This window comes from Oncorhynchus tshawytscha, unplaced genomic scaffold (assembly GCF_018296145.1).
Source record: "Oncorhynchus tshawytscha isolate Ot180627B unplaced genomic scaffold, Otsh_v2.0 Un_scaffold_3804_pilon_pilon, whole genome shotgun sequence".
Taxonomy (NCBI): Eukaryota; Metazoa; Chordata; class Actinopteri; order Salmoniformes; family Salmonidae; genus Oncorhynchus; species Oncorhynchus tshawytscha.
In genome coordinates this window covers 75001-178565 of record NW_024609450.1, presented here as the reverse complement: position 1 = coordinate 178565, position 103565 = coordinate 75001, and the positions used below count along the sequence as shown (strand labels likewise).

The following is a 103565-nucleotide window of genomic DNA, read 5'->3' as shown; positions in this document are numbered from 1 at the left end:
TCATCTACGGACCACCTAGATATAACGAGAAACCGGTAAATTATAATAAATGATTTACATCAACAGCATGACGTTAAATGGAACTGTTGAATTATATATGTAATGTCTGAATCTGTATTCTCTGCTCTGGAATGGTTTTTGTGACATATACACACAGAACAGAGATGTTCTGCTACTTCTGGTATACACACAGAACAGAGATGTTCTGCTACTTCTGGTATACACACAGAACAGAGATGTTCTGCTACTTCTGGTATACACACAGAACAGAGATGTTCTGCTACTTCTGGTATACACACAGAACAGAGATGTTCTGCTACTTCTGGTATACACACAGAACAGAGATGTTCTGCTACTTCTGGTATACACACAGAACAGAGATGTTCTGCTACAGAACAGAGATGTTCTGCTACTTCTGGTATACACACAGAACAGAGATGTTCTGCTACTTCTGTTCTGCTATTATACACACAGAACAGAGATGTTCTGAACTGTTCTGCTGCTTCTGAACAGAGATATTACACAGAACAGAACAGAGATGAACAGAGATTCTGCTACTTCTGGTATTAACACAGAACAGAGATGTTCTGCTGCTACTTCACAGAACAGAGATGCTACTGTATTAACACAGAACAGAGATGTTCTGCTACTTCTGGTATTAACACAGAACAGAGATGTTCTGCTACTTCTGGTATTAACACAGAACAGAGATGTTCTGCTACTTCTGGTATTAACACAGAACAGAGATGTTCTGCTACTTCTGGTATACACACAGAACAGAGATGTTCTGCTACTTCTGGTATTAACACAGAACAGAGATGTTCTGCTACTTCTGGTATTAACACAGATCAGAGATGTTCTGCTACTTCTGGTATTAACACAGAACAGAGATGTTCTGCTACTTCTGGTATTAACACAGAACAGAGATGTTCCAATCCCTTTTTAAAGGAAAAAGGAAAAAGTTTCTTCCAGTTCAAGGTGAGTGATCGCTGTTCTGACGTCCAGAAGCTCTTTTCGGTCATAAGAGACGGTAGCAGCAACATTATATACAAAATAAGTTACAAACAATGCAAAAAAAACTAACAAAATAGCCACAGCTGGTTAGGAACCTGTAAAAACGTCAGCCGTCCTCTTGGGCACCACAAGAGCCCATGGTAGTGGACTGCAGGATGCAGGATGCAGGGGTTGCTTTTCACCAACAGGACCTTTGACATTTTAAATGTTAAGAAGGTGGACGTTGTGGCATTGATAGCTATGGTAATTAATGGCACTGCCAAGGTGGAGGGAAGGTCCAGGAAGGTAGAGATCAGAGTGATGGCAGCGGAGTGGTTGCTGAAAGATTTCTCAGCGAGGGAGTACCGTGGAATATTGGCACACGGTCCTAGAGCCTGAGAAGGGAGATATGGAGAACTACAAGAAGGAAGAGGTGGGAGTTTGTACTATTTTAATTAGGGATTAAGTTAGTTTCACTATTACGTAGGGATGATTTATTTATTTTATTATTATTTATTATTTTATTTTATTACTTATTTATTTTTTATTTTAATGGGTTATTATTTATTTTTTAAACCTTCCAGTTGGTGGCGGCAATAAACCTTTTGGGGCGTTGTCCGCCATAAAACCCACAGAAGAAGAAGAAGACCATGTGACTTTAACCAACAATTCTGTTTGGGTGATTTCCCAGCTGTCTATCACAGCCTTCTGGTTTCAACCAGTGTGCCTGAATGCATATTTTGACTCGGACCCTTCCCAATCCAGGTCAGTGTTTTTTAGTTGCACGGAAGAAGAAGATGTAAGTTCTGGCTAGCTTTTTGGCAAGTTGAGTGTGTTTATTTTAGGAAGATTGTGTGTTGTGGGGTTTATTATCGGGTGGGTAAATGCTACGTAATGATGATCGACTGCAAACTGTTACTTTTAGGCTGAATGTACTGTGGCAAACCTCTTCAAGGTTAGGAGCGTTTGTCACAAATTAAGTGGTAAACTGTCACCAAATCACCCAAGAATGAGAGTTCTTTCGAACAGAACAGTACCTGTGTGTTTGTTTCTCCGTCCTGGTCCACCCAGGCCGTAGGCGAGGTCAAGGATAGCAGGGTTTGGTACACGAATCGGGTTCTCGGTAGGTCCAGGTCCAAACGCCAACAGGTAAGTCCAAAACAATCCAGCTCATACACGGTAAATCCAGCCAATCTCTATTTTCTCTTTCTCTATTGTTCATAGATCCTTCCAGCACTCTCTCTCTCTCTTCCTGGTTTTTCTTGACCCTTCATCTGTGGGTTGTTTCCACCTTCTGAGGGTTCCCCTTGCTTCTGGGACATGTAGTTTTGGCGGTCGGCCATTTTGTGATCTGTAGTTCTGACAGGGGTGGCCATTTTAGTGATCGGGCAGAGCCCGTTTATTAGTTCTGCTCTCACATATCTGCCATTTATCACTCGACCTCCTTCTTTGCCACACATCTCTCCCCCTAGATCCGACCCCCTATGTTGGGCTACCGCAGCAAAATATGCGTGCAAGCGGGATAACCCATCCACCTTTCCCATTTCCTTCCCTGCTCTGTGTTTCAAGTCAAAATGAAACGGTTGGAGACTCAAAAACCACCGCATCACCCGAGCGTTCTTCTCTTTAGCCCTATGCATCCAGGTGAGTGGGGCATGGTCACTGATGAGGGTGAAGTGGCGCCCCAGCAGGTAGTATTTCAGGCTTTCTAGAGCCCACTTTACTGCCGGCGCCTCTTTCTCAACGACTGAGTAGTTGGTTTCCCGTGGTTCCAGCTTCCTGCTTAAAAACAGGTGTTCCACCCCTTCTACCTCTTGGGATAGCACTGCTCCCAAGCCGACCTCTGAGGCATCCGTCTGAACCACAAACTCTCTCTCAAAGTCTGGTACCACCAGCACTGTATTACAGCAGAGAGCCTCCTGTAATGTCCTAAATGCTTTGGTGGCCCTTTCATCCCATTTGACCATGTTTGGCCCTCTGGCTCTAGTCATGTCGGTAAGTGGGGCGGCCACTGTGGCATAACTTGGGATGAACTTCCGGTAGTAACCGGTCAGCCCTAGGAAGGCTCGAACCTGCTTCTTATTTACTGGTTTCGGCCATTCTCTAATTGCCTTCACCTTCTTACGTTGGGGTTTGATTAACCCTCTTCCCACAGTGTATCCCAGATACTCTGTTTCCTCTAACCCCACATAACACTTGGCAGGGTTTGCCGTGAGCCCTGCCTTTCTAAGGGCGTCTAACACTGCCTGTACCCGGGGTAAGTGGGAATCCCAATCTGGGCTGTAGATCCCCACGTCATCTAAGCTGCGGCGTATGCTTTGTGCTGTTTTAGGACTTTGTCCATGAGCCGTTGAAAGGTGGCTGGGGCCCCGTGTAAGCCGATTGGCATGACGGTGTATTGAAACAAACCGTCAGGTGTTGCAAAGGCTGTCTTTTCTTTGGCCCTGGGGGTCAGAGGAATTTGCCAGTACCCTTTTGTCAGATCAAGGGTCGTAATGTACCGAGCATTACCAATTTTCTCCAGTAGCTCATCTACTCGGGGCATGGGGTAGGCATCAAACTTGGAGATTTCATTTACCTTCCGAAAGTCGTTACAGAACCGCAAAGACCCATCGGGCTTGGAGACCATCACAATTGGGCTAGACCACTCACTATGTGACTCTTCGATCACTCCAGCTGTCAACATTTTCTCCGTCTCTGGTAACTCTGAAAACACATCTCTGTTTTTCTGGATCAGGGTCTTTACTTCCTGTACTTGCGCTGGGGACAGAGTGGGTGAAATACTTACTTTGGCTGTCTCCTGAGTGTGTGTGGGGTATGTGACCAGTGTTTCTCTCTCTCTCCATGCTTTTAACTTCTTGGATATAGGGGGCGCTATTTTAATTTTTGGATGAAAAAGGTTCCCGTTTTAAACAAGATATTTTGTCACGAAAAGATGCTCGACTATGCATATAATTGACAGCTTTGGAAAGAAAACACTGACATTTCCAAAACTGCAAAGATATGGTCTGTGAGTGCCACAGAACTGATGTTACAGAAAAAACCCAGATAAAAATCCAATCAGGAAGTGCCGCATTTTTTGAAACCGCCTCATGCCAATGACTCCTTATATGGCTGTGAATGGGCCACGAATGAGTTTAGGCTTTCTGTCACTTCCCCAAGGTGTCGACAGCATTGTGACGTATTTGTAGGCATATCATTGGAAGATTGACCATAGGAGCCTACATCTACCAGGTGGTCGCTTGGTGTCCTCCGTCGCAATTATTGCGTAATCTCCAGCTGCAGTATTTTTCTGTTTGCTTCTGATGAGAAGCCAACTGCCACCACTGATATATTATCGAATAGATATGTGAAAAACACCTTGAGGATTAAACAACGTTTGCCATGTTTCTGTCGATATTATGGAGCTAATTTGGAAAAAAGTTTGGCGTTGTAAGTGACTGCATTTTCCAGTCTTTTTCTTAGCCAAACGTGATGAACAAAACGGAGCTATTTCGTCTACACAAAATCTTTTTGGAAAAAATGAACATTTGTTGTCTAACTAAGAGTCTCGTCATTGAAAACATCCGAAGTTCTTCAAAGGTAAATGATTTTCTTTGAATGCTTTTCTTGTTTTTGTGAAAATGTTGCCTGCTGAATGCTAGGCTTAATGCTATGCTAGGCTATCAATACTCTTACACAAATGCTTGTGTAGCTTTGGTTGAAAAGCATATTTTGAAAATCTGAGATGACAGTATTGATAACAAAAGGCTAAGCTTGTGTTTCAATATATTTATTTCATTTCATTTGCGATTTTCATGAATAGGAAACGTTGCGTTATGGTAATGAGCTTGAGGCTATGATTACGCTCCCGGATACGGGATTGCTCGTCGCTAGAGGTTAACAGGTTTATGTGATAAATCTGTTCCTGGGGCCGTCGACCTGGCTGTCGGATCCGATAATTGACTTCTCCTATTCTCTCCAGTACTTCATATGGTCCTTTCCATGTGGCTAGTAGTTTACACTCTACCGTGGGGATCAGCACTAACACCTTATCTCCCGGTTGAAATTCCCTCAGGGTAACCTGCCGGTTATAAGTGTGCCTCTGGTGCTCCTGTGCTTGTCTCATGTGCTCTCTGACGATGGGCATGACTGTGGCTATCCTGTCTTGCATTGCCGTGACGTGCTCTATGACACTAGTATACGGGGTAGATTGGTGCTCCCAGGTTTCCCGGGCAATGTCTAAGATTCCCCGGGAATGCCTCCCATATACCAGCTCAAAGGGAGAAAACCTCAGCGAGGCTTGAGGAACCTCTCTAATGGCAAACATCAGATACGGCAACATGCAATCCCAGTTTTTCCCATCTTTATCGATTACCTTCCTGAGCATTGACTTCAGGGTCCGGTTGAATCTCTCAACCAGCCCGTCCGTCTGAGGATGATAAACCGATGTCCTCAACTGTTTCACCTGCCACAGTTTACAAAGGTCTGCCATAAGGCGGGACATAAAGGGGGTCCCCTGGTCGGTAAGGATCTCCTTTGGAACCCCTACCCTGGGGAACAAGAGCACTAATTCCTTTGCGATATTTTTGGAAGCCATCGTTCGAAGGGGAATGGCTTCTGGGTAGCGAGTGGCATAATCTAGAATGACCAGAATGTATTGGTGCCCTCTGGCGAATTTAGGTAGTGGGCCCACTAAATCCATCGCTATCCTCTCAAATGGCATTTTGATTATGGGGAGTGGCACTAACGGGCTTCTAACAGCTGGTCGGGGAGCTGTTAACTGGCACTCCGGGCACTCTCCACAATGCCGAGCCACTTCAGCTTGAATTCCTGGCCAGTAAAACCTCCTTACAATCCGGTCTCGGGTTTTATCGATACCAAGGTGTCCACCCTGAATTTGCCCATGAGCTAGATCCAGTACTGTCCTCCGGTACCGGGTGTGAACCAACAACTGTTCCACCACATCAACCCCTATTTTTCGAGACTCACCAAACCCTTTTTCATGATGAAGTGGGAAAAACTATTAGGCATCATCCCAACCTTTATGGGAGTACCAAATACGACCTGCACATCTGCTCTGGCTTGCTGCAGGGTTGGATCCTGGTTTTGGGCCGTCCTGAAATGAGTCAAGGACCCTGCCAGGTCTGCTGGTTCCAGATCGTCTGAATTCAGATCGACCCCATCCCCACTAGTACCGGGCTGTTCGTTATCAGCGAGGTTTGCCACTTCATCCTCCGCACCTGTGATGTTGTCCCCTGGGAGACCTCTTTTCTTGGCTTTGGTTGAAGGTCCCATGCTTCTTCCTGCTTGGTCAGGGTTGTTGGCTTCTCAAATATGCCATTCTTGTGGCCTAACTTTGCAAAGTTAGGAAAGTCTCTACCCAATATTACATCATATGACATCTTTGGGACCACGCCGACCTCATAATCCAGCAGACCGTCCTCTGTTTGTATGCTCACTAAGGCCGTGGGGTACAGACGGGTATCCCCATGAATGCATGTAACACTGATATCCTGTCTTGTATCCAGTTTATGATTCGGCACTAGGCTTGCAACGACCAGGGTTAGCATACTGCCGGAATCCAGCAGTGCTTCAACCTCTTTCCCTTCAACCTTCACCCTGCACATATGTTTTGTTTCTTGATCTTTCAAGTACAGTGGTTACAACAGGACAACATACCGTATATCATCTTTTTCACATTGCATTGGCTCTTCTTTAATAGGGAAGTAGGCTGCAATATGTCCCGGTTGATTACAATTTTAACAGATAATAGGGGTTCGGGGGGAGACCCCCTCGACACCCAGTCCCGGTTTCCGTTTTTTCCCTTAGTGTCTCGGCCTGATTCTGATTCTTTCCTCATGGCCCCACGCTGCTCTCTTCCCCCTCCATATGTTGGGACAGCCTTACCCTGTCCGCTAGTTCGCCCAGGCCTGGGGAACGGGAATCTTTCCTCCTGTGCCTGCTCAGCTGTTCCTGCCATACAATACCGTTCAACCAGGCCCACGAGATGGTCAGCGGAAAGTACCTCATTCTGGCCAACCCATCGTCTCACTTCTTGGGGTAGACCTCGCTGAAACTGGATGAGTACGATGGTCTTGACGATCTCGGCGGATGACCGGGTCTCTGGTCGCAACCATTTCCGTGCCAGGTGAATCAAGTCGAACATCTGTGTTTGTGGTGGTTGTCCCGGTCGGTAGGACCACTGGTGGAAGCGGTGTGCCCTCACGGTATTGGTCACTCCCAGTCTAGTCAGGATCTCTCCCTTTAGTTTATCGTATCCTGTGCATCTTTCAACTCCAGGTCGAAATACGCTTTTTGAGCGTCCCCTGCCAGCTATGGTGCCAGAAGCCCTGCCCATTCTTCTTCACTTCTCCCTCTCTGCCGTCCTTTCGAAGGTGGTAAGATATGCTTCCTCATCATCCTGTGCTGTCATTTTTTGAAGAAAATGATTGGCCCGCCTCTGGGTATTTGCAGCTGGTAATTGAGCCCCAATTTGGTCCGCTAGCCGCTTTAGGCCTTCTCTTAACTCCCGGGTGTTTCTCTCTTGCTCTTCTCTGAGCAGCTGGTTGGTGCGGTGCTGGACCTGTAACGTGTCCTGATACATTCGCATTGCATCCTGATGAGCTATTTGTTGAGCTCTAGTTGCCTCTTGTTGGGCGGCCACCGCTTGTAACAGGGCCTGTATGGCTCCCTCCATACTCATTTTCCTGAGAAACTGTGTTAACCAAACAAAGCCACAAAAAAAAACCTGACTCCCCTTTGGAGTGCTAACTGCACATTTGTCTTTTTCTTCTACCTAACCAGTGGTATGGTTAGTCCATGCCCGCATTCTCCGCCACGTGTGGCAAACCACTTCAAGGTTAGGAGCGTTTGTCACAAATTAAGTGGTAAACTGTCACCAAATCACCAAATCTGCACACAATACCCCATAATGACATCACAATACCCCATAATGACATCACAATACCCCATAATGACAAAGCAAAAACTGTTTTTTATAGACATTTTAGCAAATGTATAAAAATGTAAAAGACTGAAATATGACATTTACATCAGTATTCAGACCCTTTACTCAGTATTTGTTGAAGCACTTTAGGCAGCGATTACACCCTGATCATCGTTCCAGATCTTTCCACAACCACTCGGTGTGAAAGGGAAACTGGTCTGATCCAGTGGAAACGTCATAAAACAGGCCTATCTGATTACTTCTAATCACAAATAGCATCTGTCTGTCCCTGAGCTCACTGAGAGGGGAAACTGAGGGCCCAGAATATTTTATACAATGTTGCATTTGTATGTTTTATTTATTACATTTTCCGAGGTCTCTCTTTGTGGCACCTGACCACACTACTGAACAGTAGTCCAGGTGCGACAAAACTAGAGCCTGTAGGACCTGCCTTGTTGATAGTGCTGTTAAGACTGCAGAGCAACACTTTTTTTTAAATGTATAGACTTCTGCTGTTGTATCAACATGTTTTGACCATGACAGTTTACAGGGTTACTCCAAGCAGTTTAGTCACCTAAACTTGTTACATTTTCACATGATTTATTCCAAGATTTAGTTGAGATTTATGGTTTAGTGAATGTTTTGTCCCAAATACAATGCTTTTAGTTTTAGAAAATATTTAGGGCTAACTTAATCCTTGCCACCCATTCTGAAACTAACTGCAGCTCTTTGTTAGGTTTTGCAGTCATTTCAGTCGCTGTAGTAGCTGAAATGTATAGTGTTGAGTCATCCGCATACATAGACACACTGGCTTTACTCAATGCCAGTGGCATGTCGTTAGTAAAAAAATTTAAAAAGGGACCTAAACAACTGCCCTGGGGAATTCCTGATTCTACCTGGATTTTGTGTGAGAGGCTTCCATTAAAGGTTCCATTATCCTCTGTTGTGTTAGACAGGTAACTCTTTATCCACAATATAGGGTGTAAAGCCATAAAATATGTGTTTTTCATAGTCAACAGACTATGGTCGATAATGTCAAAAGCCCACTGAAGTATGACAAAACAGCCTCCATAATCTTTTTATAATAAATTTCTCTCAGCCGATCATCAGTCATTTGTGTAAGTGCCATACATGTTGATCATTGTAAGACAGCCATTTAAGTCTTTCGGATCCATTCAGATCAAGCATTCAGATCCCTTCACATTTTCCACATTTTGTTATGTTACAGCCTTATTCTAAAATTGATTAAATTTTTATTTTCCTCGTAAATCTACACACAATACCCCATAATGACAAAGCAAAAACAGGTTTAGATATTTTTGCAAATTTATTCAAAATAAAAAACTGAAATATCACATTTACATCAGACCCTTTACTCAGTATTTTTTTAAGCACCTTTGGCAGCGATTACAGCCTTGAGTCTTCTTTGGTATGACACTATAAGCTTGGCACACCTGTATTTGGGGAGTTTCTCCCATTCTTCTCTGCAGATCATCTCCAGCTCTATCAGGTTGGATGGGGAGCTTTGCTGCACAGCTATTTTCAGGTCTCTCTAGAGATGTTCGATCGGGTTCAAGTCCAGGCTCTGGCTGGGCCACTCAAGGACATTCAGAGACTTGTTCCGATACCACTCCTGCGTTGTTTTGTCTCTACCACTCTACCATATTGGCCTGATTGGTGGAGTGCTGCAGAGATGGTTGTCCTTCTGGAATGTTCTCCCATCTCCACAGAGGAACTCTGGAGCTCTGTCAGAGTAACCATGGGGCTCTTGGTCACCTCCCTGACCAAAGCCCTTCTCCCCCGATTGCTAAGTTTTGCCGGGTGGCCAGCTCTAGGAAGAGTATTGGTGGTTCCAAACATCTTCCATTTAAGAATGATGGAGGCCACTGTGTTCTTGGGGACCTTCAATGCTGCAGAATTGTTTTGGTAACCTTCCCCAGATCTGTGCCTCGGCACAATCCTGTCTTGGCGCTCTACAGACAATTCCTTAGACCTCATGGCTTGGTTTTTGCTCTGACATGCACTGTCAACTGTGGGACCTTATATAGACAGGTGTGTGCCTTTCCAAATCATGTCCAATCAACTGAATTTACCACAGGTGGACTCCAATCAAGTTGTCAAAACATCTCAAGGATGATCAATGGAAACAAGACGCACCTGAGCAAAAATGTTGAGTCTTATAGCAAAAGGGTCTGAATACTTATGTAAATAAGTTATTTCTGTTTTTTCTAAAAACCTGTTTTCGTTTTGTCATTATGGGGTATTGTGATATCATTATGGGGTATTGTGTGTAGATTGATGAGGAAAACATATTTAATGCATTTTAGAATAAGGCTGTAACATAAGAAAATGTGGATAAAGGGAAGTGGTCTGAATACCTTCTGAATTAATAAAGATTCCATTAAAATACCCTCCCTTTGGAACCCTAGACAGGAGCCATGTGGGATTGTCAGTCGAAATATGTCTGCATCTTCCTCCTGCTGGCTCTGTCAGGCCTCTTCTTCCTGTTCCATAACATCAACATTCTGGAGGTGAGGACCTTGCTTCTATCACTATCTACCTGCATCAGCCTACACACCTCTCCCCTTTAGTGACCTCTAATCTCCTCCATAGTGGAAGCTCAACAGTACATTGGACTTAAGCCACATCCACTCAGAGGGCTCTCCTCCTTGCCTCGATCGCAAGCTGAGCTTCTTCTGTAGCCACCTGGTCCAGGAGCCCTCTACCGAGGAGGCTCTGGAAGATTGTTCCCTCCTGCAGTCCATCGCCGGACCAGAGCCTCTGCCCGTGACGACACCCCTCGACCAGACCAGTGACCCTGCACACAGTCTGTTTGCAATCCTTCCAGCAGGGGGAGGGAGAGAGAGGCACGTCGGGGACCAGCTAGAGGCTCTGGTCCTTATGAACGATTTCCAGGGGTGTCCCAAGAGCCGTGGCGGGGACTTCCTGCTGGCCCGGCTGCACTCCCCAGAGTTGGGTGCGGGCGTTGCAGGACAGGTACTAGACCACTTGAATGGGACCTACTCTGCTATTTTTCCGTTACTCTGGGAAGGGTCCGTATGGGTGGAGGTGACACTGGTCCATCCTAGCGAGGCAGTTTCTCTTCTACGACGCTTCCAAGAGGAACGGCTAAACTGGGTGCCTTCCAAGAGCCTATTCCGTTCTGGATTATTGTCTGAGACCACCGAGTGTAACCTGTGTCTGCCGAACAACCAGCAGCCACTGTGCGATTACACAGACCCCCGTACGGGGGAACCTTGGTTCTGCTACAAGCCCAAGCAGCTGGCTTGTGACACACGGATCAACCACTTCAAGGCAGGCTCCCAGACATATCTGCAACATCTGACCAGCAAAGAAGCGCTGCTCTTCCAGAGGTTAGTAGGAGGTAAAACATAATGTGTGTGTGAATAAGGACTCGATTCAATCCGTAAGGCTGAAGTTCAGCGTTGTAGCACGATTTGACATTGAAAGGCAATGTTAGCGCTGTAGCGAAGACTGCATTCACGGCTCAATGGGAAATTACCTTTTAATTTCACAGCTATAGTGATGAACTTGGGTGATTGAATCAAGTGCAAAGTGCACTGTCTGTTTCATCTTGCTGCTACGCAGTATTTATGCTTGCCCCCCCCCCAGATTATATGTTTGGTTGAATGGTATTTCTTGCTACAGTTTTTTTTCTAATAACGTAAAATTATTCAAACATTTTTTTTTTAGTGGCATCAACATAAACGTGCATATTCATGCAACGGGCTCTGATAGCGTCACTGTGCTGCCAAAGGAGAAAGGTGGGAATTTTGCTAAAATTATTGCAGAGTGTGAAGAAAAAATGTGATTGTATCTGTAAAGTGATGGGAGCTTTGTGCATCACGGCAACTTCCACATTTCAGACAAACCAGATGAGGAAAGCAGCAGTGTAGCGGCAGCACCTATCAGGACCCCTCCCCTCCCCTCCAGGACCCCTCCCTCTGGGTATTACTACCAAGGGTCATGGCGGGCGCTGGATGGTGTCGTAATACGCCAGTTTAACGACCCCGCTGCTGTTATTCAGTGTCTGAAGGGCAAGCAGGTGTACATGTACGGAGACTCCACCGTTAGACAGTACTATGACTACCTCACCAGCTTTGTGCCAGGTGAGTGTTGTTTGCCAAACCTATTACATCTTACACCCGACTGTGTCTCAGGTGTGTAAAAATGATCTCTCTTTCTCTCAACATTCATCTCTCTCTCTCTCACAGAGCTGAAGAAGTTCAACCTTAGAAGTCATGTGAGAGCGGGGCCATTCATGGCAGTGAACATACCCAATAACATCCTGTTGAAGTACCGCTGCCACGGCCCCCCCATATTCTGGCCCCCTCTCAGTGTCAGTCAGCTGCACTATGTAGCTAATGAGCTGGACGGCCTGGCCGGTGGTTCAGACACTGTTGTCGTCATCAGCGTTTCGACCCATTTCAGCTTTTTCCCTCTGCAGGCCTACATTCGCCGACTACGACGTATTCGAAGGGCGGTGGTTCGCCTTCTGAACCGAGCTCCGGGGACCGTAGTAGTTGTGCGCTCTGCCAACCTGGACCAAAGGAAGGACAACTTCATCAACAGTGACTGGATCTTGACCCAGCTGGACAGGGTGCTCAAGGCCATGTTCAGGGGTCTGGATGTGATGCTGCTGGATACCTGGGAGATGACCCTTGCCCACCACCTCCCCCATGATCTTCACCCAGCCCCCCCCATCATCAAGAACATGATAAACACAATCCTCTCTGGTGTCTGCCCCCTATCATCAAGAACATGATAAATATTGAATAATGTAGTAACCAACAAAGTGTCCTTCTTAGTTGTCCGTGTCTCTTCGATGACTTGTCATGTAGTCTGGAGCAGAAGGTTCCCTTCGTTCTGGAAGGTCCTTAAACGTTTTTGTATTTCTTCTTCCTGAAAAGTCTGACGAGACAAAATAAAGTTTGGGCTTTTTTTACTTGATTCTTTGAATGTCTTGAGTGTTTTTAAACTGTGCGGGTCTGACCACAAGGGTTAATGGCATCACAAAACAATCAACCATATGACATTAGTTTTCCATATCTCCCCACTGACCATTCATGTTCTTTATGTTAGAATTATTGTTCCATTATCCACTTTTTTGGACGTTAGAGTTTTTGGGGGGCAGAAGTCTCTGGAGACAAAGGGAAAGTCCTTTAGCCAACACTGGAGGGTAGAGAGAGAGTACTCTTAATTTACTGCTTAATTTACGACCGGGTGTGGAGGTGTCAAAACCGGCCCAGTGCCCTCCTCCCCCCTTTGCAGGGGGGAGAGGGTCTGGTTATTATCAGCTATTGTCAAGCTGATCTGACCCATTGTGATCCTCACAGGACAACCATGACACTTGTTAAAGGTACATTTGTGGAATTTCTTTCCTTCTAAATGCTTTTGAGCCAATCAGTTGTGTTGTGACAAGGTAGGGGTGGTATACAGAAGATAGCCATATTATGGCAAGAACAGCTCAAATAAGCAAAGAGAAACGATAGTCCAGAATGACTTTAAGTCATGAAGGTCAATCAATCCGGAAAATGTCAAGAACTTTAAAAGTTTCTTAAAAGTGCAGTCGCAAAAACCATCAAGCGCTATGATGAAACTGGCTCTCATGAGGACCGCCACAGGAAAGAAAAACCCAGAGTTACCTCTGCTGCAGAGGATAAGTTCATTAGAGTTAACTGCACCTCAGATTGCAGCCCAAATAAATGCATCACAGAGTTCAAGTAACAGACACATCTCAACATCAACTGTTCAGATGAGACCGTGTGAATCAGGCCTTCACGGTCGAATTGCTGCAAAGAACCACTACTAAAGATCACCAATAAGAAGAAGAGACTTGTTTGGGCCAAGAAACGCAACCAATGAACATTAGACTGGTGGAAATCTGTCCTTTGGTCTGATGAGTCCAAATTTGCGATTTTTGGTTCCAACCGCCGTGTCTTTGTGAGATGCAGAGTAGGTGAACGGATGTTCTCCGCATGTGTGGTTCCCACCGTGAAGCATGGAGGAGGAGGTGTGATGGTGTGGGGGTGCTTTGCTGTTGACATTGTCTGTGATGTATTTAGAATTCAAGGCACACCTAACCAGCATGGTTACCACAGCATTCTGCAGCGATACGCCATCCCATCTGGTTTGTGCTTAGTTGGACTATCATTTGTTTTTCAACAGGACAATGACCCAAAACAAACCTCCAGGCTGTGTAAGGACTATTTGACCAAGAAGGAGAGTGAAGGAGTGCTGCATCAGATGACCTGGCCTCCACAATCACCAGACCTCAACCCAATTGAAATGGTTTAGGAAGAGTTGGACCGCAGAGTGAAGGAAAAGCAGCCAACAAGTGCTCAGCATATGTGGTAACTCCTTCAAGACCGTTGGAAAAGCATTCCTCATGAAGATGGTTGAGAGAATGCCAAGAGTGTGCAAAGCTGTCATCAAGGCAAAGGGTGAAGAAGAAGGTTCTTCTTTGAAGAATATAAAAGATCAAATCTATTTTGATTTTTGTAACACCTTTTTGGTTACTACGTGATTCCATATGTGTTATTTCATAGTTTTGAATTTTTCACTATTATTCAACAATGTAGAAAATAGTACAAATAAAATCAAGAAAACACCTTGAATGAGTAGGTGTTTCCAAAATGTTGACTGGTACTGTACCCATAAAGACTCGCTGCTGTAGTCGCTGCCACATGTGATTCTAACACTCAGGGGTGTGAATACTTATGTAAATTAGATATTTCTAAGACATTTTCAATCATTTTACAACAAAAAAATAAAAAATGTCACTTTGTCATGATGTGGTATTTTGTGTAGATGGGTGAGATTTGTTAAATTCAGGCTGTAATCCAATCCTTTCTAAAGTCACTGAATTCAATTATCTGTGAAATTCCAGAGTCTGGTGTTGTCTTTGGTATCATTAAAGGTGAATACTGTTATTGTATCAAATCAATTATCTGTAATTATTATTATTATGTGATTAAACTAATCATGTCAATTTAATTACCTAGGAAGTTGGGGCACCACTGAAAATATTCAGATTACAAAGTTATAATTTTCCAAATATAACTCTTCAAATGTTTGAATATCTGATCAATTAGTCTTCTGTCAATGAATTATTCTTTACCTCACGTCAGTCTCATCTTGTCACGTTCTGACCTTTATTTCCTTTGTTTTGTATTTCTTTAGTATGGTCAGGGGACGTGAGTTGCGGTGGGCAGTCTATGTTTGTTTTTCTATGATTTTGGGATTTCTATGTTTCGGCCTAGTATAGTTCTCAATCAGAGGCAGGTGTCATTAGTTGTCTCTGATTGAGAATCATACTTAGGTAGCCTGGGTTTCACTGTTTGTTGGTGGGTGTTTGTTTCCGTGTTTTTCACCACACGGTACTGTTTTGGTTTTCGTTCGTTTTCACGTTTATTGTTTTTGTATTCAGTTGTGTTCATGTTAAGTATTTCTTATTAAAAGAACCATGGACACTTACCACGCCGCATATTGGTCCTCCGATCCTTCTCGCCTCTCCTCTTCAGATGAAGAGGAGGAAAACCCTTACACATCTGAACGTGGGTAAATTGTTGGTTATCTGGTCTGAGAGGTTCATCTCACTCTGGAGATTCGTCCACGTCGATCAGTGTTCTCGTACTAGATTTGCTACCTTTCCAGCTGCAGTCTGTTAGGCTGTCAACTAGGACTCACTTCTTTTTAAGTGATCAGTTAGTTCAGAGTTCATACCATTTCACGTGTAGTGCAAGCTCTCATGTTTCCTGGCCTGTAGGGTTGAAATTAGAATTAGCCCTTTTTAAACATGAGGACAAGTACTCCCGTTATTAGCCCCCATGACATTGGGTCATGGGGGCTTTTTTAGAAATGTAGAAAAGGGGTTGGTTCATGATTTCCAACCAATGCCTATTCACTTGGGCGTGGCTACTGACAGTCAACCTTTACAATGAAGGCTAATTCCCTCATTTTAAAAGGTTAACATCACATTACATAATTTCGCAAATAGTTTCACCTTTACTCATTCATTTGATACAATAATTAGATGCAAGCCTCATAATTGAGGAACCTGTATAAACAGAGTTAGAGTAATGGGGTTGGATTGTCTTTCATGAGGTCACAAACACAAAACAAAACGGACAATGTTGTAGCTGGCTTCTCCACTGACCGGTTACACATTCTCCAAAATATGAGCATTGTTCTATTCTCAAATTCTGGGACGTAGTAGAATTTGGAGGGAGTTTCTTTGTTCTTCTGTGGAACTCTCTCTCTCTCCATACTGCATGGCCAGGGAGAGTCTCTTTACGGGATTTATGAAGTGGGGGTTAAGTTGTAAAACTGCCCAGCCCCTACCCTCCTAACAGGAGAGGGGGGGGGGGTGTTCACATCTCTGCCAGCCCCTCCCCTCCTAACAGGAGAGGGGGAGGGGGTTGTTCACATCTCTGCTAGCCCCTCCCCTCCTAACAGGAGAGGGGGGGGTTGTTCACATCTCTGCTAGCCCCCCCTCCTAACAGGAGAGGGGGAGGGGGGTTGTTCACATCTCTGCTAGCCCCTCCCCTCCTAACAGGAGAGGGGGAGGGGGGTTGTTCACATCTCTGCTAGCCCCTCCCCTCCTAACAGGAGAGGGGGGGGGGGGGTTGTTCACATCTCTGCTAGCCCCTCCCCTCCCCTCAACAGGGGGGAGGGGGGTGTTCACATCTCTGCTAGCCCCTCCCCTCCTAACAGGAGAGGGGGAGGGGGGTTGTTCACATCTCTGCTAGCCCCTCCCCTCCTAACAGGAGAGGGGGGAGGGGGTTGTTCACATCTCTGCTAGCCCCTCCCCTCCTAACAGGAGAGGGGGGGGGGGGTTGTTCACATCTCTGCTAGCCCCTCCCCTCCTAACAGGAGAGGGGGAGGGGGTTGTTCACATCTCTGCTAGCCCCTCCCCTCCTAACAGGAGAGGGGGAGGGGGGGTTGTTCACATCTCTGCTAGCCCCTCCCCTCCTAACAGGAGAGGGAGGGGGGGGTTGTTCACATCTCTGCTAGCCCCTCCCCTCCTAACAGGAGAGGGGGAGGGGGGGTTGTTCACATCTCTGCTAGCCCCTCCCCTCCTAACAGGAGAGGGGGGAGGGGGGGGTTGTTCACATCTCTGCTAGCCCCTCCCCTCCTAACAGGAGAGGGGGGAGGGGGGGGTTGTTCACATCTCTGCTAGCCCCTCCCCTCCTAACAGGAGAGGGGGGGGTTGTTCACATCTCTGCCAGCCTATTCACTAAAAAGGGTTAACTAAATGACACTGGCAAGATGTATTTATTGTCCATTTCAATATCAAAATAGGATGAGAGCAGTGTAAATATCAACAGAAAGGATGAGAGCAGTGTAAATATCAACAGAAAGGATGATAGCAGTGTAAATATCAACAGAAAGGATGATAGCAGTGTAAATATCAACAGAAATGGATGATAGCAGTGTAAATATCAACAGAAATGGATGATAATCGTGTAAATATCAACAGAAATGGATGATAGTAGAGTAAATATCAACAGAAAGGATGATAGTAGTGTAAATATCCACAGAATGAATGATAGCAGTGTAAATATCAACAGAAATGGATGATAGCAGTGTAAATATCAAAGAAATAGATGTAAATAGCAGTGTAAATATCAACAGAAAGGATGAGAGCAGTGTAAATATCAACAGAAAGGATGATAGTAGTGTAAATATCAACAGAAAGGATGATAGTAGTGTAAATATCAACAGAAAGGATGATAGCAGTGTAAATATCAACAGAAAGGATGATAGTAGAGTAAATATCAACAGAAAGGATGATAGCAGTGTAAATATCAACAGAAAGGATGATAGCAGTGTAAATATCAACAGAAATGGATGATAGCAGTGTAAATATCAACAGAAATGGATGATAGCAGTGTAAATATCAACAGAAATGGATGATAGCAGTGTAAATATCAACAGAAAGGATGATAGCAGTGTAAATATCAACAGAAAGGATGATAGCAGTGTACATATCAACAGAAAGGATGATAGTAGTGTAAATATCAACAGAAAGGATGATAGTAGTGTAAATATCAACAGAAAGGATGATAGCAGTGTAAATATCAACAGAATGAATGATAGCAGTGTAAATATCAACAGAAATGGATAATAGCAGTGTAAATATCAACAGAAAGGATGAGAGCAGTGTAAATATCAACATAAAGGATGATAGTAGTGTAAATATCAACAGAAAGGATGAGAGCAGTGTAAATATCAACATAAAGGATGATAGTAGTGTAAATATCAACAGAAAGGATGAGAGCAGTGTAAAATATCAACAGAAAGGATGATAGTAGAGTAAATATCAACAGAAAGGATGATAGTAGAGTAAATATCAACAGAAAGGATGATAGTGTAAACATCTACAACGTCTTTTCCATTTCCACTCGTTGAACTGGGTCATCTCAGACGAGGTCAGACTTCAGGCATTCAGACGTTACCATTCATCCAAGCCATCCTCTGAACATTACCACTGATTTTCTACATGAAAAAAAATAAACAAAATATTCTGGCAACTAAAGGCTGCCCTTATCAGGCTGAAGAGTCTAAATGCTGTCCTTATCAGACTGAAGAGTCTAAATGCTGTCCTTATCAGACTGAAGAGTCTAAATGCTGTCCTTGTCAGACTGAAGAGTCTAAATGCTGTCCTTGTCAGGCTGAAGAGTCTAAATGCTGTCCTTATCAGACTGAAGAGTCTAAATGCTGTCCTTGTCAGACTGAAGAGTCTAAATGCTGTCCTTGTCAGGCTGAAGAGTCTAAATGCTGTCCTTATCAGACTGAAGAGTCTAAATGCTGTCCTTGTCAGACTGAAGAGTCTAAATGCTGTCCTTGTCAGACTGAAGAGTCTAAATGCTGTCCTTGTCAGGCTGAAGAGTCTAAAGGCTGTCCTTGTCAGGCTGAAGAGTCTAAAGGCTGTCCTTGTCAGGCTGAAGAGTCTAAAGGCTGTCCTTGTCAGGCTGAAGAGTCTAAATGCTGTCCTTGTCAGGCTGAAGCGTCTAAATGCTGTCCTTGTCAGGCTGCAGAGTCTAAATGCTGTCCTTGTCAGGCTGAAGAGTCTAAATGCTGTCCTTGTCAGGCTGAAGAGCTTTGAGTGAAGATAAGCTTCTCATCCAGACGCAGAAGAGCATGGCACACACACACACACACACCACCCACGCCTACATACACACACACACACACACACACACATACACACACCTCCGACACACACACACAGATCCCCTGTCTGTTTGCTGGTGTATTTGTGCTGTTGCCAGTCTTCTCCTCTTGCCAGGACATCCGTGTAATAATTTGTTCTTATTTTCCTGGTTAAATAAAATGTGATACACACACTTTACTTTCTTCAAAAAATGCTAATTTAATTTGTGTGCTTCCATCTCTTCCCCATCCTCCTCTCTTGTCTCCCTTGATTCCCCCTGCTCCATCTCCCTCCCCCTCTCCTCCCCTCATCCCCACTCTCCCCAGACCCACTCCATCTCCCTCCCCCTCTCCTCCCCTCATCCCCACTCTCCCCAGACCCACTCCATCTCCCCCCCCCTCTCCCCCTCTCCCCAGCCCTCCCCCCTCCCCCTCCATCTCCCCCTCCCCCATCTCCCCCCAGCCCCCTCCCTCCCCACCCCCTCCTCCCCCTCATCCCCACTCTCCCCAGACCCCGCTCCATCTCCCCTCCCCCTCTCCTCCCCCCTCATCCCCACTCTCCCCAGACCCATCTCCCCCCCCTCCCCCGTCTCCCCCCCCCTCATCTCTCCCCAGACCCCTCCCCTCCCTCCTCCACTCATCCCCACTCTCCCCAGACCCACTCCATCTCCCTCCCCCTCTCCTCCCCTCATCCCCACTCTCCCCAGACCCACTCCATCTCCCTCCCCCTCTCCTCCCCTCATCCCCACTCTCCCCAGACCCACTCCATCTCCCTCCCCCTCTCCTCCCCTCATCCCCACTCTCCCCAGACCCACTCCATCTCCCTCCCCCTCTCCTCCCCCCCGTCTCCCCCAGCCCCTCTCCATCTCCCCTCCCCCTCTCCTCCCCTCTTCCCCACTCTCCCCAGACCCCGCTCCATCTCCCCTCCCCCTCTCCTCCCCCCACTCTCCCCGCTGCTGAGGGGAGAACGGCTCATAATAACGGCCAGAAGGGAGCAAATGGAATGTCATCAAACACCTAGAAACCATGGAAACCACGTGTTTGGATGTGTTTGATACCATTCCACTGATTCCACTCCATTACCACGAGCCCGTCCTCCCCAATTAAGGTGTCACCAGCCTCCTGTGCTCTCTTCCCCCTCTCTCAGACCCCATATCTCCTCCCCCACTCTCAGACCCCATATCTCCTCCCCCTCTCTCAGACCCCATATCTCCTACCCCCTCTCTCATACAAAATCTCCCAGTCCAGCACCATCGCCCTCCCCCTCTCACCCAGCCCAGCTCCATCTCCCACCCCCTCTCTCCTCCTCCCCCCCTCTCCCCCAGCCCAGCTCAAACTCCCTCCCCCCTCTCCTCTTCCCCCTCTCCCCCTCTCCTCCTCCCCCCTCTCCCCTCCCTCTCTCCTCCTCCCCCTCTATCCTCCTCCCCCTCTCCCCAGCCCAGCTCCATCTCCCCCTCTATCCTCCTCCCCCTCTCCCCCAGCCCAGCTCCAACTCCCTCCCACAATCCCCTCCTCCCCCAGCTCCAACTCCCTTCCCCCTCTCCCCTCCTCCCCCCCTCCCCTTCTCCCCCAGCCCAGCTCCAACTCCCTCCCACTCTCAAATCAAAAATCAAATCAAATCAAATTTATTTATATAGCCCTTCGTACATCAGCTGATTTCTCAAAGTGCTGTACAGAAACCCAGCCTAAAACCCCAAACAGCAAGCAATGCAGGTGTAGAAGCACGGTGGCTAGGAAAAACTCCCTAGAAAGGCCAAAACCTAGGAAGAAACCTAGAGAGGAACCAGGCTATGTGGGGTGGCCAGTCCTCTTCTAGCTGTGCCGGGTGGAGATTATAACAGAACATGGCCAAGATGTTCAAATGTTCATAAATGACCAGCATGGTCGAATAATAATAAGGCAGAACAGTTGAAACTGGAGCAGCAGCACGGTCAGATGGACTGGGGACAGCAAGGAGTCATCATGTCAGGTAGTCCTGGGGCATGGTCCTAGGGCTCAGGTCCTCCGAGAGAGAGAAAGAGAGAAGGAGAGAATTAGAGAACGCACACTTAGATCCACACAGGACACCGATTAGGACAGGAGGAGTACTCCAGATATAACAAACCGACCCTAGCCCCCCGACACATAAACTACTGCAGCATAAATACTGGAGGCTGAGACAGGAGGGGTCAGGAGACACTGTGGCCCCATCCGAGGACACCCCCACTCTCCCCTCCTCCCCAGCTCCAACTCCCTCCCCCTCTCCACCCCCTCTCCCTCCTCCCCCCTCTCCCCTCCCTCCCTCCCCCTCCCCCCCTCTCCCTCCTCCCTCCCCCTCTCCCCCAGCCCAGCTCCAACTCCCTCCCCCTCTCTCCTCCTCCTCCCCCCCCTCTCCCCCAACCCAGCTCCAACTCCCTCCCCCTCTCTCCTCCTCCCCCCCTCCCCCAGCCCAGCTCCAACTCCCTCCCCCTCTCTCCTCCTCCTCTCCCCTCTCCCCCAGCCCAGCTCCAACTCCCTCCCCCTCTCCTCCTCCTCTCTGCCCCAGCCCAGCTCCAACTCCCTCCCCCTCTCTCCTCCTCCTCTGCCCCAGCCCAGCTCCAACTCCCTTCCCCCTCTCCCCCTCCTCCCCCTCCCCCAGCTCCAACTCCCTCTCCCCCTCTCTCCTCCTCCCCCCAGCTCCCCTCCCTCTCTCCTCCTCCCCCCCTCTCTCCTCCTCTCCCTCCCCCCCCTCTCCCCCCCAGCCCAGCTCCATCTCCCCCCTCTCCCTCCTCCCCCAGCCCAGCTCCAACTCCCTCCCCCTCTCTCCTCCTCTTTCCCCCTCTCCCCCCAGCCCAGCTCAACTCCCTCCCACTCTCCCCCGCCTCCCCCAGCTCCAACTCCCTTCCCCCTCTCCCCTCCCCCCCCAGCTCCCCTCCCCCCCCTCCCCAGCCCAGCTCCAACTCCTTCCCCAGCCCAGCCCAGCTCCAACTCCCCCCCCTCTTCTCCCTCTTCCCCCTCTCCCCCCCCTCTCCCCCAGCCCAGCGCCATCTCCCCCTCTCCTCCTCCCCCTCTCCCCCAGCCCAGCTCCAACTCCCTTCCCCGTCTCCCTCCCCCTCCCTCCTCCCTCCTCCTCCCCCCCTCCCCCCAGCCCAGCTCCAACTCCCTCCCCCTCCTTCCCTCCCTCCCTCCCCCAGCTCAGCTCCAACTCCCTCCCACTCTCCCCTGCTCCCCCAGCTCCAACTCCCTTCCCCCTCTCCCCTCCTCCCCCTCTCCCCCAGCCCAGCTCCAACTCCCTTCCCCCTCCCCTCCAACTCCCTTCCCGCTCTCCCCTCCTCCCCCTCTCTCCCCCAGCCCAGCTCCAACTCCCTTCCCCCTCTCCCCTCCTACCTCAGCTCCAACTCCCTTCCCCCTCTCCCCCAGCTCCAACTCTCCCCCATTAAAATCATCTGCATCTGACTGAGAAGCCATTCTAATTTTAATTAGCCTGACCCAAGAGGCTGTGAGGCAGAGAGAGGCTTTCATTTCCACAGCTCCAATAACTAGCATGCCAACCAGCCAGCAAGTCAGTCAGCCAGACAGTTAGCCAGCCAGGCAGCCAGCAAGTCAGTCAGCCACCCAGTCAGTCAGCCTGCAAGCAGCAGCACTTACAACCAGAGGCCAACACACACATGTAATTCCATTAGCTAGATCCATCTCCACAATCTCTCTGTAGCACAAACAATATTTCCTATTTGTCCAAGGCGGACATTGCTAGTTGGGTACAGGGGCTTTCTGGGAGCCTTTTGTCAAGTATTTAATCACTGAAATTACTACACACTTAGGACTCAGGAAACTGCTGATCTCAAAGTGGTACCCAGGCAAAATGCTTTTTTTGTGCAAATGAGCTGAAAAATGGGTATCGTTTGCTTTTAGCAGAGATGTGATCATGTTGAGAGTTTCCTGCTTCATTATTGGATGAATGTAGGAATCTCCTGCCTGTGATTATTCATATGGAAGCAAAATAATGACATCTAATGAGTTGGTTTGAGCAGCTGCACAGTTCAGTATTCATATTACCTGAACCACAGACAGAATGTCAGTGTTTAACGATGTTACGGCTGTCGTCGGAACGAGACCAAGGTGCAGCGTGGTAGGAGACCAAGGTGCAGCGTGGTAGGAGACCAAGGTGCAGCGTGGAACGAGACCAAGGTGAAGCGTGGTAGGAGACCAAGGTGCAGCGTGGTAGGAGACCAAGGTGCAGCGTGGTAGGAGACCAAGGTGCAGCGTGGTAGGAGACCAAGGTGCAGCGTGGTAGGAGACCCAGGTGCAGCGTGGTAGGAGACCAAGGTGCAGCGTGGTAGGAGACCAAGGTGCAGCGTGGTAGGAGACCAAGGTGCAGCGTGGTAGGAGTACATTATGAAAATTATTCAAATGAACTCCAAAAAAACCCAAGAAAGATAAACGACACGTAAAGTATTGTAGCGCTAAACCAGCAACTAACAAAAACAAGATCCCACAACAGAAAGTGGGAAAAAGGGCTGCCTAAGTATGATTCCCAATCAGAGACAACGATAGACAGCTGCCTCTGATCGGGAACTATACTCGGCCAAAAACAAAGAAACAGACAACATAGAATGCCCACCCAAAATCACACCCTGACCTAACCAAATAGAGAAATAAAACGTCTCTCTAAGTTCAGTGCGTGACAAACGATCTCTGATGTCTCACAGCAGACTGGTCCAGGTCCAACAGCAGGATGGGACCGAACACCTGACTCATACTGACTTTTAACATTCACCTGAAGACTGTTATTTATCCAATCAACTAACTATGTTTAATTTGGTTACAAGGGGGTAGGTAGCCTAGTGGTTAGAGGGGGTAAGGTAGCCTAGTGGTTAGAGGGGGGTGCCTAGTGGTTAGAGGGGGCTAAGGTAGCCTAGTGATTAGAGGGGGCTAAGGTAGCCTAGTGGTTAGAGGGGGGCAAGGTAGCCTAGTGGTTAGAGGGGGAGGCAGGTAGCCTAGTGGTTAGAGGGGGGGCAGGTAGCCTAGTGGTTAGAGGGGGTAGCCTAGTGGTTAGAGGGGGGGGCAAGGTAGCCTAGTGGTTAGAGGGGGGTAGGTAGCCCAGTGGTTAGAGGGGGGCAGGTAGCCTAGTGGTTAGGGGGGGTAAGGTAGCCCAGTGGTTAGAGGGGGAGGCAGGTAGCCTAGTGGTTAGGGGGGTAAGGTAGCCTAGTGGTTAGAGGGGGGGCAGGTAGCCTAGTGTGATTAGAGGGGGTAAGGTAGCCTAGTGGTTAGAGGGGGAGGCAGGTAGCCTAGTGGTTAGAGGGGGTAAGGTAGCCCAGTGGTTAGAGGGGGAGGCAGGTAGCCTAGTGGTTAGGGGGTAAGGTAGCCTAGTGGTTAGAGGGGGAGGCAGGTAGCCTAGTGGTTAGAGGGGGTAAGGTAGCCTAGTGGTTAGAGGGGGGTAGCCTAGTGGTTAGAGGGGGGGCAGGTAGCCTACTGGTTAGAGGGGGTAAGGTAGCCCAGTGGTTAGAGGGGGAGGCAGGTAGCCTAGTGGTTAGGGGGTAAGGTAGCCTAGTGGTTAGAGGGGGAGGCAGGTAGCCTAGTGGTTAGAGGGGGTAAGGTAGCCTAGTGGTTAGAGGGGGTAAGGTAGCCCAGTGGTTAGAGGGGAGGCAGGTAGCCTAGTGGTTAGGGGGTAAGGTAGCCTAGTGGTTAGAGGGGGAGGCAGTTAGCCTAGTGGTTAGAGGGGGTAAGGTAGCCTAGTGGTTAGGGGGTAAGGTAGCCTAGTGGTTAGAGGGGGAGGCAGGTAGCCTAGTGGTTAGAGGGGGCAGGTAGTCTAGTGGTTCAAGGGGGAGACAGTTAGCCTAGTGGTTAGAGGGGGTGAGGTAGTCTAGTGGTTCGAGGGGAGGCAGGTAGCCTACTGGTTAGAGGGGGGGTAAGGTAGCCTACTGGTTAGAGGGGGTAAGGTAGCCTAGTGGTTAGAGGGGGAGGCAGGTAGCCTAGTGGTTAGAGGGGGTAAGGTAGCCTAGTGGTTAGAGGGGGTAAGGTAGCCTAGTGGTTAGAGGGGGTAGCCTAGTGGTTAGAGGGGGGCGGGTAGCCTAGTGGTTAGAGGGGGTAAGGTAGCCTAGTGGTTAGAGGGGAGGGGGGGAGGCAGGTAGCCTACTGGTTAGAGGGGAGTAAGGTAGCCTAGTGGTTAGAGGGGGGGCAGGTAGCCTAGTGGTTAGAGGGGGTAAGGTAGCCTAGTGGTTAGAGGGGAGGGGGAGGCAGGTAGCCTACTGGTTAGAGGGGGTAAGGTAGCCTAGTGGTTAGAGGGGGGGCAGGTAGCCTACTGGTTAGAGGGGGTAAGGTAGCCTAGTGGTTAGAGGGGGAGGCAGGTAGCCTAGTGGTTAGGGGGTAAGGTAGCCTAGTGGTTAGAGGGGGAGGCAGGTAGCCTAGTGGTTAGAGGGGGCAGGTAGTTTAGTGGTTTGAGGGGGAGGCAGGTAGCCTAGTGGTTAGAGGGGGTAAGGTAGCCTAGTGGTTAGAGGGGGAGGCAGGTAGCCTAGTGTGTTAGAGGGGGGGCAGGTAGCCTACTGGTTAGAGGGGGTAAGGTAGCCTAGTGGTTGGAGGGGGGCAGGTAGCCTAGTGGTTAGAGGGGGTAAGGTAGCCTAGTGGTTAGAGGGGGCAGGCAGGTAGCCTAATGGTTAGAGGGGGTAAGGTAGCCTAGTGGTTAGAGGGGGTAAGGTAGCCTAGTGGTTAGAGGGGAGGCAGGTAGCCTAGTGGTTAGAGGGGGATAAGGTAGCCTAGTGGTTAAAGGGGGAGGCAGTTAGCCTACTGGTTAGAGGGGGAGGCAGGTAGCCTAGTGGTTAGAGGGGGAGGCAGGTAGCCTAGTGGTTAGAGGGGAGGCAGGTAGCCTAGTGGTTAGAGGGGGGGGGGCAGGTAGCCTAGTGGTTAGAGGGAAGAGGCATAGAAAGTGTTATCCAATTTAAGTTAATCATGTAGCAATTAACTTATTAGGATTTGGGGCACCACGAGAGCAGTTCTTTAACCTCTGTTGGGTAGGGGGCAGTATTTTCACCTCCGGATGAAAAGCCCAAAGTAAACTGCCTGTTACTCAGGCCCAGAAGCTAGGATATGCATATGCATAGGCGATACCAGCAACCGGCAACCGGCTGGTTGCCCTTGAGCAGGGCACTTTACTAGTACTGACCATGTCTCTTCAGACTGATTGAGTCTGTAGTCTGCCTCTGATATCTGACCATCACTGTAGTCTGCCTCTGATATCTGACCATCACCGTAGTCTGCCTCTGATATCTGACCATCACTATTGTCTGCCTCTGATATCAGCCCATGTACTGTAGTCTGCCTCTGCTATCAGCCCATGTACTGTAGTCTGCCTCTGCTATCAGCCCATGTACTGTAGTCTGCCTCTGCTATCAGCCCATGTACTGTAGTCTGCCTCTGCTATCAGCCCATGTACTGTAGTCTGCCTCTGCTATCAGCCCATGTACCGTAGTCTGCCTCTGCTATCAGCCCATGTACTGTCTGCCTCTGCTATCAGCCCATGTACTGTAGTCTGCCTCTGCTATCAGCCCTTCACTGTAGTCTGCCTCTGCTATCAGCCCATGTACTGTAGTCTGCCTCTGCTATCAGCCCATGTACTGTAGTCTGCCTCTGATATCAGCCCATGTACTGTAGTCTGCCTCTGCTATCAGCCCATGTACTGTAGTCTGTCTCTGCTATCAGCCCATGTACTGTAGTCTGCCTCTGCTATCTCACTATCACCCATATAGTCTGCCTCTGCTATCAGCCCATGTACTGTAGTCTGCCTCTGCTATCAGCCCATGTACTGTAGTCTGCCTCTCTGCTATCAGCCCATGTACCGTAGTCTGCCTCTGCTATCAGCCCTTCACTGTAGTCTGCCTCTGCTATCAGCCTATGTACTGTAGTCTGCCTCTACTATCAGCCCATGTACCGTAGTATGCTTCTGCTATCAGCCCATGTACCGTAGTCTGCCTCTGCTATCAGCCCTTCACTGTAGTCTGCCTCTGCTATCAGCCCATGTACTGTAGTCTGCCTCTGCTATCAGCCCATGTACTGTAGTCTGCCTCTGCTATCAGCCCATGTACTGTAGTCTGCCTCTGCTATCAGCCCATGTACCGTAGTCTGCCTCTGCTATCAGCCCATGTACTGTAGTCTGCCTCTGCTATCAGCCCAAGTACTGTAGTCTGCCTCTGCTATCAGCCCATGTACTGTAGTCTGCCTCTGCTATCAGCCCTTCACTGTAGTCTGCCTCTGCTATCAGCCCATGTACTGTAGTCTGCCTCTGCTATCAGCCCATGTACTGTAGTCTGCCTCTGCTATCAGCCCATGTACTGTAGTCTGCCTCTGCTATCAGCCCATTACTGTAGTCTGCCTCTTCTATCAGCCCATGTACTGTAGTCTGCCTCTGCTATCAGCCTATGTACTGTAGTCTGCCTCTGCTATCAGCCCATCTACTTTAGTCTGCCTCTTCTATCAGCCCATGTACTGTAGTCTGCCTCTGCTATCAGCCCATGTACTGTAGTCTGCCTCTGCTATCAGCCCATGTACTGTAGTCTGCCTCTGCTATCAGCCCATGTACTGTAGTCTGCCTCTGCTATCAGCCCATGTACTGTAGTCTGCCTCTGCTATCAGCCCATGTACTGTAGTCTGCCTCTGCTATCAGCCCATGTACTGTAGTCTGCCTCTGCTATCAGCCCATGTACTGTAGTCTGCCTCTGCTATCAGCCCATCTACTTTAGTCTGCCTCTTCTATCAGCCCATGTACTGTAGTCTGCCTCTGCTATCAGCCCATGTACTGTAGTCTGCCTCTGCTATCAGCCCAAGTACTGTAGTCTGCCTCTGCTATCAGCCCATGTACTGTAGTCTGCCTCTGTATCAGTCCATGTACTGTAGTCTGCCTCTGCTATCAGCCCATGTACTGTAGTCTGCCTCTGCTATCAGCCCATGTACTGTAGTCTGCCTCTACTATCAGCCCATGTACCGTAGTCTGCTTCTGCTATCAGCCCATGTACCGTAGTCTGCCTCTGCTATCAGCCCATGTACTGTAGTCTGCCTCTGCTATCAGCCCAAGTACTGTAATCTGCCTCTGCTATCAGCCCATGTACTGTAGTCTGCCTCTGCTATCAGCCCTTCACTGTAGTCTGCCTCTGCTATCAGCCTATGTACTGTAGTCTGCCTGCTATCAGCCCATGTACCGTAGTATGCCTCTGCTATCAGCCCATGTACCGTAGTCTGCCTCTGCTATCAGCCCATGTACTGTAGTCTGCCTCTGCTATCAGCCCAAGTACTGTAGTCTGCCTCTGCTATCAGCCCATGTACTGTAGTCTGCCTCTGCTATCAGCCCTTCACTGTAGTCTGCCTCTGCTATCAGCCTATGTACTGTAGTCTGCCTCTGCTATCAGCCCATGTACTGTAGTCTGCCTCTGCTATCAGCCCATGTACTGTAGTCTGCCTCTGCTAACAGCCCAAGTACTGTAGTCTGCCTCTGCTATCCGCCCATGTACTGTAGTCTGCCTCTGCTATCAGTCCATGTACTGTAGTCTGCCTCTGCTATCAGCCCATGTACTGTAGTCTGTCTCTGCTATCAGCCCATGTACTGTAGTCTGCCTCTACTATCAGCCCATGTACTGTAGTCTGCCTCTGCTATCAGCCCGTGTACTGTAGTCTGCCTCTGCTATCAGCCCATGTACTGTAGTCTGCCTCTGCTATCAGCCCTTCACTGTAGTCTGCCTCTGCTATCAGCCTATGTACTGTAGTCTGCCTCTACTATCAGCCCATGTACCGTAGTATGCTTCTGCTATCAGCCCATGTACCGTAGTCTGCCTCTGCTATCAGCCCATGTACCGTAGTCTGCCTCTGCTATCAGCCCAAGTACTGTAGTCTGCCTCTGCTATCAGCCCATGTACTGTAGTCTGCCTCTGCTATCAGCCCTTCACTGTAGTCTGCCTCTGCTATCAGCCAATGTACTGTAGTCTGCCTCTGCTATCAGCCCATGTACTGTAGTCTGCCTCTGCTATCAGCCCATGTACTGTAGTCTGCCTCTGCTATCAGCCCATGTACCGTAGTCTGCCTCTGCTATCAGCCCATGTACCGTAGTCTGCCTCTGCTATCAGCCCAAGTACTGTAGTCTGCCTCTGCTATCAGCCCATGTACTGTAGTCTGCCTCTGCTATCAGCCCTTCACTGTAGTCTGCCTCTGCTATCAGCCCATGTACTGTAGTCTGCCTCTGCTATCAGCCCATGTACTGTAGTCTGCCTCTGCTATCAGCCCATGTACTGTAGTCTGCCTCTGCTATCAGCCCATGTACCGTAGTCTGCCTCTGCTATCAGCCCATGTACTGTAGTCTGCCTCTGCTATCAGCCCTTCACTGTAGTCTGCCTCTGCTATCAGCCCATGTACTGTAGTCTGCCTCTGCTATCAGCCCATGTACCGTAGTCTGCCTCTGCTATCAGCCCATGTACTGTAGTCTGCCTCTGCTATCAGCCTATGTACTGTAGTCTGCCTCTGCTATCAGCCCATGTACTGTAGTCTGCCTCTGCTATCAGCCCATGTACTGTAGTCTGCCTCTGCTAACAGCCCAAGTACTGTAGTCTGCCTCTGCTATCCGCCCATGTACTGTAGTCTGCCTCTGCTATCAGTCCATGTACTGTAGTCTGCCTCTGCTATCAGCCCATGTACTGTAGTCTGTCTCTGCTATCAGCCCATGTACTGTAGTCTGCCTCTACTATCAGCCCATGTACTGTAGTCTGCCTCTGCTATCAGCCCGTGTACTGTAGTCTGCCTCTGCTATCAGCCCTTTCACTGTAGTCTGCCTCTGCTATCAGCCTATGTACTGTAGTCTGCCTCTACTATCAGCCCATGTACCGTAGTATGCTTCTGCTATCAGCCCATGTACCGTAGTCTGCCTCTGCTATCAGCCCATGTACTGTAGTCTGTCTCTGCTATCAGCCCATGTACTGTAGTCTGCCTCTGCTATCAGCCCATGTACTGTAGTCTGCCTCTGATATCTGACCATGTACTGTAGTCTGCCTCTGCTATCAGCCCATGTACTGTACATGTCATCAGACAATATGGAGGAACCCAGGAGTGACCAGAGATGGAGATGCATCATGGCAGAGAGGAGCAGGAAGGAAACAGAGTGTTCCTAACATTAGTGTGTGTCTGTCATACCGTTTCACTCCCTCCACCTTGGCTACAGTAGATTGTCTCTCCTCTGAGGGCCGGCCTCTCCCTGCACCATGTGGAGACAATGGCGCGTTGCCAGGATACAAGCCCCCCCCCCCAAGTCTGTACTGACAAGAAGACATGAAGACCAAAGATTTTTTATATTTACAAGAAGACCCCCTGCACCCCGCTGGCTTGGCACCGCTCCACCATCTAATGTCACTATCTATGAAGACAGCACTTTATAACTCATTTGATAAAGATATCCAATCCATCTTGTTCCCTTCTTGTATAAAATCCCCAATTTAGTGCTGTGGATGCAGGATTTCTTTACTTGATTCATTGTTAAACAAATTATGATTAAAATATATTATATTTAGTATAGACATACAATAATAAAAATAATATAATATGAAAGAATTACGAATTACAATTATATTTTGAAAAAAACAGCTTAGCTAATATAGTTTAATAATATAATAACAACAGATTGTATTCTTTATGCAATGGGAGCTGTTACTATTTTCCTGTCAGTCTCCTGTCTGATGACGGGGTCTCTGGCCAGTTTCACCAGTCTCCTGTCTGACGACGGGGTCTCTGGCCAGTTTCACCAGTCTCCTGTCTGACGACGGGGTCTCTGGCCAGTTTCACCAGTCTCCTGTCTGACGACGGGGTCTCTGGCCAGTTTCACCAGTCTCCTGTCTGACGACGGGGTCTCTGGCCAGTTTCACCAGTCTCATGTCTGTAGGGTGTCTGACGACGGGGTCTCTGGCCAGTTTCACCAGTCTCCTGTCTGACGACGGGGTCTCTGGCCAGTTTCACCAGTCTCCTGTCTGAAATGGGGTCTCTGGCCAGTTTCACCAGTCTCCTGTCTGTAGGGTGTTCCTCTGACGACGGGGTCTCTGGCCAGTTTCACCAGTCTCCTGTCTGTAGGGTGTTCCCTTGCTTCATCTAATATTGATGGGGTCTCTGCCCCTGAGGAGGAGAAGCTGTTTCCAGAGCACCACTATTTACTGAAATGAATGCTTCATACCGGCACACATCCTCTTCTCTACTCTCCTTTCTGGGGTTTTTAAAATGGGAGACTCGGTGTACTTTACAGGCTCTGAGGGTTTTTATTCACAGAGATTATGGCCCCCCTGATGTGTTGTGGTGCACAGCAGGAAATGCAAACTTGTAGTGTATTTGAGTTTTTTTTTAAATACTTTTAAAGTAATTTCCACTTTGAAACGTGCCTTAAAGAAAAATATATATCAACCCCTTCAAGAATGTCCATTAATTATAATCCACATAATGATTCACATTTTCTGTTGCTGCAGGATTATTTTTAATGCTCTAGAAAGGAAGGGCCCACAGTGCTCTATGAAGGAAGGGCCCACAGTGCTCTAGAAAGGAAGGGTGCACAGTGCTCTAGAAAGGAAGGGCCCCATAATGCTCTAGAAAGGAAGGGCCCACAGTGCTCTAGAAAGGAAGGGCCCACAGTGCTCTAGAAAGGAGATAGGGTATCATTTCAGGCTCAACCTCTGTCCTCTCAGTGTGATGGTGTTAGATCTGATTCCATCTGTGTTGGTTCTCCTTCAGAAGTGAGGAAAGGAGAGGAGAGTAGAGGAGGGGAGAGGAGGGGGGAGGAGTGGGGAGGAGGCAGAGGGAAGAAAGGAGGGAAGGGGCTGAGGAGAGGAGAGGAAAGGAGAGGAAAGGAGAGGAGAGGGAGGAGGAGGCAGAGGGAAGACAGGAGGGAAGGGGCTGAGGAGAGGAAAGGAGAGGAAAGGAGAGGAGAGGAGGAGAGAGGCTACGTTCCTCCTTCCTTTGTTCTCCCCCAACCTCTTTGTTGTGCACGGCTGTGTGTGTGTGTGTGTGTGTGTGTGTGTGTGTGTGTGTGTGTGTGTGTGTGTGTGTGTGTGTGTCTGTGTGTGTGTGTGTGTGCGCGCGTGTGTGTGTGTGTGTGTGTGCGTGCGTGTGTGTGGTGCACGACTGTGTGTCCGCGGTGGTTTCATTTGCATTCTGCCTCCTGAATATTCATGGGCGGAGGGGTCAGACCTGGTGGAGAGCAGATTTAATTGGTCTGATGGTCAGGGGGGATCCTCCACCCAGACTCCCATTGGAGCACAGAGATCATACTGTTTTGATCATACTGTTATTATCATAATGTTAATAATAACGTGACATCAGGACAGACAGTCAGTCTATTGTTTCAGTCAGTCAGGAACCCAGTTGGTTCTATCAGTACTCAGTCCCAGAACTATAAATACTGTAGGGTAGGTGATGGTTCTATCAGTACTCAGTCCCAGAACTATAAATACTGTAGGGTAGGTGATGGTTCTATCAGTACTCAGTCCCAGAACTATAAATACTGTAGGGTAGGTGATGGTTCTATCAGTACTCAGTCCCAGAACTATAAATACTGTAGGGTAGGTGATGGTTCTATCAGTACTCAGTCCCAGAACTATAAATACTGTAGGGTAGGTGATGGTTCTATCAGTACTCAGTCCCAGAACTATAAATACTGGAGGGTAGGGGATGGTTCTATCAATACTCAGTCCCAGAACTATAAATACTGTAGGGTAGGTGATGGTTCTATCAGTACTCAGTCCCAGAACTATACATACTGGAGGGTAGGTGATGGTTCTATCAGTACTCAGTCCCAGAACTATAAATACTGTAGGGTAGGTGATGGTTCTATCAGTACTCAGTCCCAGAACTATAAATACAGTCCCAGAACTATAAATACTGTAGGGTAGGTGATGGTTCTATCAGTACTCAGTCCCAGAACTATAAATACTGGAGGGTAGGTGATGGTTCTATCAGTACTCAGTCCCAGAACTATAAATACTGGAGGGTAGGTGATGGTTCTATCAGTACTCAGTCCCAGAACTATAAATACTGTAGGGTAGGTGATGGTTCTATCAGTACTCAGTCCCAGAACTATAAATACTGGCGGGTAGGTGATGGTAATATCAACCATCCGGGTCAACAGCATCAATGTAACAGTATAACTTTAATCCGTCCCCTCACCCCTACCCGGGCATGAATCAGGGACCCTCTGCACACATCAACAGTCACCCTCAAAGCATCGTTACCCATTGCTTCCTAAAAGCCTCAGCCCTTGCAGAGCAAGGGGAACCACTACTTCAAGGTCTCAGAGCAAGTGACATCACCAATTGTTATGCTATTAGCGCGCACCACGCCAACTAGCCATTTCACATTGGTTACAATTGCACCACAGGATCCATTAACAAACAATCTCCCTGATCATCATATTTTGCAGAAACGGAGCTGTACGATATTCAGACCAAATCAGGTACCTGTCTGGCTTAGTCGGTAGAGCATGAGACTCCAAATCTCAGGGTTGAGGGTTCAAGCCCCATGAAACTTCCTCCTAAATGGGTGGAATAAATGATCTTTCATCTCAATGACAAGATGAATTGAACTCCTAAATGGGTTGAATAAATTATCAGACAAGAAATAGACAGGCAGAGGCTTCAAGAAGAATACTTGCTCCTGGTGGGGCTTGAACTCATAACCTTGTCATCTAATTGCTGTATACTGCTGTATAAGTACAACACGCTAACAGATTGCACCACAGGATCCATAAACAACACTCACTGATCACCATATTTTTCAGAAACTGGGATGTACGATATTCAAACCAAGTCAAAATCACTTTTGAGGTACCTGGCTAGCTCAGTCGGTAGAGCATGAGACTCTTAATCTCAGGGTCGTGGGTTTGAGCCCCACGTTAGGTGATTATTTTCTCTGCCGAAGCACCAACTCACTAAGCAAACAACCATTCGCTTGGAATTTTGAGCAGGCTTGCCACCCTGCATAGCTGGTGATACAGAAGGCTATGAATTTGTATTCTATCTCTGCCTGCACTCTGACCTGTCATCTCAATGACATACCTATTACCGATGAATTGAACTCCTAAATGGGTTGAGTAAATGCTCCTTTTCTTGACAAGAAATAGACAGGCAGAGGCTTCAAGAAGAATACTTGCTCCTGGTGGGGCTTGAACTCATAACCTTCGTCATCTAATTGCTGTATACTGCTGTATAAGTACAACACGCTAACAGATTGCATCACAGGATCCATCAACAACACTCACTGATCCCCATATTTTGCAGAAACTGGGATGTACGATATTCAAACCAAGTCAAAATCACTTTTGAGGTACCTGGCTAGCTCAGTCGGTAGAGCATGAGACTCTTAATCTCAGGGTCGTGGGTTCGAGCCCCACGTTAGGTGATTATTTTCTCTGCCGAAGCACCAACTCACTAAGCAAACAACCATTCGCTTGGAATTTCGAGCAGGCTTGCCACCCTGCATAGCTGGTGATACAGAAGGCTATGAATTTGTATTCTATCTCTGCCTGCACTCTGACCTGTCATCTCAATGACATACCTATTACCGATGAATTGAACTCCTAAATGGGTTGAGTAAATGCTCCTTTTCTTGACAAGAAATAGACAGGCAGAGGCTTCAAGAAGAATACTTGCTCCTGGTGGGGCTTGAACTCATAACCTTCGCATCTAATTGCTGTATACTGCTGTATAAGTACAACACGCTAACAGATTGCATCACAGGATCCATCAACAACACTCACTGATCCCCATATTTTGCAGAAACTGGGATGTACGATATTCAAACCAAGTCAAAATCACTTTTGAGGTACCTGGCTAGCTCAGTCGGTAGAGCATGAGACTCTTAATCTCAGGGTCGTGGGTTCGAGCCCCACGTTAGGTGATTATTTTCTCTGCCGAAGCACCAACTCACTAAGCAAACAACCATTCGCTTGGAATTTCGAGCAGGCTTGCCACCCTGCATAGCTGGTGATACAGAAGGCTATGAATTTGTATTCTATCTCTGCCTGCACTCTGACCTGTCATCTCAATGACATACCTATTACCGATGAATTGAACTCCTAAATGGATTGAATAAATTATCATTTTCCGGACAAGAAATAGACAGGCAGAGGCTTCAAGAAGAATACTTGCTCCTGGTGGGGCTTGAACTCATAACCTTCGCATCTAATTGCTGTATACTGCTGTATAAGTACAACACGCTAACAGATTGCACCACAGGATCCATAAACAACACTCACTGATCCCCATATTTTGCAGAAACTGGGATGTACGATATTCAAACCAAGTCAAAATCACTTTTGAGGTACCTGGCTAGCTCAGTCGGTAGAGCATGAGACTCTTAATCTCAGGGTCGTGGGTTCGAGCCCCACGTTAGGTGATTATTTTCTCTGCCGAAGCACCAACTCACTTAGCAAACAACCATTCGCTTGGAATTTCGAGCAGGCTTGCCACCCTGCATAGCTGGTGATACAGAAGGCTATGAATTTGTATTCTATCTCTGCCTGCACTCTGACCTGTCATCTCAATGACATACCTATTACCGATGAATTGAACTCCTAAATGGGTTGAGTAAATGCTCCTTTTCTTGACAAGAAATAGACAGGCAGAGGCTTCAAGAAGAATACTTGCTCCTGGTGGGGCTTGAACTCATAACCTTCATCTAATTGCTGTACCTGTATAAGTACAACACGCTAACAGATTGCATCACAGGATCCATCAACAACACTCACTGATCCCCATATTTTGCAGAAACTGGGATGTACGATATTCAAACCAAGTCAAAATCACTTTTGAGGTACCTGGCTAGCTCAGTCGGTAGAGCATGAGACTCTTAATCTCAGGGTCGTGGGTTCGAGCCCCACGTTAGGTGATTATTTTCTCTGCCGAAGCACCAACTCACTAAGCAAACAACCATTCGCTTGGAATTTTGAGCAGGCTTGCCACCCTGCATAGCTGGTGATACAGAAGGCTATGAATTTGTATTCTATCTCTGCCTGCACTCTGACCTGTCATCTCAATGACATACCTATTACCGATGAATTGAACTCCTAAATGGGTTGAGTAAATGCTCCTTTTCTTGACAAGAAATAGACAGGCAGAGGCTTCAAGAAGAATACTTGCTCCTGGTGGGGCTTGAACTCATAACCTTCGCATCTAATTGCTGTATACTGCTGTATAAGTACAACACGCTAACAGATTGCATCACAGGATCCATCAACAACACTCACTGATCCCCATATTTTGCAGAAACTGGGATGTACGATATTCAAACCAAGTCAAAATCACTTTTGAGGTACCTGGCTAGCTCAGTCGGTAGAGCATGAGACTCTTAATCTCAGGGTCGTGGGTTCGAGCCCCACGTTAGGTGAATATTTTCTCTGCCGAAGCACCAACTCACTTAGCTAATAACCATTTGCTTGGAATTTCGAGCAGGCTTGCCACCCTGCATAGCTGGTGAAACAGAAGGCTATGAATTTGTATTCAATCTCTGCCTGCACTCTGAACTGTCATCTCAATGACAAACCTATTACCGATGAATTGAACTCCTAAATAGATGGAATAAATTATCATTTTCCGGATAAGAAATAGACAGGCAGAGGCTTCAAGAAGAATACTGGCTCCTGGTGGGGCTTGAACTCATAACCTTGTCATCTAATTGCTGTATACTGCTGTATAAGTACAACACGCTAACAGATTGCACCACAGGATCCATAAACAACACTCACTGATCCCCATATTTTGCAGAAACTGGGATGTACGATATTCAAACCAAGTCAAAATCACTTTGAGGTACCTTGCTAGCTCAGTCGGTAGAGCATGAGACTCTTAATCTCAGGGTCGTGGGTTCGAGCCCCACGTTAGGTGATTATTTTCTCTGCCGAAGCACCAACTCACTTAGCAAACAACCATTCGCTTGGAATTTCGAGCAGGCTTGCCACCCTGCATAGCTGGTGATACAGAAGGCTATGAATTTGTATTCTATCTCTGCCTGCACTCTGACCTGTCATCTCAATGACTTACCTATTACCGATTAATTGAACTCCTAAATGGGTTGAGTAAATGCTCCTTTTCTTGACAAGAAATAGACAGGCAGAGGCTTCAAGAAGAATACTTGCTCCTGGTGGGGCTTGAACTCATAACCTTCGCATCTAATTGCTGTATACTGCTGTAAAAGTACAACACGCTAACAGATTGCATCACAGGATCCATCAACAACACTCACTGATCCCCATATTTTGCAGAAACTGGGATGTACGATATTCAAACCAAGTCAAAATCACTTTTGAGGTACCTGGCTAGCTCAGTCGGTAGAGCATGAGACTCTTAATCTCAGGGTCGTGGGTTCGCCCCACGTTAGGTGATTATTTTCTCTGCCGAAGCACCAACTCACTAAGCAAACAACCATTCGCTTGGAATTTTGAGCAGGCTTGCCACCCTGCATAGCTGGTGAAACAGAAGGCTATTAATTTGTATTCAATCTCTGCCTGCACTCTGAACTGTCATCTCAATGACAAACCTATTACCGATTAATTGAACTCCTAAATGGGTTGAGTAAATGCTCCTTTTCTTGACAAGAAATAGACAGGCAGAGGCTTCAAGAAGAATACTTGCTCCTGGTGGGGCTTGAACTCATAACCTTCGCATCTAATTGCTGTATACTGCTGTATAAGTACAACACGCTAACAGATTGCATCACAGGATCCATCAACAACACTCACTGATCCCCATATTTTGCAGAAACTGGGATGTACGATATTCAAACCAAGTCAAAATCACTTTTGAGGTACCTGGCTAGCTCAGTCGGTAGAGCATGAGACTCTTAATCTCAGGGTCGTGGGTTCGAGCCCCACGTTAGGTGATTATTTTCTCTGCCGAAGCACCAACTCACTAAGCAAACAACCATTCGCTTGGAATTTCGAGCAGGCTTGCCACCCTGCATAGCTGGTGATACAGAAGGCTATGAATTTGTATTCTATCTCTGCCTGCACTCTGACCTGTCATCTCAATGACATACCTATTACCGATGAATTGAACTCCTAAATGGATTGAATAAATTATCATTTTCCGGACAAGAAATAGACAGGCAGAGGCTTCAAGAAGAATACTTGCTCCTGGTGGGGCTTGAACTCATAACCTTGTCATCTAATTGCTGTATACTGCTGTATAAGTACAACACGCTAACAGATTGCACCACAGGATCCATCAACAACACTCACTGATCCCCATATTTTGCAGAAACTGGGATGTACGATATTCAAACCAAGTCAAAATCACTTTTGAGGTACCTGGCTAGCTCAGTCGGTAGAGCATGAGACTCTTAATCTCAGGGTCGTGGGTTCGAGCCCCACGTTAGGTGATTATTTTCTCTGCCGAAGCACCAACTCACTTAGCAAACAACCATTCGCTTGGAATTTCGAGCAGGCTTGCCACCCTGCATAGCTGGTGATACAGAAGGCTATGAATTTGTATTCTATCTCTGCCTGCACTCTGACCTGTCATCTCAATGACTTACCTATTACCGATTAATTGAACTCCTAAATGGGTTGAGTAAATGCTCCTTTTCTTGACAAGAAATAGACAGGCAGAGGCTTCAAGAAGAATACTTGCTCCTGGTGGGGCTTGAACTCATAACCTTCGCATCTAATTGCTGTATACTGCTGTATAAGTAAACACGCTAACAGATTGCATCACAGGATCCATCAACAACACTCACTGATCCCCATATTTTGCAGAAACTGTGATGTACGATATTCAAACCAAGTCAAAATCGCTTTTGAGGTACCTGGCTAGCTCAGTCGGTAGAGCATGAGACTCTTAATCTCAGGGTCGTGGGATAGAGCCCCACGTTAGGTGATTATTTTCTCTGCCGAAGCACCAACTCACTAAGCAAACAACCATTCGCTTGGAATTTTGAGCAGGCTTGCCACCCTGCATAGCTGGTGATACAGAAGGCTATGAATTTGTATTCTATCTCTGCCTGCACTCTGACCTGTCATCTCAATGACTTACCTATTACCGATTAATTGAACTCCTAAATGGGTTGAGTAAATGCTCCTTTTCTTGACAAGAAATAGACAGGCAGAGGCTTCAAGAAGAATACTTGCTCCTGGTGGGGCTTGAACTCATAACCTTCGCATCTAATTGCTGTATACTGCTGTATAAGTACAACACGCTAACAGATTGCATCACAGGATCCATCAACAACACTCACTGATCCCCATATTTTGCAGAAACTGGGATGTACGATATTCAAACCAAGTCAAAATCACTTTTGAGGTACCTGGCTAGCTCAGTCGGTAGAGCATGAGACTCTTAATCTCAGGGTCGTGGGTTCGAGCCCCACGTTAGGTGATTATTTTCTCTGCCGAAGCACCAACTCACTAAGCAAACAACCATTCGCTTGGAATTTCGAGCAGGCTTGCCACCCTGCATAGCTGGTGATACAGAAGGCTATGAATTTGTATTCTATCTCTGCCTGCACTCTGACCTGTCATCTCAATGACATACCTATTACCGATGAATTGAACTCCTAAATGGATTGAATAAATTATCATTTTCTTGACAAGAAATAGACAGGCAGAGGCTTCAAGAAGAATACTTGCTCCTGGTGGGGCTTGAACTCATAACCTTGTCATCTAATTGCTGTATACTGCTGTATAAGTAAACACGCTAACAGATTGCACACAGGATCCATCAACAACACTCACTGATCCCCATATTTTGCAAGAAACTGTGATGTACGATATTCAAACCAAGTCAAAATCGCTTTTGAGGTACCTTGCTAGCTCAGTCGGTAGAGCATGAGACTCTTAATCTCAGGGTCGTGTGATAGAGCCCCACGTTAGGTGATTATTTTCTCTGCCGAAGCACCAACTCACTAAGCAAATAACCATTTGCTTGGAATTTCGAGCAGGCTTGCCACCCTGCATAGCTGGTGATGCAGAAGGCTATGAATTTGTATTCTATCTCTGCCTGCACTCTGACCTGTCATCTCAATGACATACCTATTACCGATGAATTGAACTCCTAAATGGATTGAATAAATTATCATTTTCCGGACAAGAAATAGACAGGCAGAGGCTTCAAGAAGAATACTTGCTCCTGGTGGGGCTTGAACTCATAACCTTCGCATCTAATTGCTGTATACTGCTGTATAAGTACAACACGCTAACAGATTGCATCACAGGATCCATCAACAACACTCACTGATCCCCATATTTTGCAGAAACTGGGATGTACGATATTCAAACCAAGTCAAAATCACTTTTGAGGTACCTGGCTAGCTCAGTCGGTAGAGCATGAGACTCTTAATCTCAGGGTCGTGGGTTCGAGCCCCACGTTAGGTGATTATTTTCTCTGCCGAAGCACCAACTCACTAGCAAAAACAACCATTCGCTTGGAATTTCGAGCAGGCTTTCCACCCTGCATAGCTGGTGATACAGAAGGCTATGAATTTGTATTCTATCTCTGCCTGCACTCTGACCTGTCATCTCAATGACTTACCTATTACCGATTAATTGAACTCCTAAATGGGTTGAGTAAATGCTCCTTTTCTTGACAAGAAATAGACAGGCAGAGGCTTCAAGAAGAATACTTGCTCCTGGTGGGGCTTGAACTCATAACCTTCGCATCTAATTGCTGTATACTGCTGTATAAGTACAACACGCTAACAGATTGCATCACAGGATCCATCAACAACACTCACTGATCCCCATATTTTGCAGAAACTGGATGTACGATATTCAAACCAAGTCAAAATCACTTTTGAGGTACCTGGCTAGCTCAGTCGGTAGAGCATGAGACTCTTAATCTCAGGGTCGTGGGTTCGAGCCCCACGTTAGGTGATTATTTTCTCTGCCGAAGCACCAACTCACTAAGCAAACAACCATTCGCTTGGAATTTTGAGCAGGCTTGCCACCCTGCATAGCTGGTGATACAGAAGGCTATGAATTTGTATTCTATCTCTGCCTGCACTCTGACCTGTCATCTCAATGACATACCTATTACCGATTAATTGAACTCCTAAATGGGTTGAGTAAATGCTCCTTTTCTTGACAAGAAATAGACAGGCAGAGGCTTCAAGAAGAATACTTGCTCCTGGTGGGGCTTGAACTCATAACCTTCGCATCTAATTGCTGTATACTGCTGTATAAGTACAACACTAACAGATTGCATCACAGGATCCATCAACAACACTCACTGATCCCCATATTTTGCAGAAACTGGGATGTACGATATTCAAACCAAGTCAAAATCACTTATGTGCTACCTGGCTAGCTCAGTCGGTAGAGCATGAGACTCTTAATCTCAGGGTCGTGGGTTCGAGCCCCACGTTAGGTGATTATTTTCTCTGCCGAAGCACCAACTCACTAAGCAAACAACCATTCGCTTGGAATTTCGAGCAGGCTTGCCACCCTGCATAGCTGGTGATACAGAAGGCTATGAATTTGTATTCTATCTCTGCCTGCACTCTGACCTGTCATCTCAATGACAAACCTATTACCGATTAATTGAACTCCTAAATGGGTTGAGTAAATGCCCCTTTTCTTGACAAGAAATAGACAGGCAGAGCCTTCAAAAAGAATACTTGCTCCTGGTGGGGCTTGAACTCATAACCTTGTCATCTAATTGCTGTATACTGCTGTATAAGTACAACACGCTAACAGATTGCATCACAGGATCCATCAACAACACTCACTGATCACCATATTTTGCAGAAACTGGGATGTACGATATTCAAACCAAGTCAAAATCACTTTTGAGGTACCTGGCTAGCTCAGTCGGTAGAGCATGAGACTCTTAATCTCAGGGTCGTGGGTTCGAGCCCCACGTTGGGTGATTATTTTCTCTGCCGAAGCACCAACTCACTTAGCAAATAACCATTTGCTTGGAATTTCGAGCAGGCTTGCCACCCTGCATAGCTGGTGATACAGAAGGCTATGAATTTGTATTCTATCTCTGCCTGCACTCTGAACTGTCATCTCAATGACAAACCTATTACCGATGAATTGAACTCCTAAATGGGTTGAGTAAATGCTCCTTTTCTTGACAAGAAATAGACAGGCAGAGGCTTCAAAAAGAATACTTGCTCCTGGTGGGGCTTGAACTCATAACCTTGTCATCTAATTGCTGTATACTGCTGTATAAGTACAACACGCTAAGACATTGCATCACAGGATCCATCAACAACACTCACTGATCCCCATATTTTGCAGAAACTGGGATGCAAGATATTCAAACCAAGTCAAAATCACTTTTGAGGTACCTGGCTAGCTCAGTCGGTAGAGCATGAGACTCTTAATCTCAGGGTCGTGGGTTTGAGCCCCACGTTAGGTGATTATTTTCTCTGCCGAAGCACCAACTCACTTAGCAAACAACCATTTGCTTGGAATTTCGAGCAGGCTTGCCACCCTGCATAGCTGGTGATACAGAAGGCTATGAATTTGTATTCTATCTCTGCCTGCACTCTGACCTGTCATCTCAATGACATACCTATTACCGATGAATTGAACTCCTAAATGGATTGAATAAATTATCATTTTCCGGACAAGAAATAGACAGGCAGAGGCTTCAAGAAGAATACTTGCTCCTGGTGGGGCTTGAACTCATAACCTTCGCATCTAATTGCTGTATACTGCTGTATAAGTACAACACGCTAACAGATTGCACCACAGGATCCATAAACAACACTCACTGATCCCCATATTTTGCAGAAACTGGGATGTACGATATTCAAACCAAGTCAAAATCGCTTTTGAGGTACCTGGCTAGCTCAGTCGGTAGAGCATGAGACTCTTAATCTCAGGGTCGTGGGATAGAGCCCCACGTTAGGTGATTATTTTCTCTGCCGAAGCACCAACTCACTAAGCAAACAACCATTCGCTTGGAATTTTGAGCAGGCTTGCCACCCTGCATAGCTGGTGATACAGAAGGCTATGAATTTGTATTCTATCTCTGCCTGCACTCTGACCTGTCATCTCAATGACTTACCTATTACCGATTAATTGAACTCCTAAATGGGTTGAGTAAATGCTCCTTTTCTTGACAAGAAATAGACAGGCAGAGGCTTCAAGAAGAATACTTGCTCCTGGTGGGGCTTGAACTCATAACCTTCGCATCTAATTGCTGTATACTGCTGTATAAGTACAACACGCTAACAGATTGCATCACAGGATCCATCAACAACACTCACTGATCCCCATATTTTGCAGAAACTGGGATGTACGATATTCAAACCAAGTCAAAATCACTTTTGAGGTACCTGGCTAGCTCAGTCGGTAGAGCATGAGACTCTTAATCTCAGGGTCGTGGGTTTGAGCCCCACGTTAGGTGATTATTTTCTCTGCCGAAGCACCAACTCACTTAGCAAACAACCATTCGCTTGGAATTTCGAGCAGGCTTGCCACCCTGCATAGCTGGTGATGCAGAAGGTTAAGAATTTGAATTCTATCTCTGCCTGCACTCTGACCTGTCATCTCAATGACTTACCTATTACCGATTAATTGAACTCCTAAATGGGTTGAGTAAATGCTCCTTTTCTTGACAAGAAATAGACAGGCAGAGGCTTCAAGAAGAATACTTGCTCCTGGTGGGGCTTGAACTCATAACCTGCGCATCTAATTGCTGTATACTGCTGTATAAGTACAACACGCTAACAGATTGCATCACAGGATCCATAAACAACACTCACTGATCCCCATATTTTGCAGAAACTGGGATGTACGATATCCAAACCAAGTCAAAATCACTTTGAGGTACCTTGCTAGCTCAGTCGGTAGAGCATGAGACTCTTAATCTCAGGGTCGTGGGTTCGAGCCCCACGTTAGGTGATTATTTTCTCTGCCGAAGCACCAACTCACTTAGCAAACAACCATTCGCTTGGAATTTCGAGCAGGCTTGCCACCCTGCATAGCTGGTGATACAGAAGGCTATGAATTTGTATTCTATCTCTGCCTGCACTCTGACCTGTCATCTCAATGACATACCTATTACCGATTAATTGAACTCCTAAATGGGTTGAGTAAATGCTCCTTTTCTTGACAAGAAATAGACAGGCAGAGGCTTCAAGAAGAATACTTGCTCCTGGTGGGGCTTGAACTCATAACCTTCGCATCTAATTGCTGTATACTGCTGTATAAGTACAACACGCTAACAGATTGCACCACAGGATCCATCAACAACACTCACTGATCCCCATATTTTGCAGAAACTGGGATGTAAAATGTTCAAACCAAGTCAAAATCTCTATTGAGGTACCTGGCTAGCTCAGTCGGTAGAGCATGAGACTCTTAATCTCAGGGTCGTGGGTTCGAGCCCCACGTTAGGTGATTATTTTCTCTGCCGAAGCACCAACTCACTTAGCAAACAACCATTCGCTTGGAATTTCGAGCAGGCTTGCCACCCTGCATAGCTGGTGATACAGAAGGCTATGAATTTGTATTCTATCTCTGCCTGCACTCTGACCTGTCATCTCAATGACATACCTATTACCGATTAATTGAACTCCTAAATGGGTTGAGTAAATGCTCCTTTTCTTGACAAGAAATAGACAGGCAGAGGCTTCAAGAAGAATACTTGCTCCTGGTGGGGCTTGAACTCATAACCTTCGCATCTAATTGCTGTATACTGCTGTATAAGTACAACACGCTAAGACATTGCATCACAGGATCCATCAACAACACTCACTGATCCCCATATTTTGCAGAAACTGGGATGTACGATATTCAAACCAAGTCAAAATCACTTTTGAGGTACCTGGCTAGCTCAGTCGGTAGAGCATGAGACTCTTAATCTCAGGGTCGTGGGTTCGAGCCCCACGTTAGGTGATTATTTTCTCTGCCGAAGCACCAACTCACTTAGCAAACAACCATTTGCTTGGAATTTCGAGCAGGCTTGCCACCCTGCATAGCTGGTGATACAGAAGGCTATGAATTTGTATTCTATCTCTGCCTGCACTCTGACCTGTCATCTCAATGACATACCTATTACCGATTAATTGAACTCCTAAATGGGTTGAGTAAATGCTCCTTTTCTTGACAAGAAATAGACAGGCAGAGGCTTCAAGAAGAATACTTGCTCCTGGTGGGGCTTGAACTCATAACCTTCGCATCTAATTGCTGTATACTGCTGTATAAGTACAACACGCTAACAGATTGCATCACAGGATCCATCAACAACACTCACTGATCACCATATTTTGCAGAAACTGGGATGTACGATATTCAAACCAAGTCAAAATCACTATTGAGGTACCTGGCTAGCTCAGTCGCTAGAGCATGAGACTCTTAATCTCAGGGTCGTGGGTTCGAGCCCCACGTTAGGTGAATATTTTCTCTGCCGAAGCACCAACTCACTTAGCAAATAACCATTTGCTTGGAATTTCGAGCAGGCTTGCCACCCTGCATAGCTGGTGAAGCAGAAGGCTATGAATTTGTATTCTATGTCTGCCTGCACTCTGACCTTTCATCTCAATGACTTACCTATTACCGATTAATTGAACTCCTAAATGGGTTGAGTAAATGCTCCTTTTCTTGACAAGAAATAGACAGGCAGAGGCTTCAAGAAGAGTTCTTGCTCCTGGTGGGGCTTGAACTCATAACCTTGTCATCTAATTGCTGTATACTGCTGTATAAGTACAACACGCTAACAGATTGCACCACAGGATCCATCAACAACACTCACTGATCCCCATATTTTGCAGAAACTGGGATGTACGATATTCAAACCAAGTCAAAATCACTATTGAGGTACCTGGCTAGCTCAGTCGGTAGAGCATGAGACTCTTAATCTCAGGGTCGTGGGTTTGAGCCCCACGTTGGGTGATTATTTTCACTGCCGAAGCACAAACTCACTTAGCAAACAACCATTCGCTTGGAATTTCGAGCAGGCTTGCCACCCTGCATAGCTGGTGATACAGAAGGCTATGAATTTGTATTCTATCTCTGCCTGCACTCTGACCTGTCATCTCAATGACAAACCTATTACCGATTAATTGAACTCCTAAATGGGTTGAGTAAATGCCCCTTTTCTTGACAAGAAATAGACAGGCAGAGCCTTCAAAAAGAATACTTGCTCCTGGAGGGGCTTGAACTCATAACCTTCGCATCTAATTGCTGTATACTGCTGTATAAGTACAACACGCTAACAGATTGCACCACAGGATCCATAAACAACACTCACTGATCCCCATATTTTGCAGAAACTGGGATGTACGATATTCAAACCAAGTCAAAATCACTATTGAGATACCTGACTAGCTCAGTCGTGGGTTCGAGCCCCACGTTAGGTGATTATTTTCTCTGCCGAAGCACCAACTCACTTAGCAAACAACCATTCGCTTGGAATTTCGAGCAGGCTTGCCACCCTGCATAGCTGGTGATACAGAAGGCTATGAATTTGTATTCTATCTCTGCCTGCACTCTGACCTGTCATCTCAATGACATACCTATTACCGATGAATTGAACTCCTAAATGGGTTGAGTAAATGCTCCTTTTCTTGACAAGAAATAGACAGGCAGAGGCTTCAAGAAGAATACTTGCTCCTGGTGGGGCTTGAACTCATAACCTTCGCATCTAATTGCTGTATACTGCTGTATAAGTACAACACGCTAACAGATTGCACCACAGGATCCATAAACAACACTCACTGATCACCATATTTTTCAGAAACTGGGATGTACGATATTCAAACCAAGTCAAAATCACTATTGAGATACCTGACTAGCTCAGTCGGTAGAGCATGAGACTCTTAATCTCAGGGTCGTGGGTTCGAGCCCCACGTTAGGTGATTATTTTCTCTGCCGAAGCACCAACTCACTTAGCAAACAACCATTCGCTTGGAATTTCGAGCAGGCTTGCCACCCTGCATAGCTGGTGATACAGAAGGCTATGAATTTGTATTCTATCTCTGCCTGCACTCTGACCTGTCATCTCAATGACATACCTATTACCGATGAATTGAACTCCTAAATGGGTTGAGTAAATGCTCCTTTTCTTGACAAGAAATAGACAGGCAGAGGCTTCAAGAAGAATACTTGCTCCTGGTGGGGCTTGAACTCATAACCTTCGCATCTAATTGCTGTATACTGCTGTATAAGTACAACACGCTAACAGATTGCACCACAGGATCCATAAACAACACTCACTGATCCCCATATTTTGCAGAAACTGGGATGTACGATATTCAAACCAAGTCAAAATCACTATTGAGGTACCTGGCTAGCTCAGTCGGTAGAGCATGAGACTCTTAATCTCAGGGTCGTGGGTTCGAGCCCCACGTTAGGTGATTATTTTCTCTGCCGAAGCACCAACTCACTTAGCAAACAACCATTCGCTTGGAATTTCGAGCAGGCTTGCCACCCTGCATAGCTGGTGATACAGAAGGCTATGAATTTGTATTCTATCTCTGCCTGCACTCTGACCTGTCATCTCAATGACTTACCTATTACCGATTAATTGAACTCCTAAATGGGTTGAGTAAATGCTCCTTTTCTTGACAAGAAATAGACAGGCAGAGGCTTCAAGAAGAATTCTTGCTCCTGGTGGGGCTTGTAAGTACAACACGCTAACAGATTGTACCACAGGATCAGTCAACAACACTCACTAATCACTATATTTTTCAGAAACTGGGATGTACGATATTCAAACCAAGTCAAAATCACTATTGAGGTACCTGGCTAGCTCAGTCGGTAGAGCATGAGACTCTTAATCTCAGGGTCGTGGGTTCGAGCCCCACGTTAGGTGATTATTTTCTCTGCCGAAGCACCAACTCACTTAGCAAACAACCATTCGCTTGGAATTTCGAGCAGGCTTGCCACCCTGCATAGCTGGTGATGCAGAAGGTTAAGAATTTGAATTCTATCTCTGCCTGCACTCTGACCTGTCATCTCAATGACTTACCTATTACCGATTAATTGAACTCCTAAATGGGTTGAGTAAATGCTCCTTTTCTTGACAAGAAATAGACAGGCAGAGGCTTCAAGAAGAATACTTGCTCCTGGTGGGGCTTGAACTCATAACCTTCGCATCTAATTGCTGTATACTGCTGTATAAGTACAACACGCTAACAGATTGTACCACAGGATCAATCAACAACACTCACTAATCACTATATTTTTCAGAAACTGGGATGTACGATATTCAAACCAAGTCAAAATCACTATTGAGATACCTGACTAGCTCAGTCGGTAGAGCATGAGACTCTTAATCTCAGGGTCGTGGGTTCGAGCCCCACGTTAGGTGATTATTTTCTCTGCCGAAGCACCAACTCACTTAGCAAACAACCATTCGCTTGGAATTTCGAGCAGGCTTGCCACCCTGCATAGCTGGTGATACAGAAGGCTATGAATTTGTATTCTATCTCTGCCTGCACTCTGACCTGTCATCTCAATGACTTACCTATTACCGATTAATTGAACTCCTAAATGGGTTGAGTAAATGCTCCTTTTCTTGACAAGAAATAGACAGGCAGAGGCTTCAAGAAGAATACTTGCTCCTGGTGGGGCTTGAACTCATAACCTTCGCATCTAATTGCTGTATACTGCTGTATAAGTACAACACGCTAACAGATTGCACCACAGGATCCATAAACAACACTCACTGATCCCCATATTTTGCAGAAACTGGGATGTACGATATTCAAACCAAGTCAAAATCACTTTTGAGGTACCTGGCTAGCTCAGTCGGTAGAGCATGAGACTCTTAATCTCAGGGTTGTGGGTTCGAGCCCCACGTTAGGTGATTATTTTCACTGCCGAAGCACAAACTCACTTAGCAAACAACCATTCGCTTGGAATTTCGAGCAGGCTTGCCACCCTGCATAGCTGGTGATGCAGAAGGTTAAGAATTTGAATTCTATCTCTGCCTGCACTCTGACCTGTCATCTCAATGACAAACCTATTACCGATGAATTGAACTCCTAAATGGGTTGAGTAAATGCTCCTTTTCCGGATAAGAAATAGACAGGCAGAGGCTTCAAGAAGAATACTTGCTCCTGGTGGGGCTTGTAAGTACAACACGCTAACAGATTGCATCACAGGATCCATCAACAACACTCACTGATCACCATATTTTGCAGAAACTGGGATGTACGATATTCAAACCAAGTCAAAATCACTATTGAGGTACCTGGCTAGCTCAGTCGGTAGAGCATGAGACTCTTAATCTCAGGGTCGTGGGTTCGAGCCCCACGTTAGGTGATTATTTTCTCTGCCGAAGCACCAACTCACTTAGCAAACAACCATTCGCTTGGAATTTCGAGCAGGCTTGCCACCCTGCATAGCTGGTGATACAGAAGGCTATGAATTTGTATTCTATCTCTGCCTGCACTCTGACCTGTCATCTCAATGACATACCTATTACCGATTAATTGAACTCCTAAATGGGTTGAGTAAATGCTCCTTTTCTTGACAAGAAATAGACAGGCAGAGGCTTCAAGAAGAATACTTGCTCCTGGTGGGGCTTGAACTCATAACCTTGTCATCTAATTGCTGTATACTGCTGTATAAGTACAACACGCTAACAGATTGCATCACAGGATCCATCAACAACACTCACTGATCCCCATATTTTGCAGAAACTGGGATGTACGATATTCAAACCAAGTCAAAATCACTTTTGAGGTACCTGGCTAGCTCAGTCGGTAGAGCATGAGACTCTTAATCTCAGGGTCGTGGGTTCGAGCCCCACGTTAGGTGATTATTTTCACTGCCGAAGCACAAACTCACTTAGCAAACAACCATTCGCTTGGAAGTTCGAGCAGGCTTGCCACCCTGCATAGCTGGTGATGCAGAAGGCTAAGAATTTGTATTCTATCTCTGCCTGCACTCTGACCTGTCATCTCAATGACTTACCTATTACCGATGAATTGAACTCCTAAATGGGTTGAGTAAATGCTCCTTTTCTTGACAAGAAATAGACAGGCAGAGGCTTCAAGAAGAATACTTGCTCCTGGTGGGGCTTGAACTCATAACCTTCGCATCTAATTGCTGTATACTGCTGTATAAGTACAACACGCTAACAGATTGCATCACAGGATCCATCAACAACACTCACTGATCCCCATATTTTGCAGAAACTGGGATGTACGATATTCAAACCAAGTCAAAATCACTTTTGAGGTACCTGGCTAGCTCAGTCGGTAGAGCATGAGACTCTTAATCTCAGGGTCGTGGGTTCGAGCCCCACGTTAGGTGATTATTTTCTCTGCCGAAGCACCAACTCACTAAGCAAACAACCATTCGCTTGGAATTTCGAGCAGGCTTGCCACCCTGCATAGCTGGTGATACAGAAGGCTATGAATTTGTATTCTATCTCTGCCTGCACTCTGACCTGTCATCTCAATGACATACCTATTACCGATGAATTGAACTCCTAAATGGGTTGAGTAAATGCTCCTTTTCTTGACAAGAAATAGACAGGCAGAGGCTTCAAGAAGAATACTTGCTCCTGGTGGGGCTTGAACTCATAACCTTCGCATCTAATTGCTGTATACTGCTGTATAAGTACAACACGCTAACAGATTGTACCACAGGATCAATCAACAACACTCACTAATCACTATATTTTTCAGAAACTGGGATGTACGATATTCAAACCAAGTCAAAATCACTATTGAGGTACCTGGCTAGCTCAGTCGGTAGAGCATGAGACTCTTAATCTCAGGGTCGTGGGTTCGAGCCCCACGTTAGGTGATTATTTTCTCTGCCGAAGCACCAACTCACTTAGCAAACAACCATTCGCTTGGAATTTCGAGCAGGCTTGCCACCCTGCATAGCTGGTGATACAGAAGGCTATGAATTTGTATTCTATCTCTGCCTGCACTCTGACCTGTCATCTCAATGACTTACCTATTACCGATTAATTGAACTCCTAAATGGGTTGAGTAAATGCTCCTTTTCTTGACAAGAAATAGACAGGCAGAGGCTTCAAGAAGAATACTTGCTCCTGGTGGGGCTTGAACTCATAACCTTCGCATCTAATTGCTGTATACTGCTGTATAAGTACAACACGCTAACAGATTGCATCACAGGATCCATCAACAACACTCACTGATCCCCATATTTTGCAGAAACTGGGATGTACGATATTCAAACCAAGTCAAAATCACTTTTGAGGTACCTGACTAGCTCAGTTGGTAGAGCATGAGACTCTTAATCTCAGGGTCGTGGGTTCGAGCCCCATGTTAGGTGAATATTTTCTCTGCCGAATCACCAACTCACTTAGCAAACAACCATTCGCTTGGAATTTCGAGCAGGCTTGCCACCCTGCATAGCTGGTGATGCAGAAGGTTAAGAATTTGAATTCTATCTCTGCCTGCACTCTGACCTGTCATCTCAATGACTTACCTATTACCGATTAATTGAACTCCTAAATGGGTTGAGTAAATGCTCCTTTTCTTGACAAGAAATAGACAGGCAGAGGCTTCAAGAAGAATACTTGCTCCTGGTGGGGCTTGAACTCATAACCTTCGCATCTAATTGCTGTATACTGCTGTATAAGTACAACACGCTAACAGATTGCACCACAGGATCCATAAACAACACTCACTGATCACCATATTTTGCAGAAACTGGGATGTAAAATGTTCAAACCAAGTCAAAATCACTATTGAGGTACCTGGCTAGCTCAGTCGGTAGAGCATGAGACTCTTAATCTCAGGGTCGTGGGTTCGAGCCCCACGTTAGGTGATTATTTTCTCTGCCGAAGCACCAACTCACTTAGCAAACAACCATTCGCTTGGAATTTCGAGCAGGCTTGCCACCCTGCATAGCTGGTGATACAGAAGGCTATGAATTTGTATTCTATCTCTGCCTGCACTCTGACCTGTCATCTCAATGACTTACCTATTACCGATTAATTGAACTCCTAAATGGGTTGAGTAAATGCTCCTTTTCTTGACAAGAAATAGACAGGCAGAGGCTTCAAGAAGAATACTTGCTCCTGGTGGGGCTTGAACTCATAACCTTGTCATCTAATTGCTGTATACTGCTGTATAAGTACAACACGCTAACAGATTGCATCACAGGATCCATCAACAACACTCACTGATCCCCATATTTTGCAGAAACTGGGATGTACGATATTCAAACCAAGTCAAAATCACTTTTGAGGTACCTGGCTAGCTCAGTCGGTAGAGCATGAGACTCTTAATCTCAGGGTCGTGGGTTCGAGCCCCACGTTAGGTGATTATTTTCTCTGCCGAAGCACCAACTCACTTAGCAAACAACCATTCGCTTGGAATTTCGAGCAGGCTTGCCACCCTGCATAGCTGGTGATACAGAAGGCTATGAATTTGTATTCTATCTCTGCCTGCACTCTGACCTGTCATCTCAATGACATACCTATTACCGATGAATTGAACTCCTAAATGGGTTGAGTAAATGCTCCTTTTCTTGACAAGAAATAGACAGGCAGAGGCTTCAAGAAGAATACTTGCTCCTGGTGGGGCTTGAACTCATAACCTTCGCATCTAATTGCTGTATACTGCTGTATAAGTACAACACGCTAACAGATTGCATCACAGGATCCATCAACAACACTCACTGATCCCCATATTTTGCAGAAACTGGGATGTACGATATTCAAACCAAGTCAAAATCACTTTTGAGGTACCTGGCTAGCTCAGTCGGTAGAGCATGAGACTCTTAATCTCAGGGTCGTGGGTTCGAGCCCCACGTTAGGTGATTATTTTCTCTGCCGAAGCACCAACTCACTAAGCAAACAACCATTCGCTTGGAATTTCGAGCAGGCTTGCCACCCTGCATAGCTGGTGATACAGAAGGCTATGAATTTGTATTCTATCTCTGCCTGCACTCTGACCTGTCATCTCAATGACATACCTATTACCGATGAATTGAACTCCTAAATGGGTTGAGTAAATGCTCCTTTTCTTGACAAGAAATAGACAGGCAGAGGCTTCAAGAAGAATACTTGCTCCTGGTGGGGCTTGAACTCATAACCTTGTCATCTAATTGCTGTATACTGCTGTATAAGTACAACACGCTAACAGATTGCATCACAGGATCCATCAACAACACTCACTGATCACCATATTTTGCAGAAACTGGGATGTACGATATTCAAACCAAGTCAAAATCACTATTGAGGTACCTGGCTAGCTCAGTCGCTAGAGCATGAGACTCTTAATCTCAGGGTCGTGGGTTCGAGCCCCACGTTAGGTGATTATTTTCTCTGCCGAAGCACCAACTCACTTAGCAAACAACCATTTGCTTGGAATTTCGAGCAGGCTTGCCACCCTGCATAGCTGGTGATACAGAAGGCTATGAATTTGTATTCTATCTCTGCCTGCACTCTGACCTGTCATCTCAATGACTTACCTATTACCGATTAATTGAACTCCTAAATGGGTTGAGTAAATGCTCCTTTTCTTGACAAGAAATAGACAGGCAGAGGCTTCAAGAAGAATACTTGCTCCTGGTGGGGCTTGAACTCATAACCTTCGCATCTAATTGCTGTATACTGCTGTATAAGTACAACACGCTAACAGATTGCATCACAGGATCCATCCAACACTCACTGATCCCCATATTTTGCAGAAACTGGGATGTACGATATTCAAACCAAGTCAAAATCACTTTTGAGGTACCTGGCTAGCTCAGTCGGTAGAGCATGAGACTCTTAATCTCAGGGTCGTGGGTTCGAGCCCCACGTTAGGTGATTATTTTCTCTGCCGAAGCACAAACTCACTTAGCAAACAACCATTCGCTTGGAATTTCGAGCAGGCTTGCCACCCTGCATAGCTGGTGATACAGAAGGCTAAGAATTTGTATTCTATCTCTGCCTGCACTCTGACCTGTCATCTCAATGACTTACCTATTACCGATGAATTGAACTCCTAAATGGGTTGAGTAAATGCTCCTTTTCTTGACAAGAAATAGACAGGCAGAGGCTTCAAGAAGAATACTTGCTCCTGGTGGGGCTTGAACTCATAACCTTGTCATCTAATTGCTGTATACTGCTGTATAAGTACAACACGCTAAGACATTGCATCACAGGATCCATCAACAACACTCACTGATCCCCATATTTTGCAGAAACTGGGATGCAAGATATTCAAACCAAGTCAAAATCACTTTTGAGGTACCTGGCTAGCTCAGTCGGTAGAGCATGAGACTCTTAATCTCAGGGTCGTGGGTTCGAGCCCCACGTTAGGTGATTATTTTCTCTGCCGAAGCACCAACTCACTAAGCAAACAACCATTCGCTTGGAATTTTGAGCAGGCTTGCCACCCTGCATAGCTGGTGATACAGAAGGCTATGAATTTGTATTCTATCTCTGCCTGCACTCTGACCTGTCATCTCAATGACATACCTATTACCGATGAATTGAACTCCTAAATGGGTTGAGTAAATGCTCCTTTTCTTGACAAGAAATAGACAGGCAGAGGCTTCAAGAAGAATACTTGCTCCTGGTGGGGCTTGAACTCATAACCTTCGCATCTAATTGCTGTATACTGCTGTATAAGTACAACACGCTAACAGATTGCATCACAGGATCCATCAACAACACTCTCACTGATCCCCATATTTTGCAGAAACTGGGATGTACGATATTCAAACCAAGTCAAAATCACTTTTGAGGTACCTGGCTAGCTCAGTCGGTAGAGCATGAGACTCTTAATCTCAGGGTCGTGGGTTCGAGCCCCACGTTAGGTGATTATTTTCTCTGCCGAAGCACCAACTCACTAAGCAAACAACCATTCGCTTGGAATTTTGAGCAGGCTTGCCACCCTGCATAGCTGGTGATACAGAAGGCTATGAATTTGTATTCTATCTCTGCCTGCACTCTGACCTGTCATCTCAATGACATACCTATTACCGATGAATTGAACTCCTAAATGGGTTGAGTAAATGCTCCTTTTCTTGACAAGAAATAGACAGGCAGAGGCTTCAAGAAGAATACTTGCTCCTGGTGGGGCTTGAACTCATAACCTTCGCATCTAATTGCTGTATACTGCTGTGTAAGTACAACACGCTAACAGATTGCACCACAGGATCCATAAACAACACTCACTGATCCCCATATTTTGAAGAAACTGGGATGTACGATATTCAAACCAAGTCAAAATCACTTTGAGGTACCTTTCCAGCTCAGTCGGTAGAGCATGAGACTCTTAATCTCAGGGTCGTGGGTTCGAGCCCCACGTTAGGTGATTATTTTCTCTGCCGAAGCACCAACTCACTTAGCAAACAACCATTTGCTTGGAATTTCGAGCAGGCTTGCCACCCTGCATAGCTGGTGATGCAGAAGGTTAAGAATTTGAATTCTATCTCTGCCTGCACTCTGACCTGTCATCTCAATGACTTACCTATTACCGATTAATTGAACTCCTAAATGGGTTGAGTAAATGCTCCTTTTCTTGACAAGAAATAGACAGGCAGAGGCTTCAAGAAGAATACTTGCTCCTGGTGGGGCTTGAACTCATAACCTTCGCATCTAATTGCTGTATACTGCTGTATAAGTACAACACGCTAACAGATTGCACCACAGGATCCATCAACAACACTCCTGATCCCCATATTTTGCAGAAACTGGGATGTACGATATTCAAACCAAGTCAAAATCACTATTGAGGTACCTGGCTAGCTCAGTCGGTAGAGCATGAGACTCTTAATCTCAGGGTCGTGGGTTCGAGCCCCACGTTAGGTGATTATTTTCTCTGCCGAAGCACCAACTCACTTAGCAAACAACCATTCGCTTGGAATTTCGAGCAGGCTTGCCACCCTGCATAGCTGGTGATACAGAAGGCTATGAATTTGTATTCTATCTCTGCCTGCACTCTGACCTGTCATCTCAATGACATACCTATTACCGATGAATTGAACTCCTAAATGGGTTGAGTAAATGCTCCTTTTCTTGACAAGAAATAGACAGGCAGAGGCTTCAAGAAGAATACTTGCTCCTGGTGGGGCTTGAACTCATAACCTTGTCATCTAATTGCTGTATACTGCTGTATAAGTACAACACGCTAACAGATTGCATCACAGGATCCATCAACAACACTCACTGATCCCCATATTTTGCAGAAACTGGGATGTACGATATTCAAACCAAGTCAAAATCACTTTTGAGGTACCTGGCTAGCTCAGTCGGTAGAGCATGAGACTCTTAATCTCAGGGTCGTGGGTTCGAGCCCCACGTTAGGTGATTATTTTCTCTGCCGAAGCACCAACTCACTTAGCAAACAACCATTCGCTTGGAATTTCGAGCAGGCTTGCCACCCTGCATAGCTGGTGATACAGAAGGCTATGAATTTGTATTCTATCTCTGCCTGCACTCTGACCTGTCATCTCAATGACTTACCTATTACCGATTAATTGAACTCCTAAATGGGTTGAGTAAATGCTCCTTTTCTTGACAAGAAATAGACAGGCAGAGGCTTCAAGAAGAATACTTGCTCCTGGTGGGGCTTGAACTCATAACCTTCGCATCTAATTGCTGTATACTGCTGTATAAGTACAACACGCTAACAGATTGCATCACAGGATCCATCAACAACACTCACTGATCCCCATATTTTGCAGAAACTGGGATGTACGATATTCAAACCAAGTCAAAATCACTTTTGAGGTACCTGGCTAGCTCAGTCGGTAGAGCATGAGACTCTTAATCTCAGGGTCGTGGGTTCGAGCCCCACGTTAGGTGATTATTTTCTCTGCCGAAGCACCAACTCACTAAGCAAACAACCATTCGCTTGGAATTTCGAGCAGGCTTGCCACCCTGCATAGCTGGTGATACAGAAGGCTATGAATTTGTATTCTATCTCTGCCTGCACTCTGACCTGTCATCTCAATGACATACCTATTACCGATGAATTGAACTCCTAAATGGGTTGAGTAAATGCTCCTTTTCTTGACAAGAAATAGACAGGCAGAGGCTTCAAGAAGAATACTTGCTCCTGGTGGGGCTTGAACTCATAACCTTCGCATCTAATTGCTGTATACTGCTGTATAAGTACAACACGCTAACAGATTGCACCACAGGATCCATAAACAACACTCACTGATCCCCATATTTTGCAGAAACTGGGATGTACGATATTCAAACCAAGTCAAAATCACTATTGAGGTACCTGGCTAGCTCAGTCGGTAGAGCATGAGACTCTTAATCTCAGGGTCGTGGGTTCGAGCCCCACGTTAGGTGATTATTTTCTCTGCCGAAGCACCAACTCACTTAGCAAACAACCATTCGCTTGGAATTTCGAGCAGGCTTGCCACCCTGCATAGCTGGTGATACAGAAGGCTATGAATTTGTATTCTATCTCTGCCTGCACTCTGACCTGTCATCTCAATGACTTACCTATTACCGATTAATTGAACTCCTAAATGGGTTGAGTAAATGCTCCTTTTCTTGACAAGAAATAGACAGGCAGAGGCTTCAAGAAGAATACTTGCTCCTGGTGGGGCTTGAACTCATAACCTTCGCATCTAATTGCTGTATACTGCTGTATAAGTACAACACGCTAACAGATTGCATCACAGGATCCATCAACAACACTCACTGATCCCCATATTTTGCAGAAACTGGGATGTACGATATTCAAACCAAGTCAAAATCACTTTTGAGGTACCTGGCTAGCTCAGTCGGTAGAGCATGAGACTCTTAATCTCAGGGTCGTGGGTTCGAGCCCCACGTTAGGTGATTATTTTCTCTGCCGAAGCACCAACTCACTTAGCAAACAACCATTCGCTTGGAATTTCGAGCAGGCTTTCCACCCTGCATAGCTGGTTATACAGAAGGCTATGAATTTGTATTCAATCTCTGCCTGCACTCTGACCTGTCATCTCAATGACATACCTATTACCGATGAATTGAACTCCTAAATGGGTTGAGTAAATGCTCCTTTTCTTGACAAGAAATAGACAGGCAGAGGCTTCAAGAAGAATACTTGCTCCTGGTGGGGCTTGAACTCATAACCTTCGCATCTAATTGCTGTATACTGCTGTATAAGTACAACACGCTAACAGATTGCATCACAGGATCCATCAACAACACTCACTGATCACCATATTTTGCAGAAACTGGGATGTATGATATTCAAACCAAGTCAAAATCACTTTCGAGGTACCTGACTAGCTCAGTCGGTAGAGCATGAGACTCTTAATCTCAGGGTCGTGGGTTTGAGCCCCACGTTAGGTGATTATTTTCTCTGCCGAAGCACCAACTCACTTAGCAAACAACCATTCGCTTGGAATTTCGAGCAGGCTTTCCACCCTGCATAGCTGGTGATACAGAAGGCTATGAATTTGTATTCTATCTCTGCCTGCACTCTGACCTGTCATCTCAATGACATACCTATTACCGATGAATTGAACTCCTAAATGGGTTGAGTAAATGCTCCTTTTCTTGACAAGAAATAGACAGGCAGAGGCTTCAAGAAGAATACTTGCTCCTGGTGGGGCTTGAACTCATAACCTTCGCATCTAATTGCTGTATACTGCTGTATAAGTACAACACGCTAACAGATTGCATCACAGGATCCATCAACAACACTCACTGATCACCATATTTTGCAGAAACTGGGATGTACGATATTCAAACCAAGTCAAAATCACTATTGAGGTACCTGGCTAGCTCAGTCGGTAGAGCATGAGACTTTTAATCTCAGGGTCGTGGGTTCGAGCCCCACGTTATTTGATTATTTTCTCTGTTAAAGCACCAACTCACTTAGCAAACAACCATTCGCTTGGAATTTCGAGCAGGCTTGCCACCCTGCATAGCTGGTGATACAGAAGGCTATGAATTTGTATTCTATCTCTGCCTGCACTCTGACCTGTCATCTCAATGACATACCTATTACCGATTAATTGAACTCCTAAATGGGTTGAGTAAATGCTCCTTTTCTTGACAAGAAATAGACAGGCAGAGGCTTCAAGAAGAATACTTGCTCCTGGTGGGGCTTGAACTCATAACCTGCGCATCTAATTGCTGTATACTGCTGTATAAGTACAACACGCTAACAGATTGCATCACAGGATCCATCAACAACACTCACTGATCACCATATTTTGCAGAAACTGGGATGTACGATATTCAAACCAAGTCAAAATCACTATTGAGGTACCTGGCTAGCTCAGTCGGTAGGGCATGAGACTTTTAATCTCAGGGTCGTGGGTTCGAGCCCCACGTTAGGTGATTATTTTCTCTGTTAAAGCACTAACTCACTTAGCAAATAACCATTTGCTTGTAATTTCGAACAAGCTTGCCACCCTGCATAGCTGGTGATACAGAAGGCTATGAATTTGTATTCTATCTCTGCCTGCACTCTGACCTGTCATCTCAATGACAAACCTATTACCGATGAATTGAACTCCTAAATGGGTTGAGTAAATGCTCCTTTTCTTGACAAGAAATAGACAGGCAGAGGCTTCAAAAAGAATACTTGCTCCTGGTGGGGCTTGAACTCATAACCTTGTCATCTAATTGCTGTATACTGCTGTATAAGTACAACACGCTAACAGATTGCACCACAGGATCCATAAACAACACTCAGTGATCACCATATTTTTCAGAAACTGGGATGTACGATATTCAAACCAAGTCAAAATAACTATTGAGGTACCTGGCTAGCTCAGTTGGTAGAGCATGAGACTTTTAATCTTAGGGTCGTGGGTTCGAGCCCCACGTTAGGTGATTATTTTCACTGCCGAAGCACAAACTCACTTAGCAAACAACCATTCGCTTGGAATTTCGAGCAGGCTTGCCACCCTGCATAGCTGGTGATGCAGAAGGTTAAGAATTTGAATTCTATCTCTGCCTGCACTCTGACCTGTCATCTCAATGACTTACCTATTACCGATTAATTGAACTCCTAAATGGGTTGAGTAAATGCTCCTTTTCTTGACAAGAAATAGACAGGCAGAGGCTTCAAGAAGAATTCTTGCTCCTGGTGGGGCTTGTAAGTACAACACGCTAACAGATTGCACCACAGGATCCATCAACAACACTCACTGATCACCATATTTTGCAGAAACTGGGATGTAAAATGTTCAAACCAAGTCAAAATCACTATTGAGGTACCTGGCTAGCTCAGTTGGTAGAGCATGAGACTTTTAATCTCAGGGTCGTGGGTTCGAGCCCCACGTTAGGTGCTAATTTTCTCTGCCGAAGCACCAACTCACTTAGCAAACAACCATTCGCTTGGAATTTCGAGCAGGCTTGCCACCCTGCATAGCTGGTGATACAGAAGGCTATGAATTTGTATTCTATCTCTGCCTGCACTCTGACCTGTCATCTCAATGACATACCTATTACCGATGAATTGAACTCCTAAATGGGTTGAATAAATTATCATTTTCCGGACAAGAAATAGACAGGCAGAGGCTTCAAGAAGAATACTTGCTCCTGGTGGGGCTTGAACTCATAACCTTGTCATCTAATTGCTGTATACTGCTGTATAAGTACAACACGCTAACAGATTGCACCACAGGATCCATAAACAACACTCACTGATCACCATATTTTTCAGAAACTGGGATGTACGATATTCAAACCAAGTCAAAATCACTATTGAGGTACCTGGCTAGCTCAGTTGGTAGAGCATGAGACTTTTAATCTCAGGGTCGTGGGTTCGAGCCCCACGTTAGGTGATTATTTTCTCTGCCGAAGCACCAACTCACTTAGCAAACAACCATTCGCTTGGAATTTCGAGCAGGCTTGCCACCCTGCATAGCTGGTGATACAGAAGGCTATGAATTTGTATTCTATCTCTGCCTGCACTCTGACCTGTCATCTCAATGACATACCTATTACCGATGAATTGAACTCCTAAATGGGTTGAATAAATGCTCATTTTCTTGACAAGAAATAGACAGGCAGAGGCTTCAAGAAGAATACTTGCTCCTGGTGGGGCTTGAACTCATAACCTTTGCATCTAATTGCTGTATACTGCTGTATAAGTATAACACGCTAACAGATTGCATCACAGGATCCATCAACAACACTCACTGATCCCCATATTTTGCAGAAACTGGGATGTACGATATTCAAACCAAGTCAAAATCACTATTGAGGTACCTGGCTAGCTCAGTCGCTAGAGCATGAGACTCTTAATCTCAGGGTCGTGGGTTCGAGCCCCACGTTAGGTGAATATTTTCTCTGCCGAAGCACCAACTCACTTAGCAAATAACCATTTGCTTGGAATTTCGAGCAGGCTTGCCACCCTGCATAGCTGGTGAAACAGAAGGCTATGAATTTGTATTCTATCTCTGCCTGCACTCTGAACTGTCATCTCAATGACAAACCTATTACCGATGAATTGAACTCCTAAATGGGTTGAGTAAATGCTCCTGTTCTTGACAAGAAATAGACAGGCAGAGGCTTCAAAAAGAATACTTGCTCCTGGTGGGGCTTGAACTCATAACCTTGTCATCTAATTGCTGTATACTGCTGTATAAGTACAACACGCTAACAGATTGCATCACAGGATCCATCAACAACACTCACTGATCACCATATTTTGCAGAAACTGGGATGTACGATATTCAAACCAAGTCAAAATCACTATTGAGGTACCTGGCTAGCTCAGTTGGTAGAGCATGAGACTCTTAATCTCAGGGTCGTGGGTTCGAGCCCCACGTTAGGTGATTATTTTCTCTGCCGAAGCACAAACTCACTTAGCAAACAACCATTCGCTTGGAATTTCGAGCAGGCTTGCCACCCTGCATAGCTGGTGATGCAGAAGGTTAAGAATTTGTATTCTATCTCTGCCTGCACTCTGACCTGTCATCTCAATGACTTACCTATTACCGATTAATTGAACTCCTAAATGGGTTGAGTAAATGCTCCTTTTCTTGACAAGAAATAGACAGGCAGAGGCTTCAAGAAGAATACTTGCTCCTGGTGGGGCTTGAACTCATAACCTTCGCATCTAATTGCTGTATACTGCTGTATAAGTAGAACACGCTAACAGATTGCATCACAGGATCCATCAACAACACTCACTGATCACCATATTTTGCAGAAACTGGGATGTACGATATTCAAACCAAGTCAAAATCACTATTGAGGTACCTGGCTAGCTCAGTCGGTAGAGCATGAGACTTTAAATCTCAGGGTCGTGGGTTCGAGCTCCACGTTATTTGATTATTTTCTCTGCCGAAGCACCAACTCACTTAGCAAACAACCATTCGCTTGGAACTTCGAGCAGGCTTGCCACCCTGCATAGCTGGTGATACAGAAGGCTATGAATTTGTATTCTATCTCTGCCTGCACTCTGACCTGTCATCTCAATGACATACCTATTACCGATGAATTGAACTCCTAAATGGATTGAATAAATTATCATTTTCCGGACAAGAAATAGACAGGCAGAGGCTTCAAGAAGAATACTTGCTCCTGGTGGGGCTTGAACTCATAACCTTGTCATCTAATTGCTGTATACTGCTGTATAAGTACAACACGCTAACAGATTGCATCACAGGATCCATCAACAACACTCACTGATCACCATATTTTGCAGAAACTGGGATGTACGATATTCAAACCAAGTCAAAATCACTATTGAGGTACCTGGCTAGCTCAGTCGGTAGGGCATGAGACTTTTAATCTCAGGGTCGTGGGTTCGAGCCCCACGTTAGGTGATTATTTTCTCTGCCGAAGCACCAACTCACTTAGCAAACAACCATTCGCTTGGAATTTCGAGCAGGCTTGCCACCCTGCATAGCTGGTGATACAGAAGGCTATGAATTTGTATTCTATCTCTGCCTGCACTCTGACCTGTCATCTCAATGACTTACGTATTACCGATTAATTGAACTCCTAAATGAATTGAGTAAATGCTCCTTTTCTTGACAAGAAATAGACAGGCAGAGGCTTCAAGAAGAATACTTGCTCCTGGAGGGGCTTGAACTCATAACCTTGTCATCTAATTGCTGTATACTGCTGTATAAGTACAACACGCTAACAGATTGCATCACAGGATCCATCAACAACACTCACTGATCACCATATTTTGCAGAAACTGGGATGTACGATATTCAAACCAAGTCAATTTAACTATTGAGGTACCTGGCTAGCTCAGTCGGTAGGGCATGAGACTTTTAATCTCAGGGTCGTGGGTTCGAGCCCCACGTTAGGTGCTAATTTTCTCTGCCGAAGCACCAACTCACTTAGCAAACAACCATTCGCTTGGAACTTCGAGCAGGCTTGCCACCCTGCATAGCTGGTGATACAGAAGGCTATGAATTTGTATTCTATCTCTGCCTGCACTCTGACCTGTCATCTCAATGACATACCTATTACCGATGAATTGAACTCCTAAATGGATTGAATAAATTATCATTTTCCGGACAAGAAATAGACAGGCAGAGGCTTCAAGAAGAATACTTGCTCCTGGTGGGGCTTGAACTCATAACCTTGTCATCTAATTGCTGTATACTGCTGTATAAGTACAACACGCTAACAGATTGCACCACAGGATCCATAAACAACACTCACTGATCCCATATTTTTTGAATGGGATGTACGATATTCAAACCAAGTCAAAATCACTATTGAGGTACCTGGCTAGCTCAGTCGGTAGAGCATGAGACTCTTAATCTCAGGGTCGTGGGTTCGAGCCCCACGTTAGGTGATTATTTTCTCTGCCGAAGCACCAACTCACTTAGCAAACAACCATTTGCTTGGAATTTCGAGCAGGCTTGCCACCCTGCATAGCTGGTGAAACAGAAGGCTATGAATTTGTATTCAATCTCTGCCTGCACTCTGAACTGTCATCTCAATGACAAACCTATTACCGATGAATTGAACTCCTAAATGGGTTGAGTAAATGCTCCTTTTCTTGACAAGAAATAGACAGGCAGAGGCTTCAAGAAGAATACTTGCTCCTGGTGGGGCTTGAACTCATAACCTTGTCATCTAATTGCTGTATACTGCTGTATAAGTACAACACGCTAACAGATTGCACCACAGGTTCCATAAACAACACTCAGTGATCACCATATTTTTCAGAAACTGGGATGTACGATATTCAAACCAAGTCAAAATCATTTTGAGGTACCTTGCTAGCTCAGTCGGTAGAGCATGAGACTCTTAATCTCAGGGTCGTGGGTTCGAGCCCCACGTTAGGTGACCATTTTCACTGCCGAAGCACGAACTCACTTAGCAAACAACCATTCGCTTGGAATTTCGAGCAGTCTTGCCACCCTGCATAGCTGGTGATGCAGAAGGTTAAGAATTTGAATTCTATGTCTGCCTGCACTCTGACCTTTCATCTCAATGACTTCCCTATTACCGATTAATTGAACTCCTAAATGGGTTGAGTAAATGCTCCTTTTCTTGACAAGAAATAGACAGGCAGAGGCTTCAAGAAGAATACTTGCTCCTGGTGGGGCTTGAACTCATAACCTTCGCATCTAATTGCTGTATACTGCTGTATAAGTACAACACGCTAACAGATTGCACCACAGGATCCATCAACAACACTCACTGATCACCCATATTTTTCAGAAACTGGGATGTACGATATTCAAACCAAGTCAAAATCACTATTGAGATACCTGACTAGCTCAGTCGGTAGAGCATGAGACTCTTAATCTCAGGGTCGTGGGTTCGAGCCCCACGTTAGGTGATTATTTTCTCTGCCGAATCACCAACTCACTTAGCAAACAACCATTCGCTTGGAATTTTGAGCAGGCTTGCCACCCTGCATAGCTGGTGATACAGAAGGCTATGAATTTGTATTCTATCTCTGCCTGCACTCTGACCTGTCATCTCAATGACATACCTATTACCGATGAATTGAACTCCTAAATGGGTTGAGTAAATGCTCCTTTTCTTGACAAGAAATAGACAGGCAGAGGCTTCAAGAAGAATACTTGCTCCTGGTGGGGCTTGAACTCATAACCTTCGCATCTAATTGCTGTATACTGCTGTATAAGTACAACACGCTAACAGATTGCATCACAGGATCCATCAACAACACTCACTGATCCCCATATTTTGCAGAAACTGGGATGCAAGATATTCAAACCAAGTCAAAATCACTTTTGAGGTACCTGGCTAGCTCAGTCGGTAGAGCATGAGACTCTTAATCTCAGGGTCGTGGGTTCGAGCCCCACGTTAGGTGATTATTTTCTCTGCCGAAGCACCAACTCACTAAGCAAACAACCATTCGCTTGGAATTTTGAGCAGGCTTGCCACCCTGCATAGCTGGTGATACAGAAGGCTATGAATTTGTATTCTATCTCTGCCTGCACTCTGACCTGTCATCTCAATGACTTACCTATTACCGATTAATTGAACTCCTAAATGGGTTGAGTAAATGCTCCTTTTCTTGACAAGAAATAGACAGGCAGAGGCTTCAAGAAGAATACTTGCTCCTGGTGGGGCTTGTAAGTACAACACGCTAACAGATTGCACCACAGGATCCATAAACAACACTCACCGATCACCATATTTTGCAGAAACTGGGATGTACGATATTCAAACCAAGTCAAAATCACTTTGAGGTACCTTGCTAGCTCAGTCGGTAGAGTATGAGACTCTTAATCTCAGGGTCGTGGGTTCGAGCCCCACGTTAGATTATTATTTTCTCTGACGAAGCACCAACTCACTAAGCAAACAACCATTCGCTTGGAATTTCGAGCAGGCTTGCCACCCTGCATAGCTGGTGATACAGAAGGCTATGAATTTGTATTCTATCTCTGCCTGCACTCTGACCTGTCATCTCAATGACATACCTATTACCGATGAATTGAACTCCTAAATGGGTTGAGTAAATGCTCCTTTTCTTGACAAGAAATAGACAGGCAGAGGCTTCAAGAAGAATACTTGCTCCTGGTGGGGCTTGAACTCATAACCTTGTCATCTAATTGCTGTATACTGCTGTATAAGTACAACACGCTAACAGATTGCATCACAGGATCCATCAACAACACTCACTGATCCCCATATTTTGCAGAAACTGGGATGTATGATATTCAAACCAAGTCAAAATCTCTTTTGAGGTACCTGACTAGCTCAGTCGGTAGAGCATGAGACTCTTAATCTCAGGGTCGTGGGTTTGAGCCCCATGTTAGGTGATTGTTTTCTCTGCCGAATCACCAACTCACTTAGCAAACAACCATTCGCTTGGAATTTCGAGCAGGCTTGCCACCCTGCATAGCTGGTGATACAGAAGGCTATGAATTTGTATTCTATCTCTGCCTGCACTCTGACCTGTCATCTCAATGACAAACCTATTACCGATGAATTGAACTCCTAAATGGGTTGAGTAAATGCTCCTTTTCTTGACAAGAAATAGACAGGCAGAGGCTTCAAGAAGAATACTTGCTCCTGGTGGGGCTTGAACTCATAACCTTGTCATCTAATTGCTGTATACTGCTGTATAAGTACAACACGCTAACAGATTGCATCACAGGATCCATCAACACTCACTGATCCCCATATTTTGCAGAAACTGGGATCGATATTCAAACCAAGTCAAAATCACTTTTGAGGTACCTGGCTAGCTCAGTCGGTAGAGCATGAGACTCTTAATCTCAGGGTCGTGGGTTCGAGCCCCACGTTAGGTGATTATTTTCTCTGCCGAAGCACAAACTCACTTAGCAAACAACCATTCGCTTGGAATTTCGAGCAGGCTTGCCACCCTGCATAGCTGGTGATACAGAAGGCTAAGAATTTGTATTCTATCTCTGCCTGCACTCTGACCTGTCATCTCAATGACATACCTATTACCGATTAATTGAACTCCTAAATGGGTTGAGTAAATGCTCCTTTTCTTGACAAGAAATAGACAGGCAGAGGCTTCAAGAAGAATACTTGCTCCTGGTGGGGCTTGAACTCATAACCTTCGCATCTAATTGCTGTATACTGCTGTATAAGTACAACACGCTAACAGATTGCATCCACAGGATCCATCAACAACACTCACTGATCCCCATATTTTGAAGAAACTGGGATGTACGATATTCAAACCAAGTCAAAATCACTTTGAGGTACCTTGCTAGCTCAGTCGGTAGAGCATGAGACTCTTAATCTCAGGGTCGTGGGTTCGAGCCCCACGTTAGGTGATTATTTTCTCTGCCGAAGCACCAACTCACTTAGCAAACAACCATTCGCTTGGAATTTCGAGCAGGCTTGCCACCCTGCATAGCTGGTGATACAGAAGGCTATGAATTTGTATTCTATCTCTGCCTGCACTCTGACCTGTCATCTCAATGACATACCTATTACCGATGAATTGAACTCCTAAATGGGTTGAGTAAATGCTCCTTTTCTTGACAAGAAATAGACAGGCAGAGGCTTCAAGAAGAATACTTGCTCCTGGTGGGGCTTGAACTCATAACCTTCGCATCTAATTGCTGTATACTGCTGTATAAGTACAACACGCTAACAGATTGCATCACAGGATCCATCAACAACACTCACTGATCCCCATATTTTGCAGAAACTGGGATGTAAGATGATATTCAAACCAAGTCAAAATCGCTTTTGAGGTACCTGGCTAGCTCAGTCGGTAGAGCATGAGACTCTTAATCTCAGGGTCGTGGGATAGAGCCCCACGTTAGGTGATTATTTTCTCTGCCGAAGCACCAACTCACTAAGCAAACAACCATTCGCTTGGAATTTTGAGCAGGCTTGCCACCCTGCATAGCTGGTGATACAGAAGGCTATGAATTTGTATTCTATCTCTGCCTGCACTCTGACCTGTCATCTCAATGACTTACCTATTACCGATTAATTGAACTCCTAAATGGGTTGAGTAAATGCTCCTTTTCTTGACAAGAAATAGACAGGCAGAGGCTTCAAGAAGAATACTTGCTCCTGGTGGGGCTTGAACTCATAACCTTCGCATCTAATTGCTGTATACTGCTGTATAAGTACAACACGCTAACAGATTGCATCACAGGATCCATCAACAACACTCACTGATCCCCATATTTTGCAGAAACTGGGATGTACGATATTCAAACCAAGTCAAAATCACTTTTGAGGTACCTGGCTAGCTCAGTCGGTAGAGCATGAGACTCTTAATCTCAGGGTCGTGGGTTCGAGCCCCACGTTAGGTGATTATTTTCTCTGCCGAAGCACCAACTCACTAAGCAAACAACCATTCGCTTGGAATTTCGAGCAGGCTTGCCACCCTGCATAGCTGGTGATACAGAAGGCTATGAATTTGTATTCTATCTCTGCCTGCACTCTGACCTGTCATCTCAATGACATACCTATTACCGATGAATTGAACTCCTAAATGGGTTGAATAAATGCTCATTTTCTTGACAAGAAATAGACAGGCAGAGGCTTCAAGAAGAATACTTGCTCCTGGTGGGGCTTGAACTCATAACCTTCGTCATCTAATTGCTGTATACTGCTGTATAAGTACAACACGCTAACAGATTGCACCACAGGATCCATCAACAACACTCACTGATCCCCATATTTTGCAGAAACTGGGATGTACGATATTCAAACCAAGTCAAAATCACTTTTGAGGTACCTGGCTAGCTCAGTCGGTAGAGCATGAGACTCTTAATCTCAGGGTCGTGGGTTCGAGCCCCACGTTAGGTGATTATTTTCTCTGCCGAAGCACCAACTCACTTAGCAAACAACCATTCGCTTGGAATTTCGAGCAGGCTTGCCACCCTGCATAGCTGGTGATACAGAAGGCTATGAATTTGTATTCTATCTCTGCCTGCACTCTGACCTGTCATCTCAATGACATACCTATTACCGATGAATTGAACTCCTAAATGGGTTGAGTAAATGCTCCTTTTCTTGACAAGAAATAGACAGGCAGAGGCTTCAAGAAGAATACTTGCTCCTGGTGGGGCTTGAACTCATAACCTTCGCATCTAATTGCTGTATACTGCTGTATAAGTACAACACGCTAACAGATTGCATCACAGGATCCATCAACAACACTCACTGATCCCCATATTTTGCAGAAACTGGGATGTATGTATCAAACCAAGTCAAAATCACTTTTGAGGTACCTGGCTAGCTCAGTCGGTAGAGCATGAGACTCTTAATCTCAGGGTCGTGGGTTCGAGCCCCACGTTAGGTGATTATTTTCTCTGCCGAAGCACCAACTCACTAAGCAAACAACCATTCGCTTGGAATTTCGAGCAGGCTTGCCACCCTGCATAGCTGGTGATACAGAAGGCTATGAATTTGTATTCTATCTCTGCCTGCACTCTGACCTGTCATCTCAATGACATACCTATTACCGATGAATTGAACTCCTAAATGGGTTGAATAAATGCTCCTTTTCCGACAAGAAATAGACAGGCAGAGGCTTCAAGAAGAATACTTGCTCCTGGTGGGGCTTGAACTCATAACCTTCGCATCTAATTGCTGTATACTGCTGTATAAGTACAACACGCTAACAGATTGCATCACAGGATCCATCAACAACACTCACTGATCCCCATATTTTGCAGAAACTGGGATGTACGATATTCAAACCAAGTCAAAATCGCTTTTGAGGTACCTGGCTAGCTCAGTCGGTAGAGCATGAGACTCTTAATCTCAGGGTCGTGGGATAGAGCCCCACGTTAGGTGATTATTTTCTCTGCCGAAGCACCAACTCACTAAGCAAACAACCATTCGCTTGGAATTTTGAGCAGGCTTGCCACCCTGCATAGCTGGTGATACAGAAGGCTATGAATTTGTATTCTATCTCTGCCTGCACTCTGACCTGTCATCTCAATGACTTACCTATTACCGATTAATTGAACTCCTAAATGGGTTGAGTAAATGCTCCTTTTCTTGACAAGAAATAGACAGGCAGAGGCTTCAAGAAGAATACTTGCTCCTGGTGGGGCTTGAACTCATAACCTTCGCATCTAATTGCTGTATACTGCTGTATAAGTACAACACGCTAACAGATTGCATCACAGGATCCATCAACAACACTCACTGATCCCCATATTTTGCAGAAACTGGGATGTACGATATTCAAACCAAGTCAAAATCACTTATGTGCTACCTGGCTAGCTCAGTCGGTAGAGCATGAGACTCTTAATCTCAGGGTCGTGGGTTCGAGCCCCACGTTAGGTGATTATTTTCTCTGCCGAAGCACCAACTCACTAAGCAAACAACCATTCGCTTGGAATTTCGAGCAGGCTTGCCACCCTGCATAGCTGGTGATACAGAAGGCTATGAATTTGTATTCTATCTCTGCCTGCACTCTGATCTGTCATCTCAATGACAAACCTATTACCGATGAATTGAACTCCTAAATGGGTTGAGTAAATGCTCCTTTTCTTGACAAGAAATAGACAGGCAGAGGCTTCAAAAAGAATACTTGCTCCTGGTGGGGCTTGAACTCATAACCTTGTCATCTAATTGCTGTATACTGCTGTATAAGTACAACACGCTAACAGATTGCATCACAGGATCCATCAACAACACTCACTGATCCCCATATTTTGCAGAAACTGGGATGTACGATATTCAAACCAAGTCAAAATCACTTTTGAGGTACCTGGCTAGCTCAGTCGGTAGAGCATGAGACTCTTAATCTCAGGGTCGTGGGTTTGAGCCCCACGTTAGGTGATTATTTTCTCTGCCGAAGCACCAACTCACTTAGCAAACAACCATTTGCTTGGAATTTCGAGCAGGCTTGCCACCCTGCATAGCTGGTGAAACAGAAGGCTATGAATTTGTATTCTATCTCTGCCTGCACTCTGAACTGTCATCTCAATGACAAACCTATTACCGATGAATTGAACTCCTAAATGGGTTGAGTAAATGCTCCTTTTCTTGACAAGAAATAGACAGGCAGAGGCTTCAAAAAGAATACTTGCTCCTGGTGGGGCTTGAACTCATAACCTTGTCATCTAATTGCTGTATACTGCTGTATAAGTACAACACGCTAAGACATTGCATCACAGGATCCATCAACAACACTCACTGATCCCCATATTTTGCAGAAACTGGGATGCAAGATATTCAAACCAAGTCAAAATCACTTTTGAGGTACCTGGCTAGCTCAGTCGGTAGAGCATGAGACTCTTAATCTCAGGGTCGTGGGTTTGAGCCCCACGTTGGGTGATTATTTTCACTGCCGAAGCACAAACTCACTTAGCAAACAACCATTCGCTTGGAATTTCGAGCAGACTTGCCACCCTGCATAGCTGGTGATGCAGAAGGCTATGAATTTGTATTCTATCTCTGCCTGCACTCTGACCTGTCATCTCAATGACTTACCTATTACCGATTAATTGAACTCCTAAATGGGTTGAGTAAATGCTCCTTTTCTTGACAAGAAATAGACAGGCAGAGGCTTCAAGAAGAATACTTGCTCCTGGTGGGGCTTGAACTCATAACCTTCGCATCTAATTGCTGTATACTGCTGTATAAGTACAACACGCTAACAGATTGCATCACAGGATCCATCAACAACACTCACTGATCCCCATATTTTGCAGAAACTGTGATGTACGATATTCAAACATAGTCAAAATCACTTATGTGCCACCTGGCTAGCTCAGTCGGTAGAGCATGAGACTCTTAATCTCAGGGTCGTGGGTTCGAGCCCCACGTTATTTGATTATTTTCTCTGTTAAAGCACTAACTCACTTAGCAAATAACCATTTGCTTGGAATTTCGAGCAGGCTTGCCACCCTGCGTAGCTGGTGATACAGAAGGCTATGAATTTGTATTCTATCTCTGCCTGCACTCTGAACTGTCATCTCAATGACAAACCTATTACCGATGAATTGAACTCCTAAATGGGTTGAGTAAATGCTCCTTTTCTTGACAAGAAATAGACAGGCAGAGGCTTCAAGAAGAATACTTGCTCCTGGTGGGGCTTGAACTCATAACCTTGTCATCTAATTGCTGTATACTGCTGTATAAGTACAACACGCTAACAGATTGCATCACAGGATCCATCAACAACACTCACTGATCCCCATATTTTGCAGAAACTGGGATGTACGATATTCAAACCAAGTCAAAATCACTTATGTGCTACCTGGCTAGCTCAGTCGGTAGAGCATGAGACTCTTAATCTCAGGGTCGTGGGTTCGAGCCCCACGTTAGGTGATTATTTTCTCTGCCGAAGCACCAACTCACTAAGCAAACAACCATTCGCTTGGAATTTCGAGCAGGCTTGCCACCCTGCATAGCTGGTGATACAGAAGGCTATGAATTTGTATTCTATCTCTGCCTGCACTCTGACCTGTCATCTCAATGACATACCTATTACCGATGAATTGAACTCCTAAATGGATTGAATAAATTATCATTTTCCGGAGAAATAGGGCAGAGGCTTCAAGAAGAATACTGGGTTTGAACTAAGCAAAATCACTATTGAGGTACCTGGCTAGCTCAGTTGGTAGAGCATGAGACTTTTTTCAGGGTCTGGGTTCGAGCCCCACGTTAGGTGATTATTTTCTCTGCCGAAGCACCAACTCACTACCATTCGCTTGGAATTTCGAGCAGGCTTGCCACCCTGCATAGCTGGTGATACAGAAGGCTATGAATTTGTATTCTATCTCTGCCTGCACTCTGACCTGTCATCTCAATGACTTACCTATTACCGATTAATTGAACTCCTAAATGGGTTGAGTAAATGCTCCTTTTCTTGACAAGAAATAGACAGGCAGAGGCTTCAAGAAGAATACTTGCTCCTGGTGGGGCTTGAACTCATAACCTTCGCATCTAATTGCTGTATACTGCTGTATAAGTACAACACGCTAACAGATTGCATCACAGGATCCATCAACAACACTCACTGATCCCCATATTTTGCAGAAACTGGGATGTACGATATTCAAACCAAGTCAAAATCACTTTTGAGGTACCTGGCTAGCTCAGTCGGTAGAGCATGAGACTCTTAATCTCAGGGTCGTGGGTTCGAGCCCCACGTTAGGTGATTATTTTCTCTGCCGAAGCACCAACTCACTAAGCAAACAAACACCATTCGCTTGGAATTTCGAGCAGGCTTGCCACCCTGCATAGCTGGTGATACAGAAGGCTATGAATTTGTATTCTATCTCTGCCTGCACTCTGACCTGTCATCTCAATGACATACCTATTACCGATGAATTGAACTCCTAAATGGGTTGAGTAAATGCTCCTTTTCTTGACAAGAAATAGACAGGCAGAGGCTTCAAGAAGAATACTTGCTCCCTGTGGGGCTTGAACTCATAACCTTCGCATCTAATTGCTGTATACTGCTGTATAAGTACAACACGCTAACAGATTGCACCACAGGATCCATCAACAACACTCACTGATCCCCATATTTTGCAGAAACTGGGATGTACGATATTCAAACCAAGTCAAAATCACTTTTGAGGTACCTGGCTAGCTCAGTCGGTAGAGCATGAGACTCTTAATCTCAGGGTCGTGGGTTCGAGCCCCACGTTAGGTGATTATTTTCTCTGCCGAAGCACCAACTCACTTAGCAAACAACCATTCGCTTGGAACTTCGAGCAGGCTTGCCACCCTGCATAGCTGGTGATACAGAAGGCTATGAATTTGTATTCTATCTCTGCCTGCACTCTGACCTGTCATCTCAATGACATACCTATTACCGATTAATTGAACTCCTAAATGAATTGAGTAAATGCTCCTTTTCTTGACAAGAAATAGACAGGCAGAGGCTTCAAGAAGAATACTTGCTCCTGGTGGGGCTTGAACTCATAACCTTCGCATCTAATTGCTGTATACTGCTGTATAAGTACAACACGCTAACAGATTGCATCACAGGATCCATCAACAACACTCACTGATCCCCATATTTTGCAGAAACTGGGATGTACGATATTCAAACCAAGTCAAACTCACTTTTCAGGTACCTGGCTAGCTCAGTCGGTAGAGCATGAGACTCTTAATCTCAGGGTCGAGGGTTTGAGCCCCACGTTGGGTGATTATTTTCTCTGCCGAAGCACCAACTCACTTAGCAAACAACCATTTGCTTGGAATTTCGAGCAGGCTTGCCACCCTGCATAGCTGGTGAAGCAGAAGGCTATGAATTTGTATTCTATGTCTGCCTGCACTCTGACCTGTCATCTCAATGACTTACCTATTACCGATTAATTGAACTCCTAAATGGGTTGAGTAAATGCTCCTTTTCTTGACAAGAAATAGACAGGCAGAGGCTTCAAGAAGAATACTTGCTCCTGGTGGGGCTTGAACTCATAACCTTCGCATCTAATTGCTGTATACTGCTGTATAAGTACAACACGCTAACAGATTGCATCACAGGATCCATCAACAACACTCACTGATCCCCATATTTTGCAGAAACTGTGATGTACGATATTCAAACCAAGTCAAAATCACTTTTGAGGTACCTGGCTAGCTCAGTCGGTAGAGCATGAGACTCTTAATCTCAGGGTCGTGGGTTCGAGCCCCATGTTAGGTGATTATTTTCTCTGACGAAGCACCAACTCACTAAGCAAACAACCATTTGCTTGGAATTTCGAGCAGGCTTGCCACCCTGCATAGCTGGTGATACAGAAGGCTATGAATTTGTATTCTATCTCTGCCTGCACTCTGACCTGTCATCTCAATGACATACCTATTACCGATGAATTGAACTCCTAAATGGGTTGAGTAAATGCTCCTTTTCTTGACAAGAAATAGACAGGCAGAGGCTTCAAGAAGAATACTTGCTCCTGGTGGGGCTTGAACTCATAACCTTGTCATCTAATTGCTGTATACTGCTGTATAAGTACAACACGCTAACAGATTGCACCACAGGATCCATAAACAACACTCACTGATCCCCATATTTTGCAGAAACTGGGATGTACGATATTCAAACCAAGTCAAAATCACTTTTGAGGTACCTGGCTAGCTCAGTCGGTAGAGCATGAGACTCTTAATCTCAGGGTCGTGGGTTCGAGCCCCACGTTAGGTGATTATTTTCTCTGCCGAAGCACCAACTCACTTAGCAAACAACCATTCGCTTGGAATTTCGAGCAGGCTTGCCACCCTGCATAGCTGGTGATACAGAAGGCTATGAATTTGTATTCTATCTCTGCCTGCACTCTGACCTGTCATCTCAATGACTTACCTATTACCGATTAATTGAACTCCTAAATGGGTTGAGTAAATGCTCCTTTTCTTGACAAGAAATAGACAGGCAGAGGCTTCAAGAAGAATACTTGCTCCTGGTGGGGCTTGAACTCATAACCTTGTCATCTAATTGCTGTATACTGCTGTATAAGTACAACACGCTAACAGATTGCATCACAGGATCCATCAACAACACTCACTGATCCCCATATTTTGCAGAAACTGGGATGTACGATATTCAAACCAAGTCAAAATCACTTTTGAGGTACCTGGCTAGCTCAGTCGGTAGAGCATGAGACTCTTAATCTCAGGGTCGTGGGTTCGAGCCCCACGTTAGGTGATTATTTTCTCTGCCGAAGCACCAACTCACTTAGCAAACAACCATTGCTTGGAATTTCGAGCAGGCTTGCCACCCTGCATAGCTGGTGATACAGAAGGCTATGAATTTGTATTCTATCTCTGCCTGCACTCTGACCTGTCATCTCAATGACTTACCTATTACCGATTAATTGAACTCCTAAATGGGTTGAGTAAATGCTCCTTTTCTTGACAAGAAATAGACAGGCAGAGGCTTCAAGAAGAATTCTTGCTCCTGGTGGGGCTTGTAAGTACAACACGCTAACAGATTGCATCACAGGATCCATCAACAACACTCACTGATCACCATATTTTGCAGAAACTGGGATGTACGATATTCAAACCAAGTCAAAATCACTATTGAGGTACCTGGCTAGCTCAGTCGCTAGAGCATGAGACTCTTAATCTCAGGGTCGTGGGTTCGAGCCCCACGTTAGGTGAATAGTTTCTCTGCCGAAGCACCAACTCACTTAGCAAATAACCATTTGCTTGGAATTTCGAGCAGGCTTGCCACCCTGCATAGCTGGTGATACAGAAGGCTATGAATTTGTATTCTATCTCTGCCTGCACTCTGACCTGTCATCTCAATGACATTACCTATTACCGATTAATTGAACTCCTAAATGGGTTGAGTAAATGCTCCTTTTCTTGACAAGAAATAGACAGGCAGAGGCTTCAAGAAGAATACTTGCTCCTGGTGGGGCTTGAACTCATAACCTTCATCTAATTGCTGTATACTGCTGTATAAGTACAACACGCTAACAGATTGCATCACAGGATCCATCAACAACACTCACTGATCCCCATATTTTGCAGAAACTGGGATGTATGATATTCAAACCAAGTCAAAATCACTTTTGTGCTACCTGGCTAGCTCAGTCGGTAGAGGATGAGACTCTTAATCTCAGGGTCGTGGGTTCGAGCCCCATGTTAGGTGAATATTTTATCTGCCGAAGCAAAAAACTCACTTAGCAAATAACCATTTGCTTGGAATTTCGAGCAGGCTTGCCACCCTGCATAGCTGGTGAAGCAGAAGGCTATGAATTTGTATTCTATCTCTGCCTGCACTCTGACCTGTCATCTCAATGACTTACCTATTACCGATTAATTGAACTCCTAAATGGGTTGAGTAAATGCTCCTTTTCTTGACAAGAAATAGACAGGCAGAGGCTTCAAGAAGAATACTTGCTCCTGGTGGGGCTTGAACTCATAACCTTCGCATCTAATTGCTGTATACTGCTGTATAAGTACAACACGCTAACAGATTGCATCACAGGATCCATCAACAACACTCACTGATCCCCATATTTTGCAGAAACTGGGATGTACGATATTCAAACCAAGTCAAAATCACTTTGAGGTACCTGGCTAGCTCAGTCGGTAGAGCATGAGACTCTTAATCTCAGGGTCGTGGGTTCGAGCCCCACGTTAGGTGATTATTTTCTCTGCCGAAGCACAAACTCACTTAGCAAACAACCATTCGCTTGAATTTCGAGCAGGCTTTCGAGCAGGCTTGCCACCCTGCATAGCTGGTGATGCAGAAGGTTAAGAATTTGAATTCTATCTCTGCCTGCACTCTGACCTGTCATCTCAATGACTTACCTATTACCGATTAATTGAACTCCTAAATGGGTTGAGTAAATGCTCCTTTTCTTGACAAGAAATAGACAGGCAGAGGCTTCAAGAAGAATACTTGCTCCTGGTGGGGCTTGAACTCATAACCTTCGCATCTAATTGCTGTATACTGCTGTATAAGTACAACACGCTAACAGATTGCACCACAGGATCCATAAACAACACTCACTGATCCCCATATTTTGCAGAAACTGGGATGTATGATATTCAAACCAAGTCAAAAATACTTTGAGGTACCTTGCTAGCTCAGTCGGTTGAGCATGAGACTCTTAATCTCAGGGTCGTGGGTTCGAGCCCCACGTTAGGTGATTATTTTCTCTGCCGAAGCACCAACTCACTTAGCAAACAACCATTCGCTTGGAATTTTCGAGCAGGCTTGCCACCCTGCATAGCTGGTGATACAGAAGGCTATGAATTTGTATTCTATCTCTGCCTGCACTCTGACCTGTCATCTCAATGACTTACCTATTACCGATTAATTGAACTCCTAAATGGGTTGAGTAAATGCTCCTTTTCTTGACAAGAAATAGACAGGCAGAGGCTTCAAGAAGAATACTTGCTCCTGGTGGGGCTTGAACTCATAACCTTGTCATCTAATTGCTGTATACTGCTGTATAAGTACAACACGCTAACAGATTGCATCACAGGATCCATCAACAACACTCACTGATCACCATATTTTGCAGAAACTGGGATGTACGATATTCAAACCAAGTCAAAATCACTTTGAGGTACCTTGCTAGCTCAGTCGGTAGAGCATGAGACTCTTAATCTCAGGGTCGTGGGTTCGAGCCCCACGTTAGGTGATTATTTTCTCTGCCGAAGCACCAACTCACTTAGCAAACAACCATTTGCTTGGAATTCGAGCAGGCTTGCCACCCTGCATAGCTGGTGATACAGAAGGCTATGAATTTGTATTCTATCTCTGCCTGCACTCTGACCTGTCATCTCAATGACTTACCTATTACCGATTAATTGAACTCCTAAATGGGTTGAGTAAATGCTCCTTTTCTTGACAAGAAATAGACAGGCAGAGGCTTCAAGAAGAATACTTGCTCCTGGTGGGGCTTGAACTCATAACCTTGTCATCTAATTGCTGTATACTGCTGTATAAGTACAACACGCTAACAGATTGCATCACAGGATCCATCAACAACACTCACTGATCACCATATTTTGCAGAAACTGGGATGTACGATATTCAAACCAAGTCAAAATCACTTTTGAGGTACCTGGCTAGCTCAGTCGGTAGAGCATGAGACTCTTAATCTCAGGGTCGTGGGTTCGAGCCCCACGTTAGGTGATTATTTTCTCTGCCGAAGCACCAACTCACTAGCAAACAACCATTTGCTTGGAATTTCGAGCAGGCTTGCCACCCTGCATAGCTGGTGATACAGAAGGCTATGAATTTGTATTCTATCTCTGCCTGCACTCTGACCTGTCATCTCAATGACATACCTATTACCGATGAATTGAACTCCTAAATGGGTTGAGTAAATGCTCCTTTTCTTGACAAGAAATAGACAGGCAGAGGCTTCAAGAAGAATACTTGCTCCTGGTGGGGCTTGAACTCATAACCTTCGCATCTAATTGCTGTATACTGCTGTATAAGTACAACACGCTAACAGATTGCACCACAGGATCCATCAACAACACTCACTGATCACTATATTTTGCAGAAACTGGGATGTACGATATTCAAACCAAGTCAAAATCACTATTGAGGTACCTGGCTAGCTCAGTCGGTAGAGCATGAGACTCTTAATCTCAGGGTCGTGGGTTCGAGCCCCACGTTAGGTGATTATTTTCTCTGCCAAGCACCAACTCACTTAGCAAACAACCATTCGCTTGGAATTTCGAGCAGGCTTGCCACCCTGCATAGCTGGTGATACAGAAGGCTATGAATTTGTATTCTATCTCTGCCTGCACTCTGACCTGTCATCTCAATGACTTACCTATTACCGATTAATTGAACTCCTAAATGGGTTGAGTAAATGCTCCTTTTCTTGACAAGAAATAGACAGGCAGAGGCTTCAAGAAGAATACTTGCTCCTGGTGGGGCTTGAACTCATAACCTTCGCATCTAATTGCTGTATACTGCTGTATAAGTACAACACGCTAACAGATTGCATCACAGGATCCATAAACAACACTCACTGATCCCCATATTTTGCAGAAACTGGGATGTACGATATTCAAACCAAGTCAAAATCACTTTTGAGGTACCTTGCTAGCTCAGTCGGTAGAGCATGAGACTCTTAATCTCAGGGTCGTGGGTTCGAGCCCCACGTTAGGTGATTATTTTCACTGCCGAAGCACAAACTCACTTAGCAAACAACCATTCGCTTGGAATTTCGAGCAGACTTGCCACCCTGCATAGCTGGTGATGCAGAAGGTTAAGAATTTGAATTCTATCTCTGCCTGCACTCTGACCTGTCATCTCAATGACTTACCTATTACCGATTAATTGAACTCCTAAATGGGTTGAGTAAATGCTCCTTTTCTTGACAAGAAATAGACAGGCAGAGGCTTCAAGAAGAATACTTGCTCCTGGTGGGGCTTGAACTCATAACCTTCGCATCTAATTGCTGTATACTGCTGTATAAGTACAACACGCTAACAGATTGCATCACAGGATCCATCAACAACACTCACTGATCCCCATATTTTGCAGAAACTGGGATGTACGATATTCAAACCAAGTCAAAATCACTTTTGAGGTACCTGGCTAGCTCAGTCGGTAGAGCATGAGACTCTTAATCTCAGGGTCGTGGGTTCGAGCCCCACGTTAGGTGATTATTTTCACTGCCGAAGCACAAACTCACTTAGCAAACAACCATTCGCTTGGAATTTCGAGCAGGCTTGCCACCCTGCATAGCTGGTGATGCAGAAGGTTAAGAATTTGAATTCTATGTCTGCCTGCACTCTGACCTTTCATCTCAATGACTTCCCTATTACCGATTAATTGAACTCCTAAATGGGTTGAGTAAATGCTCCTTTTCTTGACAAGAAATAGACAGGCAGAGGCTTCAAGAAGAATTCTTGCTCCTGGTGGGGCTTGAACTCATAACCTTGTCATCTAATTGCTGTATACTGCTGTATAAGTACAACACGCTAACAGATTGCATCACAGGATCCATCAACAACACTCACTGATCCCCATATTTTGCAGAAACTGGGATGTACGATATTCAAACCAAGTCAAAATCATTTTGAGGTACCTGGCTAGCTCAGTCGGTAGAGCATGAGACTCTTAATCTCAGGGTCGTGGGTTCGAGCCCCACGTTAGGTGATTATTTTCTCTGCCGAAGCACCAACTCACTTAGCAAACAACCATTTGCTTGGAATTTCGAGCAGGCTTGCCACCCTGCATAGCTGGTGATACAGAAGGCTATGAATTTGTATTCTATCTCTGCCTGCACTCTGACCTGTCATCTCAATGACATACCTATTACCGATGAATTGAACTCCTAAATGGGTTGAGTAAATGCTCCTTTTCTTGACAAGAAATAGACAGGCAGAGGCTTCAAGAAGAATACTTGCTCCTGGTGGGGCTTGAACTCATAACCTTGTCATCTAATTGCTGTATACTGCTGTATAAGTACAACACGCTAACAGATTGCATCACAGGATCCATCAACAACACTCACTGATCCCCATATTTTGCAGAAACTGGGATGTACGATATTCAAACCAAGTCAAAATCACTTTTGAGGTACCTGGCTAGCTCAGTCGGTAGAGCATGAGACTCTTAATCTCAGGGTCGTGGGTTCGAGCCCCACGTTAGGTGATTATTTTCTCTGCCGAAGCACCAACTCACTAAGCAAACAACCATTCGCTTGGAATTTTGAGCAGGCTTGCCACCCTGCATAGCTGGTGATACAGAAGGCTATGAATTTGTATTCTATCTCTGCCTGCACTCTGACCTGTCATCTCAATGACATACCTATTACCGATGAATTGAACTCCTAAATGGGTTGAGTAAATGCTCCTTTTCTTGACAAGAAATAGACAGGCAGAGGCTTCAAGAAGAATACTTGCTCCTGGTGGGGCTTGAACTCATAACCTTCGCATCTAATTGCTGTATACTGCTGTATAAGTACAACACGCTAACAGATTGCACCACAGGATCCATAAACAACACTCACTGATCACCATATTTTGCAGAAACTGGGATGTACGATATTCAAACCAAGTCAAAATCACTTTTGAGGTACCTGGCTAGCTCAGTCGGTAGAGCATGAGACTCTTAATCTCAGGGTCGTGGGTTCGAGCCCCACGTTAGGTGATTATTTTCTCTGCCGAAGCACCAACTCACTTAGCAAACAACCATTCGCTTGGAATTTTGAGCAGGCTTGCCACCCTGCATAGCTGGTGATACAGAAGGCTAGGAATTTGTATTCTATCTCTGCCTGCACTCTGACCTGTCATCTCAATGACATACCTATTACCGATGAATTGAACTCCTAAATGGGTTGAGTAAATGCTCCTTTTCTTGACAAGAAATAGACAGGCAGAGGCTTCAAGAAGAATACTTGCTCCTGGTGGGGCTTGAACTCATAACCTTCGCATCTAATTGCTGTATACTGCTGTATAAGTACAACACGCTAACAGATTGCACCACAGGATCCATAAACAACACTCACTGATCACCATATTTTGCAGAAACTGGGATGTACGATATTCAAACGAAGTCCAAATTACTTTTGAGGTACCTGGCTAGCTCAGTCGGTAGAGCATGAGACTCTTAATCTCAGGGTTGTGGGTTCGATCCCCACGTTAGGTGATTATTTTCTCTGCTGAAGCACCAACTGACTTAGCAAACAACCATTCGCTTGGAATTTTGAGCAGGCTTGCCACCCTGCATAGCTGGTGATACAGAAGGCTATGAATTTGTATTCTATCTCTGCCTGCACTCTGACCTGTCATCTCAATGACATACCTATTACCGATGAATTGAACTCCTAAATGGATGGAATAAATGATCATTTTCCGGACAAGAAATAGACAGGCAGAGGCTTCAAGAAGAATACTTGCTCCTGGTGGGGCTTGAACTCATAACCTTCGCATCTAATTGCTGTATACTGCTGTATAAGTACAACACGCTAACAGATTGCATCACAGGATCCATCAACAACACTCACTGATCACCATATTTTGCAGAAACTGGGATGTACGATATTCAAACCAAGTCAAAATCACTTTTGAGGTACCTGACTAGCTCAGTTGGTAGAGCATGAGACTCTTAATCTCAGGGTCGTGGGTTCGAGCCCCATGTTAGGTGAATATTTTCTCTGCCGAAGCACCAACTCACTTAGCAAACAACCATTTGCTTGGAATTTCGAGCAGGCTTGCCACCCTGCATAGCTGGTGATACAGAAGGCTATGAATTTGTATTCTATCTCTGCCTGCACTCTGACCTGTCATCTCAATGACATACCTATTATCGATGAATTGAACTCCTAAATGGATTGAATAAATTATAATTTTCCGGACAAGAAATAGACAGGCAGAGGCTTCAAGAAGAATACTTGCTCCTGGTGGGGCTTGAACTCATAACCTTCGCATCTAATTGCTGTATACTGCTGTATAAGTACAATACGCAAACAGATTGCATCACAGGATCCATCAACAACACTCACTGATCACCATATTTTGCAGAAACTGGGATGTACGATATTCAAACCAAGTCAAAATCACTTTTGAGGTACCTGGCTAGCTCAGTCGGTAGAGCATGAGACTCTTAATCTCAGGGTTGTGGGTTCGATCCCCACGTTAGGTGATTATTTTCTCTGCTGAAGCACCAACTGACTTAGCAAACAACCATTCGCTTGGAATTTTGAGCAGGCTTGCCACCCTGCATAGCTGGTGATACAGAAGGCTAGGAATTTGTATTCTATCTCTGCCTGCACTCTGACCTGTCATCTCAATGTCATACCTATTACCGATGAATTGAACTCCTAAATGGATGGAATAAATGATCATTTTCCGGACAAGAAATAGACAGGCAGAGGCTTCAAGAAGAATACTTGCTCCTGGTGGGGCTTGAACTCATAACCTTCGCATCTAATTGCTGTATACTGCTGTATAAGTACAACACGCTAACACATTGCATCACAGGATCCATCAACAACACTCAATGATCACCATATTTTGCAGAAACTGGGAGGTACGATATTCAAACCAAGTCTAAATCACTTTTGAGGTACCTGGCTATCTCAGTTGGTAGAGCATGAGACTCTTAATCTCAGGGTTGTGGGTTCGAGCCCCATGTTAGGTGATTACTTTCTCTGCCGAAGCACCAACTCACTAAGCAAACAACAATTTGCTTGGAATTTTGGGCAGGCTTGCCACCCTGCATAGCTGGTGATACAGAAGTCTATGAATTTGTATTCTATCTCTGCCTGCACTCTGACCTGTCATCTCAATGACATACCTATTACCGATGAATTGAACTCCTAAATGGATGGAATAAATTATCATTTTCCGGACAAGAAATAGACAGGCAGAGGCTTCAAGAAGAATACTTGCTCCTGTTGGGGCTTGAACTCATAACCTTCGCATCTAATTGCTGTATACTGCTGTATAAGTACAACACGCAAACAGATTGCATCACAGATCCATCAACAACACTCACTGATCCCCATATTTTGCAGAAACTGGGATGTACGATATTCAAACCAAGTCTAAAGCCCTTTTGAGGTACCTGGCTAGCTCAGTCGGTAGAGCATGAGACTCCTAATCTCAGGGTTGTGGGTTCAAGCCCCATGTTAGGTGATTACTTTCTCTGCCGAAGCACCAACTCACTAAGCAAACAACAATTCGCTTGGAATTTTGAGCAGGCTTGCCACCCTGTATAGCTGGTGATACAGAAGGTTATGAATTTGTATTCTATCTCTGCCTGCACTCTGACCTGTCATCTCAATGACATACCTATTACCGATGAATTGAACTCCTAAATGGATGGAATAAATTATCATTTTCCGGACAAGAAATAGACAGGCCGAGGCTTCAAGAAGAATACTTGCTCCTGGTGGGGCTTGAACTCATAACCTCCGCATCTAATTGCTGTATACTGCTGTATAAGTACAACACGCTAACAGATTGCACCACAGGATCCATAAACAACACTCACTGATCACCATATTTTGCAGAAACTGGGATGTACGATATTCAAACCAAGTCAAAATCACTATTGAGGTACCTGGCTAGCTCAGTCGGTAGAGCATGAGACTCTTACATGCAGAAGACTATGAATTTGTAATCTATCTCTGCCTGCACTCTGACCTGTCATCTCAATGACATCCCTATTACCTATGAAAAGTCCTCCTAAACAGTAACACTATATTATAGTACACAGTAACATGGTTCAGTATTATACTACACATTAACAGGCTTCAGTAATGTAACATGGTTCAGTACTATACTACACAGTAACATAGTTCAGTACTATACTACACAGTAACATGGTTCAGTATTACACTACACAGTAACATGGTTCAGTATTATACTACACAGTAACATAGTTCGGTAATATACTACACAGTAACATAGTTCAGTACTATACTACACAGTAACACGGTTCAGTAATATACTACACAGTAACAAGGTTCAGTAATGTAACATGGTTCAGTATTATACTACACAGTATCATAGTTCAGTAATATACTACACAGTAACATGGTTCAGTATTATACTACACAGTAACATGGTTCAGTATTATACTACACAGTAACATAGTTCAGTATTAAACTACACAGTAACACGGTTCAGTACTATACTACACAGTAACATGGTTCAGTATTATACTACACAGTAACACTGTTCAGTAATATACTACACATAGTTCAGTAATATACTACACAGTAACAGGGTTCAGTAATGTAACATGGTTCAGTATTATACTACACAGTAACATAGTTCAGTATTATACTACACAGTAACATGGTTCAGTCATATACTACACAGTAACATGGTTCAGTATTATACTAAACAGTAATGTGGTTCGGTATTATACTACACAGTAACACTGTTCAGTAATATACTACACAGTAACACGGTTCAGTATTATACTACACAGTAACATAGTTCAGTACTATACTACACAGTAACATGGTTCAGTATTATACTACACAGTAACACTGTTCAGTATTATACTACACAGTAACATAGTTCAGTATTATACTACACAGTAACATGGTTCAGTACTATACTACACAGTAACATGGTTTAGTACTATACTACACAACAACATGGTTCAGTATTATACTACACAGTAACATAGTTCAGTAATATACACACAGTAACATGGTTCAGTACTATACTACACATAGTTCAGTAATATACTACACAGTAACATGGTTCGGTACTATACTACACATAGTTCAGTAATATAATACACAGTAACAGGGTTCAGTACTATACTACACAGTAACATAGTTCAGTAATATACTACACAGTAACATGGTTCGGTACTATACTACACATAGTTCAGTAATATACTACACAGTAACAGGGTTCAGTACTATACTACACAGTAACATAGTTCAGTAATATACTACACAGTAACATAGTTCAGTAATATACTACACAGTAACATGGTTCAGTAATATACTACACAGTAACATAGTTCAGTATTATACTACACAGTAACATAGTTCAGTAATATACTACACAGTAACATAGTTCAGTATTATACTACACAGTAACATAGTTCAGTAATATACTACACAGTAACAGGGTTCAGTATTATACTACACAGTAACACTGTTCAGTAATATACTACACATAGTTCAGTAATATACTACACAGTAACAGGGTTCAGTAATGTAACATGGTTCAGTAGTATACTACACAGTAACATGGTTTAATACTATACTACACAGTAACATGGTTCAGTATTATACTACACAGGAACATGGTTCAGTATTATACTACACAGTAACATAGTTCAGCATTATACTACACAGTAACATGGTTCAGTATTATACTACACAGTAACATAGTTCAGTATTATACTACACAGTAACATGGTTCAGTATTATACTACACAGTAACAGGGTTCAGTAATGTAACATGGTTCAGTAGTATACTACACAGTAACATATTTCAGTAATATACTACACAGTAACATGGTTCAGTATTATACTACACAGTAACATAGTTCAGTAATATACTACACAGTAACTTGGTTCAGTACTATACTACACAGTAACATAGTTCAGTACTATACTACACAGTAACATAGTTCAGTAATATACTACACAGTAACATGGTTCAGTACTATACTACACAGTAACATGGTTCAGTAATGTAACATATTTCAGTAATATACTACACAGTAACATGGTTCAGTATTATACTACACAGTAACATGGTTCAGTATTATACTACACAGTAACATGGTTCAGTATTATACTACACAGTAACACTGTTCAGTAATATACTACACATATTTCAGTAATATACTACACAGTAACATAGTTCAGTAATATACTACACAGTAACATGGTTCAGTATTATACTACACAGTAACACCGTTCAGTAATATACTACACATATTTCAGTAATATACTACACAGTAACATAGTTCAGTAATATACTACACAGTAACATAGTTCAGTAATATACTACACAGTAACATGGTTCAGTATTATACTACACAGTAACACCGTTCAGTAATATACTACACATATTTCAGTAATATACTACACAGTAACATAGTTCAGTAATATACTACACAGTAACATAGTTCAGTAATATACTACACAGTAACATAGTTCAGTATTATACTACACAGTAACATAGTTCAGTGATATACTACACAGTAACATGGTTCAGTATTTTACTACACAGTAACAGGGTTCAGTACTATACTACACAGTAACATAGTTCAGTAATATACTACACAGTAACATAGTTCATTAATATACTACACAGTAACATGGTTCAGTATTATACTACACAGTAACATAGTTCAGTATTATACTACACAGTAACATAGTTCAGTAATATACTACACAGTAACAGGGTTCAGTATTATACTACACAGTAACACTGTTCAGTAATATACTACACAGTAGTATAATATACTACACAGTAACACTGTTCAGTAATATACTACACAGTAACATAGTTCAGTAATATACTACACAGTAACAGGGTTCAGTATTATACTACACAGTAACATGTTCAGTTCAGTTCAGTAATATACTTCAGTAATACAGTAGCAGGGTTCAGTAATGTAACATGGTTCAGTAGTATACTACACAGTAACATAGTTCAGTAATATACTTCACAGTAACATGGTTCAGTATTATACTACACAGTAACAGGGTTCAGTAATGTAACACGGTTCAGTAGTATACTACACAGTAACATAGTTCAGTAATATACTACACAGTAACATGGTTCAGTATTATACTACACAGTAACATAGTTCAGTACTATACTACACAGTAACATGGTTCAGTATTATACTACACAGTAACAGGGTTCAGTAATGTAACATGGTTCAGTAATATACTACACAGTAACATGGTTCAGTATTATACTACACAGTAACAGGGTTCAGTAATGTAACATGGTTCAGTAATATACTACACAGTAACATGGTTCAGTATTATACTACACAGTAACATGGTTCAGTAATATACTACACAGTAACATAGTTCAGTATTATACTACACAGTAACATGGTTCAGTCATATACTACACAGTAACATAGTTCAGTAATATACTACACAGTAACATAGTTCAGTAATATACTACACAGTAACGAGGCTTCATCTGTCATTATTAACTAAAGACTAACTGTTGTCTGTATTCGTCGTTCCGGTAGTTGATGTCTGAAAGTATCGGTTAATTCGGGAGACTTCTCTTTGACGTTATGTGGATGACATCGCTCTGAGTGCCTGTCTGCTAACTGAATTACAACACGTATATAGTTAGAGTTTGACAATCTAATGTATTATTCTGTGCTGCAGTAGCACTGAATATTATGACACAGACTCGAGGTGACATCACAGGAACTCTCACATTCAGACTGAAACAATTAGCGGCTTTGTCTGAAGAGATGAGAATCTATGAGGACAGATTATTACCAAGGACCATTTTATATTGCTTTTTAAAAAAAATAAAAAATCCAATTAACTCCTGAAAGCTGGTGGCTTTCGACAGACGACGGGTCGTTAATTGTGCTGTTGGAAAGACATTGTTGGGTCGGGTAACTGGCATCTTTTCAGAACCAGTCTGGCAGGCAGCTGAACAGAAAAGGTCTCGGTGAACAATCAACCCCTTGGCTCCGAAAGAGACCTGAGTTGGCACTTCTTGTCTTTTTTTCCATCATAGATTTTTCTAACTCACAGAGATGTTTAACTCACACAGAGAGCCAGACCATTTAAAACATGGCCATTTGTCACATTGGATCGATGGAGTCCAGTCTGTATTGTAGTCTTGTTATAACAGCTTTTCTCCCTATGGAGGCTAGGACAACAGTCTGACTGAGACAGTAGTTTACTGACCTCCTAGTCAGGTTCATCAGTGGCTAGGACAACAGTCTGACTGAGACAGTAGTTTACTGACCTCCTAGTCAGGTTCATCAGTGGCTAGGACAACAGTCTGACTGAGACAGTAGTTTACTGACCTCCTAGTCAGGTTCATCAGTGGCTAGGACAACAGTCTGACTGAGACAGTAGTTTACTGACCTCCTAGTCAGGTTCATCAGTGACTAGGACAACAGTCTGACTGAGACAGTAGTTTACTGACCTCCTAGTCAGGTTCATCAGTGACTAGGACAACAGTCTGACTGAGACAATAGTTAACTGACCTCCTAGTCAGGTTCAACAGTGACTAGGACAACAGTCTGACTGAGACAGTAGTTTCCTGACCTCCTAGTCAGGTTCATCAGTGACTAGGACAACAGTCTGACTGAGACAGTAGTTTACTGACCTCCTAGTCAGGTTCATCAGTGACTAGGACAACAGTCTGACTGAGACAGTAGTTTACTGACCTCCTAGTCAGGTTCAACAGCCAGTTACACTATAGAGAGAATAGCAAGAACATAGAAAAGTCCAACTAATTTACGTCATTATAATATATGAGATTAGAGAAAGAAGATATCAAGTACAAAACTCCCAATCCAGCAGGAAACGACAAAGAGCATCACCTCTGACTGCACTGTATAACGTCTCATAGTTACAGAACACAGATATCTGTGGTTAACAACAGGTACAATTATCTCTTTGTCCTCCTGATAAATTATAGCCAGGTTACCATCTCTGTTCAGCTACTACATTCCACTCCTTGCCTCTCCTTTCATTTGTCAAAGAATATGACACAGACTTCATGGAGTGGAGTGTTAGCTTTAAAAATAAAAAAATGGTACCCAGGCTATAGAAATGAACCGCTAAAAGATCAAATGTAGAAATGTTCTGAAAACAAAAGATACAAAAATAAAGAGCTGAAAGTTTTTTGAATCATTAATTATACAGAAACAACACGATGGAGATGAAAAATGTGCCAGATATAAACATCTTCTGATATTTACATCAAGAGACTGTCTTTGTTTTAGTTCGTGGCTTTGATCAGTCAGAAAGGAATAACAGACCTTGAAGGAGGAAGTCTGTTGTGATTGACATCTCTAGTTACCATGGTGAGGCCCATGTACCTCCTGTCTCTTCCTCGGGGAGATCTAATGGAATGAGGGGGAATTTAAAGAGCGACTCAAGAAACAATGTTTTAGTTTCAACTGTGTTCTCTATACTGATTAGAGATGTCTCTGAAGGTGAATATCTATGCTGATTACAGTAGTCTCTGAAGGTGAATATCTCTATACTAATAACAGTAGTCTCTGAAGGTGAATATCTATATACTGATTAGAGATGTCTCTGAAGGTGAATATCTATGCTGATTACAGTAGTCTCTGAAGGTGAATATCTCTGTACTGATTACAGTAGTCTCTGAAGGTGAATATCTCTATACTGATTACAGTAGTCTCTGAAGGTGAATATCTAAATACTGATTAGAGATGTTTGATTTGTATCTCTATACTGGTTAGAGATGTCTCTGAAGGTGAATATCTTGTGCTGATTAGAGATGTCAGTAAAGGTGAATATCTCTATACTGATTAGAAATGTCTCTGAAGGTGAATATCTCTATACTGATTAGAGATGTCTCTGAAGGTGAATATCTATATACTGATTACAGTAGTCTCTGAAGGTAAATATCTCTATACTGATTAGAGATGTACATATGAAGGTGAATATCCAATACTGATTAGAGTGGCTAAGGTGATATCATCTATACTGATTAGAGATGTCTCTGAAGGTGAATATCTCTATACTGATTAGAGATGTCTCTGAAGGTGAATATCTCTATACTGATTAGAGATGTTTCTGAAGGTGAATATCTATATACTGATTAGAGATGTCTCTGAAGGTGAATATCTATGCTGATTACAGTAGTCTCTGAAGGTGAATATCTCTATACTAATAACAGTAGTCTCTGAAGGTGAATATCTATATACTGATTAGAGATGTCTCTGAAGGTGAATATCTTTCAGTCTCTGATTACAGTAGTCTCTGAAGGTGAATATCTCTGGATACTGATTACAGTAGTCTCTGAAGGTGAATATCTCTATACTGATTACAGTAGTCTCTGAAGGTGAATATCTATGTTAGAGATGTCTCTGAAGGTGAATATCTCTATACTGATTACAGTAGTCTCTGAAGGTGAATATCTCTATACTGATTACAGTAGTCTCTGAAGGTGAATATCTCTATGCTGATTAGAGATGTCTCTGAAGGTGAATATCTCTATACTGATTACAGTAGTCTCTGAAGGTGAATATCTCTATACTGATTAGAGAGGTCTCTGAAGGTGAATATCTCTATACTGATGCTGTCTCTGAAGGTGAATATCTATATACTGATTAGAGATGTCTCTGAAGGTGAATATCTCTATACTGATTAGAGATGTGGATGAAGGTGAATATCTCTATACTGATTAGAGATGTCTCTGAAGGTGAATATCTCTATACTGATTAGAGATGTCTCTGAAGGTGAATATCTATGCTGATTAGAGATGTCTCTGAAGGTGAATATCTCTATACTGATTAGAGATGTCTCTGAAGGTGAATATCTCTATACTGATTAGAGATGTCTCTGAAGGTGAATATCTATATACTGATTACAGTAGTCTCTGAAGGTAAATATCTCTATACTGATTAGAGATGTCTCTGAAGGTGAATATCTCTATACTGATTAGAGATGTCTCTGAAGGTGAATATCTCTATACTGATTAGAGATGTCTCTGAAGGTGAATATCTCTATACTGATTAGAGATGTTTCTGAAGGTGAATATCTCTATACTGATTAGAGATGTCTCTGAAGGTGAATATCTCTATACTGATTAGAGATGTCTCTGAAGGTGAATATCTCTATACTGATTAGAGATGTCTCTGAAGGTGAATATCTCTATACTGATTAGAGATGTCTCTGAAGGTGAATATCTCTATACTGATTAGAGATGTCTCTGAAGGTGAATATCTCTATACTGATTAGAGATGTCTCTGAAGGTGAATATCTCTATACTGATTAGAGATGTTTCTGAAGGTGAATATCTCCTATACTGATTAGAGATTTCTCTGAAGGTGAATATCTATGCTGATTACAGTAGTCTCTGAAGGTGAATATCTCTATACTAATAACAGTAGTCTCTGAAGGTGGACGGATTCTACGGGCAGTCTTAGCTCAGTTACCTTAGCTTTCTTGGGAATATCTATGCTGGTATTACAGTATGTCTCTGAAGGTGAATATCTCTGTACTGATTACAGCCTCTCTGAAGGTGAATATCTCTAAACTGATTACAGTAGTCTCTGAAGGTGAATATCTCTATACTGATTACAGTAGTCTCTGAAGGTGAATATCTATATACTGATTAGAGATGTCTCTGAAGGTGAATATCTCTATACTGATTACAGTAGTCTCTGAAGGTGAATATCTCTATGCTGATTACAGTAGTCTCTGAAGGTGAATATCTCTATACTGATTAGAGATGTCTCTGAAGGTGAATATCTCTATACTGATTACAGTAGTCTCTGAAGGTGAATATCTCTATACTGATTACAGTAGTCTCTGAAGGTGAATATCTCTATACTGATTACAGTAGTCTCTGAAGGTGAATATCTATATACTGATTAGAGATGTCTCTGAAGGTGAATATCTATATACTGATTAGAGATGTCTCTGAAGGTGAATATCTATGCTGATTAGAGATGTCTTCAGTTTCTGAAGGTGAATATTTTAATCTCTATACTGATTAGAGATGTCTCTGAAGGTGAATATCTCTATACCGATTAGCGATGTCTCTGAATGTGAATATCTGATATACTGATTACAGTAGTCTCTGAAGGTAAATATCTCTATACTGATTAGAGATGTCTCTGAAGGTGAATATCTCTATACTGATTAGAGATGTCTCTGAAGGGAATATCTCAAAACTGATTAGAGATCAGCTCTGAAGGTGAATATCTCTATACTGATTAGAGATGTCTCTGAAGGTGAATATCTCTATACTGATTAGAGATGTTTCCAAGGTGAATATCTCTATAAAATTAGAGATGTTTCTGAAGGTGAATATCTCTATACTGATTAGAGAGTCTCTGAAGGTGAATATCTCTATACTGATTAGAGATGTTCTGAAGGTGAATATCTCTATACTGATTAGAGGTGTCTCTGAAGGTGAATATCTCTATACTGATTAGAGATGTCTCTGAAGGTGAATATCTCTATACTGATTACAGTAGTCTCTGAAGGTGAATATCTCTATACTGATTAGAGATGTCTCTGAAGATGAATATCTCTATACTGATTGATTGTGAGGGTGAATATCTCTAAATTAGAGATGTGAACTGAAGGTGAATATCTCTTCTTTACTGATTAGAGATGTCTCTGAAGGTGAATATCTCATACTGATTAGAGATGTCTTCTTACCAGAATATCTCTATGTTTGTTTCTGTCTCTGAAGGTGAATATCTCTAGATTAGAGATGTCTCTGAAGGTGAATATCTCTATACTGATTAGAGATGTCTCTGAAGGTGAATATCTCTATACTGATTAGAGATGATGTCCTCTGATACCTGATTAGAGATGTCTCTGAAGGTGAATATCTCTATACTGATTAGAGATGTCTCTGAAGGTGAATATCTCTATACTGATTAGAGATGTCTGAAGGTGAATATCTTTCTGATACTGATTAGAGATGTCTCTGAAGGTGATCTCTATACTGATTAGAGATGTTTCTGAAGGTGAATATCTCTATACTGATTAGAGATGTCTCTGAAGGTGAATATCTCTATACTGATTAGAGATGTCTCTGAAGGTGAATATCTCTATACTGATTAGAGATGTCTCTGAAGGTGAATATCTCTATACTGATTAGAGATGTCTCTGAAGGTGAATATCTCTATACTGATTAGAGATGTTACGGTTTTCTTGTGGTGAAGGAGAGTCGGACCAAAATGCAGCGTGGTATTCTTGATACATGTTTAGATGTCTCTGAAAAACGAATATCTCTAAAACTGAACAAAGTCTCTGAAAACCTATACAGCCTATCTGGTGCAAACAAACACAGAAGGAACAATCACCCACAAAACCCAACACAAAACAGGTCCTGAATATGGTTCCCAATCAGAGACAATGACTAACACCTGCCTCTGATTGAGAACCATATCAGGCCAAACATAGAAATAGACAAACCAGACACACAACATAGAATGCCCACCCAGCCACGTCATGACCAACACTAAAACAAGGAAAACACATACTGATTAGAGATGGTCAGAAGGTGAATATCTATGCTGATTACAGTAGTCTCTGAAGGTGACAACCTAAACCTAATAACAGTAGGGTCTGGGTGGGCATCTGTCCGCTGTTAGCGGCTCTGGCGCTGGACGTGGACCCCACTCCATAATTGTCTTAGTCCACCTCCTTAGCGTCCCATGAGTGGCGACCCTCGCCGCTAACCTTGGCCTAGGAAACCTAACAACGGGCCCCACTGGACTGAGGGGCAGCTCCGGACTGAGGGGTAGCTCGGGACTGAGGGGTAGCTCGGGACTGAGGGGTAGCTCGGGACTGAGGGGAAGCTCGGGACTGAGGGGAAGCTCGGGACTGAAGGGAAGCTCGGGACTGAGAGGAAGCCCAGGACTGAGAGGAAGCTCCGGCAGGTTGATGGATCTAGCAGATCCTGGCTGGCTGGTGGTTCCGGCAGATCCTGGCTGACTGACAGCACTGGCGGCGCTGGGCAGACTGGCGGCGCTCGGCAGACTGGCGGCACTGGCGGCGCTGGGCAGACTGGCGGCACTGACGGTGCTGGGCAGACTGGCGACTCTGATGGCGCTGGGCAGACTGGCGGCACTGGCGGCGCTGGGCAGACGGGAAGCTCCGACAACGCTGGAGAGACGGGTAGCTCAGATGGCGCTGGGCAGATGGGAAGCTCGGCAACGCTGGAGAGGAAGGCTCTGGCAGCGCCGAACAGGCGGGAGACTCCGACTGCGCTGGAGAGGAGGAAGGCTCCGGCAGCGCTGGACAGGCGGGACGCACTGTAGGCCTGATGCGTGGTGCTGGCACTGGTGGTACTGGGCCGAGGACACGCACAGGAAGCCTGGTGCGGGGAGCTGCCACCCGAGGGCTGGTGTGTGGAGGTGGCACTGGATGGACTGGACCGTGAAGGCGTACTGGAGATCTTGAGAGCAGGGCTGGCACTAACCGCCCTGGCTGGATCTTCACCCTAGCCCGGCAGATGTGGGAAGCTGGGATGTAGCGCACGTACTGAGCACACGTACTGGGGACACCGTGCGAACCACCGCATAACACGGTGCCTGACCAGCACCACGCTCGCCACGGTTAGCACTGCTAGGAGCACTGTAGTGCTGAGATGGCACAGGACGTGCAAGGCTAGGGAGATGCACAGGAGGCCTGGTGCGTGAGGCTGGCACAGTCTTCACCAAACAACTAGCACGCACCTCAGGACGAGTATGGAGAGCTGACCCAGGTGTCATCAAATCCCAGACACGCTCCGTCGGGCGAATTCCGTGTCTCATGCACCAACACAGCAACTCCCTCATATCTCTCTCCTCCAATCTCCCCATTAACTCCTTCATCGTCTCTGCTTCGCTCACCTCCAACACCGGCTCTGGTTCTGGTTTCCTCCTTGGCTCCTTACAATAAACAGGGGGATTTGGCTCAGGTCTGACTCCTGACTCTGCCACACTCTCCCTGTGCCCCCCCCCAAGACATTTTTGGGGCTGACTCTCGGGGTTCCATCTGCTCTGCCGTGCTAGCTCCTCATAATGCCGCCTCTCTGCTTTTGCTGCCTCCAGCTCGGCTTTGGGGCGGCAATATTCCCCTGGCTCTGCCCAGGGTCCTTTCCCGTCTAGAATCTCCTCCCAAGTCCATTTCTCCAAGTAGTGCAGACTCTCCCACTGCTGCTGCTGCTACTCCTGCTGCTGCTGCCTCTGTTGCCTCTCCTGCTGCTGCTTTTGCTGAGCCACTATCTCCTGCATGGGGATCTACTGCTATGGCAGGAGGTGGGGGGCAGAGCCACTATCTACTGCATGGGGATCTACTGCTATGGCAGGAGGGGGCAGAGCCACTATCTACTTTATGGGGATGAGGGGGGCAGAGCCACTATCTACTGCATGGGGATCTACTGCTATGGCAGGAGGGGGGCAGAGCCACTATCTACTTTATGGGGATGAGGGGGGCAGAGCCACTATCTACTGCATGGGGATCTACTGCTATGGCAGGAGGGGGGGCAGAGCCACTATCTACTGCATGGGGATCTACTGCTATGGCAGGAGGTGGGGGGGGCAGAGCCACTATCTACTGCATGGGGATCTACTGCTATGGCAGGAGGTGGGGGGCAGAGCCACTATCTACTGCATGGGGATGAGGGGGGCAGAGCCACTATCTACTGCATGGGGATCTACTGCTATGGCAGGAGGTGGGGGGGAGCCACTGGGGGCAGAGCCACTATCTACTGCATGGGGACCTACTGCTATGGCAGGAGGTGGGGGGGGGGCAGAGCCACTATCTACTGCATGGGGATCTACTGCTATGGCAGGAGGAGGGGGGGATGAGGGGGGGGAGCCACTATTTACTGCATGGGGATCTACTGCTATGGCAGGAGGAGGGGGGTGGGGCAGAGCCACTATTTACTGCATGGGGATCTACTGCTATGGCAGGGGGGGCAGAGCCACTATCTACTGCATGGGGATGAGGGGGGACAGAGGCAGGGGGGCAGAGCCACTATCTACTGCATGGGGATCTACTGCTATGGCAGGGGGGTCAGAGCCACTATCCACTGCATGGGGATCTACTGCTATGGCAGGGGGGGGGGCAGAGCCACTATCTACTGCATGGGGATCTACTGCTATGGCAGGGGGGGGGGCAGAGCCACTATCTACTGCATGGGGATCTACTGCTATGGTAGGAGGGCATGGGGGCTATGGCAGGAGGTGGGGGGCAGAGCCACTATCTACTGCATGGGGATCTACTGCTATGGCAGGAGGTGGGGGGGGCAGAGCCACTATCTACTGCATGGGGATCTACTGCTATGGCAGGAGGGGGGGGGGCAGAGCCACTATCTACTGCATGGGGATCTACTGCTATGGCAGGAGGGGGGGGCAGAGCCACTATCTACTGCATGGGGATCTACTGCTATGGCAGGAGGGGGGCAGAGCCACTATCTACTGCATGGGGATCTACTGCTATGGTAGGGGGGGGGGCAGAGCCACTATCTACTGCATGGGGATCTACTGCTATGGCAGGAGGGGGGCATGGGGATCTACTGCTATGGTAGGGGGGGGGGAGCCACTATCTACTGCATGGGGATCTACTGCTATGGCATGGGGGGGGAGCAGAGCCACTATCTACTGCATGGGGATCTACTGCTATGGCAGGAGGGGGGCAGAGCCACTATCTACTGCATGGGGATCTACTGCTATGGCAGGAGGGGGGGGCAGAGCCACTATCTACTGCATGGGGATCTACTGCTATGGCAGGGGGGGGCATGGGGATCTACTGCTATGGCAGAGCCAGCCACTATCTACTGCATGGGGATCTACTGCTATGGCAGGAGGAGGGGGAGACAGCCAGTGATGCTAGTTAACATTTTACTGTAGTGGGCTAAATCAGGGTCACACAGCGTGTTTCTTGGTAGTCTTAAACAAATCTACTTTGAAACAGAAGTATCCCCCTCACACGCATGGTTATGGGCTTAAAGAAAGAAGACACCTACACAACGTCAGACATAGAGCTGACATTTATTCCAGTTTGATTTTGCATTCCAATAATACACTTTAGAAACATCATAGAAGACTGAAATATAACACAACCGTTTGACGTAGGAAAATAGTATTTTGGGAGGTTTAAAAAAATGATGTTTATTAATTCTGATATCGTGAGGCCACTAGGTCATTTGACTGCAGGAAAGGGCTAACCTGAGGAGAAGCAGGCAGAGCTCTGACTGCAGGAAAGGGCTAACCTGAGGAGAAGCAGGCAGAGCTCTGACTGTAGGAAAGGGCTAACCTGAGGAGAAGCAGGCAGAGCTTTGACTGCAGGAAAGGGCTAACCTGAGGAGAAGCAGGCAGAGCTCTGACTGTAGGAAAGGGCTAACCTGAGGAGAAGCAGGCAGAGCTCTGACTGCAGGAAAGGGCTAACCTGAGGAGAAGCAGGCAGAGCTCTGACTGCAGGAAAGGGCTAACCTGAGGAGAAGCAGGCAGAGCAGAGCTCTGACTGTAGGAAAGGGCTAACCTGAGGAGAAGCAGGCAGAGCTCTGACTGTAGGAAAGGGCTAACCTGAGGAGAAGCAGGCAGAGCTCTGACTGCAGGAAAGGGCTAACCTGAGGAGAAGCAGGGAGCTCTGACTGTAGGAAAGGGCTAACCTGAGGAGAAGCAGGCAGAGCTCTGACTGCAGGAAAGGGCTAACCTGAGGAGAAGCAGGCAGAGCTCTGACTGCAGGAAAGGGCTAACCTGAGGAGAAGCAGGCAGAGCTCTGACTGCAGGAAAGGGCTAACCTGAGGAGAAGCAGGCAGAGCTTTGACTGTTAACCTGAGGAGAAGCAGGCAGAGCTCTGACTGTAGGAAAGGGCTAACCTGAGGAGAAGCAGGCAGAGCTCTGACTGCAGGAAAGGGCTAACTGCTGACTGAGGAGACTGCAGGCAGAGCTCTGACTGTAGGAAAGGGCTAACCTGAGGAGAAGCAGGCAGAGCTTTGACTGTAGGAAAGGGCTAACCTGAGGAGAAGCAGGCAGAGCTTTGACTGTAGGAAAGGGCTAACCTGAGGAGAAGCAGGCAGAGCTTGACTGTAGGAAAGGGCTAACCTGAGGAGAAGCAGGCAGAGCTCTGACTGTAGGAAAGGGCTAACCTGAGGAGAAGCAGGCAGAGCTCACTGTTAACCTGAGGAGAAGCAGGCAGAGCTCTGACTGCAGGAAAGGGCTAACCTGAGGAGAAGCAGGCAGAGCTCTGACTGTAGGAAAGGGCTAACCTGAGGAGAAGCAGGCAGAGCTCTGACTGTAGGAAAGGGCTAACCAGAGGAGAAGCAGGCAGAGTTCTGACTGTAGGAAAGGGCTAACCTGAGGAGAAGCAGGCAGAGCTCTGACTGCAGGAAAGGGCTAACCTGAGGAGAAGCAGGCAGAGCTCTGACTGCAGGAAAGGGCTAACCTGAGGAGAAGCTCTGACTGTAGCAGAGCTCTGACTGTAGGAAAGGGCTAACCTGAGGAGAAGCAGGCAGAGCTCTTACTGTAGGAAAGGGCTAACCTGAGGAGAAGCAGGCAGAGCTCTGACTGGAAGGAAAGGGCTAACCTGAGGAGAAGCAGGCAGAGCTCTGACTGCAGGAAAGGGCTAACCTGAGGAGAAGCAGGCAGAGCTCTGACTGTAGGAAAGGGCTAACCTGAGGAGAAGCAGGCAGAGCTCTGACTGCAGGAAAGGGCTAACCTGAGGAGAAGCAGGCAGAGCTCTGACTGCAGGAAAGGGCTAACCTGAGGAGAAGCAGGCAGAGCTTTGACTGTAGGAAAGGGCTAACCTGAGGAGAAGCAGGCAGAGCTCTGACTGTAGGAAAGGGCTAACCTGAGGAGAAGCAGGCAGAGCTCTGACTGCAGGAAAGGGCTAACCTGAGGAGAAGCAGGCAGAGCTCTGACTGTAGGAAAGGGCTAACCTGAGGAGAAGCAGGCAGAGCTCTGACTGCAGGAAAGGGCTAACCTGAGGAGAAGCAGGCAGAGCTCTGACTGTAGGAAAGGGCTAACCTGAGGAGAAGCAGGCAGAGCTTTGACTGCAGGAAAGGGCTAACCTGAGGAGAAGCAGGCAGAGCTTTGACTGCAGGAAAGGGCTAACCTGAGGAGAAGCAGGCAGAGCTCTGACTGTAGGAAAGGGCTAACCTGAGGAGAAGCAGGCAGAGCTCTGACTGCAGGAAAGGGCTAACCTGAGGAGAAGCAGGCAGAGCTCTGACTGTAGGAAAGGGCTAACCTGAGGAGAAGCAGGCAGAGCTCTGACTGTAGGAAAGGGCTAACCTGAGGAGAAGCAGGCAGAGCTCTGACTGTAGGAAAGGGCTAACCTGAGGAGAAGCAGGCAGAGCTCTGACTGTAGGAAAGGGCTAACCTGAGGAGAAGCAGGCAGAGCTCTGACTGCAGGAAAGGGCTAACCTGAGGAGAAGCAGGCAGAGCTCTGACTGTAGGAAAGGGCTAACCTGAGGAGAAGCAGGCAGAGCTCTGACTGTAGGAAAGGGCTAACCTGAGGAGAAGCAGGCAGAGCTCTGACTGTAGGAAAGGGCTAACCTGAGGAGAAGCAGGCAGAGCTCTGACTGTAGGAAAGGGCTAACCTGAGGAGAAGCAGGCAGAGCTCTGACTGTAGGAAAGGGCTAACCTGAGGAGAAGCAGGCAGAGCTCTGACTGCAGGAAAGGGCTAACCTGAGGAGAAGCAGGCAGAGCTCTGACTGTAGGAAAGGGCTAACCTGAGGAGAAGCAGGCAGAGCTCTGACTGTAGGAAAGGGCTAACCTGAGGAGAAGCAGGCAGAGCTCTGACTGTAGGAAAGGGCTAACCTGAGGAGAAGCAGGCAGAGCTTTGACTGTAGGAAAGGGCTAACCTGAGGAGAAGCAGGCAGAGCTCTGACTGTAGGAAAGGGCTAACCTGAGGAGAAGCAGGCAGAGCTCTGACTGCAGGAAAGGGCTAACCTGAGGAGAAGCAGGCAGAGCTCTGACTGTAGGAAAGGGCTAACCTGAGGAGAAGCAGGCAGAGCCCTGACTGCAGGAAAGGGCTAACCTGAGGAGAAGCAGGCAGAGCTTTGACTGTAGGAAAGGGCTAACCTGAGGAGAAGCAGGCAGAGCCCTGACTGCAGGAAAGGGCTAACCTGAGGAGAAGCAGGCAGAGCTCTGACTGCAGGAAAAGGGCTAACCTGAGGAGAAGCAGGCAGAGCAGGCATTAACACAGTCCCAGACAGCCTGTTAGCTGAAGTGGATTTTAATTAGCTATTTTCCAGTTAGCAAGCAGGAAAATTATCAGCCCCCTTTAACACCCCTGAGACAACCCCGCACACATACTCTCTCTCTCTCTCTCTGTCTCTCTCTCTCTCTCTCTCTCTCTCTCTCTCTCTCTCTCTCTCTCTCTCTCTCTCTCTCTCTCTCTCTCTATATATATATATATATATATATATATATATATATATATACATATATATATATTTATCCTCCTCTCTCTCTCTCTCTCTATATATATATATATATACATATATATATATTTATATATTTATCCTCCTCTCTCTCTCTCTCTCTCTCTCTATATATATATATATATATATATCCTCTCTCTCTCTCTCGCTCTCTCTTTCTCTCTCTCTCTTTGTCTCTTTCTCTCTTTGTCTCCTCTCAATTCAATTTAATTTAAAGGGCTTTATTGGCATGGGAAACACATGTTAACATTGCCAAAGCAAGTGAAATAGATAATACAAATTAACAGTAAACATTACACTCACAAACGTTCCCAAAGACTAAGGTCATTACAAATGTCATATTATGTCTTTATACAGTGTTGTAACAATGTTCAAATAGTTAATGTACAAAAGGGAAAATAAATCAACATAAAAATGGGTTGTATTTACAATGGTGTTTGTTCTTCACTTGTTGCCCTTTTCTTGTGGCAACAGGTCACAAATCTTGCTGCTGTGACGGGTTTGTTTTCGAATTCTTTGTGGGTCTGTGTAATCTGAGGGAAATATGTGTCTCTAGTATGGTCATACATTTGGCAGGAGGTTAGGAAGATGTCCTTCATCATTTACTTCCTGATAGAATCATAGCCATAGGAAGGAAGGGTCCTTCATCATTTACTTCCTGATAGAATCATAGCCATAGGAAGGAAGGGTCCTTCATCATTTACTTCCTGATAGAGTCACAGCCATAGGAAGGAAGGGTCCTTCATCATTTACTTCCTGATAGAATCATAGCCATAGGAAGGAAGGGTCCTTCATCCTTTATTTCCTGATAGAATCATAGCCATAACACTCAGGTTGTAATGTTGTTTGGGTAGTCTAACACTCAGGTTGTAATGTTGTTTGGGTAGTCTAACACTCAGGTTGTAATGTTGTTTGGGTAGTCTAACACTCAGGTTGTAATGTTGTTTGGGTAGTCTAACACTCAGGTTGTAATGTTGTTTGGTTAGTCTAACACTCAGGTTGTAATGTTGTTTGGTTAGTCTAACACTCAGGTTGTAATGTTGTTTGGGTACTCTAACACTCAGGTTGTAATGTTGTTTGGGTAGTCTAACACTCAGGTTGTAATGTTGTTTGGGTAGTCTAACACTCAGGTTGTAATGTTGTTTGGGTAGTCTAACACTCAGGTTGTAATGTTGTTTGAGTAGTCTAACACTCAGGTTGTAATGTTGTTTGGTTAGTCTAACACTCAGGTTGTAATGTTGTTTGGTTAGTCTAACACTCAGGTTGTAATGTTGTTTGGGTAGTCTAACACTCAGGTTGTAATGTTGTTTGGTTAGTCTAACACTCAGGTTGTAATGTTGTTTGGTTAGTCTAACACTCAGGTTGTAATGTTGTTTGGGTAGTCTAACACTCAGGTAGTAATGTTGTTTGGGTAGTCTAACACTCAGGTTGTAATGTTGTTTGGGTAGTCTATCACTCAGGTTGTAATGTTGTTTGGGTAGTCTAACACTCAGGTAGTAATGTTGTTTGGGTAGTCTAACACTCAGGTTGTAATGTTGTTTGGTTATTACTACTGGGAATTGATTACCTCAAAATGAAACTTGATTGTTTCTAACGTCTGTTATCTGCAGAAGAGTACAGAGTTGTAAAAACATTTTACGTAACACCATCTACTAACAGCAAGGCCCCTGGTGTTCAGAGAAGGAACGTTTCCGTTTGAATAATAGACTCAACATACAGATCTGAAACCCCTGTGGACGCCAGAGAGAAACGTCCTCATTTTCTACAGAAATGTAAAACTCTTCCCCAGTTACTATGAATCTACGTTGACTCCCGAGCCTCTCATCGTTTAATGGAAGAGCGGTGTTCATCTGAAGTTTACAAATACCCCCCCCAACAAACCAGCTCCTCGTTCCAGAGAAACCTGTGTTAAATATTTGAAACCCCTTTTCTCTGTCGACTAACAGGAAGCTGGTTTTATTGTTTCTCTCCTGGATCAGAGGGGACCTGTGTGTAGCTAGACGTCTGAATGGGAGATGACTGCTCCAGATCCTGTGGTGGCTGGTAATTGGTGCCTGAAACTCCTGCAGTGGGAGGTGTGTGTGTGTGTGTGTGTGTGTGTGTGTGTGTGTGTGTGTGTGTGTGTGTGTGTGTGTGTGTGTGTGTGTGTGTGCGCGTGCACGCGTGTGTGTGTGTGTTGGATCCGTGGCTGGATCTCCTGCAGTGTGAGAGCAGGGCATCTCCCAGAGCTGAGCCAGAACACAACCAGTGACCTAAAAAAGGCCTGCTGATCTGATCCTTGAGTGGGGTTAGAGTTAGGTACTACCTGGGGTGTAAGGACCATCAGCATGGAAGGTTAGGGTTAGGTACTACCTGGGGGATAAGGTCCATCAGCATGGAAGGTTAGGGTTAGGTACTACCTGGGGGGTAAGGACCATCAGCATGGAAGTTTAGGGTTAGGTACTACTTGGGGGATAAGGACCATCAGCATGGAAGGTTAGGGTTAGGTACTACCTGGGGTGTAAGGACCATCAGCATGGAAGGTTAGGGTTAGGTACTACCTGGGGGATAAGGTCCATCAGCATGGAAGGTTAGGGTTAGGTACTACCTGGGGTGTAAGGACCATCAGCATGGAAGGTTAGGGTTAGGTACTACCTGGGGGATAAGGACCATCAGCATGGAAGGTTAGGGTTAGGTACTACCTGGGGTGTAAGGACCATCAGCATGGAAGGTTAGGGTTAGGTACTACCTGGGGTGTAAGGACCATCAGCATGGAAGGTTAGGGTTAGGTACTACCTGGGGGA

The 103565-nt window shown here is 45.1% G+C and overlaps 1 protein-coding gene and 72 non-coding genes across 73 annotated transcripts; all 73 read left to right on the top strand.

The window, feature by feature from the left end:
- The first annotated feature begins 10276 nt into the window (after positions 1-10276).
- LOC112241405 (NXPE family member 3-like) lies at positions 10277-12885 on the top strand. The gene is made up of 5 exons (XM_024409504.2): positions 10277-10452; positions 10535-11295; positions 11636-11706; positions 11809-12051; positions 12157-12885. The coding sequence occupies exons 1-5, from the start codon at positions 10360-10362 to the stop codon at positions 12705-12707; spliced, it is 1719 nt and encodes a 572-aa protein (XP_024265272.1). The 5' UTR covers positions 10277-10359; the 3' UTR covers positions 12708-12885.
- Positions 12886-34383: 21498 nt separating this feature from the next.
- trnak-cuu lies at positions 34384-34456 on the top strand. The gene has a single exon. It is a non-coding gene; the product is annotated as a tRNA-Lys (tRNA).
- A 425-nt stretch (positions 34457-34881) lies between these two features.
- Positions 34882-34954, top strand: trnak-cuu. Its single transcript has one exon. It is a non-coding gene; the product is annotated as a tRNA-Lys (tRNA).
- Positions 34955-35379: 425 nt separating this feature from the next.
- trnak-cuu lies at positions 35380-35452 on the top strand. Its single transcript has one exon. It is a non-coding gene; the product is annotated as a tRNA-Lys (tRNA).
- A 419-nt stretch (positions 35453-35871) lies between these two features.
- trnak-cuu lies at positions 35872-35944 on the top strand. The gene has a single exon. It is a non-coding gene; the product is annotated as a tRNA-Lys (tRNA).
- Positions 35945-36369: 425 nt separating this feature from the next.
- On the top strand, positions 36370-36442 carry trnak-cuu. The gene has a single exon. It is a non-coding gene; the product is annotated as a tRNA-Lys (tRNA).
- Positions 36443-37860: 1418 nt separating this feature from the next.
- On the top strand, positions 37861-37933 carry trnak-cuu. Its single transcript has one exon. It is a non-coding gene; the product is annotated as a tRNA-Lys (tRNA).
- A 425-nt stretch (positions 37934-38358) lies between these two features.
- On the top strand, positions 38359-38431 carry trnak-cuu. The gene has a single exon. It is a non-coding gene; the product is annotated as a tRNA-Lys (tRNA).
- Positions 38432-39353: 922 nt separating this feature from the next.
- Positions 39354-39426, top strand: trnak-cuu. Its single transcript has one exon. It is a non-coding gene; the product is annotated as a tRNA-Lys (tRNA).
- Positions 39427-40348: 922 nt separating this feature from the next.
- Positions 40349-40421, top strand: trnak-cuu. Its single transcript has one exon. It is a non-coding gene; the product is annotated as a tRNA-Lys (tRNA).
- A 425-nt stretch (positions 40422-40846) lies between these two features.
- On the top strand, positions 40847-40919 carry trnak-cuu. The gene has a single exon. It is a non-coding gene; the product is annotated as a tRNA-Lys (tRNA).
- A 423-nt stretch (positions 40920-41342) lies between these two features.
- trnak-cuu lies at positions 41343-41415 on the top strand. Its single transcript has one exon. It is a non-coding gene; the product is annotated as a tRNA-Lys (tRNA).
- A 425-nt stretch (positions 41416-41840) lies between these two features.
- Positions 41841-41913, top strand: trnak-cuu. Its single transcript has one exon. It is a non-coding gene; the product is annotated as a tRNA-Lys (tRNA).
- Positions 41914-43831: 1918 nt separating this feature from the next.
- trnak-cuu lies at positions 43832-43904 on the top strand. Its single transcript has one exon. It is a non-coding gene; the product is annotated as a tRNA-Lys (tRNA).
- A 425-nt stretch (positions 43905-44329) lies between these two features.
- Positions 44330-44402, top strand: trnak-cuu. Its single transcript has one exon. It is a non-coding gene; the product is annotated as a tRNA-Lys (tRNA).
- Positions 44403-44827: 425 nt separating this feature from the next.
- On the top strand, positions 44828-44900 carry trnak-cuu. The gene has a single exon. It is a non-coding gene; the product is annotated as a tRNA-Lys (tRNA).
- A 1888-nt stretch (positions 44901-46788) lies between these two features.
- trnak-cuu lies at positions 46789-46861 on the top strand. Its single transcript has one exon. It is a non-coding gene; the product is annotated as a tRNA-Lys (tRNA).
- A 425-nt stretch (positions 46862-47286) lies between these two features.
- On the top strand, positions 47287-47359 carry trnak-cuu. The gene has a single exon. It is a non-coding gene; the product is annotated as a tRNA-Lys (tRNA).
- Positions 47360-47744: 385 nt separating this feature from the next.
- trnak-cuu lies at positions 47745-47817 on the top strand. Its single transcript has one exon. It is a non-coding gene; the product is annotated as a tRNA-Lys (tRNA).
- Positions 47818-48242: 425 nt separating this feature from the next.
- trnak-cuu lies at positions 48243-48315 on the top strand. Its single transcript has one exon. It is a non-coding gene; the product is annotated as a tRNA-Lys (tRNA).
- A 425-nt stretch (positions 48316-48740) lies between these two features.
- On the top strand, positions 48741-48813 carry trnak-cuu. The gene has a single exon. It is a non-coding gene; the product is annotated as a tRNA-Lys (tRNA).
- A 385-nt stretch (positions 48814-49198) lies between these two features.
- On the top strand, positions 49199-49271 carry trnak-cuu. Its single transcript has one exon. It is a non-coding gene; the product is annotated as a tRNA-Lys (tRNA).
- A 425-nt stretch (positions 49272-49696) lies between these two features.
- trnak-cuu lies at positions 49697-49769 on the top strand. The gene has a single exon. It is a non-coding gene; the product is annotated as a tRNA-Lys (tRNA).
- A 425-nt stretch (positions 49770-50194) lies between these two features.
- On the top strand, positions 50195-50267 carry trnak-cuu. Its single transcript has one exon. It is a non-coding gene; the product is annotated as a tRNA-Lys (tRNA).
- Positions 50268-50692: 425 nt separating this feature from the next.
- Positions 50693-50765, top strand: trnak-cuu. The gene has a single exon. It is a non-coding gene; the product is annotated as a tRNA-Lys (tRNA).
- A 425-nt stretch (positions 50766-51190) lies between these two features.
- On the top strand, positions 51191-51263 carry trnak-cuu. The gene has a single exon. It is a non-coding gene; the product is annotated as a tRNA-Lys (tRNA).
- A 425-nt stretch (positions 51264-51688) lies between these two features.
- trnak-cuu lies at positions 51689-51761 on the top strand. The gene has a single exon. It is a non-coding gene; the product is annotated as a tRNA-Lys (tRNA).
- Positions 51762-52186: 425 nt separating this feature from the next.
- Positions 52187-52259, top strand: trnak-cuu. The gene has a single exon. It is a non-coding gene; the product is annotated as a tRNA-Lys (tRNA).
- Positions 52260-52684: 425 nt separating this feature from the next.
- trnak-cuu lies at positions 52685-52757 on the top strand. Its single transcript has one exon. It is a non-coding gene; the product is annotated as a tRNA-Lys (tRNA).
- A 921-nt stretch (positions 52758-53678) lies between these two features.
- trnak-cuu lies at positions 53679-53751 on the top strand. The gene has a single exon. It is a non-coding gene; the product is annotated as a tRNA-Lys (tRNA).
- Positions 53752-54176: 425 nt separating this feature from the next.
- trnak-cuu lies at positions 54177-54249 on the top strand. Its single transcript has one exon. It is a non-coding gene; the product is annotated as a tRNA-Lys (tRNA).
- A 427-nt stretch (positions 54250-54676) lies between these two features.
- trnak-cuu lies at positions 54677-54749 on the top strand. The gene has a single exon. It is a non-coding gene; the product is annotated as a tRNA-Lys (tRNA).
- A 921-nt stretch (positions 54750-55670) lies between these two features.
- On the top strand, positions 55671-55743 carry trnak-cuu. The gene has a single exon. It is a non-coding gene; the product is annotated as a tRNA-Lys (tRNA).
- A 425-nt stretch (positions 55744-56168) lies between these two features.
- Positions 56169-56241, top strand: trnak-cuu. The gene has a single exon. It is a non-coding gene; the product is annotated as a tRNA-Lys (tRNA).
- A 425-nt stretch (positions 56242-56666) lies between these two features.
- On the top strand, positions 56667-56739 carry trnak-cuu. The gene has a single exon. It is a non-coding gene; the product is annotated as a tRNA-Lys (tRNA).
- A 425-nt stretch (positions 56740-57164) lies between these two features.
- Positions 57165-57237, top strand: trnak-cuu. The gene has a single exon. It is a non-coding gene; the product is annotated as a tRNA-Lys (tRNA).
- A 425-nt stretch (positions 57238-57662) lies between these two features.
- On the top strand, positions 57663-57735 carry trnak-cuu. Its single transcript has one exon. It is a non-coding gene; the product is annotated as a tRNA-Lys (tRNA).
- A 919-nt stretch (positions 57736-58654) lies between these two features.
- Positions 58655-58731, top strand: trnak-uuu. Its single transcript has one exon. It is a non-coding gene; the product is annotated as a tRNA-Lys (tRNA).
- A 425-nt stretch (positions 58732-59156) lies between these two features.
- trnak-uuu lies at positions 59157-59229 on the top strand. The gene has a single exon. It is a non-coding gene; the product is annotated as a tRNA-Lys (tRNA).
- Positions 59230-59654: 425 nt separating this feature from the next.
- Positions 59655-59727, top strand: trnak-uuu. The gene has a single exon. It is a non-coding gene; the product is annotated as a tRNA-Lys (tRNA).
- Positions 59728-60112: 385 nt separating this feature from the next.
- trnak-uuu lies at positions 60113-60185 on the top strand. Its single transcript has one exon. It is a non-coding gene; the product is annotated as a tRNA-Lys (tRNA).
- Positions 60186-60610: 425 nt separating this feature from the next.
- Positions 60611-60683, top strand: trnak-uuu. The gene has a single exon. It is a non-coding gene; the product is annotated as a tRNA-Lys (tRNA).
- Positions 60684-61606: 923 nt separating this feature from the next.
- On the top strand, positions 61607-61679 carry trnak-cuu. The gene has a single exon. It is a non-coding gene; the product is annotated as a tRNA-Lys (tRNA).
- Positions 61680-62602: 923 nt separating this feature from the next.
- trnak-uuu lies at positions 62603-62675 on the top strand. The gene has a single exon. It is a non-coding gene; the product is annotated as a tRNA-Lys (tRNA).
- A 425-nt stretch (positions 62676-63100) lies between these two features.
- Positions 63101-63173, top strand: trnak-uuu. The gene has a single exon. It is a non-coding gene; the product is annotated as a tRNA-Lys (tRNA).
- Positions 63174-63594: 421 nt separating this feature from the next.
- Positions 63595-63667, top strand: trnak-cuu. The gene has a single exon. It is a non-coding gene; the product is annotated as a tRNA-Lys (tRNA).
- Positions 63668-64091: 424 nt separating this feature from the next.
- Positions 64092-64164, top strand: trnak-cuu. Its single transcript has one exon. It is a non-coding gene; the product is annotated as a tRNA-Lys (tRNA).
- Positions 64165-64590: 426 nt separating this feature from the next.
- trnak-cuu lies at positions 64591-64663 on the top strand. The gene has a single exon. It is a non-coding gene; the product is annotated as a tRNA-Lys (tRNA).
- A 425-nt stretch (positions 64664-65088) lies between these two features.
- On the top strand, positions 65089-65161 carry trnak-cuu. Its single transcript has one exon. It is a non-coding gene; the product is annotated as a tRNA-Lys (tRNA).
- A 1374-nt stretch (positions 65162-66535) lies between these two features.
- On the top strand, positions 66536-66608 carry trnak-cuu. The gene has a single exon. It is a non-coding gene; the product is annotated as a tRNA-Lys (tRNA).
- Positions 66609-67033: 425 nt separating this feature from the next.
- trnak-cuu lies at positions 67034-67106 on the top strand. The gene has a single exon. It is a non-coding gene; the product is annotated as a tRNA-Lys (tRNA).
- A 926-nt stretch (positions 67107-68032) lies between these two features.
- On the top strand, positions 68033-68105 carry trnak-cuu. Its single transcript has one exon. It is a non-coding gene; the product is annotated as a tRNA-Lys (tRNA).
- A 426-nt stretch (positions 68106-68531) lies between these two features.
- Positions 68532-68604, top strand: trnak-cuu. Its single transcript has one exon. It is a non-coding gene; the product is annotated as a tRNA-Lys (tRNA).
- A 423-nt stretch (positions 68605-69027) lies between these two features.
- Positions 69028-69100, top strand: trnak-cuu. The gene has a single exon. It is a non-coding gene; the product is annotated as a tRNA-Lys (tRNA).
- Positions 69101-70022: 922 nt separating this feature from the next.
- Positions 70023-70095, top strand: trnak-cuu. The gene has a single exon. It is a non-coding gene; the product is annotated as a tRNA-Lys (tRNA).
- A 1919-nt stretch (positions 70096-72014) lies between these two features.
- Positions 72015-72087, top strand: trnak-cuu. Its single transcript has one exon. It is a non-coding gene; the product is annotated as a tRNA-Lys (tRNA).
- A 759-nt stretch (positions 72088-72846) lies between these two features.
- On the top strand, positions 72847-72919 carry trnak-cuu. Its single transcript has one exon. It is a non-coding gene; the product is annotated as a tRNA-Lys (tRNA).
- A 428-nt stretch (positions 72920-73347) lies between these two features.
- Positions 73348-73420, top strand: trnak-cuu. Its single transcript has one exon. It is a non-coding gene; the product is annotated as a tRNA-Lys (tRNA).
- Positions 73421-74841: 1421 nt separating this feature from the next.
- On the top strand, positions 74842-74914 carry trnak-cuu. The gene has a single exon. It is a non-coding gene; the product is annotated as a tRNA-Lys (tRNA).
- Positions 74915-75339: 425 nt separating this feature from the next.
- On the top strand, positions 75340-75412 carry trnak-cuu. Its single transcript has one exon. It is a non-coding gene; the product is annotated as a tRNA-Lys (tRNA).
- Positions 75413-76791: 1379 nt separating this feature from the next.
- Positions 76792-76864, top strand: trnak-cuu. Its single transcript has one exon. It is a non-coding gene; the product is annotated as a tRNA-Lys (tRNA).
- A 933-nt stretch (positions 76865-77797) lies between these two features.
- On the top strand, positions 77798-77870 carry trnak-cuu. Its single transcript has one exon. It is a non-coding gene; the product is annotated as a tRNA-Lys (tRNA).
- A 424-nt stretch (positions 77871-78294) lies between these two features.
- On the top strand, positions 78295-78367 carry trnak-cuu. The gene has a single exon. It is a non-coding gene; the product is annotated as a tRNA-Lys (tRNA).
- Positions 78368-78791: 424 nt separating this feature from the next.
- Positions 78792-78864, top strand: trnak-cuu. The gene has a single exon. It is a non-coding gene; the product is annotated as a tRNA-Lys (tRNA).
- Positions 78865-79288: 424 nt separating this feature from the next.
- Positions 79289-79361, top strand: trnak-cuu. The gene has a single exon. It is a non-coding gene; the product is annotated as a tRNA-Lys (tRNA).
- A 425-nt stretch (positions 79362-79786) lies between these two features.
- Positions 79787-79859, top strand: trnak-cuu. The gene has a single exon. It is a non-coding gene; the product is annotated as a tRNA-Lys (tRNA).
- Positions 79860-80283: 424 nt separating this feature from the next.
- On the top strand, positions 80284-80356 carry trnak-cuu. Its single transcript has one exon. It is a non-coding gene; the product is annotated as a tRNA-Lys (tRNA).
- A 425-nt stretch (positions 80357-80781) lies between these two features.
- On the top strand, positions 80782-80854 carry trnak-cuu. Its single transcript has one exon. It is a non-coding gene; the product is annotated as a tRNA-Lys (tRNA).
- A 425-nt stretch (positions 80855-81279) lies between these two features.
- Positions 81280-81352, top strand: trnak-cuu. The gene has a single exon. It is a non-coding gene; the product is annotated as a tRNA-Lys (tRNA).
- A 425-nt stretch (positions 81353-81777) lies between these two features.
- Positions 81778-81850, top strand: trnak-cuu. The gene has a single exon. It is a non-coding gene; the product is annotated as a tRNA-Lys (tRNA).
- A 425-nt stretch (positions 81851-82275) lies between these two features.
- trnak-cuu lies at positions 82276-82348 on the top strand. The gene has a single exon. It is a non-coding gene; the product is annotated as a tRNA-Lys (tRNA).
- A 425-nt stretch (positions 82349-82773) lies between these two features.
- On the top strand, positions 82774-82846 carry trnak-cuu. The gene has a single exon. It is a non-coding gene; the product is annotated as a tRNA-Lys (tRNA).
- Positions 82847-83768: 922 nt separating this feature from the next.
- trnar-ccu lies at positions 83769-83841 on the top strand. Its single transcript has one exon. It is a non-coding gene; the product is annotated as a tRNA-Arg (tRNA).
- Positions 83842-103565: the final 19724 nt, after the last annotated feature.

Excerpts from the sequence above, each read along its gene's own strand:
- LOC112241405 (XM_024409504.2), top strand. The coding sequence starts at position 10,360 with ATGTGGGATTGTCAGTCGAAATATGTCTGCATCTTCCTCCTGCTGGCT. Across the intron at positions 10,453-10,534 it reads ATAACATCAACATTCTGGAG|TGGAAGCTCAACAGTACATT; the intron begins GTGAGGACCTTG and ends TCTCCTCCATAG. Across the intron at positions 11,296-11,635 it reads GAAGCGCTGCTCTTCCAGAG|TGGCATCAACATAAACGTGC; the intron begins GTTAGTAGGAGG and ends TTTTTTTTTTAG.